This window comes from Cydia fagiglandana, chromosome 16 (assembly GCF_963556715.1).
Source record: "Cydia fagiglandana chromosome 16, ilCydFagi1.1, whole genome shotgun sequence".
In the NCBI taxonomy this organism is placed as follows: Eukaryota; Metazoa; Arthropoda; class Insecta; order Lepidoptera; family Tortricidae; genus Cydia; species Cydia fagiglandana.
The window spans coordinates 11,850,280-11,994,458 of record NC_085947.1 but is presented as its reverse complement, the minus strand read 5'-3'; the positions used below and the strand labels follow the sequence as shown (position 1 = coordinate 11,994,458).

The 144,179-nt window shown below is 36.0% G+C and overlaps 4 protein-coding genes and 4 non-coding genes across 10 annotated transcripts; 4 read left to right on the top strand and 4 right to left on the bottom strand.

Annotated features, from left to right (window-relative positions):
• Nucleotides 1–16,616: 16,616 nt before the first annotated feature.
• Nucleotides 16,617–16,698, bottom strand: Trnal-aag (transfer RNA leucine (anticodon AAG)). The gene has a single exon. It is a non-coding gene; the product is annotated as a tRNA-Leu (tRNA).
• An 8,768-nt stretch (nucleotides 16,699–25,466) lies between these two features.
• On the bottom strand, nucleotides 25,467–25,540 carry Trnai-aau (transfer RNA isoleucine (anticodon AAU)). The gene has a single exon. It is a non-coding gene; the product is annotated as a tRNA-Ile (tRNA).
• A 1,450-nt stretch (nucleotides 25,541–26,990) lies between these two features.
• Trnai-aau (transfer RNA isoleucine (anticodon AAU)) lies at nucleotides 26,991–27,064 on the top strand. Its single transcript has one exon. It is a non-coding gene; the product is annotated as a tRNA-Ile (tRNA).
• Nucleotides 27,065–48,097: 21,033 nt separating this feature from the next.
• On the bottom strand, nucleotides 48,098–116,414 carry LOC134671997 (uncharacterized). Of its 2 annotated transcripts, none has more exons than XM_063529894.1 (10): nucleotides 116,144–116,414; nucleotides 59,923–60,185; nucleotides 59,253–59,396; nucleotides 58,451–58,561; nucleotides 57,753–57,886; nucleotides 52,349–52,487; nucleotides 51,861–52,126; nucleotides 51,468–51,581; nucleotides 51,109–51,402; nucleotides 48,098–51,023 (listed from the first exon to the last, which is right to left on the bottom strand). In XM_063529894.1, the coding sequence occupies exons 2-10, from the start codon at nucleotides 60,038–60,040 to the stop codon at nucleotides 48,648–48,650; spliced, it is 3,696 nt and encodes a 1,231-aa protein (XP_063385964.1). In that variant the 5' UTR covers nucleotides 60,041–60,185; nucleotides 116,144–116,414; the 3' UTR covers nucleotides 48,098–48,647. The 2 variants fall into 2 exon arrangements, with proteins under 2 accessions (XP_063385964.1, XP_063385965.1); XM_063529895.1 differs by having other exon boundaries at nucleotides 116,148–116,414.
• Nucleotides 57,923–57,994, top strand: Trnae-cuc (transfer RNA glutamic acid (anticodon CUC)). Its single transcript has one exon. It is a non-coding gene; the product is annotated as a tRNA-Glu (tRNA).
• LOC134672009 (DNA-directed RNA polymerases I, II, and III subunit RPABC1) lies at nucleotides 110,396–128,023 on the bottom strand. 2 transcript variants are annotated; one of them, XM_063529909.1, is made up of 7 exons: nucleotides 127,892–128,023; nucleotides 127,617–127,705; nucleotides 126,593–126,771; nucleotides 124,298–124,460; nucleotides 118,785–118,863; nucleotides 118,303–118,371; nucleotides 110,396–110,406 (listed from the first exon to the last, which is right to left on the bottom strand). In XM_063529909.1, the coding sequence occupies exons 1-6, from the start codon at nucleotides 127,946–127,948 to the stop codon at nucleotides 118,306–118,308; spliced, it is 633 nt and encodes a 210-aa protein (XP_063385979.1). In that variant the 5' UTR covers nucleotides 127,949–128,023; the 3' UTR covers nucleotides 110,396–110,406; nucleotides 118,303–118,305. The 2 variants fall into 2 exon arrangements, with proteins under 2 accessions (XP_063385979.1, XP_063385978.1); XM_063529908.1 differs by lacking the exon at nucleotides 110,396–110,406 and having other exon boundaries at nucleotides 118,273–118,371.
• A 297-nt stretch (nucleotides 128,024–128,320) lies between these two features.
• LOC134672010 (leptin receptor gene-related protein) lies at nucleotides 128,321–136,524 on the top strand. Its single transcript, XM_063529911.1, has 5 exons — nucleotides 128,321–128,451; nucleotides 129,580–129,654; nucleotides 130,042–130,228; nucleotides 130,496–134,950; nucleotides 135,758–136,524. The coding sequence occupies exons 1-4, from the start codon at nucleotides 128,435–128,437 to the stop codon at nucleotides 130,607–130,609; spliced, it is 393 nt and encodes a 130-aa protein (XP_063385981.1). The 5' UTR covers nucleotides 128,321–128,434; the 3' UTR covers nucleotides 130,610–134,950; nucleotides 135,758–136,524.
• A 2,073-nt stretch (nucleotides 136,525–138,597) lies between these two features.
• On the top strand, nucleotides 138,598–140,329 carry LOC134671988 (actin-related protein 3). Its single transcript, XM_063529885.1, has one exon. It carries the CDS (start codon nucleotides 138,771–138,773, stop codon nucleotides 140,025–140,027), a length of 1,257 nt encoding a protein of 418 aa, XP_063385955.1. The 5' UTR covers nucleotides 138,598–138,770; the 3' UTR covers nucleotides 140,028–140,329.
• The last annotated feature ends 3,850 nt before the right edge of the window (nucleotides 140,330–144,179 follow it).

The window sequence follows — 144,179 nt, the reverse complement described above, 5'->3', positions numbered from 1 at the left end:
TAGTACTGTCGACGTCAAAGATATGTTTACACTTTTGCACCTTACTCCTTTGTAATAAGGCGAAAATTGCAAACGCAAGATATCTTCATAGGTAGGTACTTTTATACCGCCATTGAACTAACCTTAACTTTGACTGTGTTCAGTTAACTCAACCTTCACCATTTTCAAAGATGCCCATATTATGCTTAACATTATGTTATGGCCAGTTTTAGGTGTTATAAAGACTAAGCGGGAACACACTAATTCTGCGGATTGCTTCATATGTAAATTGTAGTGTTTGAACTCGGCGGCGGTATTTACTTAGCATAAAACTGAAGATATTTAAAATATAGTTAAAGCTTTGGAAGTTTACTGCCTATGGCGGCGGTTGCTTATTAAGTGTTGGGAAATACAAGTACCTACCTAAAAGACTTACTGGAAACACGTCTTATAGAAAAATATATGTTCGATTAAATGTACGTGTTGACTCGCGATACTTAACGATAATTACTAATTACTCGTACCTTAATTATTTTAAATACTGAAGTAATTGACTACTTTTAAGTGAGCTTTCTTGGTCGAGGTTTCTAATTTCCTAATAATTTTACTTGTTTACTGACTGTTGCCGGATTAAGTACTTCGAAGGGTCACTTAACTTACCGTTACCTATTTACAAGTTGTTCTCGCGTAAGCACACATTGTCTTGTCAAGTTCCAGGTTTCGCAGACCTTTAAATGTCTGCATTGTTCGAACCCGGGTATGTCCTTAAACTACGTCCAAGACCACCGGTGGACGGGCAGTAGCGTCCCTCAAATTCGGTGTACTCGACTGCGATCGCCAACCCGCCTGCCAAGCGTGGCGATTATGGCATTCACCCCCCATAACAAGGGGGAGGCCTATGTTCAGCAGTGGACGTCTTATGGCTGAGATGATTGTTCGAAGGGTTCGAACAAACGGTGTACAGAATAGGGATGACACATGTTGAATTTTATAACATAAATAATCTAAAGTGGGTAAAAAATTGGGCATCGTGATAAAGTGGAAGTGAAAACCAATATTGAAATAGTTAATTACAAGGCAAATTATTATTTTATGTTTAACTTAAAAATGTATAATTTGTTTTAATGAGTTCCCAACATTTCGGCACAGTTGCACGTAATCTTCATGGAATAATTTTAAAACAAATATACATGGTAAACACCCCGTATTCAATAGTGTTTATCAATATCATACACATCTAAACGCAATATTTCAAAGAGCCAACAGGAGTGGACATTTCTCCATACATAACTACTCGACTGTTTCCTCCGTGGTTTTTGAAGCTAGAGCTTTGCAATTTTGTTGTTATTTTACACATTACGCCGACAGCTAGCTAGGCGTGACGTCACATTACGCACCATTAGGACAAGTAAGAAGCGTTTTCAAACTAGAGTACCGATGTCAGATTTGGACTCTAACTTTAGACTTTTATATTGATTTAATGCAATTGATCCCATAAAGATATTTGATCCTCACAAGGAACAGGATAAAAAAACCTCTAGCCTATTCTAGGCAAGTGCTGTTTGTCCTATACGTGATCGCACATTAGACTTGGCACTTGGGAGTTAAACACACACGTCGTGAACGATCCTAACTACATGTTTGCTAAAATATTATGAGCTGTTTCACTGTGTAATGTTAGAACCATCGTTGACATTGTTGACTGACAACTAGTAAGTCTTGTCACAATAGGATAAGGTCTAAGATTAGTTACGTTTCGTTGTCAGACGTAGCACCGAAATTTTACCTCACTGAGGTTAGAAAATCATTCCTAGATGGGAAAACCAGACCAGGGGGTTTAGCTAAGATGATAATGGCTGATAGAGAACACCAATGGAACCTGGATGTATGCAAATAGTCACGTGAATTTTCGTAGCATCTGTCATCCCGATACATTTTTTTAGGGCTCCGTACCCAAAGGGTAAAACGGGACCCTATTACTAAGACTCCGCAGTCCGTCCGTCCGTCCGTCTGTCATCAGGCTGTATCTCTCGAACCGTGATAGCTAGACAGTTGAAATTTTCTCAGATGATGTATTTCTGTTGCCGCTATAACAACAAATACTAAAAATTACGGAACCCTCGGTGGGCGAGTTCGACTCGCACTTGTCCGGTTGTTTTTTACGTTTGGCATTTGTCGATGCACGATTGTCATCTTGGCTAGGCCCCCTCGGGGGCCTGTATCTTTAGTCTGTATCGTTAGGTATTTAAATAAAAGTAAACAAAATCCAGGCGGTTTTGTATTTGGTTGGTTAACCAATAAATGTTAAAACTACCCGAAGATGTACAAATTGTTTGTTTAGGTACATTTATTTAAATACCTACAGATACCTACAGAGTAATATTAGGATAATGTGTTGTGTATACGTTATTTTTAATCTAATAATTATTTATGAAAACATATCGTTGGAAAGGATAACGAAAATAGAAAGTACCGATCAGTTTTATAAATTTTCTTTTAAGAGCCCTTCAACGTGCACACTAGCGCCACAGCTAATTAATCGTGGTTATTTAAATTTAACGAAAGATATTGAAAAAAGGGGGCCGTTACGTACTGTATTGTGTATTTAAGTACCTTTTGAATACATCAAACTAGTTTTTGTGTGGCTGGTTTCGTAGATCTAGGAACTCAAAACAAAAACGGCCGTTTTAACTTTGGACGCATAGATTGACGAATCCAGCAACATAAAAACTGATCTGATGTATTCAAAAGGTACTTAAATACACAATACAGCACGTAACGGCCCCCTTTTTTCAATATCATTCGTTAAATTTAAATAATCACGATTATTTAGCTGTGGCGCTAGTGTGCACGTTGAAGGGCTCTTAATCGAAAATTTATGAACCTTAGATCTAGAAATGCCCAAGTAATAGAGACATTTTATGGCAATTATTAAGAAAATATCTTAACCGTTGATGATTTTAGTATTGTATTAATTAAGTCGTCGACTACGTGCATTTTTGCAATTCATTTGTACACCTTCATATCAAAAGTATCAGAAAAACTGCTCCCTAGAACTCCCGTTGTATTGAAAACAATTCTCATGTTTACTCGCTACCAATCAGCTATTTTAATTGTATTTTTAATGACTGCTGTGGTGTACCATTAGCGATCTGTATGAGAAAGAACGTAGTTAACGCGCAAGGAAATACTGTGCTAATGATTAATGAGAATGATGAGAATTCCTGTATTTGTCAATGATTACTAGTAGGTACATTGTTACTGATTTTTTGATAGTGACTGTAGAAGCGAGGAAGTTACATACATACATATAATCACGCCTATTTCCCGGAGGGGTAGGCAGAAACCACGAATTTCCACTTACTACGATCCTGACATACCTCTTTCGCTTCCTTCACTTTCATAACATTCCTCATACACCGCCGGTTTAGGATGCGCTTGACCTGGCCTTTCTTCAGGAAATTGTCTACTTATTTACGAAAACTAAATCAAATTATTCGTTTAAAATAGGCACCACAACTCTTAACATTAAAAAATTATCCCCGTCTATTACAAACGTGGGTGCTTGTTGTTAGATGGGTGCACTCAATATGGTCTTGATTAGAGTACTATAATACATATTAACTTTTTCACACGAAAACTCCAGGCATGGATCTGCATCAACTGACACCCTACTTTGACCAACACCCAAGTTTTAATATGCTGTAGCTCCGATTGCTCATGATATCCATTCCCGATCCATGATACCAAAAATAATAGATAGTATAGAGGGGTCCTGTCATAGTAAATGTTGTAGTCACTGTAAATTTACTGCCATCTATCACGCTGCCATAAACACGTATAAAATTATCAAAAAAAAATTATCAAAAAAATGAATATATATGGATAAATGATTTTATTATTTTTATATAATTTTGACTCATGTTCACTCACTGATATATATATGTGTTAAAATTGTTAAATCTAGCCGAGAATAAGCTAAAGGTGTGTGCGCCATCTATCCGAGAATGACTTTTTCTTGATTTCAGAGGCACGTTTTTTTCTTAGACTTTATTCATCTTACACGAAGTTACATATGTCTTTGATAATACTCACATGCAAATAGGACTTACACTTGCCACCAACGTGATACAAAAACAGTAACCGAGTACTTCAGGCACTCCTCGGATAAGTGATCTACATCGGTCAGTATCGCGTGTTATAATTGTTCTCCGTTACTCGTTATGGTTCCGTTACGGTGACCATACGAGAGCCGAAATAACGGCGCGTGCTCGGATTTTAATTTAATTATTAGGTAATGGGTTTGTTGATCTGATTTGCGTTTTTCAGCCCTTGGTCTGAATGTTGTTTTTTTTTACCTGGCAGTAAGGGAGCTTAGCCACCTATGTTCTAAGAGCAATATGCAAACGATGCTATTAAGTAAGTATACGTAAAAGTAAATATTCTTTATTGCGCCATTAGGTATACATTATTCATGTTTTAAGTTTAGAAATACTTATTTTTCCACTTTTCATTTATTTATAACCTTAATAATGTGTTTATTCATTACATATATATGCAGTTCTATCTATATGCCTTTTCATCACACTTGCTTGAAATAGTTATTTTTTTTACAAGGGGGCAAAGCTGTTGTTTAACCGCTCGTGCTAATATTGATACCTGAGCAAGCGAAAGATTCCAAAATTGAACCACGAGCGTAGCGAGTGGTTCGAAAAATGGAATCTTGAGCGTTGCGAGGGTTTCAAAGCACGAGGGTTAAACAAAATTTGCCCCCGAGTGAAACACAAAATTTTTCACCACACCAACCCGAAGCAAATATTAAATGTAAAATATCAAACATAATCAAACCAAATCAAACCCAAATGAATGTTATCAAATATTTTTCATCCAAAATCGTAATTTAAAAGTCAATTCTACCAGTAAACATAAGAAAACAACTCAAAATTTGCATTTGATTACTTTGCCTCACATGTGAATAAAACGCAACTTTGCTATCAGTTTTTGAAGTGCAAAGTAAGGCTTTCCGAGTTGGTGTGGTGAAAAAGATGTTATTTCATGCAGGTGTACTAAAGGACAAAGGCCTTTATTGTTCCCGGGGGAGTTATGGATGGAAACGTGGTTCATATTCTGCACAAGGTGGCTCAACAATAACATGACAAAGATTCTTATTTACTGTGGCATTTTTGAGAATGTTCACTGTCAGCGCGAGCTACGCGCTACGTAGTTCGCGTGTAAAATATTCGATGAAACTACGATAAAACAACATATTAAAGTACAGTCAAGGATTATAATTATTAAGCTATTTAAAGTTGTCTTTACATCTCAGAACGTAGATTGCTCAAATTAGCCATAAACTTTAAATTACTCAACAATTTTGGACTGCAATCGTACCTAGGTAAGCTTGGAGCAGACAATGCTCATTCGTAGTTAATGTTCCTAAACAAATAAGTCTAGCCAAACGAATTATGAGACGAAAAATAATATTTATACCGTACTCCCCATACAGAAACATCAAAATTGAATTTGTTATCTTAGATGTTGAAATGGTTCGTTAATTTTAAGTTTAATATAAGTTTACAATGCAAAAGCATTTGATGATCAAGCACATGACATTGGTTTAGTGTAGTATAGGATTACTTAAGTACTTAAGCATTTTGAGAAAATTATGTACCTATATAACACTTTAAACTCTCGCGTTGTGTACACATATTTACACATTTGTTGGGACGTCAGTCTTTCCGTGACCACAGCTGGTACAACTCAGCTGAAACGTCGGAATTCAAGGAAAAAACAATGAAATTATATCGCGGTAGACCCGTTTGTGTAATTAAATATATTATGTACCTAGTAAAAATCAATAAATTTATACGAGATAAACAGCCGATAGCTAAGTACTACTTAAACAATTTAATATTAATTACTTCAAATTTATATTTAACTCTTTTGGCCATAGTAAAACCTTAATAAATGCTCGTCATCCACTCCACCTAGTTTTTGGTTGGTGTAGATTGTAGAAAATGTGCAATTCACGTCCTAGTTTAATTATGTAAGTATAAGTAGAACATTAACTCATGTTTACAGAAACTTTTGCATAATAAATCACGCGATACTCTTAAGTTTTTGAGCTGTACATACTTATAAACTTTACGAACGCTTATAACAAACCACTAGAAATAAGAGGGTCCAAATAGTACCGTCACTCGTATTTCTGCCGTTGCCACCAAAAAAGTAGGTACGTATTTAGGTTTGACGATTCTCAATTAGGCACATATACATACTGTCATAAAAATGCTATTAAAAATGAGCCTTGGAGGTATCATTTTTAACCGATGACGATACTTGTCGATTTGCTTTTTTATCTTTCTAAATAAAATGATATGGTGTCATTGAACTTTTTAAAATTTAACTTTCACTGGGAATAAAAATGGCATTGCAATACTTACAACTACATATATATACATATTGAAACTACATAGGTATACTGAACCTACATATAATTCATCTAATTTTGTACATCAATTGTTCATTCAGTACCGCTAAGATTGGTGACGCTATTACGGAACGGACCACCACATGCATTTCGTATGAACCATTTCGAAAGCTCCGTGTAAAAAAGTGTAGACAATTTCTTTTCTTACAAAACGAAACCTGGCCTAGTTGGTAGTGACCCTGCCTGCGAAGCCGATGGTCCTAGGTTCGAATCCCGGTAAGGGCATTTATTTGTGTAATGAACACAAATATTTGTTCCTGAGTCATGGGCGTTTATAAGTACTATATATATAAGTATGTACCTATATCGGCGCCTAGCACCCATAGTACCTACAAACTTTGCTTAGTTTGGGCCTGAGTTGATCTGTGTAAGATGTCCCCCTAATATTTATTTATTTATTAAAACAGGTTTCTTACAAAAAATATTCTCTACCCCTTGAAACCATTGAAAAATAAAATGAAAAATCCAAGAAATGCAGATATAGTCAAGGAGGGGCTAAATAGATACCGTTATGTTCGTCCACATTGGCCGGACTCCGCACCGCCTTGATGGAGGCGGTGCCGATGACAAATTATACCGTTTATCGCAAACTTTAAGGCACTTACTCACTCACTTTAATTCATACGGTAGATATACATATTACGAGTATATACTTCATTGTTTGGTGGCTGTGTGTAGGTAATGGTCACATGAAGGTTCTTGGAGTAAACTTAACCAAAACACAAATATAATCATAAACATTATTGATCGACTTATTTTCTTGGTTTTAGATTGGCAAGACAAATTAGAAATCAATCACGTTATATTAGGTATAAAAGGCCACCAAACACTTATACTACTGACTCATAGGCCTTTTCGTCTATATCAGACGATTTATGGTGTAACACCGTTTTTGGTGGCTAAATAGACCGATGCGAGATCGACATGGTCTACCACAGGTCTGACAAGAGAAGTACTGACTAGGTACTACTTAATTCAAGTTCAAAGGAATTTATACGTTTATATATTTTTTGCAATTAGTTTAACATCAAGATTATACTTAACTAGACGAGCCCGCAGCTCCGCTCGCGTAAATGAAATAAAGAGTTTGTTTTATGTACATTGAAATACCGACATTATTATGTATTCAATCCTGCCAGGGTTTATAACTGTGATATCCATTTCTTATTAAATTGTAGCCGTTATTTGGATAACTTAGTCCGCAAATTTCTCAAAAAATGATGTGATTTGATAAAAGGCAAGATTGTATTTTTTCATCTACGTAGGTATTTATTTAAAACTTGTTTCAACATAAAATTATTATTTATTTTATGTTGTGTTAAAGCCTAGTTGCAAGCCTAGTTGTGTTGTGTTAAAGCCTAGTTGCAAAAAAGTTCATTAGATTAATTACCGACTTAAGAATAATATGGACGACCACCGCCCATAAATCGCCTTTTGATACAAACCTTAGTCTAATAAAATATGGTCTTCTCTTCCCAGACAGAGTGACACAAGCCTACATCACAATAATAACATTGCCACTTTATGTAGCGCTATCGCATATTATCAATATCATATAGCGCTGTCGCATGATGACGTAGACTTGTGTCAGTCACGTGACCACGAAAAGAAGGGAAGAGAGTACCAGGCGGAGTATATTATTATACCATGATACAAACGTACTCCCCATTTCCCTTTATGGATATTATAACATTACTTACTACGGCTAGGTACGGTGACGCAACGTTAGTCCTGGCCGACACCATATCACGCCATGTTTCTCGGTCTTGCGATAGCTCTCGCCAGTCGGCATGGCGGAGGTTGAGCAGGTCTCGAGCAACTACGTCGTTTCAGCGGTACCTTAGGCGTCCGTCGATCGGCTATCTCCCATTTTGTTGTCCCAAGTACCTACGCTCTCGGCACGATCCTCTCCCATTCTCTCAGTATCCGAGCCGCTGTGGTCTCTTAATATTTCGCCACTATATCGGAACACATCGTTATTTCTATGGCAATAAAGTTATATTACGATATTTGGCTGGCTGACTGTACATTTGCTTATTTTCATCTGGTCGCTCAAAAATATCTGAACATGCACTTTATCTGCCTACGTTATAACTTTCTATCAAAAAACTTTGTTGTTTTAAATTTGTTTTTAAAAGAAATTTAAAACCACAAAATACAAATTATTTATAATATGACAATATTAATTTGATTGATGTCATATATGGCATAAGTCACTCGTATGGGCGTACACTAAGGTTGAGGTTGGCAGCACTTTTTATTTTACTTCGTGTAAAAAAACTCAGAAATACCTGTATACCAACATGACAAACATAATTTAGGTTACTTTAACCTACGGATTTTTTGGTCTATTCTGTAGCCCTGCCAAACGAAAGCAACCGAGAGTTGCCGAGAGATGGCCGAATAAAGTTATTTTGAAAATTTCATTTGCTTATTGTAAATTAAATACGCATCGAAAGCGATAAATTTTATTTTCTAGTTATATTCTCATATTTAGATAATAGATTGGAACAGTTTTTTCTTATCATACGTGCGTCGTATTCGAGAAACGTGTCAAAAACTTTTTTAGAAATTTGTAAGGCGCCATCTCGCTTCTTCTCTCGTTTTTTATCCCGTTCTGGTTTTTCAATTTTATATATATGATTGATTTTGTCAGGTCTGCCGACAACGGATTATTATACGATCCTCGACATATTATTTAGCCGGATTCTGTGGACAGTTTCAACGGCAAACTCAATGCCTTAGCAATGCGAAATATTTCAATAAACCTAGAATCTCACATGTCATCAGCAATTGTTTCTTATAAATTACGCATTGAATTGAACCAAGGATGGACAGAAGTCAGAAACGGAACAAAATGTTTGAAAGACTCATTGGAATCAATGATTTCCACCAAACTGCCATTTTACACAACTCCTCACGACATTCAGTAGGTTGCTACCAAGAATGCATTTAGCTGTGAAGATTGTTTTGTATTTGAGAGACATCTGACCCCCTGCATTGGAATTTGTAGGTTAGCATTTCTGACGCTGACTACATATTATTGTACCTGTGAAACTTTGATTTGTACTTAGGTACCTATATGAGTTCCAAAAACCCTATTCTTATTTTATTCCTATTTGTAAAATCCCTATCCCTACAAGGATGTAGGTGGTGCGCTGACGTGCCCAAAATGCGCTCGAGTATTTAGCAAGAAGATAGGATACATGAGCCACCTAACCATCAGGGTGGATCAACTACACTAATAACGCGAATTAAAGATTTTCTATATTCCAGAGCACACAATCGCTGTGGCCGTAATCGGTCAGGAGAGCATCATCATTTGTAAAAGTAGCGTCACTAAAATGTCAGTTCATGATTAATCTCAATTGACCACAGGCAGGAATAATAGAAATAACAGCCGTAAATTAGTATGCAGATTATAATCAGCGCTCATAAAATGATACTGCATTCGGGCGTTACCCTTTGCGACTGAAAAACTAAAAGGCGAGCGCGGAAGTAGAACAATATAAATATGTATGGGTTAGTGATAAAAATCGAGGGATAATTAATGTATTACGTAAAAATTCTAAAGTATACGTCGATTGCTCTTATTTGATGGACCGGAACATGGAGGGTTTTTATAATACTAAGTACTGCTGGTGTCTTGTTCCAAACGCTTGCTATTTGAGCGCTGAACCTATGTAATATAAGGTAACTTTCTTAAAAGCATATTAATTTTAATTAGGATATTGTATGTAAAAGTTGGAGTAAAATGTTAACACTACAACAAAAATTTTTTTGTTTCACTTTAAAAATTCATTAAGTATTTTCACTTAATTTTAACTAGCCGTCAAATCATTTTCTTGCATTAAACCTGTAACTTAGTAAAAAAAATAATCACATTGTGCATCGTTTTAAAAATCACACTCAAACAATTAAAAAATCTACATGTAAAATTAACTCATAATTGAAAATGCACCCTACCTTCACGGATCCATGTCAAGCTCACGCTAAACTGGGCAAGACCTTCAGTCGGATGCGCTCGCGCAGTGGCAATACAAGCCCAGTTAGTTCTTTATTACCATGTAGTGCCCACTGGGCGCTACGAGCTGTAATGAATATAATACAGGCGTTCGACGCTACTTGGGTTTGTCTGAGCATGATCGCTTCATAGTTAACTTGATATTAATTTTTATCAATTAAAGATTTTTGTACAAGATTTTTCTAAAAAAAAATAGTGAAGTAGGTATCTAAAAATAAAAATTAGTCGGATTATGCGGGCAAATCCACCGCAGGCGCAGGCCTGTGCTTTATTATCGGATTGTATGGAATTTGACAATTTTTGCGGGCCTAATTAAATAGCAGGCCAGCGGTCCGTAGTTGACAAGTTTTACAACTATTTTTAGAGATTAGAGATCACTAATGACTAGTGACTAGTGATCTATTAAATTAAATTATTACAACTCTGTATCTTTAGGTATTTAAATAAAAGTAAATAAAATTTACCCTCAAATTCCTCCTTAAGTCAGTTGAGGGTAGGTGAAAACATTACATGATCAAATAATATACTCGTATATAAAAGTCAGGTCGTTCAGTGACTGATCCAGGCGGTTTTGTATATATAGTTGGTTAATCAATAAATGTTATAACTATCCGAAAATATACAAAATGTTTGTTTACTTTTATTTAAATACCTAAAGATGCAGACTATAGAACTAGATCCTTCAAATCAGTTTCATTTGCGCATTCTCGTCGCATTGATTTCCCCGCTTTCTTTGCTCTCTCGCCGGTCCCGTTTCAGCACAGTTTCAAATGTAATTGGAAATACATTAGCTGATTTCATGTTGATAAATGGCAATGAGTTGTTTGCATTCATGTTAATTACACAGTACGAGACATTTGCAGATCACTTGCTAAGTAAGTCGGTGTAAATGTTATTTGTATAAAAATGCCCATAAATTTTAAATACATTCATGAATTGCATTAGTCATTATGGATGTGACGATTTTATAGTACTTAGTTGTCGAGTCGAGCGAGACAACCGGCACGATGGTCGAACAATTTTCGTAAAATTTTGATTATAAAAATAGGCAGTTGAATAGAAAATATAGTCATTAACTATGAGTAAGTTACTATTTATTTACTGGATCATAAGTAATTCTTAAATTGATAATGACTAAACTATACTCTGTTAAAATTAAGTAAGGATCACATCATGTAAATAACGTGTAAGTACTAGTTACAATGCAAATGAAAATGAAGTAATTGTAATAAAACAGTGTAGGTACTAGTATTATTGAAACATGCTATAAAAGTAATATTCTTCACATCTGGTCCGTACTACACTACACACATACTGCGCTATTCGAACTTGAAGATATTCACAAGAGACGACACGTACTAGATCCATTCTAGATACGTTATAGTTTAGATATCAACTAGTTCTCTTTTGCAGCGCAATTCGGGCAACCAATGTCCCTTTTACGTTAGATAGAGTAAGATATCTATTAAGTAGATGTGAATTGGATCTCTAGGTCATATCCTTTGGAAATCGTTCAAGAGTATCTCTAGAATCGCGCAAATGTCAAATTTGACAGGTTAGATCTTAAACATATCGTTATCGTATCTTGGTGATGACTAAAAGATATCTAATAGATGTCTATTTCAAAATCCGAATGGGCCCATAAAGTCACTTTACTCTACGGTACTTTAACTTAATTGAACCCCATACTACTACTCTAACACAATAGTTAAATAAGATACAGTGATTAAGTATTATTAAGCTTTCGTATTAATAATCATGAATTTCAATTACGTACAAGGAAATGAATGTTATATCTGTTTGTTTTGTATAGACACAAAGAAATAAGTACCTGAAGTTTATTTCTCTATTGTAAAGATAAGTGACAGAAGAGCTCATAAAAGACTTTACTTTTATATTAAATAGTGCCTGTTTTACTATTGTTAATTTTAAGATAATTTTAAGGCGCAAAACATTTCTCCTGAACTGTGAACACATTTATTGGCTTGCATGGGGGTGACGTGATAATATTTAATATACAGTGAAACCTGGATAAGTGGGATCTCAAGGGACGAGCAAATTTGTCTCACTTAAAGAGGTTTTCCACTTACCCAGGCTCCCAGTTAGCCAGGTACAAATAAATTTCTGTCTCATTTACAGAGGGTCCCATTAATAGAGGTGAGAATAGAGGATATATCTCAGTTATAGAGGTGGTTAATAAGGTATTTTGTAATTATCTTTAAATGTTTAGGTAAAATAATCCTTGTCTCTAAATATTTTTAAGTCTATTTAAATATTTATTTGAATTTAATTTGAATGATTTTCCAAAGGATAGATTTTTTCCATTAAATTTGATACGGACGGAAGACGCAATGAGTCTTAGAAATTAATTAGTTGAAAATTTGTTTATTCTTGTTACTTATCAAGATTTCAGCTTTCGTTTCGATAGTTTTAACTACATAAAGTAACGAAATGAAACTTGAAGTCGTTTAGACACAATTAAGCAAATGCGAGATTTGTGGATAGACTAAGAGTTAGGAAGAATACGGAAATAGATCAATAAAGTCGAAGTTAGAGAGGTCACAGATTGACGTTATCTCAGATACAGAGGTAATTCGTATAAAATTCTAAAAAAACAATTAGGAAAATATAATCTTATAAATTAAGTCTCAGTAAAAGAGGTAAAATACACTGTCTGTCTCAATTATAGAGGTAAATGTGACTATAAAATCACAACAACTAATCCCAGTTATAGAGGTTCATTTTATCTCACTAACAGAGGTAATTCAGTGCTAAAGTGTCGGGACCGCACCATGAGTCTCAGCTATAGAGGTTTCTCACTTATCCAGGTCCCACTTAACCAGGTTTCACTGTATATATTTTATAATATAAATAACCTAAATTTAATTACTGAAGCTCGCGCAAAATGTTAATATTTTTAATTCATGATAGGAATAAATTTCGGGGCCTTAAGTATGTAAGTAATTTTGATATCTACTACACGTCGTCGAAATTTTTATTAGGTACGTGATTATTTCAATTGACCGGCAAATACCTTACTCTTATTGAAACACCACACGTACGTATATTGTAGTGTGTGTATCAATTATCTCTGCTTATTATCGAGAGCTCTCCTTTTTATAGCGGCGGTGGGAACGCGCCGGAACAATATTATCGGAAGCATTCTCCGCCGGCGCGCGAGGGCTCTACGTACACACATGGCTTTATTGATTGTCTGTACAACTTTCAATATTTACATCCATTGAGGATTGCACCAAACTGTCTGTAACCTTAATTACATATATTTACATACAATAGCTTGAGTCCGCGACTTCATCTTCATTATGATAATGATTGATAAAAACTATCGTACTACGTCCTTGGTCTTCCCCCGGCTATACAAAATTTCATCTAAATCAGTTTAAGGAAAAGGTAACAGACAGACATACCAACAGAGTTACTTCCGCATTTATAATATTAGCAGGAATTTGCTAAAATTGTATTGTAGTTTGCATTGTTTTATGGTTCCCCGCTGCTTTAGGAATTAGGATAACCATATTATAATATGTATTTTTTACTTTCGCGTTTTGAACACATATTAACTAACATTTTATTTTATTACCTTTATAAAATAAATTAATTAGGATAACTATTCCGTCAATTTTGATTTGAGCAAACAGGCCTAAATCTTTCGAAGGCCAGAAATGGTTTTACAAACAAGTTTTTTTCGGTTATGCATTTAGATTCACACCATTGTATAAATTATATGTATCGTAGATACGTCGTAAAAAACCGGGCAAGTGCGAGTCGGACTCGCGCACGAAGGGTTCCGTGCCATAATGCAAAAAACAAAACAAAAAAAAAGCAAATAAAAACGGTCACCCATCCAAGTACTGACCACTCCCGACATTGCTTAACTTTGGTCAAAAATCACGTTTGTTGTATGGGAGCCCCATTTAAGTCTTTATTTTATTCTGTTTTTAGTATTTGTTGTTATAGCGGCAATAGAAATACATCATCTGTAAAAATTTCAACTGTCTAGCTATCACGGTTCGCGAGATACAGCCTGGTGACAGACGGACGGACGGACGGACGGACAGCGAAGTCTTAGTAATAGGTTCCGTTTTACCCTTTGGGTACGGAACCTTAAAAAGTGATTTTAGTGGTCGTCTAGTCTTTTGGCGATTCATGCGTTTTCCTATTCCTTAGCATAACTGGCAAAATAAATGACGTATGGGATCACATCAATCTTAATAAAAACGTCTGTCATTTTGTTTGCATTGGCAGATTTACTACCTACTTAGGTAAAATAAAAGTGAAATGGCGATGTGATATTTCAAACGGGTATGGATTAACTTTCACGGAAAACAGAGGCTAGACTACTTTGATAAAGTAATTATGTATAATACATATTAATGCGACTGTGAATATTTTTATAGTGTATTGAACTTTGACAAGTGAGAACATTATCAATGTTGGGTGAATAGTATTGAAATGATACATATTCTAGTAACATTACTCTCCCATGCTCATTATTATATTTAGCTTGGTATTCTAAAACACCCTTTGTGTTATTACTATTATATAGTCAATGAATACTCTGCAATACAACCGAACATTGACCGGCCATTTGAATATATTATTTTAAATTGAATAGTACATATTCAAAACTTGAATATAATAAAAGTCAAATTAAAATTCATAATAGATTAATAGGATTAATATAGAACTACAAAGGCGATGTGAGGTAGATTCAAAAGCTATAATTAATATGAATATAACATGTATTACTTAGTTACTATAGTAATGCCTAAACAATGATTAAATAAATCAAAATAATATGCATTGGCTTACCCAGACTCGAGCGCCGCGTGTGAACTTTTAAATATTACAATACCGCATTGTTCCGGTTATCCTAGCAAATTAATAACACATTTTTAAATGGTTAATTGGTTACACTATTAATTACAGAACAACACCCATTTATGGAACGCGCTTTTTTTCGTGCGGATTCGCGGTTTTCGCGAAAGTCCCGGGAGAGCGCGTGGCCCGCCTCGCGTGTGTCGTGTAAATGCCGCGCCACAGAAAGCACCTGTGCATTCGCCGGTCTCTCATTCCTAACACTTACCTAGCTCATACTCACAAAGTGACCAATCTAAGTGAGATCCCCGGTTACGCATAGTTGTTTCGGATCTAAAAATCACTGCTTCACTGGTTTTCCTGTAGCTTCGCAGTTGCCAAGCAATGACATTAGCAAGCATGTGTAGTACGGCACGGGGATACTGCCATTACAATGTAATTCAATTTAGCCAGCGGCGAATAAAAAACTCTATTTGATTATGATTAATGTGCTATCGATTCGGGATTAAAATCTAATGCTGGCAACATTCAATTTCTGTTATTAGCGCTTTGTGTAAACATAAGTGGATTTAGTAATAATTAAAGTTGATTCATGTCTGTCGCTGTCAACGTTTGACGTCTTCTTCTGTAAGAAAGTGTAATTACAACATGATTGAGGGGTCGGTCACCGTATAAAATATACGGTAACATTCATAGCTTTTTATGAGTCCTCGTTTAAAACAAGATACAGTTCATACAACGTACAGTGTATTCTTTATAGCTTTTCAGCCTTTAGCTATCGATAAAATTAATTTGAAACTTGAATCTTAGATTTACGCATAGTTTATTAGGTATATAATCATAGTAACAAAAAATGTGCTTATAAAGTTCCACGTCCTTGCGATAATCTTATAAGGAAAGCATTTTTAAAACCGGTATTTACTTATTTAGGTAGGTACTTAACTTATAAAAGGTTCAAGGTTCAAAGTTCAAACAAAATATGACTTACGTTTCATACATATTATTTTGGTCACAAGGTTTGGAAGTTTGATACCCTTATACAATGAAATGTTGGTATTGACAGACTTAATGGTAGATAAAGAAAAGTGAGATTTCAAAGGATTATTAATAAGGGCTATGAATGACATGTGTAAGAACTTCGTAAATCACGTAAATGGCAGCAAAATTTTTCAAATAAATACTGAATTCTGACCTTCGACATAACTAAACACGTACGTAAAGATTGATAGAACTGAACCTACTACCGACAATAATAAAATAGAAAAAACAAAAACAAAAAGATAATGGCAGCGGTGGGATTCGAACCCACGCCTCCGAAGAGACTGGTGCCTTAAACCAGCGCCTTAGACCGCTCGGCCACGCTACCTCTTGGGAGCTGTGTCGAAATAGGCGTTCACTTGCCCTTGCTCATTCTATCTTTATCTGACCCCATTTTGAATGAGCCTGATAATAGATTAGCTCTCCTCTGTTTTGTACATGCTATAAATAAATGAACATGTTTTGAATAATTTATCTTCATGTATTTATAGATTGACGTACATTTATTTAATTAAGCGCCACTTGCACCATCCCACTAAACCGGGGTTAACCAGTTAAACCGATAATCCAATGTGAAATTGTACTGGTAACCATGATAACTCCAGGTTTAACCGGTTAACCTCCGGGTTAGTGAATGGTGCAAGTGGCCCTAACTGGTAAATTAAAATGTCATTAGTTTTTTGTAAAAAAGCAAGCAAATTTTTGTCAAAAGTTCCAAGTACCTACCTAATGTTTTGCTAATGTTTCTTAGGTATATAATTTCGGTCGAATAACATCTAATCAAATATATTTATCAAATATCAAATATATTTATTTCCTTAAAAACTTTTGACAATATGAGAATAAGGGAGAGACTTCCTATTAGGTAAATACCTGTATCAGGAAATCCCGCTTGTCTATAACAATTCGTCTAGTACTGTAAGGTCTAATCTAAAGTAAACAAAGTGATATAGGTATATTAACAATTTAAATTAAATGGTTTAAGGAAGACCATGGAGTACTTCCCTATAAGTGCTCATAAGTGCCATGTCATAAGCCCTCATAGAAATAAGTCAAATACAGCCTACAGTATCGATAGTTCTCGGAATTAGTGCGCACACGTCGTTTTCCGTGGAAAGCTGTAAACGCGCATGTGCGACTTCGCGCTTTACGAACAGCTATACTTAATGGCTCCTCTACACGATGGGCCAACGCCGGTCACTCCTAGGGACGCGTTTATGGGTTAGAGGGAGCAAGTCATATTGCTATCTCATTCTACCGCATGGCTGCGTCCCTTGGAGTGGCCGGCGTTGGCCCATCGTGTAGAAGAGCCGTAAGAGGGGGCGTAAAGCCTGGAAATTAGAAGAAATCGAAATATATCACGCACTCAAAGCGCAAAACTTGCGACGGAAGATTTACGGCCCAATTCGAACTTTAAGACACGGCAGATAGATCTAGAAAAGATATGTCAGTGTAAATATGACGTTTCTTCAAACAAAAACGTCACTTTTGACACTTACCTTACACATCTAATCCATATCGTTTCTAGATTTATTAAATGACGTAAGTATGTTAAAGTTCAAATAAGGCAGGTTCTTAATAAAAATACAACTGAAAATAAATAACAAATTTGACGTATTCGTGATTATTTTCTATTGAGTCAATAAGTTTAATACTTTATGGTTTTGGTTGTAGTCTGCCGTTGCAAATATATATACTGCCGTATTCGAACTTCAAGTTATTCACAAGAGACGACACGTAATAGATCCATTCTAGATAGGTACGTTAGGTATAGTTTAGATATCAACTAGTTCTCTTCTGCAGCGCAATTCGGGCAACCAATGTCACTTTTACATGTGTATACAAACTTAATACCTACAAACAAAAATGATACTTAAAACATAATTAAATAACTAACCTACAAAACTTAAAAACTAAATCTAAAAATAAATAAAACTAATCTAAAAATAAATAATTACAAACTATCCTGCGGAATGGTGCCGTAGATGCTGGCATATTAGATAGAGTAAGATATCCATTAGATGTGAATTAGATCTCTAAGTCATATCCTGTGGAAATAATCGTTCAAGAGTATCTCCAGAATCGCGCAAATGTCAAATTTGACAGGTTAGATCTTAAACATATCGTTATCGTATCTTGGTGATGTCTAAAAGATGTCTAATAGATGTCTATTTCATAATCCGAATCGGGCCCATAGTCTAGTAAAGTCTAGTTTCCGTGTGAATATGTGCACGGCATTTGCCCTTGACTAAGGTACCAGTAAAATGTGTAAAAAAAATTATAAAACAACAATTTTGTTTTAGCCCCCACTTAATGACCATTGGTGTCCCTTGTTTCCTTGCCATCAAGTTTACGGATTCCGTTCCACTGTGGTAGGTACGGTCGCCGTCAAATATATCGGAGCGGCCGAGGTGGTCAAAATATCTGAACACTCACTCTAAGGCCTTGACAATAAAGGCGTGTTCGGATATTTGTGAGCGTCTTGGCTGCTCCGATATATTTGATGGCTACTGTACGACCAACAACTATCGACGTGTCCATTTTGATAGGTTCACCTGGTACACGCTTTTATTGTTATCTGTGGCTTTCTTTGTGCAATCTTAAAATTCGTAAAACTAATACCCAACTACATATTGTCCAAAAGCTCCCACAATGGTTCAGAATTTACTCAAATGTTATCGTTTAATTGTGACTCTTATCTAAATGTCGTAGTAAGCTAAATATTTTTATAAACGGAAGAACAACACAGACAAAACCAAAAACAATATTGGTAGGTATTAACACTTAACTACGTATTGAACTTGTTGACTGTGTAGTAGTAGGTACCTACTACTATAGTTAGGTGGTTTCACGGTACTTCAGTAGAGAACGAAAGCTTACCTAAGCCTTGGGTGAGTTGTACAATAAATAGATCAAGTAAGAATTAGAATGTCGCAGTTCTTTTTTTCTAAGCTAGGGACCTTAGATATAAAAGCGGCCTGTCCATTTTGGTTATGTCACATGACAGTGGTGGCAGAAATAAGTACAAGCGAAGACAACGACGCACAATGAGAAAAGTGTGAACTTTCGTCAGACATTTCATACATGTAATTTATGTAACGAAATGGGCATACCCCGGTCTGACTGAGGATTAAAGTCGAAGTCGATAAAATGTTTATGTACTTATCATACCACCGTTAGGTACATAATTTTACAATATTATCATGATTTTACAATATGTGAACTAAATTAATATTCAACCAGGGTACGGTACCTATGATCAAATGGGTCTAGGACGCTAAGAGCGGCGCCAAAGCCATGCACAGAGCGAATACTTACATCTTACAGCTAACCTTTCTAAGTCTTAAGCAGGCCACTGACGAGTCTTCCAAATGGATGCCGTTACAATGGGTACATCCAAATGGACGGCATCCAATTATTTAGTACACTGACGATCGATCCATTTCATACGTCCATACTTCAATGCCATCGGTGCTCTGGCTTCACTTGCTTGTGTGTGCTATACTTGAGCAAGCAAATCTTGTCAGTAGAAAAAAACGGCAAATTCGAAAAATGGCGGGTTAGAAACACTGATTATAATCTAGCTAACATACCTACTATGGTACTAAAATAGGTACACAGAATTCATTACATAAATAATAAAAAATAATCATAAAATTATAAATTTAAATTTCGCGCCATCTGTATTGCGTGAATTCCGCAATTCGGTGCCGAATTCTATCACTTTTCTATTAACCTATATGAAAAGAAGATACCTACCTTATTACATTCTTTTTTAAAACAGTTTCTCATTGAAGCAATTTTCTTTTTAACGGTGTCTATATTGGCATTTTGGTCTTGAGTCTTGAATAACAACAACAATTTTTCAAGCGCGGCATTTCTTTTATCTTTGTTGTGGTAGTCGTCGTTTGTGACTTGCCATAAACTTGGATTATTCCGATACTCCTCTATTACCGACAAAACAAAGTCTCGGCCTCTCATTTTTACGATGAATTCGTTGTGTCGTTACTTGGTGGCAGCGCCATGCAGACTGAATAAAAAATGGACGTAGTTTTGCACATTCACGGAGCGTTTGGAGTGCGTCCAGATGGCGTGGCGCACGTTTGGTGTACGTTTCTTGCATTGACGGTCAGTCCAAGGTCGCCACGCCGATACGTCCGAATGGAGTGGCGTGCTGGATTTCAATCCAAATGGAAATCCACGATTAGGATGCCGTTTAAAAACATTGTACGTTTTTGACATTCACGGACCGATTTTGGAGCGCAGCCACGCTATTTGGATTGATGGAAGGCTCGTCAGTGGCCACCTTTAAAGTTAGGTGAGCCATGTTGCCAGGCAGTGATGGCAGGTGGGCCAAAATGTCGACGGATTGCTGGCAGCTTTCGGATGAAATAAGGGCCTGACATCCGTTGGCTCGTTGTGTGGACCACATTCGGAAAATCGCTGGACACTTCTGGATGAGACAAGCCCAGGATCGGGATAAGTTACGTACTCGAAGAGAGGACTATGCTCAGCATAACAGGAGGTTAATGAAAGGTGAGCGAAGTTTGATCCACGCCGTCGGTAGATTTATTGGCAACATTACATTGTACGTATCGTATTAGGTAGATAATTGATAGCTCGTCATAAACCGAGTTTACGGTAGTCGATCTTGTAGCATTGGGGTAATTTCCGCGCTGTCAGGACCCGTTAATGTTGGGTCAATATAGTAGCCACATTGATGCAAGATTACAGTCATTATACTAATATAAGTACTATTATTAGTACCTAAGCTGCGCCTAGTTTGAATCAATTCAAACTCAATTGAGAGATTTGATGTTTTGTAAGTACCAAGTACCAATAACATAGATACTTATAATAAATTACGTATTTTCAATCTAATTAAATATTCAAGTTTTTAAAATATGGAAGCATGCCACCAGTTTTACGATGTTACATCCTGTCAAAAAGTTCGGGTACCTAATCCTCCCTTTCCTGACATTTATAGGACCTACCTTACAGTGACACGCTCAATTGAATTGAAATTAGATAGAGAGCAATTTTGATAAGTACATAGGTATAAGCATCATTTTTGCAATTAAAGGACATAAATAAAACCTGCAAGGAATTGGTAAATTAATTTAATATTATTAATTGTACTACTTATGTAACTACACTTTAAACATATTTTTTACGCCACTCTGTACTTTACGAGTAGGTTTAAAATTTAACTAAGTATAGGTACTTACACTACTTACTTACATCATTTATAATAATAATAAGCTAGCCCAAAAAGCTGATGTGTATCAGAAGTCAGAACCCTTAATCTTAATGAAATTATAGCGTAACACGGTCCATCTTCACCAGTGTGTGCTTAGTAGGTAACCTTGGCAAAGAAAGTCGTAAGCGCCAAGATACCATTTTACACATAATTCATTTTTATTCTAATGCGTTTTTGTAAAAAGGATTAAGTCTCTTCGCGCTAGTAAGGTGGTTACGCCCTTTTTGGAGCGGGACTAGTGATTTACTTCAAATTATTTGACTGCTCGGATCTGATTCAGCGGCTTCTTTATAATTATTTATACATTATGTGCACGTGTTTTGATTGGCCGACGCTTACACCGTAAGCGTTATCTAATTATCTTACATGTTAAAATATATACTATTTGAAAAACCAACATTATTTCTACGAGTATTGCATTATTACAACAATTAAGAACACTCGCAAAATTTGGCAATTACCTACTGGGTTGACATTTTTAAAGGGATATTGCTTTTAACAGCTTAATTAAAATAAAATTAGATTAGTCGTCAACCGGTTAGTTGTTTTTACGGTATCACCACGAACGGCTTGAACGCATAATATTCAATAAACCAACCAACCAACCAATCTAACAATTGCAAATTACCTAACCGGACTTTTTTTCGGAGTAAAGACGCCTAATGAATTTTTGTAACCGCGCCGTTTAGCTCCGCTCGCCCCAAAATATGTTACAGATAGAGACTTGTCATTTTAGAGAAAAAACTACTTCTATATAATGTAAATTAATAATATATATAAGAGTACAGTGTTCTTCGATCTATGATGATAATTCAAAATCCATAGTGGTGGTGGTTCCGTTAATTCCTCCTCTCTCTTTATTCCCATTCTTCTCTAAATTTAAACACCTATGTGTGATAAAAAGTATTCGGTGTGACAGTGGCCAGTTTGTATCTTCCCACGCACTACATGCTGGCCGATTATTGTAATCGGAACTTGGTATAAAGCCGGCTTTAATAAAAGTGTTAACTAAATGGTTATCAACTTACTGACAGGTAAAAATTAACACATAGTTGTTCGCTTGTCTTATTATTACTATGGGCCGAAAATCGAAACAAGTAGATAATCGTGGTAAGCTTTTTTTGAAGGTACTTAAGAGGCCAACAGATTACGAGTTCGCATGACGATAAAGTCGCACCAAACAAAATCTGCAGCGGATTTGATAGCTCACGCAGTGTAAATGTTATGTATACGTCATAATTTCATAGAATTTTGACGTTTAAAATGACTTTTGCACTGCGTGGGCTATCAAAATCGCTGCAGGCTTTTTACGGTCTGACTATATATCAGCCTGTCAGTTAAACGCAAAAGGTGACAGTTCCGAACAACTCACAGGCTGATATCGTCCGGCGATTTGGTAATCTGTGGGCCCCTTTTTGTAGTAAAGACTGGTTACACTCTAAAAAAAATTTGGTTGGCCCTATCAATATTTTGATAGTCGTAATCAAGCATCTTGATTCCATACGAGCCTAACAAGGACTTCGACATTTCAAATAAGGTAATTCTGATTGATCTTACTATTGCTATGTAACTGAGCCAACTAAGATCTTGTTCAATATATACATGAAAAAGAATTATGGTAACTAATTGACCCTAGTAAGATCAACTAAGCTTGATATTTATTGAATCAACCTACGTTACATAATTATGTCAACAAGTTAATAATAGATGCAAGGTATACAATTGTTAGGATTAATCAATACCTACTTTATTAGTTCAATCACAGATACACTTATTGTTTTAAGTAATCAGCTTTCATTGATTTATATAAGATCGTAATTGTTGTAATTAACTTAACGTCAACTAAGAAGAAACTGCTCTTAGTTGGTCTTCATTTTTTAGAGTGTATTCTCGTACTTTTAATAGGTATCTGAATTATCGTCATAAAATTAATAGATAGAAATAGGAAAATTAGTCATCAGAGATAGAATAAAAAACATTTTTTCCCTTTTCAGATAAAAATGCGTTCGTGGACAAAAGATTTAAAAAACGATATTTATCTCTTTTCTACTACTAATCTTTATAATGAACCTATTAATAAACCGATCAATTATTGGATCAACCGATCCAAGTACTACGTTTTTAGAGTACTTACATGAACGTATTACTTAAGTTTGTAGTTTTGTTTGTTTTATGTTTTGGTTGTACATACAAGCAAATTACCATCAACCCGCATAAATGTTAATGTGGTTCAGTGAAGGGGACGGACTGAAAATCAGCGCTGCGCAGGCAATTTCTATTGAAATGACTGACGCAGCGTACCTATGCTGAGCCCGTTCCTTTTGCCGCACAATTTTTATTTTTAATTATTATATTTGTAACCTGTATGTTTTTGTGTTGCAATAAATGGTTTCTTATTCTTTAAACATGTCTATATGAACATAGCTCTATGAATAATCCGTATCGCTGCCTCTACGTGATTCGGAACGTGATGGACCAATCGCGGGGCGGAGTTAGCTACCGACAAAAAACAAAATAACACTCCTTATCTTCTGTCTTAACAAGCATTATCTTTAAATAGATACTGTTGGGTTAACATTATTTAATCAAAGGCTATCGTTTGTTTTACTTTAGATGTGCAATTAGGCTCACGGTTCACCGGCACATTAAAAATATAACTAAGCCACACTAGGCAATAAGCTGATAGGTACTTTATTGTGTAATCAATTAAATTTTGAACAGGTAGCCTCGCCCATCCCATCATATCGGTAGATAGATCTGAAATCTGCAGCAAAGGACAATTCAAGTTTTGATTTTTATTTATGTGAAGGTTCGATTCATTTGACGCTTAATTTCTTAACTTATTTCCTCCCATGTTTGGAGAAAATTTATATATGTACCTATGTCTCAACAGGAATAGCAATTCGGTGATTCTTCGTCTTATCGGACTCGGCTCCCTATCTCAAAAAAACCTGAATCTCATCTATAAATTGACATTTCCCGGCCAGTTAAAATATTATAAAAAAATCAAGTCGCTAAAGGACACAAATACCGGGTGTGGCTTGTAACACGAGTAAATAATTAAAACATAGATTGTACTCCTCAAACGGTGACACTTTTGTTCAACAACTTTTAAAAATTATGAAGTATTTAGAGTCCCTATTTTTCATACAAAATAAATATTATTATATTATCTTCAATGGACGCCATCACCACGTCATATACTATTGTGATTGACGTTTGACGTTGCTTATCACGCCTTAAACATAACAAAATTCGCAATACATTGCGTCTTAGAATAAACTTTAAAGTGTATTAAAAATCAAACCACAAGTTATTTTTAAAAGTCGCTGAACAAGTGTTGGTCAGTATGAGGAGTACAACCTACAGTTTAATTTTTTGCTCGTATTACAGGCCACAGGCTGTAGATGCACCGTAAAGCAACTTTTTCAGATAATAATGGGAGGGTTACATGTTACCTGCCAGATGAAAATATTACTAATGTAGGAAATGCATACTAATGTCTTATTAATGATGTCCAATCAATGTTTTGCCAGTTGTCTACAAGAAATGCGATGACTTGACATGATTAAGTTGTTACGTAGTGAAAAGTCAATATAAGACACACATCAGTCATCTAAATGAAAGCAAAACAAACGGAATAAGTGTTGAGAAAGTTTCGAGAAAACGTATTTATATTACTTTTGTAGCTTGGCAATAATTGGCCGAGCGAAACCGAAGGTCTCAGATTCAGCTTAGGAAAAAATGCTCTACATGTCGCATTTCTCAACCGATTTTCGTTTAATTTTGTGGGTGGATATCCGGCTTTTGATGTCGGTTATTAATAACAAAAGTTTTGGCCCATGAGGGGATCGAACCCGCGACCTTCGCGTTATTAGCACGACGCTCTAACCAACTGAGCTAATGGGCCGGATGTATTATTGTTTGAAACTCGCCAAATTATGTTTAAATAATATTTTGTATCTATATCCTGTCATAAACACACGTACAATGTTAAGATATGAAAGCTATAAATATTAATCAGCCGGCGTATTATGGATGGCTTTATGGTTTTATCCACGTGATAAAATAACAACTGTCACTTTTTAACACCATGGGATGGAAAGTGACGGACACCGTTTTATCACGATGATGTCACGTAGACAAGAACGACTATCATATCCGTACAGGCCGCGTAGCCAAGATGCCGATCGCTTACGCTCCGTAGCGATCGAAACGCAACTGTCACTGTCGCACCAATATGGAAGAGTGATAGAGAGACATAATGCTTTTCGTTGTCGAAGCGATAGCGATTGTAACCTTGGCTAGGCCGGCTGGCTCCGTAGACAACATGCCAATCGCTAACGCTCCGTAGCGATCGAAACGCAACTGTCACTGTCGCACTAATTTGAAAGAGTGATAGAGAGACACGAAGCATTTCGTTGTCGAAGCGATAGCGATTGTCACCTTGGCTAGACCGGCTGATCTACTGATTATGCGTAATAATAGAAGTCAATGCCAATGCACTTTTATTATATCCAGGCTTGCTGCACCCAAATTTAGGAAGTGAAAATATATAGGGCCTTATATCCAAATGTTGAGTGAAATTCAGATAGTACTAGGGCTGGTAGAGTAGTAGATAGTAGTAGAGCTGCTCAAAATTATCTGAACACGTACTCTAACACCTTGACAATAGAGGCGTGTATTTGTGAGCCGCCTTGGCCGCTCCGATATATTTAATGGCGACTGTACCTATACCCTACCTAATGGCTCCTCTACACGATGGGCCAACGCCGGCCACTCCAAGGGACGCAGCCATGCGGTAGAATGAGATAGCAATATCACTTGCTCCCTCTAACGCATAAATGCGTCCCTTGGCGGGGCCGGCGTTGGCCCATCGTGTAGAGGAGCCATAAGAGATGGATTTTAGCTACTACCTACTACTCGTAGATTATGAATTTGAAAATAAAAAGGAAGATGTAAAGAAATTCACTAAATTTGTCAATATAATTTAGTACTTATTAATGTGTGTATTGAAAATTCTTGTAGGTATATTTTGTATTATTAATGCTTTGCAATAATGTCGCGTTTTTTCTTAATTATACACATTACCGAATGAACGGCATATAAAATACAAAGAATATAGACATACAAACCTTCATCCAAAACTAAACTAAAATAAAATTGTCTCCTTGAAATCACGCGATCATGTTTTTTGGCATTACCTACTCTATGTTAACATACAGAATTAAATGTACGTGTAGCAATATTCAGAACAAACAAAATTATGTCTTCATTTAAACGCTGATTGATCTTTTGTTTCAGTCACATTGAAAACGCGTGCACAGATACAGGTCGCAAATTTCGGCCGCTTTCCCGCCGGCCCATTAGCTCAGTTGGTTAGAGCGTCGTGCTAATAACGCGAAGGTCGCGGGTTCGATCCCCTCATGGGCCACTCTTCTTTTTGCTTTCTTTATTATAATTTTTTTTAACGGTTTGATCAGTACAGCCGATATCAGATATATCGAGGCGTCCAAGGTTCTCAAAGATATCTGAACATACACCTTAGCTCTTGGTAATAGAGGTTTTGTCCAGTATCAAAATTTTTTTTTATATCTTGGTCGCTCCGATACGAGTATAAAAGTTTTTTTAATACAGTTGCTCAAAAAGTGCTACTTTACGTAGCTGTTTAGCGTGCGGAAAGTTGGTTATCTCGAACTAATGCTTTTTACTTTTCCAATTTTTTTAAATTTATACTTGTTCCAATTCACGACTACTTATTGATGAGTGTTAATATTAGTTTCCTTTAAACGTCGTAATCAGCATAAAAACCTACCGTTAATGTAAGAATACGAAAAATATTACATATTTCATATTTAATTACTTACCTCTTCATCATTATAACACGTTTATTTTTTAATATTCAATATTGAAAATTCCGTTCTTAATAAGTTGACTGAATGGAACGGAATAGCTGACGCCCATAGATATAATATACTTAAAGACGACGTCTAACCGAGCTGTCACTGTTACCACTTTTGTTTAGTGTACGATTAACAATGTTTTTCTTATTTTTTCGCAACTGTATTAAAAAACGTCGTTCGATACACGTGCGGAAATGTCATTCTTCACTCGTCCCGAGTCTTGCCACGAGCCGCAGGCGAGTGGCAAGATATCTCAGTACTCGTGAAGTAATGACATACCTTCCGCACTAGCATCGAAATGTACTATATTGTAATGTTTACCGCAGAATAATCTTGTCTTTTCAAATAAACCCTTTCCAATTCCCAATTATTTGAATTAATGTTAGAACTAGACTACACCAACCAATTTTGGAATTCGCGCATGATTTTAATAATTCCATTATGTATGTTAGTCGATAAGGTACGTATTTGTAATATGGACCTTGTTGCCTGATTTAAATTTCTAAATAAATTAAAACAAATAAATAAATACCAACGTTTCTTCGCCCTGCTGCAGGTAAATATCTAAACAAAATAAATGCTACTTATAATATTTATATTAATAAATGCTACTTATATGTAACATTTGTAATAATAAAAATTAGAAGTAGCATATTTTATTGTTTACCACGGCTCTATGCAAAGATAATGAGCTTCTGAATAATCCATTCTTCGATATCACAGCTAGTAAAACAGTCAAACAGAGATACGGTGAAGCGTCTGTAGCCAGCTCGGTTGGTAATGAATTGATTAACTAGTCAATCTAATCGCACGCACTATGCTAGTTTATATGCTGTCGGAACAAGAATAATAATGTTGCTTCTTTGTTTACCCTGAAACAGATAGCTCTTAAGTTTAATGGTCATTAGTTAAAGTATTACCCCCTTATTCATAAACGCGCTACAAACCTCAATTAGCTAATAATCTTGTCTTTATCTGCAATTTTGACTAATTTATTTTTAAGAAAGGGATAAAATATAATTTAACTAAATCAGGCCCGTAGTTTAAGGACCCGGGTATGTCCTTAAACTACGTCCAAGACCACCGGTGGACGGGCAGCAGCGTCCCTCAAATTCGGTGTACTCGACTGCGATTGCCAACCCGCCTGCCAAGCGTGGCGATTATGGCATTCACCCCCCATCATGATGAGCACAATAAAACCACGGCCCCGAGGTTCCGGCGACCCCCGGTGCTCTGGCTATGGTAGCGGTCAGGGCATTAGCGGGGTCAGGGGTGCTAAGAATCTCCGGCAAAGATCCGGCTACCCGCCCCGACGACGACTGGCCCTGGTAACACACAACATACGCACTATGAGGACTGACGAAAAGATCTGCGAGCTGGAAGAGGAACTGAGCAGGTTACACTGGGACATTGTAGGGTTATGCGAAGTCCGTAGAGAGGGGGAGGACACGACAACCCTGAAGTCTGGTAACTTGCTCTACCACCGGGAGGGCGACCAACAGTCCCAAGGTGGTGTCGGGTTTCTCGTTCACAAGTCCCTCGTAAACAACATAATAACCATCGACAGTGTGTCGAGCAGGGTGGTATACCTAATACTCAGAATATCCAAAAGATATTCGCTGAAGGTCATTCAGGTATACGCACCGACCTCGTCACACTCCGATGATGAAGTAGAAGCTATGTATGAGGACGTAAGTAGGGCCATACATACTTCTAAAACCTACTTTACTGTTGTTATGGGGGACTTCAACGCAAAGTTGGGCAAGAGAAGCGGGGATGAGTTGAGAGTGGGGCTATTTGGGTATGGGCAACGGAACCCTAGGGGTCAGAGGCTGGCCGACTTTCTGGAGAGAGAGGAACTCTTCATGATGAACTCTTTCTTCCAGAAGCCGCCTCACAGGAAATGGACCTGGATGAGTCCTGACGGTTCCACGAGAAACGAGATAGACTTCATCATGACCTACAAGAAACGGATATTCAGTGATGTCTCTGTGATCAACAGGGTAAAGACCGGTAGTGATCACCGAATCGTAAGAGGCACACTGAATATCAATATTAAACTTGAAAGGTCCAGCCTGATGAAGTCTACGCTCCGACCTACTCGAGCCCATGTTCAAAACCCCGAAAGCTTTCAACTCGAGCTCTCTAACCACTTTGCTTGCCTAGAGAACTTGGCTTCAGTGGACGAAATCAACGACGGGCTAGTGGAAACTGTCCACACAGTAGGGTCTAAGTTTTTTAGACCCCGCCGTAAAGATAGACCTCAGAAATTGACCGAGCAAACCTTAAACCTCATGGCTGAACGACGCTCGCTACAGTTGCAGTCTCCCGATGACGCGGAGTCATATAGGCAGCTCAATAGACGTATATTATCTAAGTCCTTGCGACATGATCTGCGTCTCTTTAATACTAACCGTATTAAAGAGACTATTGAGCGAAACCAAGGCTCCAAAGTGTTCGCAAAGGACAAGTCTATTGGGCAAAGCCAGCTGACAAAGCTGAAACGGGAAGATGGCAGCATAGCGTCGAGCAAAGCGGAGGTTTTAGGTGAGATCGAGAGGTTCTATGGACAGTTATACACTTCGATCGCAAAGCCCGTTGACAGCTTGGTAGGAGATCCAAGAGCCAAGCTGTCCCGACATTATACCGAAGATATCCCGGACATCAGTCTGTACGAGATTAGGATGGCCCTGAAGCAGCTTAAGAACAACAAGGCGCCGGGCAAAGACGGAATCACTTCAGAGCTTCTGAGAGCGGGTGGAACACCGGTACTTAAAGTCCTCCAGAAGCTCTTTAATTCCGTCTTGTCCGAGGGCATAACGCCTGAAACATGGAATAGAGGCGAGGTGGTGCTGTTCTTCAAAAAAGGTGATAACAACCTATTGAAGAACTACAGACCCATCACGCTTCTGAGCCATGTCTATAAGCTGTTTTCAAGGGTCATCACGAACCGTCTCGAACACAGACTTGATGACTTCCAGCCTCCCGAACAAGCCGGGTTTCGAAAAGGCTATAGTACCATAGACCACATCCATACGCTGCGGCAAGTTATACAGAAGACCGAAGAGTATAACTTACCATTATGCTTAGCGTTTGTGGACTATGAGAAAGCCTTCGATTCGGTGGAAACATGGGCGGTGCTTGAGTCTCTTCAGCGATGCCATATTGACTATCGGTACATCGAAGTGTTGAAGTATTTGTATAGTAACGCCACCATGTCGGTCCGAGTACAGGAGCAGAGCACGAGGGCGATTCCATTGCGAAGAGGCGTAAGGCAGGGAGACGTTATCTCTCCGAAACTGTTTACTGCCGTAATGGAAGACGCCTTCAAGCTCCTGGAATGGGAAGGACTTGGCATCAACATCAACGGCGAATACATCACTCACCTTCGGTTTGCCGACGATATCGTAGTCATGGCAAAGTCGATGGAGGAACTCAGCATGATGCTCGATGACCTCAACCGAGTTTCACAACGGGTGGGCTTGAAAATGAACATGGACAAGACGAAACTTATGTCAAATGCCAATGTTGTGCCCATCCCAGTCTCTGCTGGGAACTCGGTACTCGAAGTTGTTGACTCGTACATCTACCTAGGACAAGTAGTCCAATTGGGTAGGTCCAACTTCGAGAAAGAGGTCAACCGCCGAATCCAACTCGGTTGGGCATCGTTCGGGAAACTACGTAATGTCTTTTCGTCCGACATACCTCAGTGCCTCAAGACGAAAGTCTTTAATCAATGTGTGTTACCAGTGATGACTTACGGCTCCGAAACGTGGTCTTTCACTATCGGCCTCATCTCAAAACTCAAAGTCGCTCAACGAGGTATGGAGAGGGCTATGCTCGGAGTTTCTCTACGTGATCCAATCAGAAATGAGGAGATCCGTAGACGAACTAAAGTCACCGACATAGCCCACCGGATTAGCAAGCTGAAGTGGCAATGGGCAGGCCACATTGCACGCAGAGAAGATGGGCGATGGGGTCGAAAAGTGCTCGAGTGGAGACCACGGACTAGCAAGCGCAGCGTAGGACGTCCACCCACAAGATGGACAGACGATCTTGTTAAGGTCGCCGGAAGACGCTGGATGCGGGTCGCTTCCAACCGGCACGTATGGAGGTCCAAGGGGGAGGCCTATGTTCAGCAGTGGACGTCTTATGGCTGAGATGATGATGATGATGAAATCAGGCCCGTAAATTTTTATGAATAAGGGGGTTAAGCTTTAAATATTTAGGAAAGCAGTTTAGCTACTTACATAGAGGCTTTAGCCCATGGTCGACTGGTAGAAAATTCCTTCTAGCGTTAAATCCGCTACTTGTACTTTCATGTAATGTGTCGTTCAATTGTTTCGCATTTGTATTAGGTACCATAATCACTCATATAAGTTGTATTATACAGGGTGAAATTTAAATCACTGGCCATATTCATTCCCGGCACTAGGTTACACTTAAGGAATCTATTTAGCGAAAAAAAAGAGTACATTTTTTTTTAATTTTCATTTTTCAATTTTTAAATATTTTCCACGATTTGTGGTCACCCTATTACCACAAATGTAAACAAACCTAATAGTAGGTTTTAATAACAACATCAGCAAAACCCTTATCTGACCTACACTGAACCTTATAATCGTTGCAATAGGGTCCACCCAGTTAGTGTTGGCGATGGTAGGCAGGTTTATCAATTTCGAGGGTAGTCTAAACCATTCCGTGCTAGCGGTAAACATAACGGTAAGCATAAATGATTAGTCACTCGTCACTCGCCAACCTTAAAATAATAATCGCGCGCGTACTAAGGTTTAAAAAAATGATTTCGAACCGGGAATATTACGAAATGGTACGGTGTTATTTATTAAGTGGTGAGTGTTTACGTGGTGCACAAAGATTATACGAAATGGAATCAGTTCCACGCCTTCGCAGACAAGGATTGAATCCAAGAGTACCATCTCGTGGGACTTTCGTTAATTGCGTCGACTTTTAATCAAATGTAAGTACATAAGTTGATTCAATTTTTTAAATACGCCTGAATGCAAAGATTCCTGACCTAGTTTTTACTCATTGTTTTTAAGCCACGGACGTTTTGTTAATAATCATTAGTCAGAAATAACATTTTAGATTAAAAATGGGTTGCCTTTGCATTTTGACGGTTCTAAACCCGTTAAAGTACGAAGGAAACATTAGCAACTTATGTAGGTAAGCGTCTTATCTCGCTGCAATAGGGTTCATAATTGGTGACGCGATTGCAAACAGCGGGAGGGGCGGGGTGTCAATAACCTTAACTGATAAGAGAGAAGCGGGTGTAGTGTGTAGTTGTCGGTTCACCATAACGTTTTTAGGACAACTTGATGATGAGTTATTTCGAAAAAAATGTTCTGAGCGGTATTAAAAGAAAAAACACGTGTTTAATATTTTTTCGAGTTCTTTCGGGTGTTTCAATTTGGCCAGTGATTTAAATTTCACCCTGTATTTATTTCATAGTTCATAGTTTATAGCTTAGATACCTACTTACGCTAACTCACTACTCACTCGCTGAATGTACCTATGTATAATGAAATATGATTTAAAAAATTTATAATATGTATGACTGTTTTGAACACATATTTAACCGGATTAATTTTATTTAGTTGTAGGTATATAGGTTGCTTAAAATAAAATTTGTTATTTCTAAATTAGATTTAGTGCAACAAAATTACGTCAGTAGGTTGCATGCAATCGAAACCCCAATACGTTTGCCTTACGGTGAAATAAAACATAGCATGTTAACTGTTTAGCCTCTAGTCAAAAGACAGCTAGATTTAGCTAGTTGTTGGGGCGTTAGTCAGACAGACAGACAAACAGCGCGTCGGCGTAATGAAGATTAACTGGGTAGTTAGTACTCATTAGAATTCACACGTCGATCGAAACGCGGTTGATTTTTGCCTAGTTCAAGATTTGTTTATACCTTTTGATAGCTGCGTGTATTGAATACGTGCTGAAATGATTAGTAATCTATCAAACCATATAAATCTTGAGTAGACAAGATGATAACTGGGCGTTTTCAGAAATAAATATTGAAAACCTGATTCTTTCACATCTGGACGTTCTTGGGCTCATTCTACTCAGAATCGACAGCATTCTCCATCCCACCATTAAAAAAAGATGTCCCAAAATGTCCATTCCATTACGTCACGTTTCAGTATGAAAAAAGATTTCACTTGTATGTGCGTGACGTAGTAGAATGTACAATATTCATAAAATTTTTTGGGACATTTTATTTTATCATCAGAATTGAATATGCTAGTGATTCTGAGTTGAAATAACCCAAAAACATCGGGATCTGTGAGAATCGGGTTTTTGATATTTATTTCTGAAAACACCCAACTAGGGTGGGCCAAAAACATTTTTTTAAGTGAAAACTTCTTTAGCGGCGCTGTGCACTTTTTGTGATGGGGAAAAAATGTTAAACTCGCGACAGGTTACGTGACCGACAGATTTGACAGATTGAAAACTCGTAAGACAGACACGTGACCTGAACGAAAAACTGTTACTTTTCACTTCTGCCGGCACTCCCGGAGTGCAACCCGTTGTTTTTTCTTTTAATTTTTCCCCTTCCACAAGGCTTTTTCTACTCGATTAGATCTCAAATGTCTACGCGAGATCTTAGCATAATATAATTGTGTTGGGTCGCGATGACTTGAGAATAAGCTGAAGCTTTTCTATCCCGAGGATTTCAATTGAAAACTACAGCGTTTTTTAGAAATGAGTACCTGAGGGCCTACCGCGAACCACGTTCGACGTGTTGCCTCTCTGTCGCACTTGTAAATTCGTACGTAAGTGTGACATGGAGGCAACACGTCGCACGTGGTTCGTGGTAGGCCCTCTGATCCTATTCGAAAATTGGACACTCTGTAGGGCCGTAGTCCCTAATTACGGACGTGGACGTTAAGTGCCCTGTTTATCAAAAGCTTGTAGGGGGCTGGCCATAAATTACGTCATCGATTTTTGAAGATTTTTTACCCCCCCCCCCCCCCTAAAATAATCCAAAAATCATGCTTGAATGACCCCGTTTCCTCCTACGTCAAGCTACCATCATCCGATGTCCAGACCCCCCCCCCCTAATTTGAAATGACGTAATTTATGAATAGCCCCTAGGTAACTTGTAATACAAGTTACCTAGGGGCTATACAATGGAAGTCCCTTTTTGACAGCTTTTGTTAGAAAAGGACTTCCACTTGTATTACAAGTTACAAGCCCGTCATAAACGGCAAAGTCTTAACCGTCACAATTCCTTTCAAGTAAGAGTAACGAGTACGAATATCATATGGATAAGACTTAATTGCTGAATTTTCTCGCTTATGCTTTTGATGTAATCAATAAAGGTACTTAATAACCGGCTTTGCCGCCTCGTGGTGTGCTCGGTATCATAATCTTTAATGTTAATGCTTATTGAATAAGAGTGTCTACCTTCAGGCGGGTGCTTAACTCACTTCAGAATGCTCCCTTTTTCAGACAGCGCTGGAATTTTTGGGCCATTTATTTATTTATTTATGTTTTTTTCTGACAGTATGTGTTTGTTTTTGAGTACATTTGTTTGCTTGTTGCTGTATGAAGATTGTAACTTAGGAACTTTTACTTTGTAAGGAAGTAGCTGTTGCCCGCGACTTCGTCCGCGTGGAATCTTATCTTCAACATTTTACATCTTTAGTACCTATAATTTTCATATCCAAGCAATGTTGAAATTAAGTACTTTTCTTTTTTAGCAAGTTGTATGAAGTTTTAAGTCAAGTGGATTTTGATGTTGGTTGCTGAAATTACTTTTCTTGTATTCTCATAATAGGTACCTATGCCCTTATACAAAGAATCAAGTTCCGCACTCACAAAATATCTGATCTCCATACAAACTTTCAACCCCTTTCTCACCACCTTGGGGGATAACTTTCAAAAATGCTTGAATTAGTTTTCATGTTTTTTAATTTAATACCTTTTTTGAAAAAAGCTCAAGTTCCTAGCATAAAATTAAATTTACACCCCAAGACGAACTTTCATCCCCTTTTTAACCCTCCTAGGGGTTGAATTTCCAAAATGTTGCAATTACTTCTTTTCGTAATCGGCTATTATGTCTTTCTAAGAAGTTTCAAAGCATTTGTAATGGATTCAAACTTTGAACCCTATTTTAACCCTGCTAGGGGATGAATTTTCCAAATCGCTGAAATCACTTTTATTGTTTTCTAATAATATCCCCAAATACAATAGTTAGGGAGGCGAGGTAGCTAAATGGCGTAATTCAACGGCGCCGTCGAGACCTATCAAAATCGAAAGATAAAATAATTTCGAAAAGAAAAGCTCGTATGGCAAAAACCATTTTAGCGGTGGGTTTGGCGTGGACAGTTTTTCAAAAATGTTAAAAAAAACAGTTACTTGGGCATTCTCGAGCGCGTCAGATATTCATACTACGTATGCCCCGAGTGCCTCTGATAACAACGGTATACTAATCTGCCGGTTTGCGTGGTGGGGGTAGGCATATAAAGTAGTCAAAAATGCAAAAAAAAAAAATTTACTCGAGCGCGTCAGATTTTTGGAAGGGGTGTTAAGTAGGCCCCAAGGAAGCTTCCTTTAAAAAAACTGACGATTTCGGCGTGACGATAAGTTACGATGAATTTTTGAAAATGCAAAAAAGAAAAGTTTTTTTGAAATACTCGAGCGCGTCAGATTTTCATAGGGGAGGTTTATCTCGGTATCCTGAAAGCATATTTTTTTTATCTGACAAAAATGTTGGTGGGTTCTCTTAATCTGACCGATTTTATGATGCTTCAAGTCAAAAAGTTTTAACTTTGGACAAAAATGTAAACAGACCTCTTTTGTGTAAAATAAAATTACCTTTTTTGTTTATTTAAACTTTTTTTTTTGTAAAATGTATCGTTCGCGACTTATATGCCGCAACGCGTTCTTAGGAAGACGAAATGGCTCCTCCACACTTCCGGTCATGCGGAAACCGGCAGATTTTGTATTTTTAGTAAGTTTTAGATTATATTCTGCAAAATAAAAAATAAAAAAATCGCGCTCGAGAATGCCGGATTAACGTTTTTTTTTTACAAGTTCGCGACCCTATAACTCGGCGGCGTCAAGGACTTATCGTCAGATTAGTTAAATTTAGTCTTTAAACACTAAAATCAACCCCCAATATCTTAATCTGACGCGCTCGAGTATTTCAGACTATCCATTTTTTTTTACTAATCTGATCGTCTATCCTAGGCGCGCGTCACTACATATAGAGCTAAATACTTTACAAGGTTGTTCTATTAGGTCTAAGGTATCTCTCATATCTTAAACTGCCACGCTCGAGTATTGCCGAAAATTCCCCTATTCGCCTCCCTAACCACAAAGATTCAAGTTCCGCGCTCGAAAAAATGTTTGATATCCATACAAACTTTCAACCCCTTTTTCACTACGGTGAAATTAGTTTTCTTGTATTTTAATTTAAAACGTATTTACAAAGTTTCAAGTTCCTTGCTTAAAATAAAATTTGCACCCGCAGACGAACTTTCATCCCCTTTTTAATCCCCTTAGGGGTTGAAATTCCAAAAACGTTGCAATTACTTTTTTTTTGTAATCGGCTATTATGCCTTTCTAAGAAGTTCCAAAACCATTTGTAATGGATTCTAATTTTCAACCCCTTTTTAACCCTGTTACGGGATGAATTTTACAAAACGCTGAATTTACTTCTCTTGTCTTCTAATAATATCCCTAAATACAAAGATTCAAGTCCCACATTCGAAAAAATGTTTGATATCCATACAAACTTTCAACCCCTTTTTCACCACCTTAATGGATGAATTTTCAAAAACGCTGAAATTAGTTTTCTTGTATTTTAATAATATATCTTTTAAAGTAGTTTCAGATTCCTATCTCAAAAGAAAACTTTAACCTCATACAAACTTTCATCCCCTTTTTAACCCTGTTAGGGGATGAATTTTACAAAACGCTGAAATTACTTTTATTTTCTTCTAATAATATCCCCAAATACAAAGATTCAAGTCCCGTGCTCGAAAAAAAATTTTGATATCCATACAAACTTTCAACCCCTCTTTCACCACCTTGGGGGATGAATTTTCTAAAACGCTGAAATTAGTTTTCTTGTATTTAAATTTGATACTTTTTTACAAAGTTTCAACTTCCTAGTTTAAAATAAAATTTGCACCCGAAGACGAACTTTCATCCCCTTTTTAACCCCCTTAGGGGTTGAATTTCCAAAAACATTGCACACTTTTTTTTGTAATCGGCTATTATGCCTTTCTAAGAAGTTTCAAAGCATTTGTAATAGATTAAAATTTTCAACCCCTTTTTAACCCTGTTAGGGGATGAATTTTACAAAACGCTGAAATTACTTTTCCTGTCTTCTAATAATATCCCTAAATACAAAGATTCAAGTCCACCACTCGAAAAAAAATTTGATATCCATACAAACTTTCAACCCCTTTTTCACCACCTTAGGGGATGAATTTTCAAAAACGCTGAAATTAGTTTTCTTGTATATTAATAATATATCTTTTTACGAAGTTTCAAATTCCTAGCTTAAAAGAAAACTTTAACCCCATACAAACTTTCATCCCCTTTTTAACCCCCTTAGGGGTTGAATTTCTCAAAATCGCTTCTTATCTCTTGTACACTTTATAAATGCAATCTGGTGTGCAAATTTCAACTTTCTGGCTTTTGTAGTTTCGGCTCTGCGTTGATGAATCAGTCAGTCAGGACACTTGCATTTATATATATAGATAGATTACTATATTCAGCTGTTCATTTGAGTTGACATCCATATTTTTGATGTCGATGGTAATAAATATGAATAAATCAAGAAATTATGTATGTCCAACAAACGTCTCCTAATCGCCTATCCTAAAATTTTGTTCACAAAAAGAACGTAAGTACTTATCAAATTTTTATGGGAAAGATATGTAAAGCCCGACCAGAAATATATGATCATTGTCAAGAGGGCGCTGTTATTCTCATGTAGGTATGTGGTGAAAGTTCAGTTTAGTATGAAAAATTTAGTTACAATTAAATTCTGCAATATGGCACGTGATTGATCATATATTACTGGTCAGAGTGGTCAGGCTATCTGTGACGTTTACACAATAAAAGTGCAATGCGAACTACCTGCAGGTCGACATTCTGTTGTCAACTGTCATACCGTGCAGACGGGTCGCGGAGCACATGCCTGACTAACTGAGTTTTATTTATTACCTTGTAATACAACAACAGAACCTAGACGTCACAATGGCGACGAGGATAAAAAACGTAAGAAAAAGAAAACAAAACCGATGTAGTTGCTAAATATCCGACAAAAAGTGATCAGTTTGAAATTATTTTTTCAATGAAAGGGAGGGAGACAAATGACCCAAATAGCACAGGTATGATTGACCCAATGTGGACTTAAAATATAGCTCTGAGCACATAAACATCTTTATAAGGTACACTTCTGGTACTTAAACTATATTTTGGTCGAGAAAAAAAAACTATTTTTACGCAAATAGTATTACCATAGGGCACATTTCAACGCCTTATTCAGTTTAAATAGTATTTAATGCTTTTAGCTTTCCAAAAACGGGTCGGTGAACAGAAATTAAGCCAAATACGGTAAAATAAGTTATTATAAAATAGAAATAAAACTTTTATAGCGACTGTGAATTTATGGAATCGTGTAAAACTATAATTAAGCTATACGTATAATAAATAAACTGTCGCGCATATTGCTGTATAGTGCTGAATATGTCTGTTCACCGGTAATTTATTATGGGTAACTAAGACAACTAAGTATACCAACGTGGTGCTGTCTGCGTTAACGGTTGTTGAAACAATATCTGGGTTCGGTGTAGTTTATTATTAGCTCACAAATGTATCCAATTAAGGGCAAATGATTAATAATACTTCACATAATAAGGTTTATTACTTTTAACCGGAAGTTATCTACCTAAATAAATAATAAATGTACTCTTTATTTCGAGTCAAACTCAATAATAATCAACAGATCAGCTGCTAATGCTGCTATACAATATGTGCTACTTAGTTTACGTGCTACTTAGATATGCATTTAAATTATTTAACCAAATGAGCATAATATATTATCTGGGTCTTGTTTCTATAATGTAAAAGGAAAAATAAGTAAACAAACTGATACTGTCGGTGAAATTTGTCGTAAAGCTTAAGCTCAATACGAGAATTCTCCAAAAAGGGAATTTATAGTTGTCAATGTTGTTGTGTTAATCTGATGGGTAATATTGCACTTACCCTCCTGGGGCCCAGCCATACAAGGAAAAATCTGAACTTGCTATTGAAATCTGAATCTACAATGTAGGATTTAGGGTTGATTTTGTTTTGTTTAAAATGGAACGAAGCAAAACAGATGCAACCGTGCTACAATTAAACACAATCTATGTCGCTAAGGAGCAAAATGTTATTCTTACGGCGACGCTGACGGCGAACATTGAATCCTGAACGAAGCGAGGGATTCTAAAATGGAATACTGAGTTTAGTGAGGGATTCAAGGGTTAACGCCCAAAGTGAACATAATTTTGCTACCATGTGACCCATACTGTTTTTCACATCACATAATATATAAGGAAAAAAAAATAGTCTAGTCTAAAGAACTTAAAGAGTCTTAAGAGTCTAAAGCGTATAAAGAGTCTAAAAGGGCTAAAGATTCTAAATAGTCTAAAGAATCTAAAGAGTCTCTAAAAAGTCTAAAAGAGTCCAAAGAGTCTAAATAGTCTTAATAGTCAAAAGAGTCTAAGGAGTCTACAAAGTCTAAATTAGAGTATTAAAGATTGTAAGAGTTTAAATGGTCTAAAGAGTCTATAGAATCTAAAGAGTCTTAATCTAAAGGGTCTAAGAGTCTTGAGAGTCTGAAGTTTAGAGTCGTACATGTATGCAGTAAACAGATTTTCCTGAAAATAATTATATTAAAATATCCATTTTCGGAATAGATGTAAAAAATTCAAATTTTACCGACCTTAGAAAGTATCTACTTACCTACTTCATCTGGTAGGACCGTGGGCCTTGGGAAGGTATGGTTAATAATTCTGCCGCGCCAGCAATGATTACGCGGTGATCGATTGCATTTGGAAACTCATGAAATGCTTACCCTGTCCTCCTTAATAGGTTATTTATTTAAAAACGAGTTTTCAAATGCAAGTACCGCGGTTATGGTGGTGGGGCAGGGTTGCTGATGCCGACTATGGTGTATTTAAAATGCTTAACTACACATTGACACAACCTTGCCTGTAAATATGACAAACAGGCAAAGTCGAGTTTCATAGACTGAAAAGCCAAAGGTATTTTATAATGCATAGTTTATGCAAGATACGAGTTCCGTATAAATAAATACCTACAATTGGAGTGAAATCTCCGCGAGTGCTGCATGGGATATCGGCCCATGTAGTGCAAATGATAAGTTCCTCAAAATTAAAAATTAATATATTTCAGGAAAAATCCATAAAACATTGTTAGTAATATGTGACTATAATTAACCTTAAAGATTGAAACTCAGGTTATTGTCACAAAGACTCGTCGAACTTTAATGTAATGTCTTGGGGTCCAATCCTATGTATAGGTGTCTACCTGTTCTGTTTTTACACGTTGTGGTACTTCGATAACTCCTTAAGTACAGAAACCCGGTAGTTAGAAGGTACTTACCTAACGCACATGTTCCGTGCTTACTTACGGATAGTTTTACAATGATGTCTTAATTGTGCTTTAGAATGTGCCTAAGTGTCGTGTGCCTGCTAGCTGCGAGCACTCCTCCAAGTACGCACGTTTTAGAAGCTAGTGTAATGGACATTTTCAAAGTTGCTGTCGACGAATTACACTAATACCTTTTACGGAAACAGATTTGGTATGAACAATTCATAATTCGACTGATGCAACAGGAACTGGACTTTGAAAATGTCTAATCTAATCTATTCCTAATGATTCTAAACGTGATTTCAATGCGGGAAAGGAAAACGATCTTATTGACAGATTTGTTGAAAATTGAGCCTCCGTGGATCTAAAAGAAATGTTGAATCTAGGGGTTTCAGTTACGATAAACAAGTGATTATGGAAAAATATAGATAAAATGTTAGGATGCAACGGAAAGAGTTTTGGGCCAACATAACAAACAGGTAGACAGGATTGCGATAATGGCGCCGCCTACCCCCTAAAAGATAAAATGTGCCGGCATGTGATAAATGTGCCTACAAGGGCCAATTCAAAATGCAAAGCACTAGGACTAAATGAATACCGATAAAAGTCGACGGGCCGACTAGATAAAAGTCCAGAAATAAATAAATTACCTAAAGCCAATCAACTAATTTTCGTGCCATAAGAACACATAATTCTATAAATTGACAATCAGGTCAAAGGTAAATTAAAGGTAAATAAATAGACGCTGGGTCTGTCACAATGCCACACATCGTGTAGGTATCTAAAGTAAATGCTGAAAATAAAAACAAAGTACCATACAAATCAGTGGCGATGCGTGAAACCTTGCACTCCCACTGGGCTACTTTATATATGACTTGTTCCTAATCGTGAAAACATACACATACGAAAATAGTAACCAAGTTCGTAAAACGGACTGCCAAGTGATGGCATCAATATCGGACAATTACCCAGATAGCAATGAGTTTTAAGTGTAATAAAAAGGCACGTTAGAGGGAAATTTATACTGTGTACATATAAAACCCTAAGGACCAGACGTGATCTTGATTGCACCAAACTACAGTTTGCCAAATTGAGGTTGAGACTAACAAATCAAACAAACCTTGTAAATTGAGGTTGCAGATCGAACTTCTTTATATTTTCAAGAGTACATATATATTACATATATTATCAGAGAGTGATTTACTTAAGTCGTTGTTTAATAATTATCGTACTTTCGGTACTTAGTACCAAATATGAACGAAAACCCAAAATGGCCTAGGGTTTTATTAAAGCAACGGAAAAATAATAAAGTAAAGTGAAACCGTGTTCATGGTAATGACATTCCATTGGTTCCTTGTAAAATATAAATAATTAGAGCTAAACAATATATGCCACAATCAAGGCAGGAAAATGAACATACACAAGTGCTAGTTTTGCTCTATAATATATTTTTAAATGATTGAACCTAATGGAAACAAAATGTCTATAAAAATAATAATAATTAATGTGACTGTAATCATGATCAAATTAAGACTGTATATTGTAGTCAAGGGCTACTGTAGACTATAGTCAAGGCTAAAATCAACTTCCAATTAGTAAGCAAGTATTGGAGTTGTTTTCATGACATAAATAATCTCATTCATTATATGAGTAACAGTAAGTTGCTAGATTAACAGAACAGGTATTGATCTGTATTCAGCAAGTATTGTAATTAAAAAAACGGTAATAAAATAATATATCCAATCCAATGCAATTTATAATAATAACGGTCAAATATGTAGGTACCTACATCATTATACCTGAGTAATAGAAATCTACTTGTAGGTAGGTATAGATCATGGTTGCGTAAATATCATACCAGGCCGCGTAGCCGGGATACCAATCGCTTACGCTCCGTAGCGATCGAAACGCAGCTGTCACTGTCGCACTAATATCGAAGAGTGATAGAGAGACATAATGCTTTTCGTTGTCGAAGCGATGGCGATTGTAACCTTGGCTAGGCCGGCAATACACAAGTAAAACTAAACAGGTTGTGGTGTATCTTGTAAGACTTTTTACCTTATTTAACATTGGACCATTTACGTATATTATAAATTGCATCCTATCTATATATTATATTGTATTACCTATCAAACAAGCCAAGTAAAACTGAGGCAATCGGCTGTTGCCAATAAATAATGTACAGGTACGAGATGTTATTAGAAAGCAACCTGCTTGTAACAATTTTATTGGAAACTCTCGAAATAGATATTAATGTGTGAAACATGTACATAGCTTGAATGCTAATGGAAAAACCTAGAAAAGTGTAAGCATCCAAAGAAAATATGTAGCAATTAAGGTTAAACTCGTAAGGTATTTAAACCCCGAGTTATCAATGTGAATAAAAGAAAACAGACTCAAAACTGCAAAAAGGAGAAGGACAGGGACTGACATTGTAAAAGTAAAACCATAATTGTATTAAAACACTTTATTACACTAAACAAGTACATAACAATAAGAGAATAGAATAAATATGTACAAAGATGAACTTATCCTTTTAAGGGGTCTCTTCCAGCTGACCGCTAAGCAACTGAGAGAGATACTAGGAAGAGTTCTAAATATTCCAAGATTGATATTGTTAAAAATGTTTATCGTTGAACTGTTGAGAAATAAATATATATACACCTAGCCGAGTTTCTTCCACCGGTTCTTCTCGGGTCTGAGGTTAACGCTGTTTTCCGGACCGGTGGCAGTAAGTCGGAATTAGGATCTAAATTAACCTAGCAGTTATAAGATAAACAGATGTGAGATGGTTGAACTATTGTTGCATAGCTAACGCATAATGTAAAATAAATAAATCATTTATAAAAAGGAAGAGATGTGACGTTTACACAATAAAAGTGCAATGCGAACTACCTGCAGGTCGACATTCTGTTGTCAACTGTCATACCGTGCAGACGGGTCGCGGAGCACATGCCTGACTAACTGAGTTTTATTTATTACCTTGTAATACAACAACAGAACCTAGACGTCACACTATCAAAAAAAAAAAGCGTTTATTCACAAGCTTACTTACATCTAGATACAATACATTCTTCTGCCAAACCACAGAGCGGTTTATTATAAGGTCTACAATAGCTATAGGTAAGTAGGTTATTTATTAAATATAATGTTATATTCTATTCACAGAATTAGAAGGTCTTCTCACCAATATTTAACAAATTCTTGCGAGAAAAATCGCCAAAAAATATAAATCGGCAAAAAATAAAACATATTGATTGTAAGCGATAAATTTAATTTAAAGCGTACACAGGCGGCGTGATCAAAGACATTACGGGGACCATCGATACCGATTTATCCAGTTAAAGTTTCAATTTGTCAAGATTCTTTTAATCCTTGAGTTTAACCTTTCAATTTGGTATTATCAGCAATGATTGTTAACTGTTTCACACCGACTGCAAAAATGGAGGGTATCTTATATTCAATTTAAAATGTTTATTCTGAAAACTACGCGGGACTAGGTATATAAATATCTAAGTATTGTCTAATTAATTACTTTAGTGGCCTTAAATATGAAAATTATGGAAGCAATTAATTATTTAAATTTCCTGTGAATAAAAGTTGGCTTGTGGTATAAGAAGTTAGGTTAAACTTTTAGATCGTGGGACGGCTCTAAAAAATCGCGTAAGGAGGTACTTAAATTCATATACAATGATTTGGATCGCAGAACTAGTATATTATGATGTTAAACATTTGGGTACTTTTCTTATTCTTTTTTAGTCAGAGGCTTATTTAATTAGCAGCACTTTGTTTCATACCTGAAAATATTAATAATACATACGTTGAGTTGCTTGCCCGGCAAAAAAATAACTACAATATTGCTAAGGACAGGTGGATACTTACAACTTCTACAGTGTTTTTATACAGGGTGAAATTTCAACCACCAGCCACAGTCTGCGTAGTGATTTTATAGGTCATACTGAACAATTTTTATTATGAAACCAATGCCGAAATCGTGAAAAAAAATTTGGCTGTCCGATAGAAATCAGCGGCATCACATCAGACGGAATGAATGAAACAGCCATTTTTTTTTAATTGAGTATTTTACACGGGTCACTTGATTTTAGTCGAATAATTAATTGCTCGACATGTTGTTCGATCCGTTAAAAGGATCATTGACACTCCTGTTTTACGAGTACTACCGCTTCTAATATAATTAAACACAGCTTAGCATTATACTGTCAGTTTAATATGCCTTTTATAATAATTTGTTACTTTTCAATCCTCATTCAATCAGTATCGAACTTTATTTCTTATGAAATTACCTATTCTTATTTATTTACCTAGGTAGGTAGTTTTTTTTAAACTTTATTTACTAAATATGATGTAGAACCAATAGAACCATAGCTACTTAATTAGAATAATATTGCCCTGTAAAATATACACCCTGCATGTATAAGGCTGTTATCGAAAATCGTGGACATTTTCGTAAACTCAATACTTAATAAAAGGCGTTTTGCTTCATTAAGCGAATTTAGACCCGAACCAGTTTATTTGAGTACTATCATTCTTTTTACGATAATGTGCCCAACCTTAATGGTAGTTCTTTGTACGCGGCTCGGGCCTAACATTGGCTTAAATAAGTCGAAAAAACTCAACTTGCGCATATCTCGAGTAATAGCATTCCGATAAGCAAGGCTTTAAGGCTGGTTATCCATTAGAGATCTCCGTCATTAGGTGGTTTATTTAAGTTTGGTTAGTTAGAGAGATCGCATTTCTCATGTTACTTCAGTCAACCTCAGTACTTTTTGTACGGAGACTGACTGAAATAGCAAGACAAGGTTCGTACGTTTCCGTGAAAAAACTATAGAAAATAATTATACACTAAATCTGTAAAGATTGTAATAAAAGATATCCCCTGGAATCCCTGGATTTACGGAATCATTGGTTGATATGTTCTAAAGCTGCCATTAACTTACTCACCTTATTTAATAATTCTAGAAGATTAAGCTTGACGCGAATAAGCTTCCCCTTTTGCCTACGGTTATTTAGCGCCTTAAGAGAGGCTCATAGGATAGCACATGTTACTTTAAAAACTTTGTGCGACGACACTTAACGTGGCAATAATTTAAAATTACAATGAAAAATAAAATCATGATGTTCATAATAATTGACATCTGTCAATTGTCAAACAACAAAAATTATAGCTAAATATACTAGGACAACGTTACCACACTGTTGCAACTTAGCTTCCGTCATTAGAGTTAGACCAAGAAAAGTCAGCAACGATTTTGATATCATACGCAGTGCAATTGTTATTTTAAACTTCAAACTTCTATGAATTTATGACGTATAAGTGACACTTACACTGCGTGTGCTATCAAAATCGTTGCAGACTTTTCTTGGTCCTCTAAAGGTGACAGTCCATTTCCAACGACAGCTGCATTACTATTCATTTTACTATGGAAATTGACAATGACAGAGACGCGTTCAGTACCGGTAGTGCAGCTGCGGTTAGAAATGGAATGTTACCATAACTCTACAACACTGGTGAGAAAGCAACCTAACTTTTGTGGTGACAATAACAAGCATGTATTTTGGCCACTGTATACGCAGCGAAAACTGACAAGTTTGAGAACCAGTAAGACTGGACGGCTAAGCCATTTGCTACTTGAGATTACACGCAAAATAACTGGCGTGCTTGCAAATATTGCGTTATGTTATTTTGCGTGTATTGCTGAGTGCGTAACCGATTTTCAGACGATATGCTAAACTAAGTAGCTAAATAAACATTCTGCATTTTAGCCAGGCGTGGCTCACTCCGCGCTTTCGTCACTTTGCTACAGGTAGCTAAAAGTACATCGGTTCGGCCCCAATTTTGGGGTTTGCCATAAGCCGCGCGTGGCGCTGTCGCCACCTAGCGGCCATATCTGTGCTGATCGTGACAGACGCGTTTTGTTAGAGAGTGAGTCTTCTGTACCTAGTACTATTATTTATTCTGTGATTTAGCCGACTGACGACGTAGGTACGGTAGGTAGACTAAATAAACTTATGAGATTCTTCATTTTCGAGCTTTATAGGTAGGTACCTACAGTCAACAAAACTGTCATCTTAGCATCCTTGCATATAAATAAGAAGAATAAGAATATATATGTATGCTGCAGGAGTGCTAGGCTAAATAGTTTTGTCGACTGTACGTAGACCACCTATTAGGTACCGGGATATGTAGAAATAATTAAAATCATAAAAAAATAAAACCATTTATTCATACAACAATATTTTCAAAATTGCTTTGTGGAAAAACAAAGTACGAAAATATTCATTTCTCTAACCTACGTATTTACCCCTAAATAATTAACAACTGTATAACGTAATAAATCCAATAAATATTTGAGCCTCTTATCCGTACCAAACACCGAAAAACAATCCATCAAAATGAATTTAAAAACTATTTTACTTAGAACAAAACTGTCTTTATCCAAAATTTAAATTACACTGAGAATATAAAGTTACCTATTAGAATATATGACTATTTTTGCGTTGCCTAAAGGATTTAATGAAATTGAAAAAAAGGTCTTAACAATACACAATAGTTTTTAAATTCACCCAAAAATTTCCATCTCGGATCCACTAGATATAAAATATAATTTAATTGCACAACCGGCCGGTTATTGAATATACATCATTATATTATCAACAACATAGACAACTAAGGGCCTCCCCACATCTGGCGTCTTTCGAGCGTCGGCGTCTGTCGGCGTCGGTCCAGCGCTATGGCAAATGACGTCGCTGCGCAGTTGCGTCGACGTGGGCCATAATTATAATTGTAGACGCCAACGCTCGAAAGACGCCAGATGTGGGGGGGGCCTAAGGTAAACAAATAATTTTAAAATTAAAATGAAAACTATAAGTAAATTTATGACAATCTCCAATTTAGATAATCTATTTATTTTATTATATTATGTTTAAACCAGAACATACAAAATAATTACGTCAATGGTGGGCTGTATGATTATAAACTAATATTTATACAATTTTCTTGATTATTTTGTGGATTCTTCCAAACCACGTACGTATATTGAGGTAAAGTCGGACTTTATCTATTCTTTTACTGGGCACATGTTTAAGTTTTGATAAGCAAACAACAATAATATCAAATCAAACTTCATAAAACAAAAAAAAATATGTTATAACGAATAAAAATGATAGTGAATATCTTAAGAAAAGTAATCTCATACTTGACACTTACAACATTATTTACATTTAAACATTGAGTATTCTGTACATAATTGTGATAGTTACAGAAAAGTAAAAAATAATGACTGCTAATCAGCATACTTTTAACTACTAACTAAGTAAAGAGTTGGTTTAAATGACACCAACTAGGCGAGGTGGCTGTACCTATTTTGTATAGCGTTGCGTTAAAACCTCGCTCTCATTACAAATCCCTGTTAGCAATCTTTAATATTTACTCATCTCTGGTGTTCATTAACATTCAACAGAGTGAACGAATGGGGGGTCATCTAATTGTGCAATGGAGGCGGCCGAGGCGCGCCCGTCGCGACCCGCTATTATCGAAATGACACTCCTGTGCTCCGAGTCACTGTCTCCACTTAAAATTATATTCGTCTCACCCATGAACCCGGAATCTATCTGCTCTTGACTTTGTATCCTTTTCTGGCCGTCATAATTGTACATTCCTAACTCAGCCAGCATTTGTTTGGATTCGTCAAAGTTACCGAAGAAAACTGAATCTGTCTCAACACTCTCTCCTCCAGATTCACTACGACCGTCGCAAAGCGACTCTAAATCATCAGTATCAGATTCGATTTGTAGAGGCGGCGTCTTATTAGTTACGGTTATAGATGGCATCATTGTGTGTTCAGGTACAGTAGTTTTTGGCGGTCGCAGTTGCATCAAGTATCTGGCTCTGCGCTTGGATTCGTTGGAGTCTGTGCTCATGTATCCAGAGTCTTCGGTCTTGTAAAGTTTTCTCAGATCGGTTCTACGCGATCTGGTTCGGGGTAGTCTGCGTCCGGATCGTCGGGCGTTGAGGTTCTCAGCTCTCGAGTATGGTGGGAATCGATCCCTCTCTTCTAAAGCTCTTCTCCTTTCACCTGGTGGACTTTCTCGGGTTGGAGCGGAAAATTTAGGTGAAAGATTTGGCTGCCGCTGTTTTGGTGGCACCGGTGGCCTAACATCTTGCACATTGACTTGCCTTATAAGATCAGGAGTTTTAAGAGCAGCTACGAATCTTGATACTTCTTCGCTTCCATAAGGTACACTACCTCGCCTTTCATAGAATGACAAGCGTAATGAATCATCTTGTACCTTTGTTTTAGCTTCATAGATTTGTCTCAGGCTACCAATCTTTCTCGTGAAACCAATATCGGGAGATTTACTCTCTTTACTATCTATCTCCGTAAATTTGTGCTTGAAGCTGCCTCCAGATTTCAGAAGAATCTTGTCCACGCGTTTCTTGATTTCGCGCCTTGGTTTTCTGTCTAGTGTATCAGGATCAAAGTCGTCATTAAGGTTACGCCTCTTCTCTACTGGAGAGCCACTCACTTGAATAGTCAATGCCCCGGGTTTAGGTAAGTTATTATACAAAGGCTCCATGGTATTTATAAAGACTTCGCTCACTGGTAGACTTCGGTTTTCATATTCAGAATCAACTGAGGCCGCGCTTGATACTTGATAACCTTCTACCGCTTTTCTGACATCGCGCCAGCTTTGCGACAATCTCTGTTTAGGGGTGGGTATATGTGGCTGGTATGGTGTTATATCTTTCATTGATATTTTTGGACCGCAAGCTAAAGAGAACCTCCTCTTTTTCATTAAATTATTGCGCTCTAAACTATCAAAATTAATGAATGGTTCACGCCGCCTCGTTTCTAAGAGATTATCGTCACTGAAATAATGCGAATCAGCTGCTAAAACTGGAATGACAATTTTGGGGGCAATTGGAGCAATCGTTTCAGTTTTTACTTCTTCTAGTTCTTTGGGCTCGCCTCGACGACATTGATTCAGTTCCTGTATAACAGCTTGCATTTTAGCTTTTACTTCAGACGCCACAGGTTCTTCATCGGTTTTCGGAATGGCTGGTGGCATATTAGGAGGCGGAGGCGGTGGCGGTAATCTTTTCCGGACACGACGAGTAGCGTGACTCGATGGACTTCGTTTATCAAGTGTAACCATTGTTGGAGCTTTTGTTTTTGGTTCTTCTTTTGCACTGTCTATCGCATTATCCCCTTTAGTATTTTTTTGATCAGACCCCCGTCTAATTTCTTTTCTACTGTCTAAGCGTACATGGGGAATGGCATGTAAAGCTTCCTTCAAATTGGTTTCTGTAACCTTGATAGGTTTAGGTACCTCAATTCTGACTGGTTCTGGGCTTTGACGAGGTAGCTCAGGAGTTTTAGGTTCACTAACTCTCGGAGTTCCACTGACTTTAGCTACAGCAACTGGTTTAACGGCTTTTGTTGAATTTGGTGGTAAAGGTACATCGTCTAACCATTTACGCACAATCTTCTGCTTGTAGTCATCACTAACACACGTTTTGCACGAGTTAGATCGAGCCAGAGCAACTTTGGCTTTCTGTTCTCTCTCGCTACTATCGCAACCTGGACATCCACCGCAGTGAACGGCTCTTCGACTATTTTCTCTTTTCAAGCTAATAGCACTGAATCGACGCCCACGTCTCGCGCATGGAATATCCCAACCGAGGTCAATAGTATGATATAATTCTTCCTCTGGAATATCTGACAAAATCGGGATAAATCTCTTAGATGTCATCTTCTCTTTGGCAATGGACATTACTTCTCGGATTTTCTCGAGGAATTCAAGAGCGGCTGGAGGCGGATTCTGAAAAAGGAAAATAAAAACGGTTAGTGTCCTGTTCATATATATTTATATTCCTGCAATCTCAATAAAAACTGATTCATTATACCTTCAAATGTTCTGTTTCAAAGAACACAGGATTGAAGTATAACTTCCTCCTAATGGCCGGTTCACCATTCGATTGAGGCGGTTGATTCGTCGCATTTTCTACTCGATAGTCCACAATAGATAAGTCCGAATGCGGAGCTCGCTCAAAGGTATCCGGAGATGCAGAACGTCTTTGCAATCGTTCTGTCACGCGCTCCGGTGTCGTGGCGGTTCGTACTGAAGGCCGGATGGGCTTTTTCTTCATACGACTATTGTGAACCAACGCAGACACCACCTTGGGATTCATTTTCTGGAACTAATAAAGTATTATTAGTAATGTTTTACATAGAATAGTGATCAATTTAGGTCAGTCTTTTTTACCTTTTCTGACGTATATGAATCCATTGTTTCTTCAGTGCGTTCACTAACATCTGACAGTCCTGCGTCATTTAGGAAATCTCCATCCAATTTCATCAAGGGATTTGTTTTCATTCTCTGCAAAGATAAAATAGGTAAGGTCATGATGGGTATGCGGAACATAGTTTATTTTGTCGGGGCAGCGTGAGAATTCCTTACAAATGTTTCTTTTGCTTCAACGTTTCTCCTACTCCATCTGGCCTTATTATTGACTTATAATTTCTTACAAGTAAATTTCTATTTGATTTTCAGTTAATTTTTACATTCATATGATATTCCGTAAGAATATTCCAATAGAAATGTACCTACTTACAGAAATGTTAGTCAATCAAAGATAAAATCTTTTAATTTGCTTACCATGCTATCCAATCCTATTCTAGAATCTAACGTAGAACCATTATCAGTGGACATGGTCGACGAGAAGTTCATTTCAGGGTCCTTCTCCTTTCTCTTCTGCCTCTGTTTGTAATGAACATAGAAAACAATGCCTGCTGCGTAGACGAAGACCAGCATTAAGACACAAACTCCGATGGCTAAGGATTCCAGAACGCTTAGACCTTGGCTTTGTATCGCAGGCTCTGCTGTCACAATTTCTCCGGCATGGAAAGGTATCGAACGGACGTCTGCGAAAAAAGAAATAAGTTAGATCCGAGTTATTGCAGCAGTGTTGGATATGGACATACAAATTCTTGAAGAGCTCATCTAGGTAATGGAGATGAAGGTTTTCATATTGAGTCTTAAAGGAATTCTTCTTTGGGCAAACAGCTCTCTCGAGAGCTCAAATGAAAGGCGTAGGAGTAACCCTTGCCCACTGGTTTAAACACAATTGTATTAAAGGTACTGACCGATGTTATGTGAAGCGCCAGCCACACGGAAAGCCGCACAGGAGGCAGCCAGGCGGGTTGGTGTCGGAGCCGAGCACAGCACGTGGACTGCCACCAGCCGGCCCTCCAGACGGTTGTGAAGTGTTGTCGAGCCTCGCCACTGGCGAAAAAAATGCCATAGTCAGCATCGTCAACGATAACAAATTAGGCGCCATTTATAAAACACGATGATGGCAAACGCACTCTACATTAAGTGGAGCCGGAAAATACCTAACGAGCTAAATTATGCCAAGGTAGTGCTTAGAACATAGAAAACTTATACAATTGTGTAGTCCTACATCTACATGTGTGAAATGTGTTAGGTTAACGTTTAATAATTATTATTTTCGGGTAGTTTTTATTATTCTCAGTCGAAACAAGTTTAGTTGGTTAAGAGTTTAGATCAAGAAAGCAGACTTACGAGTAAAATATTTTTTACAAATTGCACTGCGCTGGCAAATATTTGAAAGTATGAAGATGATAATCTCCGGAGAAAATTTTGTTCCTTTTCGGGCGGCTTTAGCAAACCATTGATGGCATCAATCGGACAGCGGTCAGAACGCCGGGCGTTGAAATGCAGCGCTGATGAACTTTCAGATAAACACAAGGCGTGAAGGAGCAATTTGTACAATCCTTCCAAATATACGGCATTTAGATGTCTACACCGTGATAAAATATGTGACCGTATCAGGAGTCTTACTGCCTTCTCAAATGCAGGCGAATATTTGTCTTGTAAGAACCAACCAGCTTAAGTAACCTTAAAGGCGAAAATGAATCTTGAATATCATTATGAATAATTTGGCTAGGTCAGAACTTTAACTAGCTACACTACAATTCCAGATACAACTAAGATTATGGTAAAGACAATGAAGTAATATAGATGTTAAAAAGGCTGTAACCTGCAAATATTTACAAAAAGGAAGGACGCCGACCTTATACGGGTTTTTACACACTCTACTGCGATGTTGCCAGGACTCGCATTTTAGCCTTTATTATTCTAAACTAACTGATCCACTTGCCTGCGCTTGGCGAGGCATGTAGAATAACAACTTCAACTTGAAGATCAACGAGTAGATCAAACGAGTGCTCGCAACTTTTTTGGCCACATAAGTGATATTAAACGGTTGCGATGACATTAATATTACAATGTTATTAATTACAGCAGATTTTATGAGAACTGTACGTTTTTTGCAGTACAAAAAATCAAGTAGTATTTCATTGACTTTAGATCTGATCATAAAAACATGTGTGTAACGTTTTTAAAAGTAAAAAATCTACTTCGCAATAGTTTGTTTGGTCCATATTTTACGTATTATATTGTACTGCATGTAGCCTTATAAGGGGTATTTAGTACTCGATACTTTCTTTTTGCGTTAATTTTATTAAAAATATTGATCTTTCTCCGACACAGTTTTCAAAAATAACTGGGCTATTTGACTCAACGTCGGAGTCGACGTCTGTGTCAACTGGGGTATTTGACTCAACGTGACGTGTCTAGCATATACATATATGTATTATTTTGTGTAAATGAATGAGAAAAGTAGACATAATGGAGGTCACCACTCAAAAGATCTCTGTTACTCTAACGAGTCGAATGGGCCCCCTGCTCGTTGCACGCTTGAACCACTCTAAAGTCTCTAACCATATTTTCACGATATCTTTATTAAAAACACATTCCTTTACTTTGATTTTCTTATAGATTCGACTGGATCATAAACAATGTCATTACTTAATTCCACTAAGTATGAATATAATATTTCCCTTTTATTGGGACGATTATCGACATTCGCAAATAATCTTGAACCAGAAACCAACTCGTTTGTCGGTTAATTTGGATCGCACTTATTGATTCTCATCATAAAATTCATAACATATTTAAGTTACTGCTCACATTTCACATAACAGACACACATTTGAGTTAGATCACCCAAAAGCACATACTTCGTATGCCAAAAAACATTACTTTATGTATTTACATTCCATAGTTCTACATACTTATATATTATGGACATTTAGTTAACGCTGGAATCGGTGGATGAAAAGTAGATAAGGTGCAGAGGGGCAATTTAGACTGCGGGGTAATTTAAACTAATCGAAATATCTTGCATGTTTTACATTATTAACTAGAGTTACACACAACACATATTTTTCGCTACTTAGAAATATTTGGCACTGTATAAAACTCGACTTCTTTATTTGGTCGGGTTATTATAGGCAGATAACTTTAGGCTGCTAACTTCACGCCGATACTGTATATGAGCACGAACACACGAATGTAAAAGAAAATGTTTTACAGTGATTCCATACTAATCGCGTTCCATACTTACAATGTCTATTCAGGTGTATATCTGTGTCCATCATGTCCATGTGTAGACCCACAGTGTACCTACTGTGCCGTAACATATCGTTATCAGATTGGTGCATGACAGCACCAGAGGGCTTACCGCGAACCACGTTCGACGTATTGCCTCTCTGTCACTCTTGTAAATTCGTTTGCAAGTGTGACAGGGAGGCAACACGTCAAACGTGGTTCGTGGTAGGCCCTCTGAATAGCAACTTGACGTGTTGTTGGTACGGTCACCGTCCATTTACAGTTCGTGAACCTTATATCAATAGCATAAAGTCCAACTTTGGTCATTTAGAAGTGTTGTTGTTAGTAACAAGTACTTGTATTTCAGGATTGACAAGTGGACGTTTTGCGTATCTGTGGAATGGTCCGACAGTTTACAAATTGCAAGTTTAAGCAATTTAGCAGAACAGTTCTGTTTAAAAAACTGGAGACATTTGATTTCTATTTGATATCATACAGGGATCTGTACAGGGATTTATTGAGTGACAAGTTGGGTGTGTTTAAGTAGGGTAATTCGTCAGTAACTGGCCACCCTAAATAAAAATGATTTTTTTCACCTATAAACAGAATTCATTATCAGGTGGCTTGTTATTGAAGGCTGACTAGTTATTGAAACCTTATACTAAAAAGAATTCTGTTTAAAGGTGAATAGAATTCATTTTTAAGTTTAGGGTGGCCAGTTTTTGGCCGGTGGCCAGTTACTGGCGAATTACCCTATATTTTCTTTTTTCAATTAAATCATCGTTACAGCAATCGACTAATACAAACAACCGTATTAATCCATAAATCGATACAAATATAATCTCCCGTACTATCTGGGTCATAAAAACGGTATAATCGTTTATCACTTTTATCAGCATTTATTAGTGATCTCATTTATATGGCAGTGACTTTTATTATGCCTTCTGCGGCCTTGTCGATGATTGGAACTGGTTTTGAGGAATACCAGCGACAATTCGAAGACGTAATTTTTGTTTATTTATATTTATTGTAATACAAGTACAAGCTTAATTTGCATCAGACGGGTCTCTGTACGATAGGACATAATCAGATAAAAGATTACATTGACTACTGTCTTTCTTTTATATTGGTCTCATGCATTAATGTAAATTCGGGCCAATTTTTATTCTGCTGGAGTTTTTTCTTCGGATTTAAAAAGTAGCCTTTACAATATTTAACACAATATATTTTTTAATACAGTTGCTCAAAAAGTGCTACTTTACGTAGCTGTATAGCGTGCGGAAAGTTGGTTATCTCGAACTAGTGCTTTTTACTTTTCCAATTTTTTTAAATTTATACTTGTTCCAATTCAGGACTACTTATTGATGAGTGTTAATATTAGTTTCCTTTAAACGTCGTAATCAGCATAAAAACCTACCGTTAATGTAAGAATACGAAAAATATTACATATTTCATATTTAATTACTTACCTCTTCATCATTATAACACGTTTATTTTTTTTTAATACAGTTGCTCAAAAAGTGCCTCTTTACGTAGCTGTTTAGCGTGCGGAAAGTTGGTTATCTCGAACTAGTGCTTTTTACTTTTCCAATTTTTTTAAATTTATACTTGTTCCAATTCACGACTACTTATTGATGAGTGTTAATATTAGTTTCCTTTAAACGTCGTAATCAGCATAAAAACCTACCGTTAATGTAAAAATACGAAAAATATTACATATTTCATATTTAATTACTTACCTCTTCATCATTATAACACGTTTATTTTTTAATATTCAATATTGAAAATTCCGTTCTTAATAAGTTGACTGAATGGAACGGAATAGCTGCCAAACGCCCATAGATATAATATACTTAAAGACGACGTCTAACCGAGCTGTCACTGTTACCACTTTTGTTTAGTGTACGATTAACAATGTTTTTCTTATTTTTTCGCAACTGTATTAAAAAACGTCGTTCGATACACGTGCGGAAATGTCATTCTTCACTCGTCCCGAGTCTTGCCACTCGCCTGCGGCTCGTGGCAAGATATCTCGGTACTCGTGAAGTAATGACATACCTTCCGCACTAGCATCGAAATGTACTATAATATTCAATATTGAAAATTCCGTTCTTAATAAGTTGACTGAATGGAACGGAATAGCTGCCAAACGCCCATAGATATAATATACTTAAAGACGACGTCTAACCGAGCTGTCACTGTTACCACTTTTGTTTAGTGTACGATTAACAATGTTTTTCTTATTTTTTCGCAACTGTATTAAAAAACGTCGTTCGATACACGTGCGGAAATGTCATTCTTCACTCGTCCCGAGTCTTGCCACTCGCCTGCGGCTCGTGGCAAGATATCTAATGTACATTTCGATGCTAGTGCGGAACTATTGCATTATAGGAATTAGAAGAAAGATATTCTGGTATTTACTTCCACTGAGTAAAGAAAATAGTTGTTAAGGATAAGAATTATTTCTTATTTACTCTTTTTGGATTAAATTTCTGTTTTCACTGCCAACCCAAAGAAAACATGGCAAGATATTGTGTAAAACAGCGCTCTAGTTTTTTTTTAATAGCCCGTAATATTGTCCCACTGCTGGGCAAAAGCCTCTTTAAATGTATAATATTAACTCCATAAAGTCTCCGTTTTTTAGGGTTCCGTACCCAAAAGGTAAAACGGGACCCTATTACTAAGACTTCGCTGTCCGTCCGTCCGTCCGTCCGTCTGTCCGTCCGTCCGTCCGTCTGTCCGTCCGTCCGTCCGTCTGTCTGTCACCAGGCTGTATCTCACGGACCGTGATAGCTAGACAGTTGAAATTTTCACAGATGATGTATTTCGGTTGCCGCTATAACAACAAATACTAAAATATATAAAAACAGAATAAAATAAAGATTTAAATGGGGCTCCCATCCCATACAACAAACGTGATTTTTGACCAAAGTTGAGCAACGTCGGGCGTGGACAGTACTTGGATGGGTGACCGTTTTTTTTTTGCATTTTTTTTCCTTTTTTTTTCCATTATGGTACGGAACCCTTCGTGCGCGAGTCCGACTCGCACTTGCCCGGTTTTTTTAATAATCTTACCTGCAAAAAAGTGCTTCCCTCATCCCGATACAGCCCAAACGGGACATCATTGTCGAGGAGATCTCGCAGCGTCACCCACCCGGACGGCGACAGGTACTGCGCACTGGTTACTGCGCACACCGCGTCTTCCACGTCTGAAATAGAAGGATAATTTCAGCAACCCCGACAAGTCCGGTATGGTCTAGTGGCTAGGATACCTGGCTCTCACCCAGGAGGCTCGGGTTCGATTCCCGGTACCGGAATTGTCTTTTGCTATAGTTTTCAATGAGATAAAATCCAGTGCCAGAAAAAGCATTCTAATTTTAAATTAAGTGGATTTAAATTAAACTAGAAACCGCTGCCAGAAATATTGCTTTTGTGCTTCTTTTTGAGTGTGTTAACCCCTTACCGCATACGAAGCCATATATGGCGGATATGATATTTAACTCTATTGACAGCTATTAAAGTTCAAATTTCAACAATTTTTTTTTATTATATGCAGTGAGGGGTTAATTATAGAATACTACTACTACTTCTTCATCAAGCAGACTATAATACCTTACATTCCTATATTATAAGTATATGTATTGTATATGTAGGTAAATACCCACCTGCTTTTATTCAAATGTTTATCATTGTTTATAAATGCAATTCTACAAAAAAAAAAATATTGGAAATAAAGACGTCAAAGCATTAAAATAATAAGAAACCAAACTTACCCGTAAAAACAATTTCTTTGGAAGGGTACATGATTTGTCCCTTCATCGGCAAAAACACCAGCGGGATCTGCGTCTTCGTCGCGCCGCGGCCGAAGCTCGCCATCACGCATTCTGAAAATATATCTCGGTTGTAGTTCGCTTTTTTACAGGCTGCTAGTGAAATAATTTAGTATACTTACACTTTAAATATGAGTAATAGTTTAAAAATGTAGCTTGATGAAAGATGAAATTAAAAAAAAAAAAGGTAGTGACCCCTGGCTTTAGCTCAATAGATACCCCCAAGACTATACTCGTAAAGCTGGATCAGTTCTTTCTCGGAACAGATCATACCGTCTATATATATATGGCCGACACACGTCCTCTGGTCTTCATGGAACGCGCGTGTATCTCTGCCTCATTGTCTTACGCAACCCTCCCTAGGGCAGCGCGTTGCCTTAAGATATGTACTGGGTCTACTTGGAACATAACTATTATACCATCTATCATACTATCATACCTAAGGGCGCACCAGAGAGTAGATTAGCTACACTCTAATAACACGGGTTAAAAATTGTCTACTCCAGAGCACACAGTCGCTGTGGACGAAATCGGTCAGGAGAGAATCATATCAAACAGTGACTCTGAAGAACTCAGCTAACAAAAGCTGTATTTAAAAATGTAGCTTGATGAAAGCTATTTGACCTCGTTAACAAGGAAGATCCAGGGTGTGGAACAAAGAGGTGACCCCTGGCTTTAGCTCAATAGATACCCCCAAGACTATACTCGTAAAGCTGGATCAGTTCTTTCTCGGAACAGATCATACCGTCTATATGGCCGACACACGTCCTCTGGTCTTCGCGAAACGCGGGTGTATCAGTGCCACATTGACACACGCAGCCCTGGCCGCCCATAGGCAGCGCGGTGCCGTGAGACTCCTCCATGCAGCGCGTCATTCCGCAGTCGGAGCCTGAAATACAAAAATATACCTATAGGACTTTTTGCAGCAATATTATATTAGCCCTACGAGTACTTTCAAGGCATGGAACGTGGCATGTAGCATTGTACTTAGCTTATGCCAGAAAGAAAAAAATTGATGTAGAAATAATTTGTAAAGAAGGTGTTTGTCCCCCCTTTTCACACACTTGTGTATTTCATTTTGCAGTTTTTCGTCGTTACCTATTAGAAATACGGTTGAAGTTACAACAAATTGCCAATAAGTACTTTTGAACTTAAAAAAATTAGCCGTAGGACTAATTAAATAGGTACTAAGAAAAATATTTCAATTTTACACAGAACCTGTACAAAAATAAATAAATTATTCATATTTAATTTAGATACTTAACAGCCTTTCTCCGATAAATCACTGCCCTAGCAAAAGCAGTTAAACATGTGGGTTAAAGTGAAAGTGACCCACTTAAGTATATACGTGATCAACAAAAATATACTTAAACATAAATAAATAAATCAACATTTAATTTTCTTTTGATACTTACTGACGAGGGCAAAGGCATCTCCGATAGCGAATCTCGTAACGTTCGCCAGCGCCACCTCTCCGCCCGGCGTGGAAGCGCCAGCACCGACGGCCAACACCAGAAGCAATACCAGCGCCATCTCTGATAGAGTACGCGCAACTAATTTACAAATACGCTCGGTCAGTCATTCTCTGCTTGTCACTAGGTGGCTTCTGGATTTTGGATTCGCATCTTGTGGAAGTTTTGAATTTTCGTGCTCGATCATCTTCGTGTTCCGGCCCAATCTGTGAGAGAAAATTTTGTTTGTCAGACTACTTTATCATTTTTCTTAAACACTTACTTAATAGATCCATTGTCATTGTCACTCATTATCTACTCTACAACCCGTCAAGACATTTTAGGCAACAGGGGCCCGATTTTTGAAATTCGATCGCTCGATTTCGTGTATTTCGTTCAATAATATCTGTACTACTAGGCATTTAAATTCTACTAATAGAATTGAAAACGAGTGGTCAATACCACTAGATTCCCAATTTCTATCTCTCGTATTTCAAAAATTAGCATTTCGCTGTTTTCCACCGATTTTCGAGTGACGAAATCGAACGATTGAAATTCAAAAATCGGCCCCCTGGGAGGCTTATTGTGATTGTAATATCAGGTTAAATATGAAGTTGATCTGAATTTGTTATAGATATGATCTGTCACTGTCAAAAATGACATTACTTTCAACAGAAATGTAATACTAGTATAATAATCAAAATCATAACATAATTTGAACCTAATGTCAGCGCGTTGTGCATTACCTAAATTAAGTTTCATTCAATAATAGTTTTGATTTATAGAGACACGTGGTGTCTATCCGACACTTGTTAGTTCAACATAAGTGACATAAATAGGTAAGTATAGCAAAAATGTATAAATTAGCGCCTCAATAACATGCCAAAAAAGTAAAGATAATCTTGAACAACTGTACCCTAAAGATTCGATATCCTCCACCTTCCGTTTCTCAGCAAAATTATTTTTTTTTATTCCAAAATAAATTTAAAGTCCAAGCAATTCCCTTGATTGAAATCTTATGGTTTCGTTCAAATGCTTTTGTTTTAACTATGAGTTTTAAAACTACTTTTGCTGGGAGTATTGAGTTATGAGATCCGACAATGTAATCCGATACGAACTGAAAACTTTATGCTTCTCATTTATTTTCGGTTAGACACGTAAAAACGGTTTATTAATGAATGCTAACGGGTGACCCAGGTAAATAAATAAAAAATAAACACAAATTCATACAGCTAATTAATATGCACGAAAAATTCAGTTATCACATAAATACGCTACTTTCGAAAACTTACATATACAAATCGGCTAGCTTATGAATAATGTATGACATATAATGAACATCTGTAGCTGTAGCGTTTAAGACGCTAAAATAAATAAAATTCTAGTTTTTCTACATTGGCTGGTGTGTCAAATCATAGATCACGCATAAATTTGTGCAATATAGGTGCCCCAGCGCAGACTTAAAAAAATATTAGTGTTATTTTTATGCAAATGATGAGATATCGTGACTTGCAAATGGAAATAAAGTCAATGTCCTTTTTTTAAACTTTTAGTTAATTATGTTTTGTGGCTAATTGTTTTGACTATACCTAATGGTTACTAACTTACTATATCTACGATAAGATGTAAAACTGTAAATTGTAAACAGGTCCATTCGAGTTCTGTCTGACAGTGTGAAAAATGACGTTTTTGGTTGAAGAAATGTGACTTTTGACACTGACAGATCAGTATCATATTGGAAATAGATCGAATAAGTAAAACTAGTCTGAAAGAAATGAAATTATTTATGTTATATCTAAACATTACTTTTAGTACCTAGGTAATATTGCCTATGCATGTACTTATCTTAATAGTCTTCTGTAATCTTTAAAGAGATAATACTATCTATAGATCATTTGTAGAATAATAATATAAATTGTAGTTTAAAACAACAAAATAAACCAAAGTAGGTACTTATGTAAAATTATACACAATTGAATTTAAGCTGTTGTGAGACATACTAACATTGAATATTTTTACGGTTTAGACTCACATGTCGCGCGAGTGACTAAAAACAAGTGAGTCTAAACCGTAAAATTATTCAATTTTACACAATTGTTTTTTTAGTCGATATTATCTGATTCAAAACAATGCGAAAGATTTTAACGCTACTCTTGCTCTTATTTCCTAAAACTGTGCCAACTCATTTTGTACGCCTACAATAAAATTTTATGATTTATACAGACCACATAATAGTAAAAATTATTATATTATAACACGCTTTAAAAAGCTAAATTTATAACAAGTAAACCCACACACGCATTAATAAAAGATTATTACGACGCTTAAGTTAGAATGGGATCCCATAAATACAGTTTTATTACAATTTAGTAAAGTTAGTCTTGTTTTAGAAAGACGAAGCGGTAACAAAAGGTGATGGACAGAATGGCCGCGCATACATTAACACTAATCTCGTCGATTTGTTGTTGGAACGTTGGAACACCGCACAGTGTTCGATTTCCCTCCAAAAATTTTCCTATGCTGTTAATTGCATAAATCAATCAAGGAATGCATTTGAAATGCAAGACTAGAACACCCAGAAGTCTATTTCAAATACTTTTTTTAATAAAAAATAAATTATATTTCATAACCTTGACATCGAAAAATTACTAAATAAATTCTACAAAAGTATCTGATGAAGAAGCCGCTTTTTAATCAATGTAGTTCGATAAAGAAGCCTTTGGTGCATATTTTCTAGTTCTTAGTTTTGGAATTTACCCTCTGGTTACCGAGTAATTTATATAAATAGAGATTTTTTATTTCATTTTTTTCTCCTAATTAACTCAAAAGTGCGACTTGTGACTAGCACTGACAGATTGCTCTTAACTAGGTCTACCACTGGTAAAAAAATCACGTTCCACTATCGCGGCGTTTGGGAGTTATCGAATTTAAAAATACAGTGTTAGGGTTGACCCTCAACTTGACCTTTAATATTTAGTCAGAATTAATTCAAAATTTTCCTCTATTACAAAACTGTATATTGTTTAGACATACTCCAGGTACATAAATAAAAATACAGGAACACTGGATTGACGGGGGCAAAAGTGCACCAGTGCTAGTGATTAATTATAAATCGACTAATCGTAAAAAACAATTTTACCATCATTATCAAAATGGCTAAGTTTGAATACATTTAATTATGTGCAAACCTCTTTCATTTATACTTATCACAAGTATAAACAACCGATAGCAAGCGGCCGAATCGCGCAATAAATTTTGGCGGTCAGATAGGGAACACCATTGCCGGAAAATGAACAGGAGAAAAACTATGATAGATCTCTTTCACCGTGCACTAGAATCATCAGATCCATTCGTGTCTATGGCACACTACAGACAACGCCAAAAATCGTCCAGTAGGATTAGTCCACCAGAAGCAGTTCGTGAACTTCTGAAGCCGATTCATGAAGAAAACTTACAAGAGGCTGAAGTCGATGATGAAGATCTAGCTAATGATGGATCTTCGTTAATAAATGGTGATAAAAATCCATCCCATGTTGACGACTGCACGTTAGTTCTCGAAAATGAAAATGATTTGTATGAGCCACAAAATACATAAAATCTGAGACCAACTTGCGAAAAGAAACTATAACTTGACTTCTGAATTTCTTTCTTTCTTTTCTGAATTTAATGACTTTATTGTTTAACAAAGTGCACTGCACTTAAAAGTTTCTGCGTGGCCCAATGGTTGACTGGTAGAGAATGCCTTTTGGCAAGTCTGCCATTTGCAATTTCTTGTATTGTGCAATAAAGGTTAAATAAATAAATATAAATAAAGTTTCTTATGTTGTTCCTTAATTTAATTTAATCAGATTTTTTAATTACTCCGACCTTTCATATTTGTTTGACCTTTAAGTAACAACCCTAAAAAGTATAATTTGACCTTTATACGTAACTCCCAAACGCCGCGATAGTGGAACGTGATTTTTTTAACCAGTGGTAGACCTAGTTAAGAGCCATCTTTCAGTGCTAGTTACAAGTCGCACTTTTGAGTTTTTCAGGAGAAAAAAAATCAAATAAAAAATTATTTATATGAATTACTCGGTAAGCAGAGGGTAAATTCCAAAACTAAGAACTAGAAAATATGCGCCAAAGGCTTCTTTATCAAACTACATTGATTAAAAAGCGACTTCTTCATCAGATACTTTTGTAGAATTTATTTAGTAATTTTTCGATGTCAAGCTCATGAAACATAATTTATTTTTTATAAAAAAAAGTATTTGAAATAGACTTCTGGGTGTTCTAGTCTTGCATTTCAAATGCATTCCTTGATTGATTTATGCAATTAACAGCATAGGGAAATTTTTTGAGGGAAATCGAACACTGTGCACCGGTATTTACGACCCGAGTCGCGGGTCGGGCTACCGCATTGTTGTATTTATTGTTTTGTTCTGAACGTTTGACGACTTCACATTAATCAATGGATACAGTTTAATTCATTGATGACAAGATTGATTGTGGATACCGTTTTTTGTTTATCCAATTATATAATCTTGTCTGCGCTTAGGCATCTCAAGCGTGATTAAATCGTTTTTTTTTGGGTTTGTACTGTAGTGTAATGATTGTTTACATGTTTTTTTACTTATTTCTTTCAAATAACCAAATGACTTGACGGGTTTTAATATACTTACCTATAAGGTTTCGTTCATTAAAAAGGTCCTAATTGTAAATTTGAAGTTTCATTTATAACTGTTTTATTTATAAATATAATCTTTGCCTTTTCTTGTTTCTGTTACCTATTATTTTTGAGTAGGTAACCTATATATTTCGAAATAGCCATAAACTTCGCTTTATGTCCCTATTTTGCAGACAGTTATTTTTTATTGAAATTGATATCGATGATTGGATTTAGGCTTCATCATCATTTATATAGACGTTAAAACCAATTTCTAAATCTCTATCGATTTTGGGGCAGCTCATTAAACATTCGTTAACTCATTCAACTCTTGACAGCCTACGTATAGGTTCAATCTAAAAATAATTGATTAGCAGCAAGTAGCCGGAGTCATTAAGAGGTTAAGAAGTTCAAAAAGTAATAAACTACAGCTGTGTGGAGAATGTAAAAGTTATAAAAAGTAGCGTGAAGTGTGCTTGCTTGGCATAATGTACATAGCACTATACTTCTGCTATTCACTGCAGCTATTATAAGAACATAGTTGGAAACAGATGAGGGACTGAAATATTTCACGTAAGGTAAAGGGCCCCTGTTTCGGCAGGTTAAGGCTCTTGAGAGTGAGTTGAGAGTTTGTGTATTTTTTTTTAATATTACTAAGCATATCATTACCTTGAAAGCTTTTGAATATGATATATTAGTTCTTTGTTAATAATTTAATGTATAAACTGTAGGGTTTTAGTTGAAACTTTTTTTTATATGAATTTTTTCGTGAACCTCTTATTTGGCTCCCATTTCGTGATACAAGTTTAGGTCAGCTCCTAAATTCGTGAATTCGTGTCCCCTGTTTCGGCATAAAGTTTTCTTAGAGTAATTGGTGATAAATTGATAATTTGCTGATAATCATTTTAAATATTTAACGGTCTTACCTACTTACGAATAATTGTAAGGTCAAATTAAAAATAATAATAATAAAAAGGTTAAATTGAGAGCTAGCTTAAAGTTTTTTGTACTCGTCGACTTTAATGGTTGAATTAAGACTTAGGTAAACCATATGGGCACTTTAATACTTGATTAAAAGTCAAACTATTTAATTTTTTTTTTTATAAAAAAAAAATAGAATTAAAAAAATAAAAAATAATTAAAAATAATAATTATTTACAAAAAATAATTTACTATCTTATATGTTAAAAATAAACATACACAAAAATAAATCAAATTTCAATAATAAATAAAATTGTGCTAGTAGTTAATATGAGAATACGTGGAACATACCTTAAATTTTTAAATCGGGTCACATTCAAACTCGTTTTATGAGAATTCTAGTGAAAAAAACATATACCGAATTTCGCTCATACGAAACTTCATGAAATACATTAATTGTTTTCTAATTTATTTTTTTAATTATCTTTGTTGTTATATTTAAAAACAAGCACTCAAAATGTATCTAGAAAATCCTTGATTGGCACGAAATAGGAGACACACGTAAGATAAAATGACCGCTATTTCGTGAGTCGATTTATTGCAATTTTAAGTTATTTCTATGCATATATTCAATCTTTTTTCTTATCAAATCAATTACTAAGGAACCCACAGAAACACTCCCAAAAACTTTTATTCGAATGGGTTTAGCTTTTCCTTCCTATAAGCTTAACAAGTGAGAGCGCGCACCTTACGCCTAAAAAAAGTGCACGCATACAACACAGCTATTCGCGGCCGTCTAACAGTTTCGACCGTCGTATTACTCTTAGTTTAATCACTAAAATATTGGTTATCATTTTATTGAAGAGATTAAATAATACAGATTTTTTTCATATGTATAATTTGAATAAAAGATATTTTAATTCCTTATTATTTGCGCCAGAAAAAAAACTAACGAAATAACGTACTAACACGAACTTGGGGCCGTTTACCTTAGTTTACACGGCACTACTGGGTTCAAAAACGGCAAGATTGTCTTGAAGTTATTAATAAATAGCCCTAAAGAATTACCAAAACGTACTTCTCTTGATTCTCACAACGAAAACTATTCTTAGGTATAATTTATGAACAGCATTCTCTTAATGTACACTAGTTGGTATTTTGGGTAACATTATTTTTAAATTAATAACGCGCAACCTTCTTAATTATCTTTATTCTTATTTTCTTCGTGTAAAATGTCGTATGTGTCGCCAACTCTAAACAAAGAACACCCTTTTTCTCTTGGCATTATAGAGAATCCGCTTCGTTGATCAAAAGGTCAATAAACATTGTAATTTCGTTTTAATTGCGGTCAGAGGCCGTTTTTATTCGCTAAAACAATCTCACGGGGTCAAAGATCACATAATTATTTTTTTAATGAGAGCAGCGTTGCTTGTAAGCTTACGAGTCAATGAACAGGTTGAGTGTTATAACTAATCTGCGAGGACATTGCCTAACCAGGACTCAACTTTCCCCCCATGCGATGTTTAAAAAAGATTTGCTTCGTTTAATCCCCACATCCCGCTCCTGAGCATCATTCTCTTGCCCTTGTCCCATTCACTTGGGGTCGGCGCAGCATGTCTTTCACACCTCTCTGTCGGCCCTCATTTCATCATGCACTTGCGTTCGTTTCATATCATCTCTCACACAGTCTATCCACCTTTTCCTCGGTTTTCCTCTCCTCGTACTTCCCTCCACATTAATTTGTTATACCTTTCTCGTCACATGACTTTCATCCCTCCGCATCTCATGCCCGTATCACGCTAGGCGAACATATCATTCTGAATTCTAGACATAAACGTCGCGAACCTTATTTGTAATACAAATGTCAGTACTTAACTGAGCTTGCAAAGAATACGCAGGAACAGCTATGTTCCGTTAAATCCTACAGAATCTCTGCCAAGCCAAATTACCGTTCCGCGTCAGATTAGGAAAGCTTAAATTAATATACGGCATCATACCTTACTTTATTATCCAAATATGGTATAAATTGTTATACCACGTCATCTATTTTCACTTTTAATCGAAATATTTCACACGCACCATCGGGTCATAATTATAGACGCGTATGATGAAAACCTAGAGATTTCTTTCACCAATCAAGAACCAGTAATTCATGTGAATATGCCTATATTTGCGTCCGTACCGCCCAAACCACTCAGGCAAAGTATTTATTAGACTATTTATCACCTCTTCTCTTCGTAATTAACCACCGTCGTTTGAAGATATCGATCCGGGTACCAATAAATTGCTTCGCACTAATATTACATGAATTACATCTCATCTCTCTGTGTTTTCACTTTTAAAGAACCCGACTGAACTCCTCATAGCTAATAATTAGCGTTTTAAAGTTTATGACGCCGCGCCGTGAACTTTGACCACCTAATATTCGTTAATGCATTTAGGTAAAGTATGATATCGAATTATAGGTAAAGGGGCCCACAGATTACCAGTTCGCCGGATGATATCAGCCTGTCAAGTAACTGTAAAAGTTGACAGTTCCGAACAACTGAGAAGCTATCGTCCGGCGAACTGGTAATCTGTGGGCCCTTTAGTATAATCATATCTAATAGACTATGCCTAGATAAGTTATTTTGTAAATCACAATTCTTAAATGTCTGTAAAAACTTGTCGCATATAAATTGAGTACCTAATAACTATACATATTGTATCGTTAAATAAATATCGTCGGTATAGGTTTGTAACAATGTAGCTACATGTAATTCTTTGTTTTATGAAATGGTTAAATTCTTCTAGTGATTGGTTTTATCCTATATTCCATACCTACTCATTAATTTTACAAAATATGTATTAAAGCACCTTTAGAAATTTAAAACGCCTAACGGTTTCCATAAATAATAGAACCCGAAACCTCGTAATTTTATGGATTCGTTGAATGTATTAGAAATGTACTTCGGGTATCTATGAGAAAATTATGTAAATAGCCGTAGTAATATATTTGATATCTAAATCGACACTTTCCTAATCTCGTACATGACAATATTGGTATAAGTCCGTTTTTACGATATTACAGGGCCGATCAAAAGTAGAACTTTCAATGAATATTAAAGAAAGGGGCAAGAATATTAAACGTTTAAATAACTTGAGATCCGTCAGACCAGGTATGATAAATTATAATATTCCTAATTACATTGCATTTAGATTTAATAGTGTCTACTCTATTGGGATACTTAAAAGTTCAGAGGTTGAAGCTAGTCGCAGATTCATCCGCTATAATTATAAGCCAGCACTTTACAGCTGCTTTTAGTAGGTAACTGAAAATGCTATAAATTAAATAGTTTACGTTGGGACCACATGTAATAATTTTATATTGGCCGTAAACGCGATTGTGTTGCTAATTTCACCTTTTCACTTCGTAAAGGTTGCCGGTGTCAAGTTTTTCATTACTGTAAATGAAATGTTCGTAGAGACTAAAGTAACCAGTATTTTTATTTTAACTATTTTTTCAGTTTGGGGGCCGATTTTTGAATTTCGATCGCTCGATTTCGTCACTCGAAAATCGGTGGAAAACGGCGAAATGCTAATTTTTTGAAATACGAGGGAACGAAATTTGGAATCTAGTGGTATTGACCACTCGATTTAAATTCTATTAGTAGAATTTAAACGCCTAGTAGTGGAGAAATCATTTAACGATTCATGAAATCGAGTGGTCGGATTTAAAAAATAGGCCCCTTGAACTAGAAACTCTCCTTGACTACACAATCCACAGAATAAAACAAAGACAAATATATTTAACATTGTAATCTAGAATTAAATGTAGAGTTTTCATAATGAGGCATTTATTAAAGTGAAAAATTTCTCGTCACTATGACAGTGACACTCCGACACTCCGTATTTTTTCATTATAGGCCTGAGTTACACTTGTAAGTTTTACTTACGTAAGTAGGGACACGGCTATACTACAGAATGAGAGATGAATATCGTTATCTCATTCTAACAAATAGCTTTGTCCCTACTTACGTAAGTAAAACTTACAAGTGTAACTCAGGCCTTATTCGTAGTATTTTTAATAATTATAACTTAGATAGGTAGCTTTCATGATCAAAGGCCTTTCATATATCTAGTTTGATTGGGTGTCGTCGTAAACTTTGGTCTGAAGACAGGCAAAATAATAGAAAAGTTTTAGATTTGTTTATTCAAACGTTTATTTCAATATACTGTTCTGTTCCAATTTGGATTGGTGACTTAGTAATAATAAACATTTCGTAAAACCGAAAGGTGACGTCCTGAAAGGCAAATTGCAACAGAGTAAAGTCAAAAGGAAAGTGCACCAGTTCCGAATTACCCTCAAACGACTGTTTATTTGTTACACGTAATATTCTTCCGTGTTCGGATGTTCGGATGCGCCATTACGTAAATATTTGATAATTTAGTCCAATCGAATGAGGTTTTAATAATAATTACACGAATTGCTAATTGTGCATTCTTGTGCAATGTTGATCTGTGTTATACGCAATAGTGTGATATAAGTATTTTTATGTTGAAACTTGTTTATTAAGATTTAATTTGATACGAGTCTATTCTGTCTGGTGATTAAATTTTACCCCCTTATTCATAAAATTTTACAAGCCTCATTCACTATGATTAATGTTTTATCTCTTTCTTACAAATACGTATTATTATTAAAAGTCAAAATGACAGATTTATACAGACGCGGTATAGCAAATTGAGGCCTGTAACGCGTTTAAGACTGACAGCTGTATTCGAACAATGAGATAAGTACGTCAAATACTATATATTGAAACGATATGGATTGGATATGTCAGTGTTAAACAAGTGTCAAAAGTGACGTTTTTGTTTGAAGAACCGTCAATTTTGACACTTGTTTGACACTGACATATCCAATCCATATCGTTTCAATATATAGTATTTGACGTATCTCATTATTCGAATACAGCTGTGACACCATTAATTGATCGGCTATTAAAGTTAACCTGTAATATTTATTTGCGCTTTCATAATAGATTTCAATTAAGTAGGTACGTTATTATACTACGATTTTTTCTACCTTAGGGAATTTGTGGTTATTGGGGTCCTTTATTACACATCTTACACCAGTTAATGTGTTTGCTTATATTATAGGCCCCATCCGGTATAACAAGTCCAAATCAGTCCCAATACCCGTTTAGCTGTAACTAATTTACGTAGTAAATCAATCCAATTAAATAATTACATTTTCAACAGCTAAGTTTATCCTTTATGCTGTTTAAAGCAAAACAGCCAGTGTTACGCTAACTGTATAAACTATAAAACCGACGTTTAAAAAACAATTACCGTTGTATTGGAAATTGATTGAGTGCAGCATTCGATTGGATAATATAAAAACTATCAAATGATATTGTAATGTAATGTAATGTAATCTAATCGTATAATATATTGGTTTATATTATACGATTAGATTACATCTATATATGAGTCATAAACACACCCGAGTTTTGGCTGTATCAACATCAAAAATAAATACAATACATAGGTACTAAGAAATAAATAACATAAAAATAAAAAGATACGATATTTATTTACCAACACAAAAAAATAATGAATTGCATGTACAATCAAAAATCAGGTAGAATTTGAAGTATTTGTGTAGTGAAATGGATAGGACTCAACCAAGTTATTTAATAACTAACCTAACTAACTTACTAACCAACCAGAAGAATAGTTCGCTGCATTGCTTCTACTACATACGAATGCATGGATACAGATAATGTATTTACAAAGTAACTGTACCTACTTCAAGTTGATGTTATAAATCATAAAAGAGCCATAAAAAATGTCTAGCTAGTTAAGTAGGTTATATTTATAATCTGTATTAACGTCACAGCAATCATTAGATCATTACACACATGTACGAAATCCTTATAAATACCTTTCCTTTATACTATGTAAAGTATACGACCAATACACAACAATGTATTAAACATGTAAGTAGGCAACAGCGGCGCTTGGTAACATGCGATACTGACTATAAAACCACTAAGATTGCCATCAAACTCAGTGGCTCGACTACTAAACTACTTATAATGAAATACATGCTTATTGCCTTTGATTTTACTAAGTTGAAACTGATAAAGTTTTTAAAGAAGGCAAATGTAATTTGGACAGCAATGTTTAGAATACAGGATGTCTTTTCCTTGCCCATCTAACTTGGTATCTCAAATTTTCGATTTTAATTAGCGAACTTCATGTAATCTTATACCTAATTTAGGATAATTAAATAGTGATGAATAGCCATTGCGAGTATATATATTAGTAACATTTTCATGGTTACATGACTATTAGCGACTACATATAACTCCCTCAAAAATTTGAAACTTTAAACCCGGTCCACCTTACGTTAAATGCAAGAATATTACATGTTACGATATTTTTTCACTAAATACATATTACTTTAAATAAGGTTGTTAAAGGGAAACTTTACTGCCGCCTAAAATGTTGCTATAGCATAAAATCTTCGTTCACTATGCAAGCATATACCTGTATTTAGTGAACGACTAGTTTTTCCAGACTTAGGAAACATATGCCTATAATGGCAGAGCATAGTTACGAGACAATAGGAGGAGTTTTAACTATGTGGAGCGTTAACTTACTTGCCTGACGAGTGGTACCTAAACCTGTGCGTACCGATTACATCTTTATGTAACTGTTGTGGTAATGATACCTAATGAAATACATAGACAAAATAATAAAGTTGTATTTTCAAGTGATCCGGTAACAGAGCAGGACTCAGAGACCCAGTAGGTACTATTCAATTTGCCATAATTAAATACTTACCCCCCTATTCATAAACGTTTGCTAAAGTTGACAAGCCGATAATAATCGTTTGTCCCTTTCCGACGTATTGGTATGATGGAAAGGGACAAACAATTATTATCGGCTTGTCAACTTTAGCAAACGTTTATGAATAAGGGGGTTACATTCTACGCTTTAATTAATTGCAATACAAATTATAATCCTTAAAAATCCTTAGTGTCACGAGACAGACTACTGTAATATCAGATCGATATCACTTTTTTGATAATTTTTATTTTGAACCAAAACTAAGGCGATAAACTAAAAAAAACCACGAAATGACTTTCGAGTATTGCCATAATTAAATACTTACATTCTATGCTTTTAATTAATTGCAATACAAATTGTAATAATTAAAAATCCTTAATATCACGAGATAGAATACTGTAATATCAGATCGATATCACTTTTTTAATAATTTTTATTTTGACTCAAAACTAAAAAAAACCACGAAATGACTTTCAAGGGTCAAGATTAACAAAATACCCTCAATTTAAGCCTCATCGCCTCCATAAAGTCCAAAAATTCTGTATAATACAAGAAATAAACACAAAAAGTTGATGTTGTGGGATGATAATTTCTGCCCTAAGTACCTTTAATACTATCTAAAGTTGCTTTATAAAGGATTACTTAATAGGTATTTATAAAATATGGGTACCTATAGTTAGCAACGATATAAAGATAATCGAAGGTTTAAAGTTAAAATTAAAAATAGGAGTTTGACCAATCTAATAGCAATTTCGCATGGCGTTAAAATCTGTAATTGATAAAGGTAATCGATTTAGAGGCGTTATTTCAAACTCACACAAGCATGAATTCCAGCGTTCTAATAATCTACGGATATCGATCCAAGATGGCGCCCGTCCGGCTAGATCTTTGCATAATTACCTATGAAACATTTAAATTTCGATCTCAATACGGAATGACCAGTAAAAGTGTGTCAATTATGCGTAGGTAGGTATCAAGTGAAATATTGGTAGAATTCCGTAAACTATGCCAAAATTTGCATTACTTTAAAATTTGTTGCTTTAATTAGACTATATGCCACCGAAATTTATGGCGATAGTAACGATTATGAATATCTTAGTCGCTATTTTTTTTCTACCCGTAGCCGAGCGGTGATGCGTCCGACTTACAAAGCGAAGGTCGTGCTTCGATCCTCGGTTCAGAGTTTTTCGGAATTTTCATTTGCTGTTTCTATGAAAGAGAACTGAATTGATGAACCCGGAATAATCCCGACAAACCCTTTTTGACAAACCCACTGGCTTTGTTCCGACAGCTCTCGATTTCGTACCATAGTTCGTTTTTTTTAGCATTAGAAATAAGGTAAACAATCTTGGTGTGTCTTTTAATTGAAAAACACATTTTAAAAATAAGTGACGGCAAATAATAAATAAATTAATAATAAATTTCTTTATTTCAATAACATAACAACTAAGATAACAACAAGTTAAAGATACATTTAAGGTAGCAAGGTACATACATCAGTCTGATTTAGGTACCTACATAAGATTAATTTAGTTGCAAAGTCATACATTATATTATGAGAAGAATGAGTCCTTTACTCCCCGTACTAGTTAAAATATGTAACAATTATGAATCTAATACGAACATTTATATTCTTTTGCTTTCATAAGTAATAGTTTTTGATTTTTGAAAAGCGTTTTTCAATTAAAAGACCTGTCAAGATCGCTTACCTTCTTGCAAGTTCTTTCTAATGCTAAAAAAACGAACTATAAGTAAAATTGAGAAATAAAATAAACATGACAACGATAGCTTAACATTAATGGCGTATTTAATTCTTAAACGCGTTACTGGCCTGAATTAACTATCAATCGTTTGTCTTTATCTGTCATTTTGACTTATGTATTTGTAAGAAAGGATAAGACATAATTTAACTAAATCAGGCCCGTAAATAATAAACAAGGGCGGGGTAATTAAATCGCTATACTTAATAGTTCCTAAATGGTCCTATTATATACCTAATATTGAAAACAATGAAAACTGGAGAAGATTTTTGAATTCCTACAATATTATATATCAGGGACATTTTTTTTTCTTTTTCATAATACAGGCGTCTGATTGTAGCAATGTTGTTTATTTCTTAGAGTGCCACGAAGGAACATACATACATACATAGACTAATAAACACTTTACTTTCCATTGCGTTGTGCTGTCGGATAATAAAAAAAAATTGTCCCTAATGGTTAATTATTGGAATTAGGTCTATTTATATTCCTAAGCTATCAGTGGTAAATAATATACAGAACTACGTGAAGAAAAAATTAAAGACAGAGCTACGTAACGAAAAAATTAAAAACAGAACTACGTAAAGAAAAAAAAAATCTGTAGCTTTATAAACGTTGTCGTATAAACATCAAAACATCAAAACATCAACATTTATTCAGCAAATAGGCCACAAGGGCACTTTTACACGTCAACATTGAATTTACATAAAAGCAAAAATAATAACATCAACAATTTTATAAAATAAAACTAACAATCTAACGTATTACAATTACTAAGAGATGTATATGGTCTCTTAATGTCGAATTACATACAAAATACAGATAAAAAAACACACACAAAAAAAAACTATAATATTTAGAGGTGTAAATGTCTCTAGGTGTCAGAACTATAAGATTATATAGTTTATCAAGTTATCCTTAGAGATGTATAAGGTCTCCAAGAGTCAATATCCTGTATAATTAATACATTCATTAAAAGAAAAGAAACATACGAGAACAGAATGAGGCGTCTCACTGTAATTAATTAATAAAAGTTACTAAGTATAATAGCTCGTGTTAGCTTAACAGACCAGTCTCCACAAACAGCACCCGTTCACGAGTATGACGCGTATCTCAGCCATCGCCTCCCTCAACCTTCATTCGGGAAAGTGGCGACCCGATCAACAACGCCACCGTAAGCAAAGACTTTTAAGCGAGCATGACATGTTCAAGCTACCGGCCTATATTAATATTAAAATAGTAATAACATGTAGCTGTAAGACACGGCATTTTGTGCTCATATGTTACATAAAAAGACAGTAATATAGCTTCACATAATTACTAGCCTAAGTTGACTTAGAGATGTAAAGGTCTCTAAGTGTCAGAAACATTAACATTAGCAAACCGTACAGTAAATTGGTGATTGCGTCACGTCGCTTTGAAATTGCCTTGGATGTACCGGAACGAAATGAGTATGGGTAAGCATGCCATTGATTCCATTTTACAGTTTCAACTTTTATAGGAGGAATGTAATGACATTCATGTTCACTTCCGATGTAAATTAAGAGCCCATCAACGTGCACACTAGCGCCACTGCTGAATAATCGTGATTATTTAAATTTAACGACAGGTATTTAAAAAAGGGAGCCGCTACGTACTGTACCTATTGTGTGTTGAAGTACCTTTTGAAGACATCAAACTAGTTTTTATGTTGCTGGATTCGTCGATCTATGCGTCCAAAGTTAAAACGGCCGTTTTTGTTCTGAGATCCTAGTTCGACGAATCCAGCAACATAAAAACTAGTCTGATGTCTTCAAAAGGTACTTAAATACACAATACAGTACGTAGCGGCCCCAGTTTTTTAGATTTTTAAATACCTGTCGTGAAATTTAAATAATCACGATTATTCAGCAGTGGCGCTAATGTGCACGTTGATGGGCTCTTAACAGTTCCATTGTTAGCAGTTTCTAATTAATGACTAATAATTAATGACGTTCACTCTCATCGTAGAGTTTAAAAAAAAATGGGTTTCAACATTAATCAGCGCTTAAAATAAAAATTAATTAGCTCATAAATAATGAATAATGCTACAACTTGTGTCGGCTAGCGTAGATCAATGGTCATACTCATCCCGTGTTTCAATCCAAATCACGTAAAAAATTCGGCATATTAATTTCACCCTTACACGGTACCCTTATACGGTAGGTACCCTATAGTTAAGTAGGTAAAAAAACCGGTGGAAATTTGAGGGCAGCGAATGATCGTTCGTTGTAGAGATCCAAATTGGGGGAGGGCTTTGTCCAACAGTCGACGTCTTTCTACTCTTTCGGCTGAGATGATGATGATGAGATAAAAAAAAAACGTTATAGAACATCGTAGTTTTGTATTTTTATGCAGATCTTTTGTGGCAATAAGACTTTAATGTAAAGTCAAAAGGTGAACCGGCGAAATATGTGAATGTAGCTGTAGCTAACTTAAATTTAGGCGCCTCGGTGAATGCACAACACTGCACAGATCGACAGCATACTCGTAAATCATTTTTAACTGCACGACATCGGTAATAAATGGTTTTCTGGTATTTAGAAACATATGATGTCTTCTCGGATGTATCTTTGCATCTATTTGACAAATACGTTTTTGTTTCAACGGTTTAGTCATTAAAGTTAACAAATAGCCTAGAATTTTAGATTACAGTATTAACATCGATGACTCTCTAATGATCAATTTCTTACTAAACAACATCCAACATGTCGATTTCGGGTATTATTCATCTGCAGTGAATAATACCCGAAAAAGAGGTGTTTAGTTGAGTCTACATTACAGACTGATAGGTTAATTAATTTGGATCGTTAAAATTAATTGCCTTTTTATTTTAGTATTTAAATAACTTTTTAAAGGTTTTCGCACATTTTCATGATCAGAAAAATTATTACAAAGTGTTCGACCATTTCGCTGACATAGGTACCAGTGTATGTCGACTCCCAATTGGTCATCACTCTTCAGTTATTGTGATAGTCTGATAGTAAATGTACATAATGGCAAAGTGTACTAGTATAGGCGAGGACATCTGTTACTGGCCATTTAGAAACTACATATCACAATATGATAACGTCTAATAGGCACTTCTGAGAATAGATTGGCAGGTATTACTGTGAAACTTCACGCATTCGTCTAGCCTGAGGACACACGTGACTGTCACTTGTTAGGAGCCTGCTTCCAGATACGTGGGAATGATGCGTTTCGCTTTTTCCTATGACATAGGGAATCATCATCATCATCATCATTTCAGCCTATATACGTCCCACTGCTGAGCACAGGCCTCCCCTCATGCGCGAGAGGGCTTGGGCTATAGTCCCCACGCTAGCCCAATGCGGATTGGGGACTTCACATCCACCTTTGAATTTGTTCGCAGATGTATGCAGGTTTCCTCACGATGTTTTCCTTCACCGAAAAGCTAGTGGTAAATATCAAATGATATTTCGTACATAAGTTCCGAAAAACTCATTGGTACGAGCCAGGATTTGAACCCGGGACCTCCTGATTGAAAGTCAGACGTCATATCCACTCGGCCACCACTGCTTCGACATAGGGAATATAACATAACTATTGTGAAAAGTCACTGATTAACAACTAACAAGTTAATAAAACAGACTAAATATAAATCGAATCATGTCGTTCCATATACATTTTATATATTACACTTACGATGCTGATAAAAATACATATTGTAGGTATGTACTATGCTGTAAGCCGCGGAGATATCAATGTGTATAGGCATATATAATATACAAGCTTTATTTAATACAGGGGGAGACCTATAGTTATAGGAATTTACTCAAAATTCGTAACAGTTTCTATTAGGTAATTACTTTATTTTATTTTGTAGTAGAGACAGCATGCCTGTATTGCCTGTCAACTATTGGACTCAGGCTGTGAAACATTTAGAACATTTACTTAAAGTAATTCACTATAGCGATAGTTAAATATAAACTAATGGCAAGAATTTTAAAACGATCCATATATTTTGGTGTTTTAAAATAACGTACAAAAATAAAGTAAGACACAAAAGCGTTGACAACCGGCACGCGGAAGATAAATGAGAGGTGAGAACTATGTAAAAGAAAGCCATAATAGAATTACAGCGCCTATCGAGTTTATAGTGCAAAAACGCATAATCCCCTTTCTCAAGAACTAATTGCTACCATGCAATTGCTTAATAGCGTTTTTAATAGTTCAATGCACACCTTGTGCGGTATAACATATAAAGAATCCAGGTTTTACACGTATCTATTTAGTTTTTCGCACGCATGAGGTGAAGGTGCAGTTATTATATTTGCGATGTAAAACCTTTTTTAGGCTACCTTAATTGAAGTCAGTATACTGCTGAGGTTTTTCTAATTAGTTATTTCATGCAGAATATATTATTGGATAAAATATAAAAATAATTTATTTATACAGAAGGTTAAATGGTAAAATCATACATATCTTAAATATATCTAAATATTAAAATAGTAGTATTTTAGTATGATGATGATAAGCCTTGTTATTCTGAACTTCTCTTTTGTGTGAGTACTAGACATGTTCTTGTTTGTTATAAGTAGTATGTCGCGAAGCTCAGTTTGCCTCTTGGCATAGGCCTCCTCTAACATTTTCCATTGTGACCTGTCACAGTATTTTAGTATACGTATTCAGTATTTTAGTATACGAGGTTAGTAAAAAGTAGATATATTATGCAAGGGTAAACGAACTTTTATAGGAAATTGATACATGTATATATCAGTTTTCTATAAAACGCATGTTATAATGCTGATTTATTTAAACAAAACAAAAAATATTTTAAGCAAGTCCCTTTTAAACAATAAGTCGTCCTACTGATATGTAAATACCTATTGTAAGTTGTAAGTCAGTCCCTCAACTGATATGACAGGAAGCCAAATTTATGTAATCAAACACTCATTCAAATTTCAAGTAAGTAAGAGTTTAAACCCTTTTAAATTCCATAAAAATACGTAGGTAAATCACAGGATAGGACAATGTTATATAGGTTATTAAAAGAAAATAAATACATATATCGATCAAATATGTACAGAAGAGATAAAATAGATACCTACATTATAAATTAACTAATAACTTATTTTTACCACAGATCATATAATTTTTACTGTAAACACGGATTAATTAAGTACTTGTTAACGAGCTGCAATTATTTTTATGATCTGTCACAGTTGTTCATATACCATGCAAGAAATGTAGTTTTCCGGTACAACACAATGAGACAATAAAGTTAACATTATTATTAACAAAAAGGCTGTAAACATTCTAAATTATACGTCATATAGCAAAACATGCTTGGACAGACAAATAAAGCAAGTCTCACTAACTGAAAGGCGAATAAGAAGATTTATGGTTATAGAAACCTTACTCTATTTTGAAAAGTGCAATGATCAATCGATTTATTTGATAGCTGTCTTATGATCATAATGATAATGATGAATGATGATGTTAATGTTGACATATACATACTTAAATAAATACGACAATTGAACCTTTTTACTGTTATCCTTAATTGTTATAAGGGTATACCCACCTCCATAAATAATTACTTTATACCTATACATAAACAAGATAAATAGTTAGTAGGTATTTTTCACAGTAATGCGAAACACAGGATCAGGACATTTGAAATTATAACTCACCTAAGCATCACATTTCATTCCGTTATTCTAAAACTTCACTATAATTCAATCCAATCCATAATCCATTCACAAAAAAAAGCACTTCAGAACCATAGACAGCCCGATTTCCCGCGATTCCCGCGTTCGCTTTCGACACGACCGCCCTACGGCCGTAGAGTTTTCAATCTGCATAGAAGCGCAACGCGCGGCAACGCCATATCGCTCAGCACAATCCGGACCTTTCAGATCACGAAATTAATTAAATGAATCACGGTCAAACCGTGATCTATTGACATATATATATAATGGCTTCGGGGACAGATTTGCTTAAATTATAATATTTCTTCTGCATGCGTTTACGCATTTCTAGGCCGTTAAATGTCTCGCCACTCTCGCCCGTCCTGTAAAGATCGTGAGTTTTTCTGCAAATGGAATTGTGTTTACGAATGGTTCGTTTTCATTACCGTAAAACGGGGTGAGTAGGTTTCGCGGGGACAGTTGGGTTATGAATGGGGAGAGAAGGTTTGAGAGGGGGGTGAGAAGGGATTTTAAGGCTACTGCTACAAAAATAATGTATTCCAATTTAAAATGGGGCTATAGTATAGGGGCATAATAAAAAAAATCGATCTAACAACCTTCCAAAATCACCTTTGTATGAAAAACTCTCTCACCCCAAATACGAGGCACTACGGGGTGAGGTGGGTTTTCCTCTTTATCGTCAAAATTATGAAATGGAACTACCCAAAATAAAATACAAACGTCCAAATCACTTATTATATACACCATTCAGTTTTCACATATAAAAATAAAATTTTAACGAGGTTTAAAAGTAAAATTTCACCAAACTCACCCCAATTTACGGTTTTTTTTCGCACTTTAGGTTGGTACTATACAGTAAATAGTAGAATAGAATTTTGAAATTACGAGTAAAAATTAATACCTGTTCAGTAAGTATTAGTGTGTATTTACTTACTGAATATACGTCATAATTTCATAGAAGTTTATGACGTTTAAAATAAAACTTTCACAGTCTGAGCTATCAATATCGCTGCCAACTTATCTTGGTCTAAGTCTAACCTTTAAACCAAATTTCAAACACTGTATTTTAAGAAGTCATAAATTTATTTTTATTAGTAAGCCAAGCAAAACTTAGGCCTTGGTTAACTACATAAATACTTCTATATAATATATACCTTTGCCTACTTTACTTTTAATAGAAAATGTGTAGATAATAAAAAAACACGGGAGGCATTGTATCGTTAAGATCCACAAATCTCATCTTAAATGTTGTCATAAATAATACCATGTTGTGCCCAACAAATACCAAACGTGGTCCGAACTGCCGGTAGAAATATTAATGATTTCTATTAGCAACTTCTATATTTATCTTTGTTAATTTTTTAAAGGTATTAGATACTATTTTGTCAAACTAACAATTAATTGTTGGACTTAATAGGATTTAATTATATTTTTCCTATAATGAACTTTGATGTATGTTCGGCAATATTTAAAAGATTTAATAAACCTTATGAGATTTTATGTGGCTACAGCCTTACTTTTTTTTTTGATAGAATATGAGTTAGATAATGTCGTGACAAAGTTTTCCAAGCTTACTGAAAATTTCTTTAAAATTATTTCTAGTAGGTAGCATAGCAACAGCTGTCAGTTCGCCGGTAAGATCGGCGTAAAGGAGACCGGTTGCCATGTCTAAAGGAGTCATTAAAACAAGTCAAATTTGCCTTGTGCCAGTCAGGCAGTCATCTAACTCATCAATTTTATTAATGAGTAATCTGCTTTCTCATGCTCAAGCCAATATTAACAACCAAAATTAATTCTCCATTTGAAGTTATTACATTAGGTATGCATTTCGTAAAGTCCGTGCTACATACCTGTAGGTTAAGCCCTCTCAACTGTGATGTGTTCCTATTATGATGGAAGCATAAGAAATTCCCTTTTTTTCACAGGTATTGAATGAATAAAAATCTTTATTTCAGGCAAATGTATTGAAAGCCTGCATACCTAGTGTATATGTCAGATGCATCTCACACATGTTGTAACCAAATACTGCGTCCACATTTCTGACTTTCATCAATCCTAATGACGTAGAATTAATATTTAATACACTTGATGCGGACTGTATTCATCATAAAGTTTCGTATAACTGCATGCTAATTCACTGTATATTTTGTACTGATATGGAAATTCGACACTCAGAAAGCTAATAAAAAAAATCATTGGACGATGAAACGATACGATGGATGTAGGTATCATCCGTCAAGCGTGGACGAAAGGTAACTCTTCTGTTATTTTAATAAATCGCGAAATATGTAAAATAATGAATTTGCACATAGTAGATTATCTAGATTAGAATTAGTCGTTACTGATAATAGTTGAGACTTTCACCAGATATTATTTTATTACATATTTCTCTTTTAACTAATCAAGTATAATTATGTATACACGTAACTTTTATTTGCCATCTTTTTTTGATCCAATCACATTGCCCACGTTCCGCCAACGTACTTACCTACTATTTTAGTATTGCTTGGAGGCTTTGCGACGTGTAACTTTCTGATGATAGGTTTAAACAAAACCTTAAGTATAGGTATTTAATTTTACATTTTGGAAACTTTACTAATAATGCATATGATTTAAAAATATTCTTTACTTAGTATAGATGGTTCCTGGAATTTCAGAAAATTGAAACTATCAAATCAAAAAAATATTGAAGCTACTATACTTCAGAATGGCATAGAGCATTTTTACAGGTGATCCCCGACATTAGAGTCTTCAAGTTTAGTGTTCTTACGAATACTAAGTATTTTGCATAATTCATTCGTAATTAAGTAATACAGTAGGTATATTGGACTGGATGCAAACTGTTGTACTTACACGGTTAATCTGTATGAACTCGCTGGAGTAATATTTTGTTCTCCGTGTTTTTTTAACCGCCGTAATAAAGGAGGTTCTCAGTTTATTTTATTTTATTTTATTTTATTTTTTGACCAGTATGTTTGTTATTGCTTTTATGTACTATAAGTTAATACTTAATAAATGTTTCAGTTAGAGTTTATATCAATGCTGAATCCATTAATCGTGTAAGTCAAGCCTTTCTTGATTTAATTATACCTACTCGCTAATCTAAAATAATGTTACCCTATAGTTGTAGTAATATTGTCTATATTAAGCTTTACATCAAAAAAATATTACTTACATTACTCAAACGCATATTACTTTCATTTATCAATTTTACCATTAAAGCTTACGTTTCATCACATTGAGTACAAAAATATTTAGATTTGATTTCTCTTCGATTCACAGTGTAATGTATTAAATAAACGGTAAGTTTATCAAGTAGCGTATTGATTTGATTATCATATGTAAATGCCTTATTTTGACTACGTTAGATAGATGTTTGTAAATGTATGTGAATTTCAAGAAGGCATACGATGAGAAACATGGTAGAGTTTGATGATATGTTTGATTGATTAAGTAAAACGTGAAAGTTTTTATATAAGTAATATGCATTTCTTTCATGCATAATTCATGGTATTATTTTGGTAGGTACTCGGTAAAAAAAGGACTGAAGTATCGTTCCTAAATAAAAATTAAACACAGTAGTCTTGCTATAATGATTTGTTTACTTTTTAAAGTATTCTGTTTTTTATGTATATTTTTTGTTACTTTTTAAAGTAAAACACAGTTTTTGTCTTATTTATTTTATCGTCACTACTTCACAAACCCTGCATCAACTCAATTTTTCTGTTACGATTGTAAATGCCTTCTGGCATGAAGTCCGCCATTTGTACTTTTTTTTATCGTGCAATGATGTTTAAATAGTAGTAAAAATAATAAGTTTAAGTAACTCCAAAAAAATTATCTATACCAGGTAGATAACTCGCGCAGTTCAGAGTTCAGCCTTCGGTCGCTCCCTCAAGTTAAATAGGTGAGACGAAGCATATCTAATATACGGGTTAACAAAGTATACCTACGCTTAAACCTTCCTCAAGAATCACTCTATTGATAGGTGAAAACCGCATGAAAATCCGTCCAGTAGTTTTTGAGTTTATCGCAAACATACAAACACACAAAAAGACAGACGCGGTGGGGGACTTTGTTTTATAAGGTATAATGATAGAGAACAACGTTACTTTCAATTTACTATCGGCCCGATTAGAACTTTAAGATACGTCAAATATTACGTCTAGATACGATATAGATTAGATAGGTCAGTGTAAAAAGTGACATTTCTTCAAACAAAAAAGGTACTTTTGTTTGACACTGGCATATCTAATCCATATCGTATCTAGACGTAATATTTGACGTAAGTATCTTAAAATTCGAATCGGGCAGTGTATTGGTAATGTCTTACCGGATACAGCGTTTTTTCAATACGGTTAAACCAATAATTACCGCATTAAGTGAATGTTAGCGCTTCAGTAAACATTTACGGTACGCAAGATAATTTCGTGCAAAAAGACCTGTAATTTGCTCCAACACTTTCATACTGTGGCGTAAATAATAACATATGAACGTTCTTCGTCCTGAATAAATTCTATTCTATTCTATTATAGGTAATTATCCTTTTGATGTAGGTACCTATCAGTAGCGGGGCGTACATAGAACACGATCAACAACTTGCTTATTTGAACATATAGCCTTTGTATACCTGAATACCTATTCAAAACAGGCCAAACTACTCAGGATTGCCCATTGCCCAATGAGTACATTTGACCTATACCAGTTGTTTTACGTTTGTGAATATTCCTCACAGTAGCTTATACTGCTTTAAAAACTGGAAAAGCGTTGGAAAAACCGTAAAGACCTTTAAACCGCTGTTTGTTGTTTGCCACTTTCTTTACAATCCAATAACCATATACCCACTTGAAAACGGCGATTGGATTGGATCATGTGACCCTCCCTTAATAGACATAATATTGTCGTAAAAGATCACGTTACCATACTAAGGGAAAACTTTATATTAGCCTGATGCAAGTTATGCACATCGAAACGTAATGAAGCTAAAGGACATTCGGAACAGCACAAAGACACATTACACAGACACACTACACAGACGCACCATACAGGCACACTACACAGACACACTACCTATACAGCCAGACAGAGACAGAGGTTTTGGACAGACTGCATTTTAGGGTACTGCTGCCGTATTTCGCCACGACATTGGTGCATTTCATTTTTACAAAAAAATAAAGGCGCGACTTAAGTTATATCTAGCTGTCAGTATTGTGACACACATAGTTAAGTGAAAATGTCCCTTTAAAGCAGCAAAGCAAGTAGACTGGCGATTGCGAGTTTTCTTACAAACAAGTACCTACGCGTAAGCGGTCTGTGCTGAAAGGTCATTCAGAATATCTGAATAAATCATTATGAATACCCCTTTTATCGTTAGTCTATGAAGGAGATTTGCAAGAGGAGGATTGCAAGATTTCCTCCGTCAATAATCATAAAGTATAAATTACATCTGTCAGTATTAATAACCCAGTCAAATAAAGGGTTTCACCTCGTAATGAGAGATAGGTAATAAGCTAAAATCACGTATGCTTCAGTAAGGCGTTATAAAAGTTGTCTTTAAAGTCACTGAAAACCTCGTGTTGCGTCGGAAGTTATTCAACGTAACGACGTTCGTACGTAACGAAGTTATTAAGCTCACAAAAATAGGGCTTTCGCGAATATCAAGGTTTCTATAGCTCAATGCTAGCACATAAACTGTTGACTATACGACCCTTTTTCGCCTTTAGAACGTGATTTAACTTAAAAGGCCCCATCGCAAATGAACATAGATGTTTCAGAAAAGCTTAGTTAAAGGTGATATATATATATATAGGTATAAGGTTTTCTAAATAAAATATAATTAGGACTACCAATAAGTAGTACCGCAAGGTAGGGCTACCTCAAGTATACCTACTTGAGCCTAACTTTTGGTCCACTGGGTCCGAGGATGACAAAAAATTTATGAAATTTTTTACAAAAATCACCATCAACCATCAAACCCAACAAATGGTTGAACAATAAAGTATAATTTCAATTACTCTCGAGCGCCGTCATTACCGCCATCCATCAAGGGGGCCATCATCGTCTGCAAATGATGGCGTGTGCAAAAACTAAGCTCTAGATCTAGAACCTGTGTTGTCACAGCGTAGCGAGGCAGGCGAAGATACGCCTCGGGCAATATGAGCCTAATATTAATAACTATGACCTATATATTAATACTGTTATTCGATCGTCGGTCTATTTTGTATTCTAATTTACCTTTAGAACACAAAATAGACGATTTCTCTGAAACCGTTTATTTTCGCTGAATAGGATATAAATTTCACTCCTCAGACTCAGTTTTGACTCCCCTACCTCACCTGCCCTAGGGTATAGGGTTATATGGTATCGGTAGCATATCCGAGTAAGTTCATTGATCAGTAATGAATTCGACGCCCTGTATAATGAAGAGAGTGGGTGGGACACGTATATTGTTCTAATAAATCAATAGCATCTATAACACGCAGTGGAATAAGGTCCAGATAGGTGTATTGTCGACTTTGTCAAGATCACGTTTTACCGTTGGACGAGCAGAGAGCCTACTGCGAACTACGTTCGACGTGTTGTCTCCCTGTCGCGCTTACGTACGAATTTACAAGTGCGACAGACGGGCAACACGTCGAACGCGATTCGCGGTAGGCCCTCAGACGACCGACTGATATGGATATTCTTGGGAGATCTATTTGTGCAGCAACAGTATCGCCTAGACTGTCAGAATAAATCACGGTGTGAGTGAGATATTCATATGCCTCCTTTTATACTCCACCGACACATCACCGCTAAAGTGCCTTATTATACTGGTTTTCCAAAGGCCTGAGACGTTCTCGGAAAGCCGTGATAATAAGAACCCTGCGCCTACGAATGCATCTCATTGCCCTTCATGTTTTCTAATACTGATTAGAAATGTTATACATATATTATATACAACCTGTGAACATGAAATGAATATGAAAATATTTGCTTTCTTATATTATTATTATGATGCCGCATAGAGAAGCATTGCATTTGAGGCGCTTGAAAAGTAAATACCTATATATATATCGATAAAATAATTGCGTCGTAAATGAATAATTTTATTTCTATAATTAGTGATAATATTAAATTCTTTACAGAGTAGTCATTAACGACCTTGTTAACTCCAAGATTATCTTTTTATTAGCCATTAAATTACGCTGACTGTACCTAATAGAGGTTAATTACCCTACAAGTAGATAATTATTCAGTTACATGTGTTGGATTAATTAGTAACAACGTATGTAGATATGTTTGCTATGGAGATATGTTTTCCTCGAAGTTTTGACGCTTGGCTGTTATTGAGGGTTTTCTCAGGAACGGGATGGGGAAAACAAAATAAGTGTGATCTTCTTGTACACATATTTTTTACAGTTACAGAGTTCTAGTTACATTGGATATCAGCTTACATTTGAATCACGTTTTGTGAAGATAGTATGAGAACAATGCAGCTATTCCATTGATTACGGTGGCTATGACTTCCCGGAAAGAGTGTTTTTTCTCATAACTTTGCAGACCATTTCCTTTACGTTCGACGGTTATTCACATCTTTACGAAACAAACACTAATTTGAGTCGCATGGCCACCGTAGCTACCAGGTTTACTCGTACCACGGAATCAGCGGAGTCGGAAGAAGCAATTGACTTAACAAGGAAATTTTATATATTTATCTTAAAAGCTGGTATGACACCAAGAGAAAGCAACAAGACTAGACCTCGAAAGGTTTATACATACTTATACAATCTTATGCCTGGCTTCGTGGCAATTCATGATCAGGAAATACCAAGTGGAATCACCATCACCATTAGGTAGATACTTACCAACCTTTTCAACCAATGCTGGTCACCGTCTCCTTTCTTTCCGCAAAAGGTTTGGAATTCGATTGCCACGTACCTAATACGCGTACGCCGTTTTATCGCCTAAATAGTGTTAAGTTTATAAAATACACTAATATAAGTTAGTCTGGAAGGTATAAATACACTAATATAAGTTAGTCTGGTAATATGGAACAAGGCCTGATTTATATAAATAAATAATATAATTCAAAAGTAAAACAACCGAGAGAAAATCTGCCTTTAATTGCTATGTGTGGGATCTGCTTATACCTTTTCCTATAAAGATTTCTAAACGATATGCATAATGAAATAGATTCGGTATGGTACCAAATTGCTACGTAGCCATAAACTTTCTTTCTAAACTATCAGAATACATAATTTTCGTATCGATGTTAAAACTGTAATGTGTATCCAAATTTAATCTTAACGGTTAACCGGTTAAGTTTTGAATCGAATTAACCATATGTCAGTAAAGTAGGTAGGTTGCCGATAATCTATGAAAGACTATTAAAAGCCGCTTACACACAATTATAGAGAAATCTAAGAATTTAAAGGTTTGCTAATAGTGATGGGCGTTGGAAACATTCCACAGGAACGTTCTACGAAAAACATTGCAACGAATACGTTATTAATACTGCCTACGTTTTTTTAGGTTTGTAGTTTAATTGATATACCTACGTACAATATTAAATTTATAGTGATATCCGTACAAAATTAAATTTATTTTTCATAATCTTAAACATAACAGTTTAAGGCCCAGTTGCGTCAATCACATTTTACAGACTGATTAACGTCAAAGATCAGTGACGTATGAAATAGCGAACGCTTTAACGGTGACACAGTTTGGTGCAACCGACCCTAAGTACCTATCTTCAATTCTTATTAAAGATATTCATGATCAAAACTATGCTTATACGGTATTTTATTATGTAACTATAATTTTCGAGTTTCCGAGTGATTAGTTATAGTGCCGGAAACACTTCAATAAAGTCCTAAAATTGGCGAAAGGCTATTTTACTAATCTAATAATAAGGCTCAAAAACAGGTTTTAGTATCCTTTCTTCTAAAACTGCTCTAAAAATCGTCACAATTGCTTAAAACTTACTCTCAGTTTTATACTTATTGTTTAACTTGACTACCCATAATCCATGTTTAATTTAGAAATTTGATAATAATATGCTCATCTAACAAGTAAGTAGATATCTAAATAAAGTATACCCATTAGCGAATAAATATCAAAACGTTCCAATATTTTCCTACATGCACTTCTGGTAGTTCTGGTGGGAACAGTCTTCAGAATGGCACATCACTACTGCTAGATGAGGAATTTTCTTTTAAATAATTAACTAAACCGCTGTTTAGCGAAGAATTTTAATCACCTTCGTAATCTCCAAGGGAGATCGCGGCAACAATCGGACTGATGAGCGGATTGTCTTGTTTTGCGGTTTAGCTTGACCCTATCTCGAGCTGTGATAATGAAATATGATACCAATTAATAATTCTATATTGTTTAGTTATGTTATGACTAATAACACTCAACAAGTTTATGATGTGAATGCTTATGATTTATATTCGCAATCATAAGAATAGACGCACTCTTTAACCCTTTACCAGGCTGGCAGTTACAATCGAATATTAAGTCTTACTGAACGCAAATACGAGTCGAACACATGTTTGAAGTGCCGTATGTGGGAAATATATATCCCTTAGTCTGGTAAAGGGTTAACGAATAGTTTGAGTTATATTTTACAATTACACAAGTTGAAATGTCGATGAAAATGCAGCAAAAACATAGTGACGTAGAGATAGCTTTTCCCGCCTACCTTTTCATAATTTTGCTAACGAGTACATTTGAATTTGTAAATGATGGTAAACGTCTGACTATCCCAGCAACAGCCTACTTGAAACACCTGTTAAAAATCGTTAATATCTACTATTATACATATTAAATCCATTAACAGTTCTGATAGATTAGATAGAATTGGAAAATCGCTATGGAACAAATACAAATAAATATCCGTAAAGCTATATACAATTTATAATCAATTTGTCACATAAATTGTGTTATAACACAAATATTTTACGATTTCCGATTTAAATCAAAATGTAAATGTTTTAAACCCAAATCCATAACTCAAGTGTTGCCACGCGCTAGTATAGTTGTGTTCCGGAAAAATGTGTTCTGTGATTACATAAAATACGAACGATCGTTATCTAACACTTGATTGGTTGTACGTAGGCGTACGAGTATAACTAGGGATATAAATAGTAAAGACTGTCAATATTCATAGTGTGCTAGTAGATCACAATCACATCGGGTTCTTCTTCCTCACGTTATCCCGGCATTTCGCCACGGCTCATTAGAGCCTGGGTCCGCTTGACAACTAATCTCATGATTTGACATAGGCACTAGTTTTTACGAAAGCGACTGCCATCTGACCTTCCAACCCAACCCAGAGGGTAAACTAGGCCTTATTGGGATTAGTCCGGTTTCCTCATGATGTTTTCACGATGGTTTGTTGTTGAGATCACATCGGGTTATTTACAAATATGGCTCTACATTTTTTTTTGTAAACAAAAGAGATACGACAATATCAAGGCTAACAGGGGCAGAGCCTTTTTTCCTCGTACCTATATTTTAATCGCTTTGACCTCTATTTATTGTAACTATCTTTACGATACGAACTGTACATAAAAGGGAGTCATGCTCGACAATATCAATTTAAAAAATATGGCTCTACATTTATATGTAAACAAAAGAGATGCGACAATATTAAGGCTTGTTAGCCTTTGCCCCTGTTGGGGCAGAGCCTTTTTTCCTCGTACCTATATTTTAATCGCTTTGACCTCTACTTATTGTAACTCTATCTTTACGATACGCACCGTACATAAAACGGAGTCATGCTCGACAATATCAATTTAAAAAAATGCCAGAACTTACTGTGATTACTAATTTTTAATAGTATCTGTCTTGTCTTTAATAACTGGATGCGTTAAAATGCAAACATTAGAAACACCGCCGTCTTAAGCCAGAAGGTCGTATGTCATTATGAAATATATGCCTATACCTATGGCATTACAACTTTTTGCCCTAGCCTTTATAATTACAAATACAAAGTTGACTAAATAAGTTTACATACCTACAACATGTACATTGTAGATTATACTGAACTTCTAGTTTTTGCAAGACGCGTCGTCAATGGCGCATGTTGTGAAACAACTTTTCGTATAAACTCAACATAATTTTGCGGTTCAGTGATGATGATATAATGCCGCTGTACATGTTCGTTTTTGCTATTGTAACCCTCGCATGAGTAATCCACTTAATGGATTTAACAATTTGCTGGGTTCTTTAAACCATCAAGATTTAATAAGTCATAAACTTAACTACCACATTTTCTCTAATAAGAAAACATTTTCTTGCTGTCACTATAATCAAGTTAGAACTGGGAATATTTATATGAAACATTCAACTAAAATTTTACAGCAAAGCTAACATTTAATAATAATCCATTTACATTATTTAATATAGGAGAGCGGACTGGCTCGTTAAATAAGTTACTATTTCAAATTATCAAAACAACCTATGAAGTTTGTATGCATCACCTGTATAAATTTTATCTGCAGTCAAACTGCCTCTCCTGTTTGATGGTTTATGAGAAGTAAGGGTTTTGATTATAAGTATACTGGGTGATTTCGGGGTCGTGGAGCAAGAGAGCCAGACATCATACAGAATCCAAAGATGAGCCTAATTATGTTGTTAATTATTGTTTATCACCAATAATGATGATTATTTTCCAAATGACAAGTAGGAAAAAACATTTTTGCATACAATTTGGTGACCCTACTCAATGTGACGTCTTGTCGCTTTCCATACAGCGTTTTTAAAAAGTCATAGTGTGACCATAATTACTTATTGTATAACATTAATTTTACTTGAAAAATAAGAATAATTAAAGAAATGAATAAATAATAATAATTAAATTTTATAATAATTAAAGTAATTATCTTTTAATCAAATACTACCATATGATAATGTGGATCATTTACAGAATCAGAAAAAGTGGTTCTGGATCACGACCCAGAAATCATCCTGTATAGTTTACTAGTGTAGTAAACTATAGCAAAGAAGATATCTTTGACAGCCTGTCTGGTCTTGCAGTTTAATACCTACCCTAACTATGAAGCCGATGGTTCTGGGTTCGAATCCCGGTAAGAGCATTTATAAGCGTGATAAACACAAATATTGGTTCCTGTGTCACGGGTGTTTTCTATGTATGTAAGTATGTATTTATTATATATTAGTATCTATGTATATCGTCGCCTAGCACACATAATACAAGCTTTGTTTAGTTTGGGGCTATATTGATCGGTGTAAGATGTCCCCCAATATTTATTTATTGCCACTGGGTACTAGATGTGTAGACTTGAGGCTCCAAAAGCTCGGTGTTTTCAACAACACAAACTTATTCTACAAGTACCTACGGTACAAGTAAAGAGACACAAATTCTAAGAAAGTTGCATTTCAAAGCAACTATTCATTAGTGAATTATTCCCTCAGGCCAAGATCTGTCCTCGCAGCGAAAGATAATATTCTATTAACGATTTACGACATCATAATAATATCATCCAAGAAAATCCGACGATCTCCGCCCACAAAGTATTGACTTAAATTGAAATTATTAACTACGGTCAAGTAGGATAAATTCGTATTCTAGTTTATAAATTATTATAAACTAGAGTAAGTAAATATTACTTTGATAAGCCTTTTTAATCTTTTTATCCATGAGCTAAATAACAAAGGGCTTAAAAGGCCCTTGAGAAAAAGGCTTGACAGACCAGATATTGAATAAATTTCACAAGTGTCGCATAGAAATAAAATGGAGGAGTTTTTGCATTTATATTCTTCGGAAATACAAACAACAATACATTTCAATTTAAAAAATACAGCTCTAGATATAATTACAATTATAAGCAATATTTCTTTAATAAAAAGTACGTTATTTCTTGTTTTTTTACTTGGTTTAATATAGTAAAAGTCCCATGAAGAACCTGCTTATTAGCTGTAAATGTCTCAAGCTTAATTAAATTTGCCGACTTTACACTAAATGCTGTGAAATAGTAGCGATAGATAGATTAGATAGCGATACCTCATAACCTATCAATAACCAACTCATGACTTCCAAATCTATGCACGTAAGCACGTAACACACACAGTATTTCCTGGTAAAAATTCACACAGCGCGAAGGAAGTCGGTATCCAGCAACATTCTTTGCCGATCGCGTAAATGCCTTCCTAACTATGGGAAAACATGAAGTGTTTTGCTTGCATATGAGACTCTGTACTATCGTTCCACTTGAAGAAAAATCAATTAAGTAAGTATACGGGATAAATTATGAATGTGTAATTATTTTTGTATAGGTATGAAATTGACTGTTATTAGGTATGTTTATTTACGTCCTTCTATGGGGCACATGCCCCAAAGCCGTATTGTACAGTGGATTGCGATGATTTCAGGAGTTACAATACGGATCAGATGAAAGCTGTAGATAGAGGACCTTAAGAGCTTTGGATGTGATACTCATGTTTAGTTTAGGTAATTTAAGTTGGTACCTCATAGTTTGGGAAAAGTCATTCAATGACCTTCGTTTGATCCATACTGTACGCGACATCCTATAGACTTACCTAAATTAATGATTATTTATCTATATTAAGTATTGAAATTACTGATTAGGTATTTATGCTAAAAAATAACTGCATTCCCGTTGCCAGAGAGGTTTTGGGATTATACTGAGCCACTTTTACTGTAGGAGAACCCCGAAATCGCGAAAAAAAGTTAAACCTCCCATAGAAAATGGACCAGCCAAAATGTATGAAACAGCCAATATTTTTTTCGTGATTTCGGGGTTGGTCCCATAGTAAAAGTTGCTCAGTATAATCCCAAAACCTCCCTGGCAATGGGAATGCAGTTATTTTTTAGCCATCCTGTATAATTGCAGGAGATCAAACTCTATCTGCACATATTTACTTAAAAACCTTCCATTGCTTGTAAGAATTTAGCCCGAAATAATGATTTAGAATAGAAAAGAATAGAAATCATTTAATTCAGACAACACATCAATACAAATAACACATCTATATACAAGCACAGGGCAAAGATAAACAAAACAGTGGAAATAGAGATGTGAAGCCGAAATGGTCTCCAATTCCGATTTCAAATCCTTTAGTGTTTCCCATATCGATAAAATTTGCATTATTTATAGGTATGACCTATATAAGAACTTTTATGCTCCGTTTGTATTTATTCATGTAAAGTAAACTCTTAGCGTGCATTTATTTACACGTATACCTACGAGTAATACTGTTATAAACTTATAATAATTAATGTTGACTTTTAATTTCACACTGCGTTGCTTTTAACATTTTGTTGTTTATAAGTTTATAGAACCACGCCCAAACAATTTAAATTATGATAATTACTTATTATAGTAGAGGTGTGTCCGAGAAATCATTAAAAGAAAGTTACGTTTTCGTTGAATGTGTAGCCAGCACCGGCCCGCTCTTGTAAAGATAGGATTGGAGGTCCCGATTGTTAACTCGTTGCCGAAGCCGCGCTGGAATATGATGAAAGCCGACTGGGAAGCATACAAACACCAAATGGATGCAAATATAAGATGGCTCAAACCAGAAGCATCAAACTATGATAGATTCTGCGGCATAGCAATAGGTGCGGCCAAAAGATGCATACCTAGAGGCTTTAGAAAAGAATATATCCCTGGTTGGTCTTCGGAAACCGAAGTAATGTATCAAGCCTACCTCAAGAATAACGAAGCCTCCACTGCCAATAAACTCCTGGCTGCCCTAGGGGAGGCCCGTCGACAGAAGTGGATGAACAGCGTCGAAGGTATGAACTTTACGCACTCGAGCAGAAAAAGCTGGGCTCTACTGCGAAAACTGGGTGGTGGAGCACCAGCTGACACTAGACCGCCTACTGTACATCCTGACAACATCCTCAAAAACATCACAAAGAGCGCGCATATCGACAAAGCCTTCGCTAAAAACATCAGACGCGAAAACAAAGCCTTACTCGGTTCTTAAAATCGATGTGTGGCTTTTGACTCACCTTTCAGCGCGGACGAGGTCTGCCAGTCCTTGAAGTATGTTAAATGCGGGAAAGCTGCTGGGTTGGATGATATGTACCCAGAGTTCCTTACCCATCTAGGCAAGCGAGCAGTGCGATGGTTAACAGACTTCTTCAACAACATCTTTGAAACTGGCATACTACCCGCCGTTTTTATGAAGTCCAAGGTCATAGCCATACTAAAGCCCGGAAAAACTCCTGACGATCCGGCAAATTTCAGGCCTATATCACTGCTAAGTGTCACGTTTAAATTACTGGAGCGCTTACTGTACAACAGAATGAAAGATGTTGTTGACAAACACATTCCCGCTGAGCAGGCAGGGTTTCGCGCCGGTAGAAGCTGCTGCGACCAGGTTCTAGCACTAAGCAGCCATATTGAAGCCGGATTTCAACGAGGACAGAAAACCCTGGCGGCTTTCGTGGATTTAAGTGCAGCGTATGACACTGTTTGGATAAGCGGATTGATCCACAAGGTAGGAAAGATAATTCCGTCTGCGAAAATCCTCCGTCTCCTGGGGAACATGATGGGGCCACGAAAGATTACCGTGCTGTTAGGCGACACAGCCAGCAAATACAAGCAACTGAAGAATGGACTTCCGCAAGGTTCAGTTCTGGCTCCCCTCCTATTTAATATATATACCAGCGACATGCCTCCCACTCAATGTCACAAATTTCTATACGCTGATGATATTGCGCTCACAACCCAGACTAGGAGTTTTGAGACTGGCGAAGCTGTGCTCACGCGGGACCTTGACGCCTTACATCAGTACTACACCAAATGGAGACTCCACCCGAATCCTTCAAAAACAGAGGTTACCGCTTTCCATCTAACGAACAGCCTGGCAAATAGGGAGGTGGATGTTACTTTCTACGGTCAAAAAATCCGCCACAATCCTAATCCAAAATATCTAGGGGTCACGTTGGATCGGTCACTAACATATAGGGCACACATGGAAAATCTAGCCCAAAAGGTAAAGACCCGGGTGAACCTTATAAACAAACTGGCCGGAACTTCGTGGGGTGCTCGAGCTGACGTGCTGCGAACATCTTCTATGGCTCTTGTGTATTCTCCAGCGGAATACTGCGCACCAGTGTGGTATAAAAGCGCGCACACCAGCAAGGTGGACGTTCAGCTGAACCGAGTGATGCGAACGATATCTGGCAGTTTGCTTCCTACTCCCACCAGGTGGCTCCCCGTGTTATCACACATTGCCCCTCCGGACATCAGGAGAACTCAGGCTACTGCGCGGGAGTGGGACAAAGCAACTACGCATGGTTTACCGATTAGAGAGACGCTAAACCATCTACCACAGGCGCGCCTGCTATCTCGCAAACCTATTTGGTCTGATCACCAGGTACAGGGCCAAGAGCCATTCAATGTGTATGCGGAGTGGAGAAAGCAGTGGCAAGCGCAGGACGGTGACTCCAATATAGACCCCACTGAATTGCCGACTGGCTTCAAAGACCACCGCAAGATCTGGGTTACTATAAACCGCATCCGCACGGGAGTAGGACGATGTAACCAGAATCTTCACAGATGGGGAATCTCGTCGACACCAGCCTGTGATTGTGGGGAGCCAACTCAAACAATCCCTCACATCATAGGAGAATGTCCTATAAGGCGATTTACCGGAAGCATGCAGGACTTGTTAGCACTCACACCGGATGCAAGGGATTGGCTACTCAATTTAGATATTAAATTGTAAATATTTTCTTTCTGTATACTTATAAAAATTGTAAATTACATGTGTATTCAGGAATAAAGCCATACGACATAATAATGTGTAGTTAAATGTTTTGGCCACATCACATCATACAACACATCGTTTATGAAATGCACGGAGATTATATTATTTAGTGGCTAAAACTAACCGTATCCACATCGCTTAAGGGTCAAATAGATTTTAGAACAAAATCTGTCATTCAGTCCTGTGAACAACCGTAAATTGTGTGAGTAATGGTATTTAGATTAAGCTTTATAGCCCTTAACTTTACATATGTTCACAGGAGAGTTGTGAACCTAATTGCTGTGAACTTCAAACTTCAGCGTCTAAAAGTGACATTCCATTTCCAACTGCAGCTGCAATACTGTTCATTTTCTATGGAAATTGACAATGACAGCGACGCGTTTCCATAGTAAAATGAACAGTATTGCAGCTGCAGTTGGAAATGGAATGTCACTCTTACCTTAAAATCCATATCAAAATGCAGCTGCGGTTAGAAATGGAATGTTACCATTATAGATTAAAGTTGGTTGCACTAAATGTAGGTACTTAAGCTTACCCAAGTCATATAGAATTTCCATCACATTTATTTACAGTGAAACCTGGTTAATTGGCACCTGGATAAATGGAAAACCTCAATAATTGCAACCAAAAGTCCGGTCCCGGTCCCTTGAGACCAAAAGGCCTCTATAATTGAAATTTTGGAACCTCTATAATTGCAATTTAGATTTTAGTGCTTTTCGTAATTTTGCCTCTATAATTGACCACATCGCAACTTAAGACCTCTATAATTGACACTGTGCTAAAAAAATCCGTTATTTTTGCTCTTGTTTTTACCTCTATTATTGAAACGAGTCTTGCTTATTACCTCTGTAATTGAAATAATGTAGTTGTATACAGCAGAAACAATATTTTAATAGCAATAATCATTTTATTTATATCTACATCCAGAATTTAATTTATTTATTGGGTATCTATCACAGCCTGTATTAGGTGAAATAGTTTTGATCAATAAAAAACAAAGTATGCTTTTTACATTCTAATAAAACTTTCTTCTACAATTCAAGGGAATTTTTTAAACCCAAATGATAAGAAAATAAAGTGGTAATTAATGTAGTGTAAAAGTGCAAGTACCTATAGACGGAAGCAATATATAGAATGTAAGCGTGTAAATCTACTTAAAATGGTTATTTGCACCTCCATAAAAGAAATTTGTCAGAACGCAACCTCTATTAATGAAAACCTCTATAATTGACACAACGATTTTTTGAACCTCGTTAATTGACACGACCTGCTTAAATGAAAAACCTGGTTAATTGACAAAAATTGGCCGGTCCCTTGAGATTGCAATTATCCAGGTTCCACTGTATAATATTGTTAAATTGTTTAATTTAGGTCGAAACACTGGTCACCGTTTTACCCACTTATTGTTCAACTAAAATTAAAAAAAATCTCCTACTTGGCGAAATTCTCACGCTCTATACTAAGCGTAATTATCTTTGTGACAGTTACAGTGGTTAAGCGATTTTAAACTAGAGGTGCATTAAATTGAAATAGTGGAGCCGATTGTGCTGTAACAATTTGATATGGTTTTTTGGTTGAGTCTACTCGACGCCTTTCGTTAGGGCCAATCAGCGTGACTAGCGTGAGCCTCTAATTCTGATTGGCATTGTCAATGTCGTATCAAAATAAGATAAAATCCATATCAAATTGTTTAATCAGAATCAGCGTCTCAGAGAAGCAATCTCAACCGGCCAGCAATTATGGCTTGTAAGAGAACATTATCATAACTACTGCAAGATAACCACATTAAACAGTATTAATAATGGTGTGATAAGTATTTCCTAGACATTCGGATAGATCAAGCAATCATTTGATATATGGAGCCGAATAGGTATCTAAGCCCTTAATATGTATCTATATTACTGATTATTTATGCTAAAAATTGAAATTAATACGACTTTGAGATCTATTTTTTTTTGTTTTATGCCTTTAGTTCTTATGTGATCTCTCATAAAAAGTGTGAACTAGTTTCAAATATTATTTTTGTTCACCCAAATAACTTATTCGATTTTCTCTGTCATCAACTCCCAATAATCAATATGTTGACAATAAATCTTAACTGTCAACATTACCATGTAATGCCGATGAGAATGCTTTTTGCAATCAGTTTCCATCCGGCGATGACACGGAAATGTTTCCACATACGCATAACATCCTAGAAATCATACGATTACCGGGCAAAAAGCACAGCTCGATAGATTTGCCATGGTACGATCGGTGCCCCAACTTAAGTACCCACGTCGCCAACGCCATACTAATTGTATAGAAAAGTGGATACTTACCTAAGTTAGGGAACCGATGCTACTCTGCTTAGGTGCTGCTTTTCTTAAGACAAGTGTCGAGCGAGTAATGCCGATTCTGTGCGCCGACGCATGACTTATCGATTGACGTTGCCGGTAGTCTGAGGGTTGACTACCTATAGTTCGTCAACATAGTTGATATATAACAGACCGATAGTTTGTATTAATAAGTAGTATTTTTCTTTTCCACGGTGGAAATTGACAAAACAATATGTGCATAGGTAAGTAGAAATTAAAGTATCTATTATGTATTAGGTTAGGTACTTACCAAGCTAAAAACTATCCGTCGAGTCTACTTATATTCGATGGTAATTAAGTTTAAAAAGTGTATTATTATTAATTTAAATGCTTGTAAATAATAAAAATTGATATTTGGCTTTTGATCTTATTAGTTTTTGGTATCATCTTGATGACTTGGTGAAAACTCAGTTTAACCCACTGCGTATGGCCGGCTGTACGGCCATGATTCATGACATTCAATAATTTATTGAAATTAATAACATGACGCATTTGTCTTAAGAGTTTTTGGCAACTATTTCAAGTTCGAAAGCGGGAGAAATTGTTTACCTACTGCCGATCAGTTTTTACCACATGATGTTTTTTTAAACATTGAATAAAAAACTTTTTTTATTGTTAAGACAAATATACACTAACATTTTATAAGACTCGAAAAATAAAATTATAGATTAGCTGGAAGTATCCCTTATTTAAGGGGTATGATCTTGCCTTTATTTGTTTTAATATGTACCTACTTTTACCTATTGTGCAACAAAGTGTTTTACTACTAGTAGTAAAAGTTTAAGATCTCAGGACACAATTGAAAAAGAAATAAAACATTTGCGAAATAACCTGTTTGGAATAAATTGTACTAATAAATATAGCCCAAATGAAGTGATACCAAATTGCAAGAAAAATTAAAGGTACCTACAATGCCAATTTTAAAAAGAAACATGGAGTAATGAAACATGAATTAATTATGGCAAAGCATTTGGAAAGGAGAAAACTGGATCCCTTCAAGGCTACCTACGCTAAATGCATATACTTTGTTCGGAAATATAAAATACTAAAAAATACTGGCGTGGCAATAAAAGTTCATTTTATAGCCCTTAACAAGCCTTTATCGTATCCATAGAATTCCAATCGTATACAGAGAATGCGAGTCGAACGAACCGGTAAATCTACTTGAGTTCACTCAGTAATTTCTTTGTCTGGAATGTAAGAAGGATTGGTAAAATCTTTACAGGAAATCAGGATGTATTAATGTGCATGTATGTGATGTGAATTGACGATCGTTGCTCTCAATAGCTAGTAGGTACAAACCCAGTCGCCGTAGCCGAAACCAGCCAGCAGGACAGGATGATGGTGTTGTGAATTAAACAGACTTATTTATGGCAAAAGAAACAACAGCCACATACAGTAAGAACGAAGAATAAGTATATTTCATACTAAAAGAACCAATCACAAGTTATCTGTAGACCTACCTACACGGATCGCCCAAGAAATCGACTCAGCACATGCGTTTGCATAAGCATATATTATACTGGAATCGAATCGAGTGTTAATGTGGCCTAATTTCGGCAATCTCTGTGTCTTTGCCATATTGGTAGCTAATTAATTTTAACATACAGTAATTCAGGCGAAGTTTGGAAATGTTTCAAAGGATTTTTTTGTATTTCGTGAGAAATTAAGTTTACGGAGCTTAGCATCATCTGTCAATCAATTAGGTTTGTTATACGTCCCAAGTCCCAATGACTCCATAGAAGATTAGCACATTATTTAAAATGTAAAATTCAAGTAGCTAATAAGAATAAAACCCAACCAAAAGACACTCGAAGGAACTGTCATAGAGACCTTTTTTTAGCTCAGTTCGCGTTGATTGTCCGTATCAGGATTTATATATATACGCGCAATACAACGCAGATATCATTGTAATCATTTAAAAAACGTCATTCGATACGCCAAATCCAAAGAAATATAGACCACATAGTTACAGAGTATTTTGGATTCTTGACAGTAGTACCCCTGGCATACAACATACAACATAAATCAAAAATTATAATCAAACTTGAAATACATTATCCTCATTCAGATCATACACATGAATAAAGTAATTAATTAAGCTCGCGCGGGTTCGTACCTGGTGCAAAGGCTGGCCATCGCTATCCAACGTGGTAACGCGGCAAGTATAATGGGCACCTTTGCACCCGGTACAGCCCGCGGAGGCCTTTTAGATTAAAATATTTTAATATTTAGATATATTTAAGTTACTTTTGTATGATTATTTATGTACCATTAACCTTTTGTATAATACATTTGAAATATTAATCAAGCGAAGGGCTGTAAATAAACAAATATTTGCAACAACTTGGATAATTAATTATTGTTTACAAATCCGTCGTAAATATTGACGTGTGTGAATGTTAATAGCATTACGCAGATTGTTTAGAAGTAGAAATATAGATTACCTAGCATGGACTCCGCATTTTAAGGAATTTATGGAGGTTTGCGCTTTCATGATGACAAGAGTAGTAGAGCTATAGAATTCATTAAGTACTACAGCGCGACGTGTATTTACAATGAAGTAGTATGGCAAACTTGTACAGTCGCCATCAGATATATCGGAGCGGCCAAGGTGTTCACAATATCTGAACATGCGCTCTAACGCCTGGACAATAGAGGCGTGCTCAGATATTTGTGAGCACCTTGGCCGCTCCGATATATATGATGGCGACTGTACCTATAACAAGTCTTGTTATTAGCAGGGTATTTATATTTTTGATTAAATAATAAAAAGGTTTTAACATGTTTTAGGCATCTTTGCCAAACCAAAACTCAATTTGATTGAGCTTTTCTTTCGGAAAGTTGGGATAAGATATTATATTTGTTTAAATCTTAATTGAATTAAATCGGTGGGAAAGGAGCTTCATAGACGCCTCGCATTTGATGAAAGTATACATAACATAGATAATTAATGCGAGGCAGATAGATACATCTCCTACATCTATATCATTTCGTGATAGCATGCAAAAGTAAATGTCTATTAACTTTTCATTCCTAGGTTTTTAAAAGAAAAGTCTATAGGCAAGCTCGACCTGCGGCTTTGCTAGTGTCTCATGCTCCATCTAACACGTAAATAATCTACACATACAACAGTGTAATAACTGGTAACATCCGACAGCACCAATTAGACCGGGGATTCGTTATGAAACCCAGTGAAAGTGATGATTTACTGTTTTACCCGACAAATGATGCCCAAATTGCACTAGAACACAAAACGACTTTTTAATAACTTCATCTTCATTTCACATCAAAAACCCATGAGTTTGTAATTGAATTCGTGTTGAGTTATTACGATGACGCAATGAAGACCTGCCTTCTAATATACCTAGTTTTAAAGAAAGTGTCGTGTCTTATCAAATGACCTATCATTTTTCCTCTTTTATTCTCTAGGCAAGATCGAAGCTAGGAGAGGAAGAGGAAAACCACGAGCAAGCTATACACAACAACTAAAAGCAAAAGTAAATGTCGTGTCTTACAGGGACCTAAAGAACCTGGCCGAGGACCGCGGAAACTGGCGCATACTCCATCAACAAGAGCCATGCTCTTTAATTATGATGATGATTTTTTATTTATTTATTTATTTATTAACATAAAAATATACATCTTATACAATTACAGTGTCCCACAAAACAGTTTACACGGTTTGACTGTGGGATCGTGCAGTCTCTACTCTCTTATATTAGAAAAAAAAAGTTAACATCTATCATTAGTAATATAATGTCATCAATTGCTATACGCGATTTACGAGGTAACTACGCAGCTTTTTACCAAATATTATGATATGATATGATGATATTATGATGATAAATGAAGACCTAGTTTGATGTTGAATGATTTTAATAGAACACGAGACGAATGACATGATAAGGTAAGTGATGTATCAAACTGGTGCAGTTATATAACGATTTGGATGACCGCTTACGGCACTAGATTGCTATAAAAACAGGTAACATACTTAACTGACCATTAATGTACCTTGTTTTCTTACAAATTAGGGTTACGTGAACATTCGTTCGTCCGTAGGTAAGTTAACGCGAGACTACCTGAAGAAGCTTCTGTACTTCTTTGCTTTGCAATAAGTTTACTCTCGCGTCAGTTACATCATAAAATTCATAAAGGACGATATGATGCCACGAACTATACTTGACGCTACAAATAATTAGTAAGACTCCGAAGGCTGAAGAATTTCTCATTAGATACACGCTACATATTTCAATCTGATCGGGATCCACCTAAGGTAACATTAGTTGCAATACTTGCAATCGTTAATGACAATATAAAAGTAAAACATATACCTATTTATATATGACATACGAGAAGTAACTAAGTTTGAAAAGTAATACCTATTGTTTTGAAACAAGATGACAGAAAACATCGCTATTGCCGATAGAAACATCTAGAACACTTCCTTACTGTCGGTCGATTTGATCCGATACCTACGACACTTTAAGATCATCTCCCCTATAAGTAACAAATCGGCACGTCTCCACAACCCTGTAATGTCGTAAATTGTATGCATTTGAACAAATTCCTTTGTGATCCGAATCTAGATGTCTTTATTGTGAAAATCACCGGATCTGTGACCGGCAAACCGTAGACCCTATTATTGACATAAAATTGCGGTTAGGGCCGCCGCAGGTAAAGAATAAGTGATGGTTCGGTCAGAAGATGGGAAAGGGCTTAGAACGTCGAGCTATGGATTGCCTTTGCAGGTAAATTATGGATACCTACATATTCAGAGATGTCTGGTGATACACTTAATAAGTTCATGTTGATGATGCTTAATTCTTTCTTTTTACTAATATAGGGGCTTGAGCAGTTCAGGTTATAGTTAAAGATTAAACCTAAAAGAAAATACTGTTGTTACTTAAAATTAAACACATATTGATTAAACTAATTAATTATAGCATCATAATCATAACAGTTAAATTTAAACGACACACAGGCATAATTTTATCCACTACTTATATACGAGTAAGTACCTAATGTTACACCCTAACATAAGCAAACTTATCCACATCGTTAATGAAATCTAATTACTTATGTTTGAAACGAATTCAAATAATTCCTTGAATCCTTGTTATAAAAAGCCGTTATAATTTGTTGACACCCTGTGTGGCGGGACGCGGGCTGTACTACGATAAAGAAAGAAAGTAAATCATAGGCCATCTTTCATCCTGAGCCGCTCTCCTATTCAGGAAACACTGTCTCGACTGTAAAGTCAAAGGTATCCCTCACAGTATAAGCTGACCTCAGGATTCGTGACAAATAGGAGCACATACCTAGGTAATCAACAAAGAAGCTTTTTCGACAGGAACAAGATGATAGCCCACGCAGTGCAAGTGTTATTTATACGCCATAATTGCATAGAAGTCAGACGTTTAAAATAATACTTGCATTGCGTGGGCTATCAAAATCGCTGCAGACTGACGAAAAGTTGCCGTGGACATAAGTAAAAATATATGTAAGTCTTCCTTGTGAAAAAAAACTGTCTGTAACCGAAGAGCAAGCTTACACTGGTCTATCTGCATTAAAGTGATCTGTAATAGTGAACAGCCCAGCGGTGTCCGATGCTCAATCACGTCCCTGTCATTAGACGGACGCTCTGATAAGCATCCGGAACGCGCTGCATTATGGTGTTTATGGTTATTTGCCGAATGTCGCGGTTTTGGCGCCGCCACTGTCGCGGCTAGTAAAAGTTAGAGAAATAGAAATGTGTCCATGCATATCAAAATTGAAGTTCACGTGGACTAGGGCATTTGACTGATTAGTCAAATTAGATTATTTTTAGCGAACGATTAGCCACTATGGAATTTATTAAATACGAATCACATAATAGTCAACATCCCTATTATAATAGAACGGATTGAATATCAAATCAGTGCACCATATATCAAGTGAGAACTTTTTATTGCTACTTATTTACCTATACCTACTTATGTACCTACTAGAATTTTTATCTGTCAATATATTTATAAATATGTATTTTTTACAATGTAAACTAGGGGCCCGATTCGGATTTTGAAATAGATATGTATTAGATATCTTTTAAACATCACCAAGATATGATAACGATATGTTTAAGATCTAACCTGTCAAATTTGACATTTGCGCGATTCTTGAGATACTCTTGAACGATTTCCACAGGATATGACTTAGAGATCCAATTCACATCCAATAGATATAACTCTATCTAACGTAAAAGTGACATTGGTTGCCCAAATTGCGCTGCAAAAGAGAACTAGTTGATATCTAAACTATAACGTATTTAAAATGGATATAGTACGGGTCGTCTCTTGTGAATATCTTGAAGTTCTAATACGCCAATATGTAGTTACCTACTCGTACCTACCGGACGGCGGTGCTTTACTTCTGCAAGAAGGTTCCCCAACCTTGTACTCCGGATACAATAAAGTTCCCCGTTCAATCTTAACATCAGTATCCTAACATAAATGGTAGGTATTTTCTAAGAGTTAATGGCCTTTGATATGAATTATATATAGGAGTTTGAGTAGTTATGATGATTTTAACTTCGATTCACTTAAAATCGACCGTTATGTTACCGCCTGCCATATTGAGGGTTTTTAAATAGGACTTTACCATCTCCAATTCAATTACAGACGATGACATAAAAGTTTATGATATTAATCGAACACAAAGCAACCTAGAAACCCGTAAATATTGACACAAAAACTGATTAATAATCAAATGAACCTTACACTTTTACGCGCACTAACTGTATTAATAATTTTATTAGAATCAATCAATTGTAGTCGGTCACTCGACGTATTTAAAACCGTTGACCTGTGGTTGTTATTTAATGCTGTACCTAATCATTGTAATTACGATTTTTACTGCTAGACGGATAATGAATGAAATGAATGTTTGGAGATAAGCACAGTCACGTAGTTTTAAGGTTACGTGAATAGTCTAATAACTCTAATAGTAGGTTCAATTAGCAAAACTATTAACTTATCACACCTGCATACATTTTTGTATGCAAATATGCTTAGCTAAGAACTTTACTGACTATAAGTACCTATACTTTGTGCAAATAGGGAAGAGGTGCAAAGCGTTTGTATGACACGAAATTACAATTTTATAACTGAATAAACAAAATAGAGCTATTCTTAAATTTTCAAATTACTTACCACATTTTCGAAATAACTTTCATAAGAATATTATAGCGTTGGAGCTACTTTACTTGCTTTAATATGAGTTTGTTAATGTTTCAAATTTATTCGTCACAAATGCAGCTATAAAACCTACTTACTATAAACCAAAGTCTAATAAAATGTTTGAAATTTACGAGTAATGATATGCGATATAAGCCCATAATCCGATCATCAAATACGTTTACTGAAGACGCTCAAACATAATCAAGGGAAGACTAATAGTTCGAACTCCTAATGCAAATATATCGCGTTTCGATTATGCAACGATTATTACGAGTAGTTTGCATCTTAGTTTTGTAAACAAGTGACATAAGATTATAATGATCGCCACGCCCATAAAACATATAAGTAGGTAAATCAGTTTTAACGGAGCAAGTAATTTGTTCAAAAATCTCCTAACTTGCGCTCATAACGCCTTGATAATAGAAATTTATCCGATATAAGTAGGTATACATATCTGATGTTGACTGTACGTTTTCTTACAACAAGCATGTATGTATTATGTATGTAGTCTAAATATTTGAATAGATATATAGGTAAAATACACCCAGTATAGAGTTCAGTTGAGAAAGTCGCATAACTGCATACTGGCAGATGCTTTTCTTACCATGTTTATGTAAGTAAATGCAGGTACAGATGTAGTGCATTAGTACATTATTGTCGAGGCTCGGAAGTAGCTACTTGCAGGCTGAGGATTCGTTTTAAACGGACGACCTTGGGAGTCCGTTTAATTGAATCCGAAGCCAGCAAGTAGCCTTCCAGCCGAGTCATATATAGTGCTTTTCTCAAAAATGGTGCAAGAAACATAAATATCATAGAAATATTTTACAAAAGCAACGTTCTTACGTATATATTTTCACAGAGAAAAGCCCTTGCCGCCTTTTTATTTTTTTAATAAAAAAATAGAAGTGTATTTTTCTGCCGAAAATACGCCAACCTATTTGAGACAGCTAAATAGTCGCGGTATTAATCATCTGTTTGGCTGTTTAATGGGCCTGTGCCTTCATTTGATATGGCCATTTGAACTTTTAAAAAGTTTGGAACTCGACAAATAATGGAATTTGTATGCAACATTGCAGTCCCAAAATCGAGACTGCAATGTTTTTAACTTTTTAATTTTTGACTGACCATAAACTCCGCGCTTCGCGACCTATTTTTTAGTCGGCAAAGTCGACTTTGCCGTCCATTTTTGAGAAAAATTATTTTCCATCGTGTTTTCAAGGAAACGTATCCACCTATGTACGCACGTATGTGCTAAGGTTGACTGACGTAGCATGACAAATACGAACGTTTCCGAGAAAATACGATGGAAAACAATTATGCACTACCGTAAACCGGGGTTACTTTGATTTGCGGGTCGACTTTGATAGCAACTTCTCTCCGCTGCTAAAAGTCCTTGTTTTAACGTGTTGAACAAAAATTTCGCAGTATTTTTTTCTTTATTGGCAACACTGATAGTTATTTCACCGCGCAGTAAGCGGATGCGAGTGTTATGTTATTATTTCGTCTAGAAAAAAAAAATTAATGGCGGGTACGCTTTTCTTCCTGATTTTATTGGTTGAAAAACTTTGACTGTATTTGTGTCAATAATTAATACATGTAATTTTATAGTGTCTTACGTTAATCAGTGTTAATTCGCGAGTTTATAAAAAAATACCTGAATTCGACAACCTCCACATGCGCCCGTAGCCGGGGAATCCCTGGGTCGGGGTGTCTTTGATCATTTATACGTGGTGAAATTGATCAAAAGATTAAAGAATTATTTTGGCAGCTTACGATTTTTTTATGTATTTTTTCAATAGTAATGTAATAAATAGGCATCGTTTGAGTCAGTGGAAGAGTTAGAGGTTGTAGAATTATAAATTTGTATCTAGGAGTTGATCTCTGGAACTGCTTATCTGATTATAAATATTCTTTTACCTGTTTCTTCCATACCGTTGTCGTATGGAATTAAGTTTCTGGGTGGAATTTGGCTATATTTTATCCTGCGGCTTTGCTTTAGGTGTTTTATTATACGTGCGTAAGGCCACCAGCCCACCAGGGCATTAATTCTACAATAAATAAATATGCATTGTTTTTTTATAGAAATATTGCCATAGATTACAAAAAAATATATCGGGTAACAAGACTACAAAAATACCAAGAAGAACAACTTAATGATGCATTCGCAAACATTGGCACAAAATCTATTCGTGCCGCATCGAAAGCACACAATATTTTTTATAGAACTTTATACAATAAGTAGGTATAAAGGTAACAAAACCTATCAAAAACCCGGGTGCACAGACCAAATTTACTGAAACGGAAAACCTTGCAATTCAAAAATCTGTTGCTAAGTGCGATGATAAGTTAAATTCCTACGTTATTTATAGTAAATAAGCGCTTAATTTTTTTCGTATGATATCAAAGTAACCCCACACCTTAAAAATATAAATAACTTAAAAAGTACTTAACCGATTTTTATTTTTTTATTTTTTACGTGCTTTTTAGCGGGTCTACTTTAGATTGTCAGCAAAAAACTAAGTGGTTTCAAAGTAACCCCATTCTCAATATAACTTTGATCGCGTGGTTTTTATTTTTTTCTGAAAAAATTATAAGTCCTAATATTTTTTTTATTTGGCAGGCGGAAAGAAGAGAAAAAACCGATTATTATATTTTTATTTCATATTTTTAAGTATATTAGGATCGTCAAAAAATGATGCCAAACTCTAAAATTGATCAAAGTATCCCCGGTTTACGGTACATATCTGTAGATGGGTACCTAACCTATGTAGTTATTTACTGTATCTGTACACATAGTCATGTAATCAACTGAAAAAGCAATCACATCCGTTTTTGCTTACTCAATACATAACTCAACAAGTTCTACTGAACGATTTAAAATTCTGACATCGTACAGGAATTAATTGCTTTCATAGATGCTAATAGAACTGCATAACAAATCAAAAGAACGCAACAAATCCGCATGAGTTTCACATGTACTTACAGCCTTTTTCAACATATGCGGGTAAAGGAAGAAGGTAATAAGTGCATATATTTTTCATGCTATTGCATTTTGTATGCTATTCAAACGTTTGGTTTTTATTCATTCGCATGGCAAGGTAGGCTCGAGCACCGTGACGGATGCTTGCTCTACGCTTCACGACTCAACTATGTGTCAACTTCACTGTGGAATTGCTAGCATTTTCACCTTATCTGTGATCAAGCTAATCATGGATATAAGGCTGGTGTATACTGGTGGAGTGAACGGTAAAAAACACTTTTTAAAAACATAAAAATATAAGTATGGTCGAATCTGTAAAGAGCTTCGCAATTCTCATTGGCATATGACACTTAGCAGACGGTTCTGGAGCCCGTTTCTCAAAAGCTTGTAATACAAGTGGAAGTCGATCCCTTTCTAACGCTACGTCTTACGTAGGCGAACAACGCGCGAACGCGGCGCGGCGCGGCGCGGCGAAAGCGGCCGCCGCCGCGCCGCGCCGCGCCGCGCCGCCTGACATTCGCGTGCAAATCGCGCCGCACCGCGTTCGCAACGAGATCGCTTACGTAGGACACTTCTATGGGCATCAAAGGATTGATTTCGCCGCGCCGCGCCGCGCCGCGTTCGCGCGTTGTTCGCCCACGTAAGACGTAGCGTAACAAAAGCTGTCAAAAAGTGACATCCGCTTGTATTACTGTTACAAGCTTTTGAGAAACGGGCCTCTGTTCGGTGCAAGATAGGCCGGTTTTATCATGCTACCATTTTTTGTGAATATATTATCATAAGTACTAAACACTTGACTGCTTCCCTATTTCCCTACCATGGGTACCTATACCTAGATGACTAATTAAATTACACTGATAGCTAGTATCTTATACGCTTACTATGCTAAATCGCTATTTCTGAAACAATAGTTTTAATAGGTACGTTTTATAGGTCACACATTACATATCAACTATTACTAGAATTCAAAATTAAATAAATAAATAAATGTTAAATTTCTGAAATATTACTTTGCCATATATTGCTGTCACTCTACTGGGTGACACTTGAAAAGTCACCCTACAAGTTTTTTGCCAATTTTAGTAGAATATACTGGTTTTGTGAGCACTATGCCACTTCTTTTACCGTTCTATCTATTTTAGTACCTACCTTGGCTACAGCTTTCTGATTACATATTGTAAAATCTAATGCCAATTTACTAATCCAAGGTATTAAAAAGCCTGTTAGCTTTTAAATGACGAACGATGAAGATTAGATAAGATCTAAAATTAAATTTTCACACGGTATTAGAATTAATTTATTAAAGACCTGTGTTAAATTGATTGTTCCATTCCCATGCAGACATGCGTGGTAACAGTATACCTACGTTTTTGAATACTTATAGGTAACAATATTGGAATTTAACGTTGTCAATGTTCCTATTAATGTTTTTCGACAACGGCCATTTTTAATAACTAATGGAGACATTAATGTTGGGTATCAAATTACCCTGTTCAATTTTGTCCTAAACAACAGCTTAGAAACTTTGGCTCATTTCTTTAACGAACGACTTTAGTGGCATTTTGTAAAAGTAGATCGAGATGTTGCCGATAAACTGTATTTTGTATTTGGAACAGCCATTTTAAGAACACTTTTTGACCTTCCAAAAAATAGTAGTATACGCATTTTAATTATATGCTACTTTGCTGCACTATTAGCGTTCCTAGGTACCTAATCGACTGCATAAAATATTAAAATTAGATTTAGACAATAAACTCGATGTATTATTTTTCGCTTTTTATACTACCCTATGTATCTATATTCTATATATCTAAAAATTAGATGTAAGTAGACATGTTATGCTTAATTGTACAATTAAATTATATGTAGACTTGTCTTGCATATTGTACAATAAATTGTATACGTAGGTAATTGGGATATTTTTTGCGGTGTTTGCGTAAACGCCCACATCGTCTTTTACACACACTATGTGATCTATTCTGCTGTAGAAAAAAGTAAATTAAGGCTAGAATTTACATCTTAGAACTGTTTAATTTATTGTTATTATAATCATTTGTGCCATTCGTGTTTACCAATATTCTAGCATCCTTATCTGATATTAAGGCTAATTTCAGTTGTTTGTTACTACTTAGGCACCGGTTTGATATCGCAGTTTTATAGCATTTTAAATGCAAAACCGATATCACCGAGGGCGTAACCACGATTCATAAATCAACGAATCCCGTTACCAAATAATTCTAATCAATGATGAGATATCACCTCTGCGCCGCGTCCAAAACACGTAAGTATTTCCGAATTTGAATTTCTTATAAATCGAAACTTTTTAATAATTAATTACTATTTCGTTGCGATGCTCCAACCGGTCTGATTTAAATATTTATAGCAATATTAAACAGTATCACGAACTTTAACTTTCTAACTCGAATTCCGTGACCGATCGCGGATGACCTGACAAACTTGTCAGACCCTTATAAATTAGTTTCACATATGAGTTATAATTACATACACTCCTATAATTAGAACTACAGTAGGTACCATTCATTGAATAAAAGTCCAGTCAATTACGTTTAAATTAATTTTATTACGATTTTTGAAGTAGGTCCTGTGCTGATTTATGTAACTTTTTACCTACTTGCTGCATAAACTTTCAAAAGTCAGTCACACTCACACTAGACTCAAACCAGATATTTTTATGATTCAATGTTATTACCTATATGATATGGTGTACCTATTAACATTTTAATTTTATAGTACACAATTAGCAAATATTGATATTAATAACGGGCCACTTACAACTTCTTTTTTCATTAGCTGTCGAAGTAATTGCTCTCTGATTTCACATGAGGATAGGACATCTAGCCTACATGTCACAACGTATTTGTCAATGTTGCTTTCTATGTCAGAAAACAGCCAAGGAAAGTGCAAAATTTATGGGGCGTTCATAACAGGTAAATTACTACTTTTAGCTTTTAGATCGTGAGGATAGGAACCGAAATAAACATTGTTCTTATGTGTGTGTGTTGTGCTAAGTATTATTAGCAAGACGCCAAGACCGACCAGAATGGCGACCGATCATCATCATCATCAGGCTATATTAGTCCACTGCTGGACATAGCCCTCCCCTAAAGAGCGCCAAAGCGCCCTGTCTTCAACTTGCCGCATCCGGCATCTGCCTGCAGTCTTTCGCAGATTGTCATCCCACCTGGTCGGAGGGCGTCCTACACTACGTTTGCCGAGTCGCGGTCTCCGCTCAATAACACCAGAAGAAGAACTCGGACACTCAGAAGAATCCAAAGAAGATCCCAAATGCCCCATCTAACGCATTTGGGATCTTAATCTAAGCCTTTGAAAAAATGGTAACGGAATGGAAACAAGAATCTTGTGACGCTTTTTTTCTCCTATTAGGATCGAAGGAGCTTGTGGTTCTGAGTAGAAATAACATAAAGGTACTAAATCTTAAGTAGGTAGTAAAGTACCTAAGTAAACTGTAGGTACCTTTTTTTTGAATTTATTTATCATAAAGTTTACAACAATTTTGTAACAAATTATATTACTCGCCAAACTGCGATTGCAGTTTGTTGGCGAGATCGCGCTAATTTTTACGTTTTAAACCTTTTTAAACATATACAATATTACCTATGCTTTGCACTATGCACTAAATACTAAACTTAACTTAAATATATACATACTATCCGAAAAGCGAACATGCATGGCGATTATGATGACAAATCAAAAAAGATAAAAGTAAGGACCTACCTACCTCCTAGCCTCATAGCTCATAGCAATTCTATCATTTTATTTCCTCATAAGTTCAAAACGAAATCTATTTTTTTTTACATATAATTTAATTTGTTCTTGAACAAGTATTATGACAGGACTTTTACCTATTACATAAGGCTTGAGTTTAAATATAACCCGAAAAAAAGTTGATTATAAAAAAAAATATAAAAACATACCTAAATATTTACGATTTCATAACCTCTTACCATTATTACGAACCGTTTATAAATGCACGCTCAATAACCCGATAAAATTTGATCTTATTCTCCACAAGATCATAATAACCTGACACTTGACCGGTTTTTACATAATTACCCGATCACATTCGAGTTAATGATCCCGTTGCGACACATCTTAGCTACAGGCTGAATTTTAAGCAGGAATGAAATGTAAATGTTTTCAGCTAATATTACGAATTAACTACGGAAGTACGGATTCAGAAATATGTTCGATATACTTAATTGAAAAAATTAATAGCAATTCGTTAAAATGTATTATGTGTAGCTATTATGTTTGTGGCTGAGCTTTAAGAGCGAGATCATTAACAAAGGTAAGTATTTGAGAATCCGAGCTAGTTTTCAGGTTACATTTCAATTAAGATATGTGGGTCAAAATCATATTTAACTAAACGTACATCATAAAATAAACGAACTTAAGAACCCAATTTTCGTTACGACTGTAACTAGTTATCCTTTCTAGCCATGTTAAAACCTTTTTTCTACTTACTTATATATTTTAATTTGTATGATAAAAGTGTCTGAAAAATTTACCTATCCAAATCGTTAACTTTTGTAATGTCCACTGAAAAAACGCCGGTTTTCCCGAATTGACCCATGTTTTAATATACTCACAAAATCACTTAGTTATGCTCTAAACTAAACATTGTTTCTCCGATAAAATAAGTTTAGTGTCCAGTTTTAAAAAACCATCCTGTATATAACAGATTTCAAACAACAAGAATTCCAAGTAAACTCCAAGCACCAACGTATTGAAATTGAATATTATCATGCAGTAGCATCCGCTTTGTTTTTAGAGAATCTCATGGTGAAAGTGTGTTGTGGTCGTTGGCTAGTGTTTCAGATGATAGGTATCCAGCCATTTGCAAGGGAGTTGATTGGCTGTGAATATTGTGTATGCTAAGTGAGGTCGTACGTTGACATGAGAACGCTTAGAGTTAGACCAAGAAAAGTCTGCAGCGCTTTTGATATCCCACGCAGTGCAAGTGTTATTTTAAATATCAAACTTCTATGAAATGAAACGTCATAAATAACACTTGCACTGCGTGGGCTATCAAAAGTGCTGCAGACTTTTCTTGGTCTAACTCTAGCTACTATTATTTTAGTCTAATAAAAGGAGCAGTTGCGGCCTAGAATATTTTCCTGATTGAATTACTTACTAGTCTTCTATTAGTCATTACATAAAGCAATTAAAGACAAAAATATTTTTGAGATGGCAAATATTTTCGGAATAATTCAGCATTAACTCACACGGTATCTGTGCAGAGAAACCATAAAGTGCAATTTGCATTGACGATCGCTTAGCTCAGGTAGTATATAGCAACGTAAGATGAAGTAGGTAGGTAGGTACCCACATATGATTTTATTTCATCGTATTTTTTCGCTCTAAAATTTAACAATTTCGGGTCCTAACCCTAACGTATTTGAACGAATTGAACACCTAATTAAATCATCATCATCATGTTCAGCTTTTGCAAATTATTTATTTCAAACTTGCTCTTACAAGAACTGTTTGATTGGAGTATACATACCTATAAGTGTTCGTTGTCTTTCGTGTGATATTGACAACACGCATCTCAGATTTCCTTACATTGTAGCCCTACATTAAGAGCCACCTTACACCGTGATTACGCATTTCTCTTGTATTTGTGTAAAGCGACCATTATCATGCCTACACTAGGTAGGTACTTGCAATATCTTGCCAAACGAAGCAAGCATAAAATATAGGTCATATTAACATATGAATTAATGCGGACTACCTAGATTTTTTGAGGAAGGCTCTCCGATTAAAATATTTTCCCGTCTTCATTCTGATAGAATCTGTGATATTTTCTGCTTATAAAGACGTCAATCTTACCCAGTTTTGCGCTTAAGTATAAACCTAGATATAATTAAAATCGAATGACGACTCCGGGGACCAGTGATGTTATTTACTTACGTCGTAGGTATAATAAAATAATCGTACACACGGTACCTATACAAGTCGGTTGGTGCATAAAATGATGTCCATGCAGCATACCCATCAATGTCCATCGCCTAAGAACACAACAGTGGTTAGTAAACATTATATTTATAACCGGTATTTCCAATTTGACCCCTACTAGAACTATATGTGGCGTTCGAATAAAAAGACCCAAGCAGCATGACTTTTATACTATACATATGACCTACTCGCTTTGAACAGCGAAAACTACCATAAAATTGAATATTTAACGATAGTTAAAACGTACTACTGAACTTAAATAGTTAGTACCTACGGTTGCTTCTAATGGGTTGAGCATTCATTTTAAAACGGAGCCCTAAAAAAGCATAGGCGTTCATAGATTAAAAGATATGTAATTACTTTACGCGGTGTTGGAGATAAACGAAAGTTTGTAAATAAACCTGTAAGTTAACTGTTTTGATTGTGGTCGAGTTGAGTAAAGTACCTAGTACCTACCTAATATTTGTTTTTTTTTTAAACTAAATGTTATAGGAACATTACTGTATAGTAGGTACATTAGTACGAACCATATAGGTATCCCGTATCCCACGTATGAGCTCTTCAATTTTATGGACGTCGCATAAAAACGTGATAGCTATACTATACCTACTATTATGTTTATATTATTAAACTAGCCTCCCTCCGCGCGACTTCGTTCAATTTATACACTTTCGATCCCATTATCATTCACATTGTCACCACTTTAAGGGTTGTATTTTCAAAAATTATACATTGAATTGAATCTTCGATGGTTTAGGCTTTGCTTTGTCTGTTTAATGCCATTGTTCCCATATTCTTCCTTTAAGTTTAATTATAAGTTGGTATCAAATGGACGGTGGTAGGTAATTTTAAAGAACGCATTTATTTTTTCAGTAAGTTCACTTAGACTTAAGACCAACTTTAGATACAGTACAGCTGAATAATAGAGGCTTGCTTGGTTGTAAACAGCAATAAATTTGAAAGGATTATTAAAGGACATTAAACTCAAACCTAAAAGAAATAATGTTTAGGTACTTACCAGGTTTAAAACCTCCTATTTAATTTGAACCATTTGGTCCAAGTTGGTGGTTTGGGGGGCAGAACTGGGACACAAAACACAATTCAGTCAAGCGATTACGCAAATAAACTTTAAAAAGAACAACAACTAAATTAAAAAGTGGAAAACTTTTTAAAACTTTCAATGTTCTAAAATTTACCCGCGCTTTTAACTTTTTCTAAAGAGTTAATATTCAGCCAGTGTCAAACAAGTTTGTTTTCGTTGCCGGTTATTGTTATTGCGATTGTTGTTTTCGCGACGTGCACCGAGCGAGATGCGCGCAAGACGTGTGAAATAGCGCGTCGCGTGCGTACGCACGGGTTTGCATGCTCAATGCTCATGCTTGAGAGTTTAATCTAAGATTTTTTGTAGTTAATGAACAGTGAGACTGAAACATACTTCTGCGGAGAGAAAAAACGTCAGTGTGGAATGTTTCATTCATGGTCACATTGAGATCGACGTGTTTGCCATTTGTTACGAAAATTAAATATTACGCACCTAGAGTACCGGTAGAGTATGTACCTTAATCTATTATAGTCCCTAGAGCTATACATGTGAACTTTTCGGCTTGAGGCACCTATTGGATGAAGCAAAACGCCAAAAGTATCTACCTACCAACCACCCTACTTTTCCGAGTTGTAGATGTAGGTGTCAAGACCGCTAAGCTTAAAAAGTGGGCTGGGCTGGTCATGTCTGCCACATGCACCCTGAAAGGTGGGCCAAAGCCAAAATTGTTACGGAGTGGGACCCACGGAACACCATAGATGGTGCTGGCCGGAGTGCAGGCAGACCGAAAAGGAGATGGCGGGACGACTTGGACGCATTTTATCCGGATTGGCGGGAAACTGTATTCAAATTTAATCCTTGTCACTTTGACATAAAGTGCCCATGTCGAATACTATTGCAGCGTCGAGCACTAGTACTTCTATCTTAAATACCTAGTTTTGACGCGTAGTATGATCCGCCAGCGCAAACTGCTCATTATTGTTTGAAAAGTTAAAGGTATGCTAGGTTAGTCATCAGGATATCCTAATGAGCTAATATTAAGTAGTTACGGGACGCGGTAATCGTAGCACGATACCTACTCGTAAGTATTTAAATGGGCGTGGTAGGTGCAACTAAATTTCACTCAGTTTTCTTACGATACGACCTTGTTTAAAGGAATGAACACTTCATACCGTGTAGTTTATTTAACTCTGAAACTAAAAATATCCAATAGAAAAAAGATATTAACCTGTAAGTAACCACCATCTACGCTTCTTTGTTTAATTATGCGAAATCAAATTTATCATAAATCAAACTGTTAATAATAAATGTAGTTTTGTAGGTACACCTTAAATAAATAAAATATAATTAAATTAAAATCCCAAAAAAATAACGAAGGGCGTACATAGCTATATTATGATTAATAAAAAACAATCAATTGTGTAAAATACTTTCTATAATGTAAATATCCATGGGGGAAAGTGGTCATCCACAATCCTCTTAAGCACCTGCTGTACTAGTCTTGTCAGAATTGCTCACAGTTACGATAGCATTGCGTGCGCAAGTTACATATTGTTACGCGTAGCGCAAGGCATTCTTAAAAGTTACCCATTTTCGGCTCATGGGCGCTTTAAACGATTATTATGATACGGTTGTAGTAATAACGGTCCGAACTACACAGGTTACAAAGGTCAAAACTTCACCTTAGAGCGGCTTCTTGTTCAAATTTTAAAGCAACTCGCCGTCCATTTGTTTGTTTAGCGTTTGAACGTTATTGCCTCTCCAAACGTTACCGATTGTCGCATGCGATTTGCGATACATTGCGGCATTTAATCGATCAATTAAATTCGTTATTCCTATAGCCAGAGGGCCTACTGCGAACCACGTTCGACGTGTTGCCTCCCTGTCACAATTACGTACGAATTTACAAGTGCGACAGCGAGGCAACACGTCGACCGAGGTAGAAGCAGGCCCTCAGCAATTATCTCAAATCGCATGCCATTTGTTGCAAGGTCTTGGAAGCAGTTTACTCTATCTATTCTAAATGAAAGAGACCGAAGTGCCTATCGTTTCCCGATTCGGCTAAGGATGTACATAACTGTAAACTAATGAAACACTGGAGTTTTTAGAAACTTATTTAATTACTTTTTTATATCTAACAAACTAATCTATAGGAAATGTATCTTCCCGCTGTTTCTGAAGATCGGATGATTTTCACTACCTGAAAAAAAGAGGTTACACAAATAAATAAACAGTCCAATTTCAGAAAAAACAACTTGCCGCTACGACTAATAGCGCCATCTATGGATAATCATTGACACCTTCCCTAATAAAGTTTACCGTTCACTGATTACAAAAGTGAGCGCGGCGCCACTGTCTACGCAAAAGTTACCATTCTAGAACACGAAAAAAAACAGTTTTCTTTTGCCAGCTCGATATTTTAATGGATTATCTTCAACTATGAAATTGCTAGGAGGGTTAAGTTTTGCGTATGGTGAGAGAGCCCACGACGCTAATATTTGTTGTATCTCATCTTTTCAAATAAGATTTATATTAGCTCCCTTGCGCTTATGACGCTTTTGTATAAGACGTGGTGTTTTTTATATGTATTATATTCATAAGTGTCTGACATACCTGTCCTCTCTTCAACCCGAAGTACCGTGCGACGGGGTCGCCAGCCTGTATTCTCATTAACATGTTCTCTTTCAATTTACTGGGAGAGTGGGTTAAGGAAATTAGTACCCTGAACCTGAAATAATCTTCGAAGTTTGACATAAAATAGTAGAAATTAAATAAAATGTAACTAAAACAATTCCATACTAAATTGTTGCCATGTTTAAGCATATTACGTCAAATATGTGACAGTTACGTAGAGAGTGGCGCCCTCATTTAATTTCTCCTATTTTATGTCGCACTGTAGTAGGTAGAGCCGGGGCAAGAAAAGTCTGCAGCGGATTTGATAGCCCACGCAGTGTGAGATTTATATATAGGTCAAGCAAATCTTGTCAGTAGCAAACGGCGGCAAATTTGAAAAATCGCGGGTTAGCAACACTGTGTTCGAATAATTCGCAAATCGCGTGTCATCTGTGTTTTATCTGTGGAATGTGGATCGCGAATGACAGCCGTCATCTTTGTTTACATTCTGAATCGATTCTATTTCAAGAGATATTTCTGCTGTCACCATTAAATACCAATATATTAAACTAGATGAAAACCCGGCTTCGCTCGGGTAAAATAAATAATAGTAATAGGTAATACTCATTATGAATTAAGTAATTATTTACTTTTAGACTTCAAACCTTCATCAAGGCGGTTACAAACCTATCTCATCTCAGAAAACTTTAAATCCGTAACATTAACTCGAAAAATTTGCTATTCCGATATATCTAAAAACAAATATGTAATTTAAAAAATCTCATCTGCTTTTCTGGTAGCAGTTCGGTTCTGTAAGGGTCGCAGTTCTAACCTAACCTAACCCACTTCTGGTTGCAGTTTGGTTCTATAAGGATCACAGTTCTAACCTGACCCACTTTTCTGGTCGCAGATCGGTTCTGTGAAGGCCGCATTTATAACCTAGCCCACTTTCCAATCTCAAAAGAGGGAACCCTTTTGTACCTACCCTTCATGGCACTAAAGTGAAAGTATGGAAATTATGACTACTATTTCATTCTTTAATATTAATGCCTATCCGTTTATATTAAATTCGTTAAAAAACTGGATAAGTGTGAGTCGGACTCACCCATCAAGAACGGAACACTTTTAAGTATTTGTTGTTATAGCGGCAACAGAAATACATCATGTGTGAAAATTTCAACTGTCTAGCTATCACGGTTCATGAGATACAGCCTGGTGACAGACGGACAGTGGAGTAAACTGAAATAAAGGTTCCGTCACACCGGCGCGTTTTCAGAGCCGGGCCTGAGCGTTTTATATGAAAAAGCGGCGCGCCCCGCTCACGCGCCGCACGCGAAACGCGCCTGTGTGACGGAGCCTGAAATATCAAACCGGTCAAGTGCGATTTGGACTCGCGCACGAAGGGTTCCATACTTTTTAGTATTTGTTGTTATAGCGGCAACAGAAATACATCATCTGTGAAAATTTCAACTGCCTATCACGGTTCATGAGATACAGCCTGGTGACAGACAGACAGACAGACAGACAGACGGACAATGAAGTAAAACTGAAACAAATGTCATATACCTACTAAGAAAAACCGGCCAAGTGCGAGTCGGAATCGCTAATAGGTTCCCGTTTTTAGTTACCCTTCAGGTACGGTACCCTAGTATGGTACGGTACCCTAGACAGGTACGGTACCCTAGTATGAGTGTAATAGATTTGTAACCGGTCAGCAATGTGAGTCCCTCGGAGAAGCAGAGGTCTAGTCTAAACTCCCACTTACCATCGGCATTAACAGCCTTATATGCTTGTTTGCCACCAATATGTCATATTAAAACATATTAATAAAAATTTACTCGGTCAACAATGTGAGTCCCTTGGAGAAGCAGAGGTCTAGTCTAAACTCCCACTTACCATCGGCATTAACAGCCTTGTATGCTTGTTTGCCACCAACATGGCATATTAAAACATTTTAATAAAAATTTACTCGATCAGCAATGTGAGTCCCTTGGAGAAGCAGAGGTCTAGTCTAAACTCCCACTTACCATCGGCATTAACAGCCTTGTATGCTTGTTTGCCACCAACATGTCATATTAAAACATATTAATAAAAATTTACTCGGTCAGCAATGTGAGTCCCTTGGAGAAGCAGAGGTCTAGTCTAAACTCCCACTTACCATCGGCATTAACAGTCTTGTATCTTGTTTGCCACCAACATGTCATATTAAAACATATTAATAAAAAATTACTCATTTCATTGGCCCCGCTTAAATATTTCTTTAATTTGTTTTTAGTATTTGTTGTTATAGCAGCAATAGAAATACATCATTTGTGAAAATGTAAACTGTCTAGTTAATCTAGTTATCACGGTTCATGAGATCTTGAGATACAGCCTGGTGACAGACAGACGGACAGCAGTCTTAGTATTTAATAGGGTCCCGTTTTTACCCTTTGGGTATGGAACCCTAAAAAGTGACCAAGCCTCCAGTGCCCCAGGCTGGAATCAAAGCAGCGTCCTCTGCTATTGCAGCAGGTGCCTGTGCCATTCTGCCACCGGGCCATCCACGGTGGCATAGGTCGGATTTTTCCAAGTATACTTATGCACTACTTACTGAAGGCTTATTAAATATTTTCTGAAAATAATTTGTTTTGTTCTAATAATATATTGGAGTCCTAGTAATAGGGGTCCCGTTTTTACCCTTTGGCTACAGAACCCTAAAAATCAACCTTGTTTTGGTACTACGCTTAACTATGAATGAAATTTTAGCAGGAATTAATGTTTTTTTTGTTGTCACCTGTCAAATTAGAATAGAATAGGATAGATTCTAGCCTTTATTGCCCAAAAAATTAAATAAATTCACATTTCATTTATATCAATTAGTTTTTCAATATTTTTTCCTTAGTAACTTTATTAAATAATTTTTATGTCATTGCTTTTTAATAATTATTTCAGTCTGCCTTCTTGGCATAGGCCTCCCCCAGCTCTCTATCCCTTGCCGTCCCTATCCATTCGGCTCCGCATGCTTCTTTATGTCATCCGACCACCTCATTATTGGTTTCCTTCTCTCCTTTCTCCATCTCTAGGATACCATTCCGCTACCTCTCTATCCTACTTATCTTTACCTTCCCTTGCCATATGTCCAGCCCAACCTTTTGCAGTCAAAAGTGTGAACTGGTCAAAAGAACTTTTAACCGACAAAAACAGGCAAAACTGCTTTTGACTGAGCATGTTGGTCAAAAGTAGTTTTACCTGAATATCATACCTATTTCTGGCAGCAGTTTCGTTTTTAGGGCGTAGCAAAAAAAAATAACCCTAACCTACCAAACTCTGGGAACAGTTTCATTTTTTGAGCGTAGCAAAAAAAAATAACCCTAACCTACCTATCTCTGAGAGTACTTTTGACTGATAGTAACAGTCACAATTACTATTAACCAATGATTTTCAGGTAAAACTACTTTTGACCAACACGCTCAGTCAAAAGCAGTTTTGCCTGTTTTTGTCGGTTAAAAGTTCTTTTAACCAGATCACACTTTTGACTGCGACATATATACTATCTATATATCTTATTATATTTAATCTTATATTCAACTTACATTGACTCCGGAGATAACTTATTAGCTTTATGCAGTTAGTTCACTTTCCAATTCACCGATACACCTAAAATTTGATTCATAGTCTAAAGCACAGTTATTAAATATGTCCACAATACACTGTAGCCTTTTCACTGTTTCACACTGTTTACAGTCAGCTGGCACTTAAACTCAAAGTTTCTTTGAACAACGTCATTTTCATCTCGCTCACTTATTAGTTTATCACAGCTGCTTCAAGGTTGCTTTCACTTGCATTTCCAGGTAGCTAGTAGTGCATTGACATGTAAGAATATTTGCGAACCATTCTGATATATTAAAATACAACTGAGAGACCGATGTTTATACTAAACACAATACTCCCATGGAACGCTTTGAAGTTCAAATCTCGTTACGTTACGATGGCGTTTGCACTTTGCACTATGTTCGGTGACTATTTTTTATTGTTAACACACACAATACACTATTTAACAGGTTTTTATCACGTATTTTCGAATAAATTAGTAATTCAAAACACCCCAAAGCCGAATGGTGTTGACGTCTAGGCAGTGTTGCAATCATCTTAAAAGCCGTAACAGACTATCGCACGTTCTGGCTTAAAAAAAATTTATGTAATAAATATACCGGTATACATATCCACATGAAACGAAACTTAATGCAAATAATAACCATTATACATACCGGAGTCATCAAATAAACAGTAATATTCGTCTTGCTTTTTATTTAAAAAAAAAACGACCAACCTAACTTGTAAGCATGTTTGCAGTTTCTAAACGCAACAAACGCTGTCAAATGACAATCAACAAATTGAACATTTGCATTCTTTGTCGAAATTTTTTCACTTTTAAATGCAAAATACTCGACAATACGAATTTTGCGGATACATGTTCTCGATTCAAAAGTGATATTTTTTCAAGCTCTTTCGATTGAGCATAATTTCATTTAGGTCTACCGTCAGAGCGGCTCGCGATTATTTATAAAGATAAAATTGTGCTTAATCAAAGATAAGGTGCCTACAATGCCTACAGTTCCAACTGATAAATCTAATAAAATATTAAAATCCAAAAGGACATCTATCTGCTGAAGCAATGATTTTATTCATTACATTCTTGTTTAACGGCATATTCCACTTCTAATTTTATTTTGAGATCTTCAAATTCACCACACACCGCTTTTAAATTGTCCGTCCATACCATTTAATAACAATTTCAAACATTTTCAATAGATAATCCACGAGTGACAATTTGAATTGACGTACGTAACAGGGCGCGCTCAGCGGAAAAAAAAGTTTTGGTTCGATGTACATTGTACATTGCTGCTTTTCTTAGCGCAATACTACTCTTTGAGTGTTGCCCTACTTTAGTTTGCTTTACATTGCTACTGACAAGATTTGCTTGACGCACTATACGTCATAATTTCATAGAAGTTTGACGTTTAAAATAACACGTGCACTGCGTGTGCTATCAAATCCGCTGCAGACTTTTCTTGGTCTGACTCTATACAAAAGATTTTAATATCTAGTGCAAAATATTAGCGCTACAAATTTGACGGCTGACGAGGTAGATAATAAATAAATATATTATAGGTGGCCATGGGAACTTTATCCCAATAAACGCTAACTAATTTTGTTTGGGTATATTAGAATTGTCTCGATGGGTCTAATACAATAATAATTGGCTGTGAAAAGAAAAATACATTCAGCGTAAAAGCTTATACCAAAAATTATAGGACATAATAGATGGCGCACTGCAGAGGCCAGTGAGCACCATAGACGTTTGTTGTCAAAACACAATATTTTGCACTACTGTGTATTGTAGTTTGTAGTATTTGAATGGCTATGGTGTTTCATTAAGTTTCTTTAGCAAACCTAGACACCAGCCTTACACTAGACAACAAATTTTTGACTTTGATATTTTAAAATTTATTTTAGTTAGTAAAGGATACTATCTCGCCAACAACTCTTGCTTCTCATCCGGTGTCAGCACGATATGCTCGGGGACCAGCTCATGTTCAGTAATATTAATGAGCAGCTCCGACTCAAGGAACTGCTCGAGAATGTACTTGGGAGCCATGTCCACTAGCGACTGCTTGGCTGACGGGGTCATTCCTGGAAAATGATAACAATTAGTATAATAATCTCTAATGCCAAATTCAATCTTAGTATGTGGCTTGAAAGAGATTGCTTTTAAGTTATAAAAGGCTGCCAGTTGTCTACTTCTGTTTTCAAAATTATTGTGTTTGGTTCTCCGTATTGTTTTCTCTCACAAAGTGGTCATTGGTAATGCAAGTAAAAGTTAATTTCCCCAGAAAATTTTACAATCTAGGTGACTAGTGTTCTTTCAGTATGAAAGTGGGAAATTAACACAAAGCTAGGGGAAATGAACTGTGTAAAGCCTGACCAGTAATATATGATCTTTGTCAAGAGGGCGCTGTTATTCTCTTGTATTGGGTGACAGTTCAGTATAGTATGAAAATATTACACTCGGCGTCAAAAAAATCGCACCTCGCCAAAACTTCGTTTCAATCAAATATAGCTCTTATCTAATGCATTGTACCCTGTCAATATTGGTATCATTTGAAAGCGCAATTAATGAACTTTATAAAGATAAATCATCATTGTCCGTAAAAACAACCATCGCCGAACATAGGGCTTTTGTTTAGAAAAGGGCCGAGATCCAATTTTAATCGGTCCGTTGTTGTGCAATCCTGGATGGGTATAAAATGGAGGGTAAAGATTAGTTATGGTTTATTCGCTCTCCAGAGGTCACTGAGGTTACTAATGAACCGTTACAGCAAGAAAAAACCCTTGGACATGGATACCATTCCAGAAGGAGCAGCTCAAGAGGTGGCACTGCTGCAAACAAGACTATGGCAGTAAGAAGTTGCTGAAGGATTTAACATAAGCGGTTTCCGAGTGCGTTGAGTCTTGCTGGGGTTCCAGGTGACTAGTGGCTACATCAGGAGGCCTGGACCTGGAAGACAACACTGCTGTTCCGCTAGAGACAATCGGTACATTGTATCGAACTCTTTGCAGAACCGTTTCTCCGAGTCTGTTGAGCTGCAGCAGCAGCTTCAAGCAGCTCAAAAAACAGCAGTAAGCATCTCTACGATCGGAAGAAAGCCAGAAGAGAAGAGAATGTTGCCCCGTAGAGCTGCTACAGGCCCCCAATTAAAGCAATAGCATCGAATAGCCAGGAGGCAATTTTGCCGACTGCATGAAGATTGGACGTTTGAACAATAGAGGAATGTCCTCTTTTCCGACGAGACGAGGGTGTGCCTTTACACCAACGACAGGTGCAGGGAGGTGTGTAGGAGGCAGGTAGAGCAATTTACGCAGGCCTGCACTGAAGAAACCGTCTGCTTAGGGGACGGATCTCGCATGTTCTGGGGCGGCATTTCGATCGACGAGTAAACTGATCTCCTGTGCATTTCCCGCACTGAAGGTGGTCACAGGCAGGGATCCCTGACTGCTCGGCGTTACATAACGGAGTTCTTGGAGGAGCATGTGCACCCATATGATGGTTTTGTTGGACCCAACTTCCAGTTTATGCATGACAACGCCCGCTATCACACTGCATTATTTGGGTGAGGCTAACTGTGGGAGGTTGGGATCACGATAATGGAGTGGCCAGCAAGGAACCCTGACCTGAACCCAATCGAACATTACTAGGATCAGCTAAATCAGCGGGTTCGGTCGCCTGATCCTGCTCTTGCCACTCTTGACAGGCTTCAAAACGCCATTATTGAGGCGTGGAACAACTTTCCTCAAAAACGCATCGAGGCACTCATGACAGTCATGACTAATCACAAGGAAGCTACTCGGAGGGCAAGAGGAGGCAGCACTAGGTTTTTAGTTTAGTTTCAAGTTTGTTTTTTCCGTATCTGTTGATTTTGTAGTGTTTTTGTTCTTTACAATTTTAACCTGAATACACGTCGATTCGTTTTTCCTGAAAATTTTCTTTTTGTATGGGGTAGATCGTCCATTTTACGACATTTTCCAATAGAGGGTTTCATAACTTTTCAAATAAGGCCCCATAGTCTTATCTTGCCTTATATATAATATAATATAAGGTTTAAAACCGCTTGAAAGAAAAAAGTTAAGATGTGCGATTTTTTTGACGCTGAGTGTAGTTCCAGTCAAATTCCGCAACATGGCGCGTGATCATATATTCCTGGTCAGGCTTTATAACATTGCGGCTGGGTATAATATAATTCATATTAACACAGTATGAATGTTACCTGCTTGTACCACTACAATGGCTCTGTGAATATTCTCTTCCTGCATCCTAGTACAGTAAGTCTTGATGGTCTTGATGCCAATCTTGGGTTCGTCGGGGAAAAACACGAACATCTGGTCAGTGGGATCGTCATTATGGGCCACCAGCACAATCAGATCACTCCGTGCTGGCCGCTTTTCACTTGAAATATACAAAGTAAATTATAAGTCATGTTCTGTATTGAGTTGAGTTTTGTAGTCAATAACTGCAGGCCGCTTTTCGCATAGACTTTATATTGATATTCCTAGAACACCCAAAAGTATACTTATAAAAGTAAAAAGGTAAAGGTAGGTATTACTTATAGTCCAACAATAGTACTATGTAACTGTCACATTTTTGAGGTAAAATGCTTTAACATGGCAACAATTTCGTATAGAAATTTTTTACTCTCATTATGTTTAATTTCTACTATTTTATGTTGCACTATATTTGTGACCTACTTCATAGTTTTTCAATTACAACAAGTATCACTGGCATATACTGTCAACATGTCAAACACTGACAACTGTATGACATGTCCCTGGCAATCAGATTCAGATTTGTTTTGCTAGGTAATATTTTGCATAAATCGCAAGTAAACTGTTTAAACAATGCAGCCTACTGTGTTACAAATATTAGATGAGAAAGTTAAAAATGCATTAATAAACCAAACTTTGTCAGACAACACAAGATTACACTTGGGTAAGTAACGTTTATGTTATGAGATTGAGTAGTTGTTTACCTTTAACTAACATTTTAGTGTTTTCTCAGTAATACTTGTACTTAGTACAATTAAACGGATATATTCATAAATATATACATTTTTTTTTTACCGATGAGGTAAAGTTTTAAGTGGTTGGTTACACTATACTAGTATACAGAATGAGTTATGTACTGTTCTGTATAAAAATAAAAAAATACGTATCAAATCATAAGTGAAACAAATTATTATTTTTAAATTAAGTCCAGAAGTAACACTATTGAATTATCATAAAGGGAGGACATACCTGGGTTTATCACCAAACTGCTCTTTAAACTGATCGAGAGTTTGATCTAATTCATCCTGTGTAACCAAGTATCCACGGTCGTGGCACAACTGAAAAGTATCACATTCCACTAAACCCCATGTAAATAACAATACCAAATTAAAAGAATAAAAAGAAGTGTGGCGATTTAAACAAACTATCAAAGGCAGTAAGCACATCGATTGACTATTGTCAGGAAAAGTACAAACATATAATTATTTACTTTAGAAAACATTAGACATAACCTATAAACTTACTTGCATTACAGTTTTTCTTATACGCCATAATTTGTAGGTTTCCGCATCATCATCCATTATTAATAAAATAAAATATGCTTCTGTACTTATATACGTACGTACTGTATAATAATAAACGTTAAAGCCAGTCAGTACCCCTCCAACCAAAATTTAAAACGACTAAAACCGACTCCGAAAAGCAACGCAACCGCAACCAGCCAAGCAAAATGTCAAAACAAAGTACTGTTTGAGACATCAGTAAAAACGCGTAGATTAAATATAAAGTTATTAATTTATTATTGGTTTGTTGGTATACATTTTAACGGATAAACAAGTTAGGCAATATAAAAAAAATGAAATAAAAAAAATGAATATGAATTTGCTTGCACAATCTGTACTCTGTGGTGAAATTCTCATTGTTCTTAATCTATCTAGTCTGTATTTGATTTTACTTCGTATTGTATGTGTACTCAATCGTCTCAATCTGCCCTTGTAAAATTTAGCAATTTCAACGATAATACAAACACTTGATTGTCCATTTGGTAGTGAGTGTAATTTACAGCAATGGCAGGAATTAAAGGTAATATGACACATTTTATATCCTCTAACAGTCTTGCAATCTTAAGATTAAAATTCATGAAAGTCAGTCTCAATGACTCATTTCTATTATTTACAAATAAGTTCTTAATTTTATCTACCGCTAGTCTAATTTGTTTATTTTTCTCTTTTCATGTTTTACTCATGGATGAATTATAGGGTAAGTTCATTGTGTTTATATTAGTAGCTCTTATTGATGATATCTGATTTGTTTGTAAGTAGGACAGACCGTAGGTACTTGGTAGGTACTCTAATGAGATTTTACACTATAATACCTTAGCTAATATGTCAACATTATGTACAGAAATGATGCCAACTAGATGTTCAAACATGTGATAAAAAATATTTCCACATTTTCATATATTTATACAAAAACTATGTTCAAATTAATCTTTGTGTAGGTATTTTATACATCATTCATTATAGTCGGTATATTATGTATTTCTAATTAATGCTAAGCGTGATCTAAACTAATTATGGTGTTCTCATGGTATCTTAAAATGTGCCTGTGTTGATAGATATTGTAACATGTATTACAAAATCACTAATTTGTCTCCTTCAAAATATTTATTTCTTCACATTCTATTCATTTTATTTTAACCAGTCTTAAAGAACTTTCTTTCCTTCTGGCAACTGTTGATTCTACTGATTCTTAACACCTTTATTTTTGAACCACATTGGTGGCAAATAAGCGTGCTGCCCAACTGATGTTAAACAGTTACCGCAGCCTAAGGGCACTTGGAACTCTAATAAAGTAACTCAAGTTTTGCCTACCATATGTGTTGTTTCCATGCATAAAGTCCCAATTAGTCACTTGCCATAAGGACGCTTTGACAGGTTATTTGTATAAAAATACAAGCAAATATCATCCTTATTGTAAGCAACAAAGTGGGACCTTGGACTAGACTTTGACACATATAAGCTTATACAAGGTTTCTGAATCATGAATTCTATTTTGAATATTCTACAATGGAATAGTTTTTTTTTATTACCTATTTCTATGTGGTGTTGTAAAAACAAAGTTACTAAAAACAACCAACTTCAGACTTTCAATACCACTGTCTGCTTGTGCTTAGTGATCGTAATAAAACTTTTTGGTTAACTGATTTCAGGTTGATAGCTCTGGCTTTTGCTGGCTCCATTGGTATGACCATGGTCATACTAGCGTGTGCCTTACCGCAATACAGGTAATTACATTCACAGCTTTATCGTTTCTTTACTATTATGATTATTTGCATAATAGAATTGTGGTTAAAAATATTTTAATTGAATTATGACATGACTACTTTTTATGGTAGGTATAGGTATAAGCATGGCAGTTTAAACCTTGACATGTTTTTACTTCACAGCTGAACCAAACAATGATATTGACATAGATAACTTTACTTTTCGTTAGATGAATTGATACTGTTGATTAAACAGGCTTAAATATTGATAAAGTTTAATAAACAAACCAACCAGATAAAAATATGATGCACCACTCTCTATTACCTTTATACCTTATGGCACGATTATATGTTTGCATACAAAATGACAACATACAATTTTACAATGTTTTTTTTTTGTACTTTCAGACTATGGTGGCCATTCTTCGTAGTCCTATTTTATGTGATGTGTCCCATCCCGACGATGATAGCACGCCGACACACAGACAGCACTGCGGGTGGTAATTCACCCTGCATGGAGACAGCAGTCTTTCTGACCATGGGCCTGGTTGTCAGCTCGTTTGGTCTACCTATTGTCCTTGCACATGTGGGCACTGTAAGTAAAAAAGTGTTGTTCTTTCTCTTGCATGTTTATTACATAAATAAAAACCGGCCAAGTGCGAGTCTAGACACCGTACCATTCTATCATCTGTGAAAATTTCAACTGTCTAGCTGTCACGGTTCATCAGATACAGCCTGGTGGCAGGCAGACGGACAGATGGACAGCGGATTCTTAGTAATAGGGTCCAGTTTTTACTGTACGGAACCCTAAAAAAGGTTCCCTAATGAACAAAACTGCTAAAAACCGTCTTGATTGTTCCAGATTGCAGCGGGGGCATGCTACTTGACCCTAGCAGGCAATGTGATAGTGTACCTGACCATTCTCGGATTCTTCACAATCTTCGACATGGAGGACTCAGATTATGCAATGTGGTGAGAAATCTAGAACATTGACACGGAGGACAATGTTAGGGCAAATGATAAATCTAACATAAGTAATGGAGCATTACATGAAGTTGTCTACCGTTGTCCCGTAAACGCGAATTTTGTGAAGATTTGCAGTCATAGGAGTTTATTTTCTGCGACAAAGAGTCTAAAATAATTAAAGTTAAACACCGATCAAAAGGTCCATGAAATAAAAAGACAGCCCGTGGAATGCTTCAAATGTGTTTTTGTCTATGCTTATAAGTCTGAGAAATTATAATACTGATTATATTGTTGTTAGTTGATGTAATCAGACAATTTTTAATTTGAAAGTGTCATTTTATACAGTTTGTATCTCAATGTTACATTTATATGCTTAATCAGGAGACATTGCAAACATAAGTTGAAGCAAGAGGAATTTAGATGATTGGCTATTGGCCAGTTCCACTATAGGCGCCAAATTCAGATTTAACAACTTGTTATGGTTTTGATCTTATTTTGATGCGACCTGAACATAGCTGAAACTGATTGGTGCATACGAAATAAAGTCAAATTCATGCATAAAATGCACGCCAATCAACAAGACGATCGTCAAGATTGTATCAAAGTGTAACAAATTCTTAACCTTTTTGACGCCGTGTCAAACACAAAAGCTGTCAGTCAGACGTCACGGTACGGAAGTGTCAAAACTAAAATTGAACTTTATGCACATGCACGTAGGTGTCTCTGTCTATGTTGCTTCTCATCCACTATCAGACATCATCATCATTCATCATCTGGGGCAGATTAATCCGTCTTCAGCGTTGGACTTGCGGTTCGCATGTATCCGTCGTTGGCGTCGAAAAGATTAAATCTGGATCGGCTCGTGGTCAAATATTTTGAATTCACTATGTTTTTGCTAGAATGAAGTCATATAAGTGATGAATGATGAATTTTGACAAGTCCTTGTTTGACTTATGTTTGTTACAACATGTGGTGGCCTGAATAACGAGAGTTAAACCTATAAATAATTTGAGTTACGCGCCACAACAAACTATTTGCATTGCAATACTCTTAGTTGAATATATAAAAACTAAAACAATAATACAAGTCACAAAATTAGGGATAAAAACATAGGAGATGAGATATTATAGCGATTGTTGGGAGTGTTGGGTGTCGGAGGTGTCGGAACTATTATTGCAACAAACAAAAGTGTCGCTTAACTTCAAACTCTGGTAAATCTATTCGACCCTCTCAACAAATATCTACTCTATTACCTTTTCTCCACCTTTTCTCAATACCAAAATCGCATTACCTGACATGAATTTATATACCCGAGTTTGAAGTTAAGCGACTCAAATATTGTCCAATCTGTTCTAACTTAAGGCGTGTCCAGGTGGGGACAATTTTTCGCCAATCTGATTAAATTGTCTGATCAAACCAGACCGTGCGGACGCAAACGCCAATTTGGCTCGCCGAATTCAACGGCCGATTATGTCCGATATTACCGATAAAACGGGGTGCGGACTGATGACGCAATGATACAAATTTGTGACGCTAGTATTATATGTACTATTTATACTAGATAAATGCCCCCAAACGCGTATAATACACGTTTTGGGGCATTTTTTTTAATTTAGAGCTCTCAAATATTACCATAAATTTAAAATTGGTGAAAAAGCACCACCTAATTCGATCGGACAATGTAATCAGATTGGCGAAAAATTGTTTTCGACTGGACAGGACTTTAAAGTGGAAAAGATCTTATAAATAGAGATAATTTCTCTTTAAGAGCCCTTCAACGTGCACACTAGCGCCACTGCTAAATAATCGTGATTATTTAAATTTAACGACAGGTATTTAGAAATGGGGGCCGCTACGGACTGTATTGTGTATTGGCTGCTATTTAACTGATCACCAGATTTAATAAAATTTAATACCAAAAAAATCTACTTTACCACCCTAAAATAATGAATGATCACCAAAATTATAACACCATTTTAATGTGAAATGATTACCAATTTTATTACATTTTACTATCCTATTAAAGGAAATGACACCAAATTAATCATTATTAACCCAAAAATTGTAAATAATTACCAAATTTCAAACCCCAATTTAATGTCAATTGATAACCAAATTATTACATCGTGCTATCCTATTAAATAAAATGACACCAAAATAATCATTGTAAACCCAAAAATAGTAAATGACCACCAAAATTAGAACTCCATTTTAATGTAAAATTATAACCAAATTTTTAAATCTTGCTAACTATCCTATTAAAGCAAAGCAAAATTTTCTAGTAGCATTTCGTTTCTGTGTGGGTTGCAGTTCAAACCTAACCTAACCCACTTTTCTAGTAACATTTCGTTTCTGTAAGGTTCGCAGTTCAAACCTAACCTAACCCACTTTTCTATTAGCATTTCTTATCTGGAAGGGTCGCAGTTCAAACCTAACCTAACCCACTTTTCTAGTAGAATTTCGTTTCTGTGTGGGTCGGAGTTCAAACCTAACCTAACCCACTTTTCTAGTAGCATTTCGTTTCTGTAAGGGTCACAGTTCAAACCTAACCTAACCCACTTTTCTAGTAGCATTTCGTTTCTGTAAGGGTCGCAGTTCAAACCTAACCTAACCCACTTTTCTAGTAGCATTTCTTTTCTGTAAGGGTCGCAGTTCAAACCTAACCTAACCCACTTTTCTAGTAGCAATTCGTTTCTGTAAGGGTCGCAGTGTTAACCTAGCCCACTTAACTGATAGCAGTACAAACCTAACCTAACATACTTTTCTTTTCTAGTAGCATTTCAGTATGCCTACCTAAGTTATGCGGTGCGGGGTACGGGGGTTGAGCGGGAGGGGCTAGTAATTTTGGCATCATTTTACTTTATTTGGTAATATGTATAAATTTTTTGGTATCATAGTGGTTTATTTAGGTGAAAATATCGCATTTATTTTGTCTTCAAGATTTGGTGATCATTAATGATTTTTGGTAATCATTCAACATATTTGGTATTCGAATACAATTTGAAGTGCAGTCGTAATTAAAATGGTGGTACATTTGTAATTTTAGGCCTTATTTTTTTGGTGTTCAGTAATTTTTTTTGGCAAGCATGATTTTTTTATTTAGGGTACCAAAGTATTTTTTGGTGGTCATTATATTTGTAGCCTTGTGTATTTAAGTACCTTTAGAACACGTCAAACTAGTTTTTATGTTGCTGGATTCGTCGATCTAGGAACTCAAAACAAAAACGGCCGTTTTTACTTTGGACGCATAGATTGACAAATCCAGCAACATAAAAACTAGTTTGATGTATTAAAAAGGTACTTAAATACACAATACAGTCCGTAGCGGCCCCCTTTTTTAAATATCTTTCGTGAAATTTAAATAATCACAATTATTTAGCAGTGGCGCTAGTGTGCACGTTGAAGGGCTCTTAAAATGTGTATTTTTAAAGACTCATGTAAAAGTTAAGCATTTTACCTGGTAAATGAATAAAAGTATTATTTTGACATTGATCGTGCTGAACATTGAACGCTCCTGGATGACAAAAAAGATGCTCGAAATAATGTAACTAACATGAAAGCCACGCCTATCGGGTGCGGCGCGTAATCATGAACCTTGAAGGAATGCACGAAGGTTGATATTGGTCTGTAGCCGCGCACGTCAGTTGACGTCTTTGGCAGTCAAAATGTTCAAATAGCAATGATATTGCCACAACTGAATTTAAAAGGTTCGTCTTTCGTTATTCAGACTCACTCTCTGAAAGAGTATAATCAATCTCAGTTTGATTATTATAGGTTAAGGAATTTTAGTGTAAGTATACAGGATGTTTTATTTATATTATTTTGTTATTTCTGTTGAAATTTCTCACACAACGTGTCCACCAAAGTTCTATCTGGTTTATTGATGTATTTATACGAACAGATTTTATTTTTTTATTGTAAATTATCAGATAGACACGCCTTAAATAAAGTAATACCGTTATATGGAAGTTTAGAAACGAAAGTCTGCAAGTAATTAGGTATAATCTGGCTATAAAAAATTAAAGTGTTGTGGATACTTAGGCCCACTTGCACCATTCCACTAACCCGGGGTTAACCGGTTAAACTTGGCGTTACCATGGTTACCAGTACAATTTGACATTAGGTTAACGGTTTAACTGATTAATCCCGGGTTAGCGGAATGGTGCAAGTGGGCTTTATATGTATATTTTAAAAGCACTAACAAACGGTCGGACAAGACCGTGACCTTGGTACGGTTTGAGACCTGTTCGATCGAGTGGAATGTGGTTCGCCGTACGTTCGTTAAGGACGCAGCTATGAGTGAAAACGAGAAAGAGATACGCTGACCGGATCAAGATTGTCTGGTACGCCCGTCTATTAGTACAGTGAAACCTGGTTAATTGGCACCTGGATAAATGGAAAACCTCAATAATTGCAACCAAAAGTCCGGTCCCGGTCCCTTGAGACCAAAAGGCCTCTATAATTGAAATTTTGGAACCTCTATAATTGCAATTTAGATTTTAGTGCTTTTCGTAATTTTGCCTCTGTAATTGACCACATAGCAACTAAGACCTCTATAATTAACACTGTGTTAAAAAAATCCGTTATTTCTGCTCTTTTTTTACCTCTATTATTGTTCTATTTTTTTACCTCTATGTCTTACTTATTACCTCTGTAATTGAAATAATGTATTTGCAGACAGCAGAAACAATATTATAATAGCAATGATCATTTTATTTATGTCTTCATCCAGAATGCTATTTATTTATTGGGTATCTATCACAGCCTGTAGGTGAAATAGTTTTGTTAAAATCAAAAACAAAGTATGCTTTTTATATTCTAATAAAACTTTCTTCTACAATTCAATGGAATTTTTTAAACCCGAATGATTAATAAGAAAATAATGTTGTAATTAATGTAGTGTAAAAGTGCAAATATTGACAGAAGCTATATATAGCTTTTTTATAGACTAGAAACCCAGAACGTAAGCGTGTCTACTTTCAATGGTTATTTGCACCTCTATAAAAGAAATTTGTCAGAAACGCAACCTCTATTAATGAAAACCTCTATAATTGATGCAACGATTTTTTGAACCTCGTTAATTGACACGACCTGCTTAAATGAAAAACCTGGTTAATTGACAAAAAATGGCCGGTCCCTTGAGATTGCAATTATCCAGGTTCCACTGTACTATAATTTGTAAGGGCTCGTTTACACAACTTATTATAAACACGCCCTTATTTCCAAAAGCCATTAAAAAAAACTCCTGTTGAATTTGTTTTGTTTTAAAATAGAAAGAAGCAAAATAAAAGCAACCCTGTTTCTCATTAAGATTTATATTTCATTGGAGGTAATGTACTAGCTAGTATTTGGTCACTGAACCCCAAGAGGTTAGGCCTCCTCAGGCCTCCTAAGCGCCTTTTGAACGCTCGTTAAAAAAGCACTTAAATCCGTTCGCACGCTAAATTAGATTTAACGACCAACGCTTAAAGTTGAAAATCCAACAACGCCTAATAAAAAGCGCCACCACCATCGTGTGAATAAGTACTCATGTATCCATTTGTGTCATTCAAACGCTTTTTTAACGCGCGTTGTAAAAGCGCTCATGTTTATGAGGCCTTATAGGTCTTACATTATTTTGATAATAATCACTATCTACTAACGAAGACTTAATGCATTCTAAGCTGGCCACTCTCATAAAACAATACTTACTAATGTATACTATTTGTTAGATCTAACAACATAATGGAATAATTTGTTAATAAGGTAGAAGGTTTATTTTGAATATTTTTATTGGCATAGAATTTAATCGAAACTGACGTTAAAATGTTATTTCGGTACCCCTATTGATACTTTTATCTTTACATTCCTGTAATGTAAATTTTGTAAATATAGTATTAGTATCAGGTCACATTAAATAATTATTACCTGCTTTAACATAACAAAGTTGTTTTATTTTTCTAGTTTTTCGACATATAAATCGTGTTAGCTACGGTCAAACTGGCGGGGAGCTTAAAGAGGTCCCATCCATTGGTTAGAAGTTATAACTAAAGTACATGGCATTGATCCTGTTTAAAATTGGGCTCACATATAGATCCCAAGATAGCCTAGGGCATCTAGGGTAGGGAGTGTAGGGACGCAGCCATAGGACTGGACGAGATAGCAATATTGCTTGTTACCAATGTATAAAAGTCCATAATACTTGATATTACGTTGGCGTCTTTGGCCTAAACCGCTTCACACACCTTACTTATTTCAGTAACTGACGACAAGGATACAGTAATGCGAAGAAGGGAGATGCAGATATGTCTACCGTATATTAGCTGCGTCCCTGTAGTCAGTTACTGAATTAAGCAAGGTGTGTGAAGCGGGTAAGTACATCTGTAAAAGTGCATGTGCATCCTGACCACTACGAATCAATTCAATTCATGATGTGTCGATGCAATTTTGTAGCTCGTCGTAGATGATGTTATCAAGATGCTACTAAAGTCACTTAACTAAGGTCACTTTAAAGGAACCTTCGTGAATTTGGTAACTGACGATCCACATGAGAACGATGGAGATATCTCCATCTGACTTCTACGTATTGCTGCGTCCCTGTCGTGGAGTACTGAATTTAGGAAGAGTGCAAAACTCACCACCACGGAAGAGTTGCTATATTTTTATACTGACACGGTATTAGCGATTAAATAAGCTGCTCAAACAGTTTAGACTCTTGGAAGCGTTCTGAACAAAGAATATAATACTCACTAGGAGAAGAACGGTAACTCCATACAAAAAAATGTCCCCAATCGTTTATACGTTTATACTACTGGCGCCCTCGATGTGTACCAATGGAACTAAAGTTGACAACCGGTTTAGCCTGGCGGGTATTGGTATTATAGGTATATAGTAATTATGTTGATTAACATATTTGTTATCTTCATATCACGAAATATATGAAAGATGCAAATATTACCCCTTGTTTGTGGTATTATCTATTGATTTAAATAAAAGGCATATTTATGTTTATAACATTGTATTATATTTTACATATAGAAATATACACTGAAAATTAAACCCTGACAACTTAATAAAAATAGACATTAATAAAGCGCATTCACAAAGTTTTCAGTATTATACAAATAACATTAGGCATGCCTACCTATTACACTTTACACACAGATACACTACACTTTACACACGGCATTTTACACAGATTTCTAACTTGTATTCATTCATACATTTCTTCACGGTTAATTAATACGCTTTCCAGATGCGTTATGACTCGGTTCCTTCTGAACCCACTAAAGCTGTATAAATTTCACTCTGGCTGCTTCAACAGCCGTTGCTCCGCATTTAGCACATTTTCTATGTGCATTGCTGTAATCTATGTAGGTACAGACTTACAGTCTTAATAGTGGTTGTACCGCTACGTTGTATTTATTATTTAAAGATTTATTATATAAAATTTTCGTTATGAACTTTAACCACAGCAGTTGGACAGAGTCATTGACAAATATATTTTTTTATTATGGTGGGTAGACGTACCTACCCTCCATATATTTTATGAATATTGATAAAGACAGTTGGAAGCAAATATTCATTATAAAACTTAATCGCGTGTAATTAAGTTTTAAGCGTTTTAAGTCCCGTTTTATGATTAATTATGTATAAAATTCGTGATAATTTAAATCAGAGTTGGGAGCAATGTTGCTGTAGCAAAATGTTTTTATTTTTATTACTCGGAACTTTTTCTCGGAGGCCAACGCACACATAGGAGCTTCAGGCGCACACATGCACAATTATTTGGGGACATAACTTTCTTAGGAAGTGAACAGGCCTTGGTTCTGAAACCTAATCATTACCTTATGTACGCTTATTTACAACATAATTTTAATAAAATAAAATCAAATCAATCATTAATATAATACGTGATAATATTGAAATTTAACTTGATCATAAAACTCTCAAGTTTGGTTTTACTAAACCCATAAAACTCTCGAAAAGTCTGCTAAAAAATCATCGGGTCACGAATAGTTTTCCGAACGTACTTGTGCTTTCTCATTGGCTGAAGCTGACACTTAATCTGTGATTCATTCATACGTCAAAGTACCTAAGCAATATTTTACCGAAGTCCGCACCCATTTAAGCTCTAAATTACATATCTATTTATTTTTTAATTCTTTAAAAATATAAGTAACAGTGTCGCAATGGGAGACCATTTGCCTGCTTGTGTCATCGATGTGGGTACCGGCTACACCAAGCTAGGGTTCGCCGGCAACAAGGAACCTCAGTTTATCATTCCGTCAGCCATAGCGATAAAGGAAACGGCGAAAGTCGGCGATCAGAGTACCAGGCGCATGACAAAAGCGGTCGAGGACTTGGATTTCTTCATCGGCGATGAAGCGTTCGACGCGACGGGGTACTCGGTGAAGTATCCCGTGCGCCACGGGCTTGTGGAGGACTGGGACCTCATGGAGCGTTACATAGAGCAATGCATCTTTAAGTATCTCCGCGCTGAGCCTGAAGATCATCATTTCTTGCTCACCGAGCCGCCGCTGAACACGCCGGAGAATCGTGAATATCTGGCAGAGATTATGTTTGAGTCATTTAATGTGCCAGGGTTGTATATCGCCGTGCAAGCGGTGTTAGCGCTCGCTGCGTCGTGGAAGTCGCGTACGTCAGCCGAACGCACTTTCACGGGTATTGTAGTCGACAGCGGTGATGGCGTCACCCATATAGTGCCTGTAGCTGAAGGATATGTTATTGGATCATGTATCAAACATATCCCTATAGCTGGTAGAAACATTACCTCATTCATCCAGTCACTCCTGCGTGAGCGCGAGGTAGGCATCCCACCGGAACAGAGCTTAGAAACAGCAAAAGCTATTAAGGAGAGATACAGCTACATTTGCCCCGATATTGCCAAAGAGTTTGCCAAATATGACAGTGACCCAGCAAAGTGGATGAAGAAGTACACAGGCACAAATGCTATTACTAAGAATCCGTTTAGTGTAGATGTTGGTTACGAGAGATTCCTGGGACCAGAGATTTTCTTCCACCCTGAGTTTTCTAATGCAGACTTCACTGTGCCGTTGAACGAGATGGTTGATGATGTGATTCAAAACTGCCCTATTGATGTGAGGAGAGGTCTGTATGGAAACATTGTGTTGTCAGGTGGTTCGACTATGTTCCGAGACTTTGGTAGGAGACTGCAGCGTGACATTAAACGCACAGTAGACGCAAGACTGAAACTCTCGACTATGCTCTCTGAGGGCCGGATCACGCCTAAGCCTATTGATGTGCAGGTGATCTCTCACAACATGCAGAGATATGCGGTCTGGTTCGGAGGAAGTATGTTGGGATCAACCCCTGAGTTCTACCAGGTGTGCCACACTAAGCAGGCTTATATGGAGTATGGTCCAAGCATCTGCAGGCACAACCCTGTCTTTGGAACCATGACATAATGCTCAAACATATGAAATTACAAAAAAATAATGTATTATCAGTTTTATTTACTACTTATTAGTTTTAAGTATCCATTGTTTTTATAAGTATTAATTTTCGATCATTATTTTAAAATGATTACTATTCTATACACCAACAGGAAGTATAGCTGCAAAATATGTTCTCAAAGATATTTAATATGAACTATTTCCTTAGTCGATATATTAATTCTATTATTTTAAGCTGGAGGCACCATTGTAAATTTTACGCATTTAATTTTAGCATTCCAGCTTTTTAAAATATATACTTAGAACTATTATTAAATATAATGGACTATTATTTACTACCATATCCTTTTCATCATCATTATCATCCTGGCGTCAATCCCGGCTGTGCCCCCGCGCGGGGCGCGAGGACCCGAGATATCCTTTTGACACTTTGAAATTCTGTAAGAAAAGATTTATCAATGTTTATCAACTCAAGTTTTTGTTCTGCGAGCAATTTACACAAGCATTCATTGAATTAATTAGTTAACATCAGAATCACCCAAGAGGGTGAGGCATCTAAATCAGTGTACTTATCTAACACTTACCTACCTACTGCTGTTAATTGTACCTATGCCTCATTTCTGCCCTGAACTGAAATGGGCATTTCCATTTAAAGTTGTACCATGACTCACTTGACGAGTTGAAAATATAATTTGGATTATTTGGTACTTTTTTATGTGATTCTAGGAGTAAATATATTCTAGTTTACGAAACACAAAAGAGAATCGTTATATTTTTAGCATAAACCAGTTAAAATTAATATTTAATAGGATGAGGGAGGTTTTTTGCGGTCCGTTTGGTTACAAATGGTTATTGAAATAGTCAATAAAAGACATACTTGAAGCAAATGTTTTTATGTTTAAAGCATAATAATGTTAATAAACAACCTAAAAACAATCATCATTGACCAATTTAGAACAAACATTTTTCATAAAAGGAAATTTTAGGTGGTTTGGTTACGAGGTGGCCCCAAATCGTACGATATTTTTAGGTTTATTAAATAGTTATGGGCATTACTGCCATGTGACGAATAACAATAATTAGAATTACCAAAACTAAAGATTATTGTCAAAAAAATTTAATATTTTAGCTTATAAACTTTGAATAAACAATAAAAAATACTTTTGAAATCAAGGGGACATTTCCAAATGGACACCCATGTACCTTAATGGACAAAGTAAAGACGAGATCACAATAATCAAAATACACAATAATCAATTTACACAAATACTCAGTGATTAAAAAAAGGACTACAAAATATGTACCAAAATCAGTAGATAAGGTAAACATAAGAAACTCAATATTACTTAATAAAATATGACTTATTAATTGCATATGAATTAAATAAATATAGACAAAGTCACGGTAAAAACTATACATACTCAATGTGCGTGCGACTTTACCGTGTCCGTTTGGTTACATTTTTCTAGTCCGGCTATATGTTACGCTTCAAATTGTAACCAAAAGGACGTAACGATTTGTCTGATCCAGAATTAAATCTATTCAAAATAATACAAAACTTACTGCAATGTTCAACTTATGTGCTTGATAAATAACTATATGAAACATGGTTTTATTTAATATTAACAGTGTTTTAGTTACTTAAGGTTCAAGCTGCATAAACAGGTGAACAAAACGGACAAAACATTGAGTAAAATTACCGGTCACACACCAGCCCGCCTTGGAGGTTGCGAATTGACTGTTATAAATCAAAATTGACGTTTAAACAAGCTTTATCTATGGTCACAGGGTTTCCAGGATGAAAAAAAACCTAAAATGTTGGTAAAAAGTATTTCGCTAAGTAGCGAAAACTGTGTAACCAACCTGGACTATGTCCGTTTCACCATTTCGCGGGGACAACGTTTTTATCGAAATTAAACCCTATTATTGGTGTTTTTAAAGCTCTTTTTCATCAATAACACATTTTTCAACATTTGCAACAACTATGCCAGGAATCCATTACTTGGTGTTGCCTTCATAGAAAAAATATGTGTAAAAGTCCATCAAAAATTGAAGTCGGTGATGGGGACAGTACTACAGAGTGATTTTATCATATCTAAAAATCTGATTTTAAGTAAGAAAAAAGTGATTTATTGTGCATTAAACTTAATAAATGATGTGTCTATATAATATATTTCAATAAAAAACATCATTTGCCTAGTTAAAAAATTCGTCTTAAGAGTAAAACGCAAAAAATGTAAGGTGACATGCGAAAAACTCGAGGGTACAACTTTAAATGGAAATGCCCAAATGCAGTGTTTCACAAAAAAAAATCTAATAATCGATAGGTATTCTTTTATAAATTTGAAATAGGCAACAAGATTTTTGTAAGCAATACTTTATTGACTAACCATATATAGGTAGGTACCTATATAAATTTATAAACTTGAACTACACTATTTAGGCGTCAAAACGGCGTGGCTCCGTTGAATAGTCCGCTCTGGTGTCGGATTAGACACTGCCTCGGACCCTCCGAAACAGGACACCCTTCGGCTGAAGTAGGCGTACTCGATGGTCCCCTGCAACGGTCAGTGCGGTCAAGGCATCGGCACGACGGATTGTTAGTGGACTCTTCAGGCTGGTATATTGGATATACCTTTCTTAATTTAAAAACAATATTATGGTTATTAATTTGATGTTCACTTTCAGCCGATGTAAAATCGCAAATTTAATTTTCCAACTCGCTTGTGAGAGCAGGGCCCAGTTTTATAAAGTTACAAGTTACAAGTTTACAGGCGTTTACTGGCAACACTTGCTCCGTTTTTTACAATTTGCGTTTTATAAAAGTACTGTGTTACAATTTTACAGGTTACAGGTACAAGTGCCTGTAGCTCAACCATAGACGAAAATACGGGAGTTTTATAGTTTTAAACTCATAATCGAACAAGCGTTTTATAAAAATATTGTAAATTACAAGTGTAGATTGGTACACTTGTAACAAAAACTTACATACGTCTTGAGTCCTGTAACAGCACAACAGCAGTTACTTGTAGACTCGTTTTCTGAGAGATTTTAAACTTTACTCTTTATTGTTAAGCACCAACGCCAACGATTGTGCCAGGGCATGCATACTTTTCCATGCACTGACCTTATCAGTTTTTGTTAATGTATCTGAAATATATAGTAAATAGGAAATAAAGTGACAATATGTTTGATATTGATTTTATTGACGATTCGTTTTATTTTATCTACTAGGAAATGGAAAGGGATTATTGCCGATATTTGTCGTTGATTTATTAGCATTCGTCTCTTTATTTAAGTATAGTGCATTCACATGATGGTAAAGTGTACTATTCATAATTTTCGATACACACCGTATTTATCCTTGAGCCGCTACCGAAACGATACATTTTAATGTAAGAATGTGAAAGAGTACTTATTTACATGTTATTTACTTATTACGTAAATATTTCATTAAATCTAACTTAATCTGAATCTGAAAACGGCCCAAAAAGTATATCCTTGGCATGGAACGCCGCTCTCAGCCACTCGATTTTTCCTTCATTTCTGGCCATTTTTCCAGTAATTAATATTTTACAGCAAACAAAAACACATAATTTAGTAGAGAACCGAGTATCTATGACACACGTTTTTTTTAAAATAGTGATGTCCTTCACACCTGTAGATTTCACATGTAATCGAGATTGACCGTGGTTCTTTACAACTGTAATTATTTATGTGTATTTATAAAACACCTGTAGCCGTTCACAGTGCTTTACAGGTGCCTGTAGCCTGTACTCTTGTAACCTGTAACTTGTAACTTTATAAAACTGGGCCCAGGCGTCAGACGTGTCTCACTCCGCGATTTCGTCGCTTTGCTACAGGTAGCTAAAAGTACATCCGTTCGGCCCCAATTTTGGGGTTTGCCATAAGCCATAAGCCGCGCGTGGCGCTGTCGCCACCTAGCGGCACAGAATAAATAATAGTACTACCGTACAGAAAGGAAACTTCCTACAAAACCGAAGTTTGACAGCGGTTCAGGGTCGAATCAGGCTATCCCTTTCTAATATATGACACTATCCCTTTCGGCTATTTAGGGTTGTCAAAATTCAAGTGATTATCTTATCTGTGGTCGTGCACGCAGAAGGAAGTCAAGTGGTGCCAACCCTAATAATTGCTCGGAGC

What these genes read in the sequence shown, in the direction of transcription:
- LOC134671997 (XM_063529894.1), bottom strand. Translation starts at nt 60,040, where the DNA reads ATGGCGCTGGTATTGCTTCTGGTGTTGGCCGTCGGTGCTGGCGCTTCC. An exon ending in GTGTGTCGGCCATATAGACG is followed by an intron (nt 58,562 to 59,252) that starts GTATGATCTGTT and finishes ATATATTTTCAG; the next exon opens with AATGCGTGATGGCGAGCTTC. An exon ending in ATTCATATACGTCAGAAAAG is followed by an intron (nt 51,403 to 51,467) that starts GTAAAAAAGACT and finishes ATACTTTATTAG; the next exon opens with TTCCAGAAAATGAATCCCAA.
- LOC134672009 (XM_063529909.1), bottom strand. Translation starts at nt 127,948, where the DNA reads ATGGATGATGATGCGGAAACCTACAAATTATGGCGTATAAGAAAAACT. An exon ending in CATTGTAGTGGTACAAGCAG is followed by an intron (nt 124,461 to 126,592) that starts GTAACATTCATA and finishes ATCATTTTCCAG; the next exon opens with GAATGACCCCGTCAGCCAAG. An exon ending in TCGGGTTGAAGAGAGGACAG is followed by an intron (nt 118,372 to 118,784) that starts GTATGTCAGACA and finishes TCTTTTTTTCAG; the next exon opens with GTAGTGAAAATCATCCGATC.
- LOC134672010 (XM_063529911.1), top strand. An exon ending in TGTGCCTTACCGCAATACAG is followed by an intron (nt 129,655 to 130,041) that starts GTAATTACATTC and finishes TTGTACTTTCAG; the next exon opens with ACTATGGTGGCCATTCTTCG. An exon ending in TCCTTGCACATGTGGGCACT is followed by an intron (nt 130,229 to 130,495) that starts GTAAGTAAAAAA and finishes TGATTGTTCCAG; the next exon opens with ATTGCAGCGGGGGCATGCTA.
- LOC134671988 (XM_063529885.1), top strand. Translation starts at nt 138,771, where the DNA reads ATGGGAGACCATTTGCCTGCTTGTGTCATCGATGTGGGTACCGGCTAC.